The sequence below is a fragment of the Triturus cristatus genome, chromosome 4_1 (genome assembly GCF_964204655.1).
Source record: "Triturus cristatus chromosome 4_1, aTriCri1.1, whole genome shotgun sequence".
NCBI lineage: Eukaryota > Metazoa > Chordata > Amphibia > Caudata > Salamandridae > Triturus > Triturus cristatus.
In genome coordinates this window covers 58,775,792-58,919,970 of record NC_140585.1, presented here as the reverse complement: position 1 = coordinate 58,919,970, position 144,179 = coordinate 58,775,792, and the positions used below count along the sequence as shown (strand labels likewise).

Here is a 144,179-nt window from a genome sequence, read left to right as displayed (position 1 = left end):
ATTGATTGTGTAACTGACTGATTAAGTGTATCATAGTGAATACATGGCTTAGTGAGTAATGTTTAAATATGTAAATATCTGTATCAATCTCTCACTTTGTGTATAAGTGGCTGCATGGGTTGGTGAGTAGCTACATGGGTGTCTATATAGGTTATTAGTTGGTTTTTTGAGTATCAGTCTGAGTGTCTGCATGGTTCGGTGGGGGGTATTACGTAGTGCATAGGTGCATGAATGAGTGACTCACTCTTTGTATGTGTTGAAGACAGCATGTGTGCAGGACTGTATGGGTGGATGAGTGTGTGTATGGGTGTGTTAGTAAGTGAATGAATGTCTCAATAGTGTCTTTATGAGTAACAACATATGTTTTAAACTAGTATATGTGACTATTGGTGTATATAAGTGAGTATATGTGAGAGTGAGAGATTGAAAGAGTTCCTGTATGAATAAGTATGTGTTTCTATAAGTGATTGTTTAAAAGACTAAGTATGTGTAAGTTTCCGTAGAAGTAAGTGTGGTGGTGTGTGTATAACTGTATATGCAAGTAAATGTATGTTTGATTCTTTATTAGCATCAGTGACTATGTGTGTGAGTAACTCTATGGATGAGTGGCATTGTGTAACAGGATGTATAGGTGTATGAGTACATATGATGAGTGAGTACATGTATGAGTGACTGTATAGGACTGTTGGTGAATGAGTGGATGTGTATGTGGATCTTAGAATTACTGAAGAGGTTGTTGTAACTGGTATTGGTATGTCCATTGTTTTGAAAAGTTTAGTCTCTATTTTTGAATGTGTGTATCAAAGGTTATATTAGGGTGAGAGGAGGTCTGCCACTCTATCACAAGGATGATTTCATCAGTGATGTCATCAGTGATGTCATTTGAGATGTCATCAGGGATGTCATGAGTGATGTCACTGACCATGTCATGAGTGATGTAATATGTGACGTCATCAGCAGTGCATTGCGGGCGCGCGAGTTATAGTTAGCTGAACTAACTATAACGGGGGAATTTCAATGGTTTTGTACAAGTGAAAAGTCCAGCTAACTATAACACCCCTGAAACCTATGTTTTTTCAGTGAATTTCTGAGGTTTTTTAAATGCTAATTCCTAACTATAACGTGCCTGAAACCTATGGTTTTTTCTGTGAATTTCAAAGGTTTTTTAAATGCTAATTTCTAACTATGCCTACAGAGATAGGACATGTGAAGAAAGGAGAAAAAATGCACAGAAAGAAAAAAAAGAAGTGCAGAAAGAAGCAACAGAAGTCCTCAAAGACGAAGAAAAGTGCAGGAAGAAGGATAACGTGCAGAAAGAACAAAAAGAAGAGCAGAAAGAAGCCTTGTTGCAAAATCATCCTTTACCCTCAACTTTTTCAGACGGATACTAGTGGTAACTGAGTCTGACTAACCAGTCCTAGAGCCAGTGCTATGTTAAAAGACACTTAGAATACAGTGAAAACCCCTACATACACTAGGGAACATTATGCGTTGGGGTCCCCCTGTGATTAGCATGACCTCCTCTGTAAGCCCCAAGTATATAATAGGGCAGGGGGATTAAAACTACCTCTTAAAACAGGCCACAGGGCGTTTTTGCACACATTAACTCAGGCCCGTCCCCTCCCTTCACCACTGTGTAAACACGCCCTGTGTCCGTTTTTAGTTGGGAGATTAAGTTCATTTGAATCCTGAGGGTCCCTAGGGTCCAACTAGCCCACTAGGTACCTCCAGTAAGTGCCACAGAGCTGCGTTGCAGAGAGGTGTAAAAAGTGGCACGGCCTGGACCACCTCTCTGCAATGCAGCTCAGTGGCGCTTACTGGAAGCACTTGGTGGGCTAGTTAGCCCCCAGGGGCCCTCAGTATTGAAGGAAAATTATATCCCCAATTTAAAACGTGCCATAGTGCATGTTTGCACACGTCACCTCAGGCCCCGTCCCCTCCCTTCACCACTGTGTAAACGCGCCCTGTGGCTGTTCTAAGTTGAGAGATTAAGTCCCCTTGAATCCTACGGGTCCCTAGGGTCAAACTAGACCACTAGGTACCTCCAGTAAGCGCCACAGAGCTGCGTTGCAGAGAGGTGTAAAAAGGGGCTTGGCCTCAGAACACCTGTCTGCAGCGCCGCTCCCTGGCGCATACTGGAGATGCCTGTTGGGCTAGTTGGCCCTCAGGGACCCTCAGTATTGAAGAGGAATTAATTCCCCAACTTACAACTCACCAGGGGGCGTGTTTGCAGAGTGCTGCAAGGAGGGGGCGTGGCCTCCGGCACGATGCCAGTCTTTTATTTATTTTAAATTTTTAAGAAGGGGGGCTGTGTGGTTCCCCTTCTTATTCTAATTTATTGGCCCTGATGACCCCATCCCCCAGGGCCTGTCTCCTAATTATATTTTTTTGACCCCAATCCCCAGGGCCGGCCACTGTTTTTTATTATTTTTAAAAAATATATATTTATAGACACACCTAGGACATGCTGGACAAACCTTACGTACCTATCACCATGACGATTTGCGTGATATTCATTAAAAGGCGACTATGCATACAATGAATCCACGTGGAATGTATTTACACCACTAGTGAAGCTCTGACATGTCTGATGCCCTACCGTGCCTAATCCCGGTAGACACCCTTGTCGTTTATTTATACAAACATGGGTAGCTATTGACGGGCACATTTAATACACATGCACACCAAGCCATTCAAAGGGGATTCGACAAAAATTCGACCAAAACTATGCAAGAAACCACCCTCACGGTTAATAAAACACACATCCACTGCCGGATGTGTAATACTTTTTATTTTACTCTCTGGAAAGGGGACGAACATCACTTGAGAGTCACAGCGCGCTCCTGGCAGAGCCCAATGCTGTGTTACATCCACCATTGCCTGCTGAGTGCCACACACCTCTGTGTTGTATTCCACTAGCTAGTGCATATGCTATGACACTCTCTAGCCCACGGGTACTCATAGTACGGCCCGCGGGCCGCTGGCGGCCCGCCCGCCCTTCATCGGCGGCCCGCGGACCCTTGCATACAGTATGCAAATTCCTTCCTGTAAACAGAGAAGATGGCCGCAGGCGCATACGTAGTGAATACGTATTCAGTACGTATTCACAACGTTTGCTCCTGCGACCATCTTCTCTGCTTATCTCGCCTCTGATTGGCCTGGGCCGCTGAGACGTGACGTGACGTCACACACGGCACCCGGCGCGAAGCACAAGCCCTTTAAAAGTCAGCTGTAACTAGCGCTTTTACAGCTGACTTTTAACCCCTTCAGCGCGGCGCGGATTCCCGTGCCACGCTGAAGGTTCGTTGCGCGGGCGGGCTCATGACGGAACGGTTCCGTCATGAGCACAGCCCAACCGACGCTCATGACGGAACCGTTCCGTCATGAGCGTCGAAGGGGTTAAAGGACCTTTGAAGAAGCTTCCAGTGTCCGTGGCCACGTCGACCTCCTCGCAGCCCGCAGCCCCGGGGAGGATCTTCATTGCAGCCGGATTCGACCTCCTCGCAGCCCGGGGGAGGATCTTCATTACAGCCGGATTCGACCTCCTCGCAGCCCGCAGCCCCGGGGAGGATCTTCATTGCAGCCGGAAAAACTCCGATATCCGTCAAGCTGCAGGTAAGTGTATGTAACGGTTGTTACCGCTTCTGTTTTGCCTGGTGCTGGCTTCCTGGGAGAACCGTGTTAGAAAGTTTATCATGCTTTTGAAGCACCTGCTGCAGCGTTTCTTTCCGCAGGCAATTACCAGGCCTCTCATAAATGGTCATGATAACTCGTGCGATTAATTATCTTCCTGGAGAGAGATCAGCATTTTGTATCTTAAGGTTTTTACTTTTCGGTGAAGTTAGTGCACAGGGTTAACATGCCTGCTGCATAGAACGTGTTTCAAGTAGGGGGGCGCTAGAGGGCGCCGAACCAAGATGGCCGCACAAGAGTGAGGCTCCCGCCAGACCGGGCGCTTACGCGATCCTATCTACCATCCTGACCAGGCTTTCCCTTGCCTCACCTCCACGGCTGTGTCCGCAGTGACGTACGCTGCTCCCCGATACCCTCAATGTCTCTGGAGCTGGCCGGTGTGCGGAGATATTCGCCGGAGTTCCTGCGGCCGAGGGAGAGGGCACATCGGCGGCCGGCGAGCTGCGGGAGGCACGATCCACTTTAGCCCGGGGCTCCGGGGCCTTCGCGACTCTGGACGGCCCCGACCGGCGAGGCTGCAAAAGACGCCGGAGGATCGACTGCAATCCCTACAAGGTACAGTTGCTTCGCAGCAGGCGTGTGGCGACATCTCTGGGGCTGTGACGAACCGAGGGGCCCTCCGCCCGCTTGGCCTCCGCTGGCTGAGGCCTACACCTGAGACGCACGCTCGCAGGCTGCCGCCGCCCCCATTTTGGATCTCCGAGCGCTGGCCTGGGGGCTATCCTGCCCCTCTCCCTCCCCCACAAGCCTCTACGTGGGGAGAGACACCTACCTGGGACCTGGCTGCCGGATCGCGCCGGAGGGGACTTCGGAGCGTGGCTCTGTCGGCGCCTGCTGTCCTGCATTGACCGGCTGCATGGGCTGGGGAGCCGCATCGTCTGCTCCCCCCCCTCATCGGCGACTGTGACTGCGTGGAGCCCCTGACCCGCCATATGCTGCCGCAGAGGTCACGTCCGTGCTAGCCCGGCCACTCCTTGCTGCTGGCCTCCACAGGCCCACTATCTGCTATCCCGTGAGCGTGGGGCCCGGAGACTGTTGCTACCCCCCCCCCCGTTGCCGGCCTCCCTGGTCGCTCACTCGCTTGGGGGCTGCCCCCCTGGACTGGCCGCCTCCCTCATTTCAGCGATCCTCGAGGCAGCCGCACCACCCCTGTCCACTCGCGGGGCTGCGGCCTGGCTTGGACGGAGCCCCCTCGCCTCGCCTGGACTGTTGTCGGGGTGACCGGGGCGGGTTCGTCCGCCGAGCGCCATGGGGCGCAACGACGCGCGACAGTCCAAGCTATCATTTGATGCCAAGAAGGCCCCCGCGCCGGCGTCCGAGCCTGGCCCGCCCGCCGCTGCCCCCCCAGACGAGGACTGGAAATCTCTCCTGCTGGGATTAAAACAAAGCCTAACAACCATAGACTCGAAAATTGACACCATCACTACCAGGCTGGATGGTGTGGTGGCCAGACTGGAGCGACACGATACCCGCATCAAGGAGACGGAGGATAGGATCTCCACACTGGAAGACGATGCCGCCTCTGCAGGCCGACATGTTTCCCAAATGGATCGTCTCCTCAAGATCATTGCGGATAAGAATGAGGACCTAGAAGCGAGGTCCCGTCGCAACAATGTCCGCATCCTGGGCCTTGCGGAGACCACCAACACCAGGAAGATGGAGGTCTTCATCGAGAACCTTATGGCCGACCTGTTCGGGCGAGAATCCTTCTCCCCTCACTTCATTGTGGAGAGAGCCCACAGATCCCTTGCTGCCCGCCCCCCCCGTGGCGGCCAGCCCCGGCCCATAATTGCACGTTTCCTAAATTACCGAGACCGGGATGTGGTGCTCCGACGTGCGCGAGAAATGGGAACGGTGCCCTACTGCAACACTACGCTGTCCTTCTTCCCCGATTTCACTGCGTCGGTGCAGGAGGCCCGCCGGAAATTTGCTGGCGTAAAAAAGAAGCTGCAGGCCCGGGAGATTCCGTATGCAATGCTATACCCTGCTAAACTGAAGATCTCACACCAGGGCAAACAATTGTTTTTTCAGCAGCCGCAGCAGGTGGAAGACTTCCTCAGACGGCAACGCGGGGATTCGGCTGGTGGGACTGCTGGGCCGCGGTCCTCTCGGACGCCGTCGCCCTCGCCGATGGAGCAGCAGGACTGAACATATCGGGGATGCTGTTCCCCCCTCTAACTCACGCTGCTGTTGAGACAGCACTTGCCCGACTGAATCAACGTCACTCCTGGTGAGGTACCTCTCTTTGTTTCATGACAATATCATTTGGCTTGGTCGTTGTTGTAATTTGTGCCCGGTCGCCCACCTCCGTCCCACTTTGAGGACCCGGGGTGACTCTGGGTCCCCGTGGGTGCAAGTAGGGAGGTGGTTGGCAGGTCTGGCGCCCCTAGAGTACGATCCCCCCAATGGGCGCACCCCAAAGTACCCCTTTCCTCATCAAGGCAGGGGTAGTTGCTGTATTTTTTCTGTTTGTTGGGTTGGGATGGATGGGAAGGGGAGGGGACGGGTGGGTATTGTTTACCCGGCCAGTTGGGGTAGCCGGCGTGGGTGGTCGAATGATTTGTTCTGCATCTGGCTTAGTTGCCTCCTCAGTGCAAGATGCGGGTGGACGGGTGGGGGAGGTAGTTCAATGGGGTTTTGTTATGGAGTTCGTTACTAAGTGCTACGAGCAATTGCAAGCTGTGAGAGCATGCCACTTATGCCTTTACACGTGGGAATGGGGGACTTAACTGATAAGCGCCCTGCGCAGACCTTTCAGTTGCTTTCCTGGAATGTGCGCGGGTTAAACAACCCGAGGAAGAAGAGGCAAGTCCTTAGCTACCTGACTCGGCATGGAGTGTCAGTCGCTATGCTCCAAGAAACGCACCTACACCCGGGGGTGAACCCCCCATTTGCGTCTAGGTGGGCTTCGACCAGGGTGTTCTCGTCATACTCGAGTTACGCGAGAGGGGTGACCATACTAGTGAGACGGGGGATGGGGTTTACACTGGCAGGCTCTGAGGTGGACTCTGGTGGTCGGTACTGCATCGCTTGGGGGACACTACACTCGCATACGATATTGTTCGCCTGTTTCTACGGCCCCAACACGGATGACCCTTCTGCACTCCTCACTATGTGGGGTAAGATTCAGTCCCTAGGTATTTCCCACATTATATTGGGGGGCGACTTCAACACTGCACTCAGGCCTGGGATGGACAGGTCGCACCCGCTAGCATCGCACTACACGCACACACAACGCGCGCTACTGAACATAGTGGACGAGCACCGTTTAATTGATGCTTGGAGGCACTTTCACTCCGCGCTCCGGCAGGGCACCCACCACTCCGCAGTACATTCCACCTGGGCGCGCATTGACTACGTCTTCCTTTCATCTGGCCTCTCCCCTTGGTTGAGTGGAGCACTCCATCTTGCCCGCACATTCTCTGACCACTCTCCGGTCCTTCTGTCCCTGCGTATTCCCCTCGCGGTCTCCCCATACCTGAGTTGGTGACTGAATCCAGCACACCTCACAGACTCGTTGTTTCACGCGGAACTTGAACAGGACATAAAGGATTTTTTTGAGCGAAATGTGGATTCCGTCTCCAGCCTTACTACAGTCTGGGAGGCGTTCAAAGTTACCGTGCGGGGCTGGTGCATAGCTAAGGGAGGCGGGGTACTTAAGTTTCTACGCGGAGAGTTAAGCAGGCTCGAGGCCGAACTCCGTCAGTTGGAGACCGAAATGGAGCGAAATGGGCGAGAGCCCGGCACAGCGGCACAGATGCGAGAGAAGCTAAATGAGTACACGGAAGCCGCAGCCAAGGAGAGTAAGTTTCTGGGGAGACCCTATGTCTCCCGAGTGTACGGCGAGGGCGACAGACCTGGCAGGGCACTGGCCTCCGCGACTCGTTCCCCCAGGTATAGCAATTATGTTACCGCCTTGCTGGATGAGCATGGTACCCCACAACGGGATCTTGCTGACCAACTCAAGGTCCTCACGGACCACTACACTCGGCTCTACTCCTCCCACAGGACCGCTCCGATGGTGTTGCATGATTACCTGGACGACACCGCGCTTGCATGGCTGCGCCCCACACAGCAGCAGTTCCTCCATCATCCACTGGAACTAGATGAGATAACGGACGCAATCATGTCCATGAAGTCGGGAAAGGCGCCAGGGTCGGACGGGTTACCGATCGACTTCTACAAAGCCTACAAGCATGTGCTGGCCCCCATTCTACAGCAGGTGTACTACTCTTCATTAGAGGAGGGATCCCTGCCTGCCACGATGCGTGAGGCCCTCATAACGTCTTTGCTAAAACCTGGTAAGTCGCCGGAATATTGCGACTCCTACAGGCCCCTCTCGCTGTTAAATACAGATGTTAAAATATTAGCGAAGGTCCTGGCTACTCGCCTTAATCTCCTGATGGAGCGTCTCGTGCTCCCTGACCAGGCCGGGTTTGTTCCCAACCGTGCAACTTCTCACAATTTGCGCACTCTCCAGGCGGTGATACAGGATATTGACCCGAAGAGCGAGGCGGCCGCGGTCTTTCTCGACGCCACTAAGGCGTTCGATTCCCTTGAGTGGGATTACCTCCTGGCCCTGCTGGAACGGATGGGCATGCCCTTCAATTTCCTGGACTGGATCCGACTGTTGTACTGCCGGCCGCAAGCAATGGTGCTGCTCAATGGTGCCCGCTCCCCCCCCTTCCTGATTCACAGAGGGACCCGACAGGGATGTCCCCTCTCCCCGGTGCTGTTCGCACTTGCCATAGAGCCCTTGGCAGCCAAGCTTCGGCAACATCATAATCACCGGTCTCTTATCTACCCTGAGCGCCAATTGCTCATTGCACTATATGCCGACGACATGACTCTTTATGTGCATAAGCCGCGCGAAAACTTGAACCCTCTGCTGCGGGAGGTCACTAAATTCGGGGCCATCTCGGGGATTCAGATAAACTGGACGAAGTCCGCCCTGTTCCCCTTGACAGACAACACTACACGGTTCCCTCTTGATTATCCCCTGGTGTGGGAGCAAGAGGAGATCAAATACCTGGGCATCCAGGTGACTAGAAATCGGGAAGCCCTGATTCGAGCCAACTACGGGACTGTTGTGGACAAACTCACGGACAAAGTCTCCCAATGGATCCGTCTCCCATTGTCGATGGCGGGACGGATCTCACTGATTAAAATGGTGGTCCTCCCTAAACTGCTGTATCTCTTTACAAACATACCGTATAGTCCAGGCGCTTACTTCTTCCGTGCCCTCAACTCTCAGCTATCTCGACTTATCTGGGGAGGTAAGCAGGCCCGACTCGGTCTGCGAACCCTTATGTTACCTTATCACCAAGGGGGGTTTGATGTCCCCAATTTCCAGCGATATTATGATTGCGCACAAGGTCACTTTGCCGCTTATTGGCTTCACCCCCCCCCCTTTATGGCTCACTTGGCAGTCGAAGATGGGTATATGAGGCCGGAACAACCTTCCGGATACTTGTACACGTCAGCCCGAATAGAACACAGAGACCCCACCACGGTCGACTGCACTGTCCGTGCCTGGAAACGACTGGCGGACCACATGGGAGTGAAATTCCTATACTCTCCACGTATGACCTTGGCCCACGATCCAAGGGTGAGTGTGGCCCGTGAGGAAATTGGCCGTAGAATGCTCGCAAAGCTTGCGGTGCACACCTGGGGAGATCTGTACCACCAGGGGAGTTTCCGCACGGCTACACACTTCTTTAGAGACACCGCTCCTTCCGTTATGGATACCTTTCTCTACATTCGGCTCCGGCAAAATATCAAGGCAGTCACCCCCGACTTTCCCAGCGAGCCTGACACTATGGCGCCCCTCCATGCCCTACTGCAGAAGGGGATCCCGACACATGTGGTTTCCATGTTATATACTCACGCTCAGGCTAACTCGTCCCCCCCCACACTCCGAGCGCGTAATGACTGGGATTGCGATTTGGGGGAGCCACTTTCGGACGCCCAGTGGGAGGAGAGCTGCTCCCATACCAGCGCGGTGACGGGAAATGCCCGCCTCCGCCTGGTTCATTTTAAATTTCTGCATCGCCTCTACTTTACACCCGCTAAACTGCACCGCTTCGGACTCCGGGACAATGATTGCTGCTTGCGTTGCAGACGGCCGGGGGCGGACTTCATGCACCTGGCGTGGTCCTGCCAGGCAGTTGCCACCTATTGGGGGGAGGTGTTCACAGCCCTCACTGCAATGATTGGGGTAAGCATTGCTCCTTGTCCTAAGATTGCCCTGCTGGGCCACTCCAGCCACGCGGTTAAGACGCACCGGAAATTCTTCGCGATGGGCCTTCTGCTGGCAAAGCGACATGTCGCTTGCAGGTGGGGGCGGGGGCGAGCGCCTAAGTTCAAAACCTGGCTGGATACGATGACAACTTGGCAGGAACAACTGCACAACTATTCAGATCTTCTGCCTCACAAATCGCGCCCCAAGGACCTTTGGGGTCCCCTCACTGCGTATCTGCTAAAAATACAGTTCCCAGACGAGCCCACGACAGGCGCGAGTCGGGATGAGCCTGTGGAGGGTCATCCTACCTCACCGGCTCCGGCACCCACTCCGCTACCAGCTTACACTGGCTTGGACCCCTCCCCTCCCGCATTTATATGCTACGCGGCCGGCCCGTCTGGGTTGTAGGCGACATGCTGTGTAAACCAGAGATTGCTTTTCAAATGTGTTCAATGATGCCCCCCCCACTGCATGTTGTCGCTGCCGGCCTGATCACTCAGGATGTAGGCGTACAGCTGTGTACTATTTATTCATGCTCAATAAAGGTTTTAAAAAAAAAAAAAAAAAGAACGTGTTTCAAGTAGAGTACAGAGTGCGTATGATGTCAACAGATCAGCAGATTACTGCTTTTAAGGGAAACATCCTTTTGTTACTTGCAATTTATAATTTAAAGTCCTAATATAGAACAGCGAGCTATTAACTTTCATCCCAGAACGGCATACACTCAGCAAAGTATACATTATTAGAACATTGATTAATGTTGCAAAAAGGGTTAATTTGGCTGGAAATCGATTCTTATTATTACAGAAAACTCCCAACTATGCTGTTTCTTTCTCGACTCTGCGTGTGTGCTTCTCCACACCAAGCACTCTGAAGGTGACTGAGCGGGAGGGGCTGACGCTTCAGGAGCAAGGGCATCTATTCAGCCCTGAATCACGCTGTCTGCAATTTAGAGGGGCCTCACACATTCCTTTTCTGCCCAGGGCCCCAAACATCCTAGAGCAGGCCCCGATTACCCCGAGGCAGCACATGTTTTTCTTCACAGAGCTTAATTACTGTCACTAAATTGTAAGCAACCCTTGGTTCTTCAAACATGCAGTCTATAATGTAATTTAAAAAAAAGAAATGGCACAATCACGCCCACACTGATTAACAAACTATTGTGTATCTGTTGTGACAACTCACTGCACACAGGAAGCAGGATGTTGTGAAAGGGGAAGTTGCTGCAGCATATCAGAATGGAACGTTGCCTGCTTTAATGCTTCTTCTCGTCCACCGCAGCGTCTTCTCGCCCAAAGCCTCTTCTCTGTCTGAGGCCCCTTCTTCGCCACTTGGATTAGGCCAGCAGCAGCTCCATCACCACATCTGCCTCCATCTTCACGACCAGCTTGATTTCCATCATCCTGCAACACCAGCTCCACCCGCAGGTTGATCTTTGCACCCCGAGAGGTAAGCACAGCATCCTATTTTAGTAGGCAATGTGATGGTCTCTCATCTGTTTCTCCAATTGTCTCTTCCTTACTTTCCCGGACTCTTTCACCCTGTGCCTTTTCTCAAGTCTCACCATCTCTCTTTCTCCCCACCTGTCTCAGATGCTATTGTAATAATGTTAGATCAAAACAGGAACTCGCATATGAGAAATGGGAGTGGTCTCACAGACATTACTTGCAGTAATATTAGTGCGCTGCTGCTGTGTTACAATATTGAAAACACTATTACTAGCCATGATTACAAAATGTAAACACAGTTTTTTTTTTTTTAACTAATAGGACATCTCTTTTCTTTGTGAAGTGAATGGTCCTTGATTGATTGGTGCATTTTGGTTGATCCTGTTTTAAGGTAGCTTTGTGGGAGACGTTGAATGTTTTATGGATTAAAGTCGTGGCACCTTTGCCTTGCATCCTTGTTTTTACTTTCAGCTAGCTGGAGATATTTAAGAATGCAGCAAATCAGCTGGCATAGACGGCAAAGTTGAGCTACAATGTTTTGTTAAAATTGTCACATCAAGCAGCAGATGATGTATTATGTGTCAGATATGGCAGGGCCCACTGCAGGGGCCTGTGTTCTATCTCATGGTCACAGGTACAAATCCTGGCGGGTCGTGCCTTTCATCCATCTGAGGTTGATAAAATGAGTTGGGTAGAAATAAACATCTGTTATTCAGCGCCAAGATACCTATGGGTGAACTTGTGCTTATATATACGTGTGTGTGCATGCTATTTATTTCAAATCCCTATTGAGTGACACATTTCCTGCATAAACCACTGGCTTTAGGAAAGCCTCCTGTTTTTCTTTTACAGGTTTACCCATTACTTTGTATGTTTAAACAAAACATTACTTTGGTGTTGCTCACAGATCTGTTGCGAGAAGTGGTGTTGGTCCATCGGTCGTGACGTGGTGTCTGTCCATCGGTCGTGGGGCGTGTCGGTCCATCGGTCGTGTCGTTCCATCGGTCGTGTCGGCCCATCAGTCATGGGGCGGTGTCGGTCCATTGGTCGTCCGGTGGAAAATCAGATTCGTGGTCCTTGTTACTTTTTGCATAGTAACAAACTAGCTGGAGAGCTCTGCAGTGGCCTACAGCCCAGTTTCCAAGCCCTGCAAACGACCCAGATTGATACAGAGCGAACGAAGGACCTTCCAGGAAGCATGGGAAGAAGAGTACTTGTTTGTAGAATGCCCAAAGGAAAAAGCCACCTGTTTGCTTTGCAAAGAGAAAGTAAATGTTCTGAAGAGGTATAACCTGGAACGGCACTACAAAACGCGGCACTCTGGATACACTGCGAACTTCCCACTGAACTCAAAACTGCGATCTGCAAAAGTGGCATCGTTGAAGCAAGCTCTTTTTTCCCAGCAGAAGATCTTCCTTTGCCAGATGAAGGAATCTGAGGCTGTAACAGAAGCATCTTTCAAAATATGCTACTTGCTTGCCAAACATAAAAAACCATTCTCAGATGCAGAGCTTGTGAAGCAATGTTTCCTTTCAGCAGCCGAAATTTTATTTGACAATTACACTAATAAGGCCAGCATTTTAAAGGAAATCGGTGCATTGCAGCTATCGGATTCCACGTGTGCACGCAGAATAGAGGCAATGGGACAAAACATCCAGGAGCAGGTGATCAATGCAGTGAGAGAGTCTCCGTTCTTCAGCATTGCCATGGATGAGTCCACAGACATAGGCGATGTGGCCCAGTTATTAGTTTGGGTGAGGTATCTGGACCAATCGCTTCATCCTAAAGAAGAGCTCCTGTGCCTTTTACCACTGAAAGGGCACACAAGAGGAGAAGATATACTGGACAGCATGTGCAACTACTTTAAAACAAATGACATACCACTGAATACTCTTGTCAGCATAACAACGGATGGGGCTCCTGCCATGGTAGGCCATGACAGAGGCTTCGTATCTATGCTTAAAAAGAAGCTCATAGGACAGACTGTGATAGACTACCACTGCATTATTCACCAGGAAGTATTGTGTGGAAAATTAAAGCATGGAGAACTGAATAATGTCCTAAAAGGTGCAGTGAAAATTGTTAATTTTATCCGTGCCAAAGCTCTCAACCATAGACTTTTTAAAGCAATGCTGCATGAATCTGAAGCAGAATATACCGACGTCTTGATGCACACTGACGTGCGTTGGCTAAGCAAAGGGAAGGTTCTGGAGCGGTTCATCGCATTGCTTCCTGAAATTGAACTCTTTGTTAACAGTAGAGGCCAATAGTTCCCAGAACTAACGGATGTGAAATGGCTTATTATGCTCCATTTTCTTTCAGATATTTTCACACATTTTAATGCTCTTAATTTGACCCTGCAAGGTAAACAACAGCTTGTGTACTCCCTCATGAATGGTATTTATGCTTTTGAAAGTAAGCTTGTGCTATTCAAAGAACAACTGGATGATAGTGACTTCACCCACTTCCCAAAACTCTTAGCTGTGATGCAGAGGTTTCCAGATGCACAAGAAATTCTGTCAAACCTAGACATTGGTGCATGTCTTGAGGAAATATCTGGGGAGATCAAACGACGATTTGCTCAATTCCGAGCCCTCACCCCTCTGTTCAGGCTGGTTGAAAACCCCTGGATGGTGAGTGCATGAAATCTTGACGTTGTTGCCCTTATTGGCATGGAAAGGGCTCAAGCAGAAATAGAGCTCATTGACATGCAGCACAATTCAGCCCTCGAAGCATCTTTTTTGGGGCAAGCACCCAAAGAATTCTGGAAAATTGTGCCCCCTGACAAGTTTCCTCTTCTTTTTACAGTGGCCCAGAAGGTAATTTGTATGTTTGGGTCAACATATGCTTGCGAATGTTCATTTTCCACAATGGGACTGTTGAAGAGCAAACTCAGAAATAAACTTACAGACATACATCTGGAGCAGCTTTTAAGGCTTGCCGGTTCCAACTTGGTACCCGATTACAGAAAACTAATCGGTGACATGAAATGTAAAATAAGTTCGTAGTGTTTGTCTTTAACATATCTATTTTTGGGACTCTGAAGCCTGTGCTGCACTGGGCATATGCTGAATATCCGGTTACTGAAAATTGCCATGCAATCCCACTCAAGATTGCTATTGTCTGCTAATAAAAAAACATTATAAACATGTGCTCCATGTAGTTACATCTGCTTTGGAAATACAGCATTGTCTAGTAATGTTTTGAAACGGCAGTGATTTCCCCCCCCCCCATAGCCCCGCCCCATTGGCCCCGCCCCCACTGACCCCGCCCCCAATGACCCCGCCCACACCAGTGCAGCCCTCGGCCAGAAACCACACTGTAAATTTGGCCCCCGAGAGAAAGTTTGTGAGTACCCATGCTCTAGCCCATGTGCACTGTAACACCCCCCCCCGTGAATATGTCATGCCACACTTGTATTCGCACGGGTTATATTGCCCCATCTAACGTGCCTTCCTCGATGCCTATGTTATAACGCACAGTGCTATGCCATACATATTACAATCTGGGATCCATATCTTTGTCACAGTGCATATGCAACGTTACACTCCCCAGCACATATTTTATATTACAACTTTAGAGACTAGTTAGGTTACACAACACTGCCCTGTGCATATTACACTCCAAGGCGCATATCGCATAGCATGCGCTAGTGCCTGTGCTATCTTGCGCTCTCCAATGAATCTGTCATTGCGCACAATGTATTGCATATTAGATTTCACGCCCGGTTCATCTTATATCACACTTTTTGGTGCATAGTTTATACCATACACTATATCTAGTTTTCATTTTCAATCGTGCTTTCAGGACTATGTTCTACATAACACTGTGTTCACCTACCCTTTTCACGGGCATTACATTTTGCGATAGGGGGTGGAGGGTCAGGGGGTGTTTCTGCCAAGTGAGCCCGGAGTCACAGTCACAAACGTTCTCTTCTTCCTGAATAAAAGTGAGATTATGCTGCATACTTGTTCATATTTTAAGTAGTTCGCACAGACACACGTTTTAAAAACAATAAAGTTCCTAATACCCACCTTCTCTGAACAGTTCGCTTGCTGCCCCATCCCCCTCCTCCCTATCCTCTGTTGTGTGAATCCATGGACTAGCCTCCTCCCTCCTGCCATGCATGGTCTGATGTGCTGCCACTGCCCTCAATTTAGTATGCTGTACCAGTCCACTCCTCCTGCCCTCCATTGCCCAATTCTATGCCCCATCATTGACCTCCTGCTTAAACTCTGTGCTTAGCTTGCTGCCCCTATTCTCCTTCCCCCTGCCCTCCGATGTCTTTGTGCATGCCCCTGCTCCATCCTTGTTCCATGGACCTGCCACTCCTATCTACTCTGAGTGTTCTGTTGAGCTGCCACTCCCCTCCCACCTGCCTAGCATTGTCAGATGACTGTAACCTGTCCCTGCCACCTCCACCCTGCCTGTCCACATGCCATGCCCCTATCCTCTTCCTCCTGTCCTACATGGTCCATTGTACTGCCACACCCTTCTGCCCTCCCTGGTCTGTTGTGCTGCAACTGCTCCTCCTGCCTGCCCCGTGCGGTCTGTTGTGAGGCCCCTTCCCCTGAACTTTCTTGTCTGTGCACAGGTCCTGACCCTCCCTTCTATCCTCCATCGTCCTTTGTGCATGCCCCTGCACCCTCCTTCTTGCCCATCATAGCCATTGTGCTGCCACTAACCCTCCCACTTGCCATGCATGGTCTTCTGTGCTGCCATGGCCTCTCCCACCTTCCCTGTGTGGTCAGTTAGCTGCCCCTGAACCCCTCCCACCTTCCCTCCATGGTCTGTGTGTATGCCATCACAGTCTCACTGTTGCTCTTCATGGTGTGTCTTGCTTCTAGTGCCCATCCTGCCTGACCTCCATGGCTATCTTGCTGCTCCTGCCCTGCCCCCTTGCCCCCAGCCCTCTGTTTACATGTGCAGACCCCTACTCCCTCCCTCCTGGCTTGTCTGTTCCATTGTAATGCCCCTGATCCGTCCCTCCTGCCCTTTATGGTCTGTTATGCTGCAGCTTTCTCTCCTGTCTGTCCATTATGGTCAGCTAGCTACCATTGCCTCTTGCCCCTCTGTTCTCTGTTGTCCATGTGCATGGTCCTGTCCCCTCCCTCTTGCTTTCTATGGATTTTTGTGCTGCACTCCCGTCCCGCATGCCCTGTGTGGTGTATTGTGCTGCTGCATACCCTGATGCCTGCCCTGCAGGGTCATTTTGGTGCACCTCTCCATGTCCCTCCTGTCCTCTGTTATCCAAGTCCATGTCCCTACCCCATTTCCTTCCATGATCCAATGTACCATACTTGCGAACATTTTGAACTTGGTAAGAGGGAGATTTTGAAAAAAAACTGGGGTATTGATTTTCCCCTTTGAGTTACATTGAAAAAGAGGAGATTGTAGACAGCAGACAGATCAAATAAAGCCCATTTGAGCTTAAAAACATTGGACGTTTCCTGGCTGAATCGGGTCTGATGGCATGTATGGTTGTACTACCATTGCCTCTTCCTTCTGCCCACAATGGTCTATTACATTGCCACAGCCTCTCTTGCAAGTCCTGTAGTGTTGGTTTGGTGCCCCTGCCCCCCTTTCCACTGCCCTCCATAGTCTGTTGTGCTGCCACGGCCCTTCCTGCCTGCTCAGTGTGGTTAAATTGTTGCCTTTGCACCCTCCTACCTGCCTTCAATTTTCAGAGTCCGTGCCCCTGGCCTGGAGCATGGGTGGGCAAGCAGAAGAAGATCCTTGCCCTGCCTTAGTTGAAATTCAATTAGTGTTGCTTTCACCACATCTGCCCCAGCAAGCGTGTGATCAATTGGTGTACATTTAATGTAGTCATCACATCACACCTCAATATAAATCACACAGCCCGGGGGAAGAGGGTTAGCGATTGATGAATGGATGGGAAGTGGGGTTTTGGGAAAGGTTTGAGAAAGAAAAACAGACAGTATGCATGGACACAACAAAAGTAAAACACAATCTTGTAAGACGACCATGATCCATTATCAAAGAAATCAAAGTATAAAGTGAGAAAAAGCAAATGCATGCATGCTGAGGAAGAGAACTTGATGGTTAATGATAATGAGTTGTACTTACTATAACTACTATTACCCAATGAGACAGTACAGTCAGGGAAGAAATTGAAATTTGCCTTGCCTGTCTGCCGCCCTCAGAGCGCAGACCGAACCCAATTACATGCTGTACCGGGCTTACTTTTATTTTTCAAGCTAGCAAAGCAAATTAAAAAATAGTTGTAGGGATCAATTACCAAACAAACCACAACACACAGTCGTAATGATTGAAGAGAAAAAAGCAATCAAATTTTTAAAGACGAATGATGAATGATACTAAAGTTACTGTATTATCCTGGTCCAAATGTGGAGTTGCAGCATTCTCGTCATTCCTCTTGGTCCTCCCTTCCATGGACACTCCGCACATCAATCTTGGGTACCACTGCCTGCCTGATGCGGATTGGTAAGATAAGTGTGAGTCGTTTCTCCCACTATAGCACAGCTTAAAGGCCGGCCTGTAAGTGTAGATGGAAAAACAAACAGGGTATTGAAAAATTACTGCATTTAAAACAATAAACTCAATTACAGTGGAGTGCAAGACGAGAAGACAACACTCTGGATAGAACACTTTCAGACTGAGGCAGCTTGGATAGGATACATAGTGTCTACTCTACAGCATTAAGGTACAACAACAACGGGACAGGACTCAGGAGCCAGCACAGCCACTGAACAGGAGAACCGCGGCACAGGCCAGGCACCCTACCCCCCCCCTTACTTACATTTTGACCGAGCCAGAGAAATGTCATATGCACTGCAGCAACCTAGCATTTTCCAAATGAAGTGACTAAATCAATGCGCTACTGTCCCTCATACCACTACACTCTACTCCAGTCCACACGACTACACGGACATCTAGCCTCGGTCTGCTGTGGTTCTTGTTCAAAGTTGTTTACCTTTTAAGTCAGGGCATGAAACGCAGTTATTCCATCAATTTTCTCCGATCCAACTGACTGTGTGCAAAGATAGTATGCTCAGCAGCATCATGATGATGACCGTGTGGTACGTATTATTTTCCAACACCAACTCAGTCTGTAGTGTCTGATTACGTTTATAATATATTCCATATTACAAAATTGCAACGGATATTGGCCGGCACCTGCAGTGGTAGGAGTACAATGTGGTTATTATTAAACAACAAGGAAACATTATTAACTGTCACCACACCTGAGTCACTTTTACTTTGTCGATAAACTAGTATAGTTCTACTTCATGCACAATTATTTGTAGTCAGCCAGCATCCAATGCAATGCATGCCACCATCATTCACAATAATCACTCATTACCTGTCTTGGTGTTCTCTTTGGCTGTCTGATCTGATGCCTGCCTAGCCTTCTGGCAGTCAGTGATGAGTTTCTTTCGGCTTGGAAACAAAATGGAATATAGCTGGAGTCACGTTTCACTTCTTATGGAGGGACTGTTAGAGGCAACATGTATTGTACTATTCTCCATCTCCATCCAATGTCTGGCTTGCTTGAAATGTACTTAGGGAGAGTAAGGAAGATGGAGCAGGACCCTGAGGAGTGGAGTGGACAGTTATGCACAGACGTGCAACTCCAATAGGGAAATAAAAAGAGGAGACTATTGATGGATTTGTTGTGATTAGATTTTGAACCCGAAAAACAGATACACTGTCACACACAAATAAAGGAAGGGAGAACAATTTGAAAGCCTAGTTGTCAGGGAAGAGGAGCTTGTTCTCAAACTCTGGTGGTTCGGACAGAGGTACGTCTAACAACCCTCTACTTATGTCATCGAAGTCGCTCTCCTCTTCCTGCTGTGATTCATGTATTTTGTACTCCGGTGGTATAAAGTGTTGATTCATTTTGATCATGGTTAACCTCTCAACGCTTTTGGGTGAGAGACTGGCCCTTTTGACAGTAACAATGGCACCAGCAGCACTGAAAACACGCTCTGAAGAGACACTTGCAACAGGGCAAGCCACATACTTTATCGCCAGCCTGCTGAGCACTGGCCATTGGCTTCTTTTCCCATACCAATACACCAATGGGCTTTGCTCCAGGAAGACCTCTGTTGTGTCATCTAGATAGGCCTGAACCATCCGCTCAATGTTCAGGGGTGCTCCGATTTCCTGGGCCTCTTTTGCCTTTGCATCATTCATGGACGTACAATACCCTTTCCGTAGAAACCAATCACCTGCCGTTTTTTTGAATGTGCCAGATGATCCTGTTGGTGCTGTTGATGTTATTGCTGGCAGTGTTGTTGACTGCTGGGAGGCAAACGCACTGCTCTTGGACTCTGAAGTAGAACTTGACTCTGGGAGCCCTGCAGTACTTTTTCTGCCCTGGGGGGGGGCGGGCCTCTAATTAATATCCTTTCGTTTTCAAAGTCAGTGGCTTGCTCAGCTATCAAAGTTTTGTACTGGGCAACATCCACTTCTGAAAAAGGAATTACTTCATTACTGCGCAGCAATAATTTGTAACGTGGATCCAAAATTGAGGCAGTAATGTAATGTGGATGTGACACAATGTTATTTTGAATCCTTGTATTGTCAGATAAGCGAGCGACTAAGCTGTCTGCCAAATAATATGCGTCTACTTTGTCATCCACACCTGCGTACATTTCTAACACCTCCTTCAGCTCTTGCTCTAGCATGTACAACAATGGGATAGCTTGGCCCATGGTACAGTCCTCCCTGCTCACTTCACGTGTGAAGACCTCAAAAGGAAGTAACATCTCTGTCAGGCATTTGACGAGGTCCCATTGGGCAATCTCAACTGTCATGCCTTTCACAGTAGGATCCCCTGACCTTTTCATGACATTAGCATTAAGTGGTATGTACTGCTCAAACAGACGCTCAAGCATGTGATACGTTGAGTTCCAACGTGTTGGCACCTCCTGGATGAGTGCTTTGACTGGCGTTTTATGCGCACGTTGAATGACCCTCAGCTGCATCCGGGCTTTAAAAGAATGGTTGAAATGTGTGCATATTCTTCTGCAGGTGATCAGTAAGCTGCTGACTTTGCTTTCATTTTTCAGAAAGTCCTGAACAACAATGTTAATGCAGTGTGCCAAACATGGCACCCTGAAATAGCCACCATCTTTCATGGCCCTAACTACATTACTGCCATTGTCGGTGGCAACAAAACAATGGTAAGCCCTCTTGGTCGCAGCCACTCAAACTCCTTGCTGTTAAACTCATCCAATATGTTTGCAGCAGTATGAGATTTCTCCATAGCAAATATGGCTACAGTTGCATGTTTGCGGGTGTCTTTAAAAATCTCAGCGGTGTCAACAACACCGTCAGATATCTTATCTTTAACATCCGAAAAAGAGACCCAGTGTGCAGTGATGCACATGTAATCATTATCTTGGCAACTGGTCCACATGTCTGTTGTCAGGTGTATACTCTGAACAGCACTCTGTTTTAAGGCTTTTCCAAGCAATTCCAGCACGTCGTGATGTAGTGCTGGAACAGCAACTCTTGCGAAATAGTAGTGGCTGGGAACTTTCCATTTTGGGCAGATGGTGGTCACAAATTCAAGAAAACCCACCCCTTCAACAAAAGAAAAAGGGAGAAGGTCCAGTGCTAACAGTTTAGCCAGCTTTGCATTGTACAAACGTGCTATTGGGTGGTTGCGTTCGTACTGCTCCTCTGGCCTACTAAACATGCTAAGAATGGTAGGCTGCATGGTATTCCTTCCTGTGGTCAACGTCGCACTTTTTGGGCCAGCAGTACTCCTTGGTGTCTCAGGCTGACTCTTACTCTTGTGCCAATGAGATGTGGCTGAGGATGTGGGCGTTACCACTGCAGTGCTGGGGACAGGGCTACTTTGTGTACCACTACCACAGAGAATGTCTCCCTCTTCTTCCTGTGCCACCGTCAGCGGACTTTCTACTCGTTTATGCCCAACAGCAATGGTTCCAGTTTTGATGAGCCTAAGGTGCTCCTCCCACTGGATTGCGTCGTGTTTTTTCAGATAGGTCATTTGGCCTCCGGTACCATAGTTTGTACCAAGCTTACCACGACTAACAGAGGTATGACAAACGGAGCATATAGCAATGTTCTCCTCCTTTCCGCTAACCGTAAAGAAGTCCCACACTGGGGAGCTTAACTTTTGTCTCCTGCTGGAGGTGCCACTCCCACTTCCAATGCCGGATGAACTGGAGGGTGTGTCTTGAATTTGACTCTGTGCAGTACCACTAACCACTTCTGCTGAGGTGGTGCTTGTGCTGGATGTAGGACGCTGCCGGCCCTTTGCTAATGTAAATATGGAAGCTGGAGGTTGTGTTGGTGTTACCTGTGTTGGAGGTATGCGTGCTACATCCCTCGCAGCCATTTTGGATAGTGTAAAAATGTTGGTCCCATCTCATCCGGCCCGGGAGTGATGTTTGTGATGACTGGCTCATCATCATCATCATCATCATTATCCTGCTCTTCTACATCAACATCCATAAGTGTAAGGCTTTCTGGAACCTTCCTTTTCCCATGCCTGCTCTTGTGATGTGTTTTCCTCTCAGACTCAGTTTGTGGCTTCCAAGTGACATGTAGATCATCAGAAGGGGGGCTTGGTGAAGAACTTGATGTTCTAACCCTCCTTTTCCTTGCTGGGGATTTGGAAGCCAATGGAACTTCTAAAGGAGTGGCTTCCTCTTCTTCCTCTGCATGAGGCTCAATTTCCTGAACTGCCCCTACTTCTGGAGGAACTACAGGCGGTGGTTGCGGCTGTTGACCACTTATCTGCTGTGTTCCCTCCTGCGTTGATTGTGTACTACTTTGAGATAGCGATAAGTTTCGTTCAGGCTCAACATCACTGCTTTCCACCATAAGGCTGGCTACCTCTTCTACATTCATCTGCTTGGGCCTGGGTTGGTGGGTTGGGCCCACTGATGTGGAGGTGCTGCCCCCAGCTTGGCCCTCCGACACCGCTGCTGCAGGCGTCATTTTTGGTGTTCCAAAAAAGGTTTTGGGAGGCACACCAGACTTAAGTAACACTTCCTTCTTCTTCTGCTCCTTCTTCTCCATGGCAACTTTCTTGGTACCGGAGAACCTGCTACCTGCTTTCTTTGGGGGCATCTTCTTCAGATGTCAAAACAGAACTCAGTTGCACAAGTTGCAGAGATGCCTGGTCAGGTCACACACGTCACGTCAGCAGGACGTCGGTCTGGCACCACAACGGTGGATGATGATGACACCTCCTCTGTCTTTTGTGCACCTAAAATCAAAAAAGCCAGAAGAACATCAGTCAAAAGATCCATAATATAATATATAACTTATTAGTGTCTGGTGGATGGTCACAATTATTAAATTGTATGAAGTCAGTGAACAACAACAGTATAGCCAGCCATTAAGAGACTGACAAGGCCAGGGAGCCTGTTGTATTTGTACTGTGTACACTCAGGAATAAGAATAGCAAATAACAAAAACATAAATGTAGTCTAGCGTGTTTGCCCTAAATAAAAATGTGTGCATCTTATGGGATGGATGCAGCATCAGGGAGCAACACAACGAACATATACACAAAAACTAAAAGCATTTATTTACAACACCCAAAAAGTGAAATCTACCCCCGTAAAAAAGTAAAGGCCACATTTTACAATTGAATCCAAAGCCATACATGATGTTGAAAGTTAACGCACAACACAAAAACAGTTGTTTAAATTCCATGCACCTGTGATGATTGATGAGTAGTACACCTGGGCCTACTGTACGACTAGGCCACAAGCTTGGAGGCCTATGCGAAAAGCACAATGCCTGCCTCCACAAAATGGCTGCCACACATGTTCAGGCCACCCACCACAAATAACCAAAAAGTGATTACAAAGGACAGGAACAGGAAGTTGTAGTGTCTGTGGAACTTACTTCCTCTCATAAAAATATTTTCAAAAAAATAAAAGCTTCTCCGTGCTCCAAACCTACAGCTGAATGACAAGCTGAGGAGTTTTTTTAGCAAAATGCACACAAAAGCGTTTTCGAGAAGAATTTATGTTGCTCGTGAGATATTGTTTGCCAGATTGCAAATGCTGCGTGTTCGGGATTGCGAACTGTACAAAAAAGCTTTATCGCGTGCGCGAACACGCATATTGAGAGCGCGAAAATGCGTTGTCGCGCTGTGCAGAGTTACCAAAAGTACGCGAGCTGAATCCTTAGGGTTACCTACTGGCTAAAAAGCCCTATTTCTTTAACACACACCCAAAAAATGCTATTCCACCCCAAAAAAACACCTTTTGCAATAAAATCCAAAGCCATCCACGGTGTAAAAAAAAAAAACCCAACAGACAACACAAACTAGAAATTTAAATAACGCACCAAAGCTTTGAGGCTGACTACCTCTAGGCCTACTGGCAGACTAGGCCACAAGCTTGGAACAGAATGGCAAAAGCAAGCACACTGCTTGGATGGCTCCACAAAATGGCCGCCACACACCCACAACAACAAGAAATGGAAGACATCAATGTACGCCTATGGCAAAAGCACAATGCCTGCCTTCCTAAAATGGCCACCACACACATGCTCAGGCCACCCACCACAAATAACCAAAAAGTGATTACAAAGGACAGGAACAGGAAGTTGTAGTGTCTGTGGAACTTACTTCCTCTCATAAAAATATTTTCAAAAAAATAAAAGCTTCTCCGTGCTCCAAACCTACAGCTGAATGACAAGCTGAGGAGTTTTTTTAGCAAAATGCCCAAAAAAGCGTTTTCGAGAAGGATTTATGTTGCTCGCGAGATATTGTTTGCCAGATTGCAAATGCTGCGTGTTCGGGATCGCGAACTGTACAAAAAGGCTTTATCGCGTGCGCGAACACGCATATTGAGAGCGCGAAAATGACGAAAACTGCAAGTCCGCGTTGTCGCGCTGTGCAGAGTTACCAAAAGTACGCGAGCCGAATCCCTAGGGTTACCTACTGGCTAAAAAGCCCTATTTCTTTAACACACACCCAAAAAATGCTATTCCACCCCAAAAAAACACCTTTTGCAATAAAATCCAAAGCCATCCACGGTGTAAAAAAAAAAAAAACAGACAACACAAACTGGAAATTTAATAACGCACCAAAGATTTGAGGCTGACTACCTCTGGGCCTACTGGCAGACTAGGCCACAAGCTTGGAACAGTCAATATAAGCCTATGGCAAAAGCACAATGCCTGCCTTCACAAAATGGCCGCCACACACATGGCCAGGAGGACACAACAACAACAAGCATAAGCCAAGGGGAACAAAGAAAAGAAATGCAGGCCTTTATGGAAAAAGAAGCACACACTACTAACTAAACTACCACCACAAAATTGCCACAAGCCACATGGGCACTCACAGTCACAACAGGCCATGGAAAACAATGAACTGAAGCAGGCCTATAATATATGACCGGACAAAGGAGGCCTGCTAAACAACACAGCTTTAATACAAAGATGAAAATCAACTGGGCTACGAAAGGATTGGAAAGAAGTTACACATCAAGCACACACATCCAACAAAGGTATTTCACACACACTCACACACCAACAGTGAAATACACTACAGCCACATTTAGCATTTCAAATAATCCTACGCCATCCATGCCCTACATGATGTTGACAATTCTACAGACACCACGAACCATGGACCCATGGGTACCCTACTGGCTGAAATTGCAGAGAAAAACAACTAGGCCCCTATTGAAAGCACAGGCCACCCGCCACAACAATAATTTTAAAAAACAATGAAAAACCCAGAAAAATGTAGGTAATACAAGCCCCAATGAAACAAACACACCAATTCTCCAACTTACTTGTAGTAATTAGTAAATTACATCTCAAATCAAAAAGTCCTCAAATAAATCCAATCCAATGGTATGATGCAGCGGACAGACACAAAAAGTGATCCTTCCAGCTCCAAATCCAAATGAAAGTGAACAGCACATGCACAAAGCACTGGGAGGAGCCTGCTGGACAGGAACAGGAAGTTGTAGACTCAGGGGCACTTCCTTCCTCTTGAAAAAAAGAGTTAAAAAAATTAAAGGACTTCTCCTTACACAAAAGACTACAGCAAAATCACAATCTGAGGAGTTTTTCTGAGCAAAATGATCATTTTAGAGAAGGTTTTATGAAGATCGCGAGATATTCTTCGCCAGATTGTAGTTTTTGCATGTTCGGGATCGGGATCTTACCAAGACAGCCGCCGGAAGTCAGCTTGCGCGCCCGAATGACGTGTTCGCGTTTGCACACTCTCGCGGGCTTGGTCAGCCATTTTACAAATCTCGTGGCGCTCGCGAACGGACAGAAAAGCAAGTTGGCGATCGCAGAATCACGGTAAGACGTTACCGCACGCGCGAGAATGAATATTGAGCGTTCGAGGAAGCGAAACTACTACGCTACGCGCTAGTTTGCGTAGCAATCTGCAACTTCGCGCTCTGTGTGAAGCGCGAAGTTGCCTAAACTTCGCAAGCTCCGCGAACGGAGCATAGTTCAACGCCCAGGCTTAGTTTGGTCACCATCACCACAATGCTCCACATCTGCTGCATTTTGTGAGCCCCCACTTAACTTCTGTTCTACACAGTGAGGGGGTGTTCTTTTTACATTGCCACAGTGCTATGGTGATGCTTGCCTTGTGTATGTCACACTCATGTGTTGGTCACACATGTGCTGTTACTTACATTGTATGATCGTAGCCGTAATCACTGTTGTGGGCATTTGTCACAGACTACACACTGTTGTCATGATGTTATGGGGGATGTATTTTGCGGACATATCTGATGTTGGAGTATGCTGGATGTGTTGCGCATCACCCATCCTATGGCTGGGGGTGGCAGGGGTGATGGGCAACACCAGCCATATGGGTGTGGATGGCAGTAGTGGTGGGCAACAGGTCCCCTATGGGTGGGGGTGGCAGGGGTGATGGGCAACAGGTCCCCTGTGAGTGGGGGTGGCAGTGGTGATGGACAACAGGTCCCCTGTGAGTAGGGGTGGCAGGGGTGATGGGCAACAGGTCCCCTGTGAGTGGGTTGGCAGGGGTGATGGGCAACATAAGCCCTATGGGTGGGGGTGGCAGGGGTGATGGGCAACAGGTCCCCTGTGAGTGGGGGTGGCAGTAGTGAAGGGCAACATAAGCCCTATGGGTGTGAGTGGCAGGGGTGATGGGCAACATCAGCCATATGGCTGGGGGTGGCAGGGGTGATGGGCAACATCAGCCCTATGGCTGGGGGTGGCAGGGGTGATGGGCAACAGGACCCCTGTGAGTGGGTTGGCAGGGGTGATGGGCAACATAAGCCCTATGGGTGGGGGTGGCAGGGGTGATGGGCAACAAGTCCCCTGTGAGTGGGGGCGGCAGTAGTGATGGGCAACATAAGCCCTATGGGTGTGGGTGGCAGGGGTGATGGGCAACATCAGCCCTATGGCTGGGGGTGGCAGGGGTGATGGGCAACAGGTCCCCTGTGAGTGGGGGTGGCAGGGGTGATGGGCATCATAAGCCCTATGGCTGGGGGTGACAGGGGTGAATGGCAACATAAGCCCTATGGCTGGGGGTGGCAGTGGTGATGAGCAACAGGTCCCCTGTGAGTGGGGGTGGCAGGGGTGATGGGCAACATTAGCCATATGGGTGTGGATGGCAGTAGTGATGGGCAACAGGTCCCCTGTGAGTGGGGGTGGCAGGGGTGATGGGCAACATAAGCCCTATGGCTGGGGGTGGCAGGGGTGATGGGCAACATCAGCCCTATGGCTGGGGGTGGCAGGGGTGATGGGCAACAGGTCCCCTATGAGTGGGGGTGGCAGGGGTGATGGACAACAGGTCCCCTGTGAGTGGGGGTGGCAGGGGTGATGGGCAAGAGGTCCCCTGTGGGTGGGGGTGGCAGGGGGATGGGCAACAGGTCCCCTGTGAGTGGGGGTGGCAGGGGTGATGGGCAACAGGTCCCCTATGGGTGGGGGTGGCAGGGGTGATGGGCAACAGGTCCCCTGTGAGTGGGGGTGGCAGGGGTGATGGGCAACAGATCCACTATGGGTGGGGTTGTTTGTGGTGCTGGCCATGCAACCCCCATGGTGGGCTGTTCTTAGTGTCCAGGACGTGGATCCCCTGTGTGTGTGTGCCATTTTGCAGGTACGTGTCGTTTGTTTGTGTTGTAGGTGTCTGACTTACCGCCTGCGCCGTCGGCGTCGGTCCCTGATCCGGTCATAGATGTAGAGTACTGGTATGACCTGCGCGATGGGATTCATGATGTGTTCGTGACGACACGCTGCTTGTTGCTCCGTCTCGTACCCGCTGCAAGCTGGTCCGTCTCATAGCCGTGTATTGATTTGTGGCGCGAATCGTAGCTGAAATGCTTGTTTTCTGGATGCTGTGACGTCCCGTGCGTGACGACCCGTCCGGCGCGTAGGAAGTACGCATCGTACTTGTCATGCCGGAAACTGCTATGGATACTGCTTCCGGGCGACTCAGTTCATCTTTAGGAGTTACGGCTCGGACGGAGAATGGGGCTTGATTCACAGCCTACGTGTCAGTCGTGTTTTTGGCAGTTATGCGCATCGTACTAACTCTACAGGACGGACCGGCTCCGGGTACGTGTCGGTTGCACGGTAAGGCTACGGACAGCTGTCTGACCGGCCATCGGAATCGGCCCCTATATCTGAAGGGGGAGAGGTGACATCCCTACTCTGACCTCTCCAATTTATGAATGCAACACACACAAAGGAGTGAGAAAGTGGATAATAAAAGGTGGCACGTGCTCAGTGAGAGAAAACTGCCCTCACAAAATTGTTACTTGCTTCTTCATTGGGCTTGTTTACTAACACCCCTGCACAGACCAATGCATGGGGTAGAGCAAAGGGGAGGGGAAAACAATAACAGTTTGGGATCACCGAATAAATGTGCAGCTAATGAAAGTTAAAACTAGCTTGGATGTGTACCCACTCGAAACTTTATTCCTGGGTCATCTGGCTAGTTTTTAAAACGTGAAGGATGGTGGTGACAGAAGAAGATTAAGATTCCTTCACCCCTCCTTACTGCCAAGGAGTCAACATATTTCTGCCGTTTAAATCATGACCACAGTGTCGGGTCACACCAGCATTCATCAGGACTCTCCGGATCCCAAATTGTAGTACCCTGTGATCCTGGCTTGGGTATCTATGGGATGCATTCCTTCCAACATGGGATTCCCTATTTCACGCAAACTTCGTGATCTGTGGGAAAAGCACACGGAGGGGAGATCATTTTTACTAGATTGCCATTTGATCCTCCACAAAGTATCAGGGAGTGGAAAATCCAAACTCCTGGGTGCTTCTTCCCTCTTTGCACCTCATCCACGCACCACCTCAAAGCTCACAGTACCCTATTGGTATAATACTTCAAGCATCGCATCCAAATCGGACTAATCATTTATCATGGAACAGTATCCACGCCACATAACACTCAGGAAAACGCTTTTACCATCACCGAAATCCGTTTCAATCAAATGCACCCACTAATGCTGTGCAAGAAAATCACTCTCACCAAGTTTCACCAAGCGAATCGCTAGAACTAGCGAGGGGTTGAGAGGGATCTTCTGTAGTCAGACTCTATAAGGAGATAAAACATATACATAATGCTGTTATTGTAGTGAAGGCTGCGCGTTACACACATATATACATTGCTAAGTTAGCATAACCGCGTTAGATGCTAGAAAGCCATCTTGCTGCTTTTGCACACGACACTACAGTTACATGTTATTATTTGAAAACTGCTTGCTCGCCTTTTCTTCACATGAGAACTGTCTGTTGTTCACATACCTAGCTATGAGCTGCGACCTTGGTCTGTACACTGTGTAGAGAAACAGTCTGGGTCGCTAGACAATGCATGTTTTCGAGTTCAGGTTGATCGACCAACTATTTAGCCATAACAGGCATGCAGCTGCAAATACCTGAAAGTCGAGTGCTTTTAATATTACCGGCTGCATGCATTTACATTCTTAAGAAGAGCTTTCACTGGAGAAGACCCTTCTGCTCCTGTGATGTGATTACACTAAGCTGATCTTTACGGTATGGGGTTCCCCATTTAAGCCTAGAGACCTTCTATTAGTATATAATACTAGTTTGCTAGTGAAGGGAAGGTGGTTGTAACCCACTGTCATTTATATTATGATTTCTCCCTTTATTTTCTATTGTATTGTAACAATGCTGATGGTTTTGATATTAATCGTTTGCCTGCTTATGTTAGCCAAAGTACTGCATATTAGGACACGAGGTTTATAAAATAAACTCTTTAAATGTTACCGTGTCTTTGTTTACTCTTGTTGTGGACTGATATGAGAATAATAACGAACGGTTATTTCTGATTCCCACCATTCCTGAGAGTGATCTAAGTCGCTTGTTCTGGGTTGTCTATACATTGGGACCGCCGTACTAATACGGATAACGAATTGGACACTGATGCTGGTCGGATACGGGGTTCTGGGTTCTGAGGTGAGTTTCTGGTACACCACAATTCACCGAGGTCCTGGTTTTCTGTGCATAGTTCTGTGCAAGAGCAGAATCCCTGCAACATGGCGCACCTAACGTTTGGTCTATTGAGTTGAAGCGCCTTAGTAGTGCTTATATTAGTCCACGACTCCCTCATTCTTGTTTCCGGATAGCGGGAGTGACGGATTTTAAACCTACCTATTATTAGACTAATAGGTTCTTTAAAGCTTGATCATTATAAAGGTTTTCTGAACCCATGTGCTACTGATAGAACTCGTTGTTGTTTTCTATTTTGTGTCCACATGGCGATATTGCGGCACATAGCCGTACGCCTCTGCGATGTCATTTGACGACGTATGGAGTGCCGGACGATGGTATGGCAGTGATTTTCGTGGTAGGTGCCGATGCATCCTTTCCCTATGAGTTGTTTTACTCTTGGGTCAATTTGCCGGCAGCGGGTGACGATGGTACGTTTAACTCCTATACTGCCACAGCGATGCCTGCCAACTACACGCCATACAGGACACAAGAGATACCTATTTCTGCCTGGCAGCATCGAATTTGGTTCATTGGCGCCCTTCCCCAAGCGGTTATACCGGTGAGAATGGGCCCTTTGTCAATTGAAGGGGCCACATGGCCGGTATTAGCCGGATTTACGCCTCATCCTCGTTATCTTCAGGTAACGATGGCTGAGTTGCGTGTACTTCACACTGCCCTTATTGGAGTACATAGGGCCTTGGTGCAGTACGTGTCACGCAACATGCAGATGGGGGCACCTGCTGTTGAGGGACAGCCAACCGACCACCACGCAGTGGTTATAAGCCCGGTTATGGTTAATTCAACTATGGGCAAGCGCCCCCAGAATATGGATGATTACCCTTATTGGCTTGCTGAGAAATTTGACCAACTGGAAGCGGTTTATCCGAACACAACTCCTGTGGAGAAACACAGGATACTTACCATTAGTTTGCCGAAAGACTTGGTCCTAGATATGACCGATTGTGAAAACTGGGGCAAGGTCTTTGCCGCGACATACTCGAAGTGCTTCGGCACTCCGTCTCTGTCTGTACTGCCCTACGTTATTATACGTGTTCAGGAGAATAACGGTGCGGAGGCGGCTGTAGAATTGGGAATGCGGCTTGTTGGAGTGTTCGATGTGGTTGCTACCATGATACTGGGCAACCTCAAAGGAGATGCTATGCAATTCCAAGTCCTTAATAAATTGGACGCGGTGGACGACGAAGACAAGCCGAGGGAGTTCGCGAAAATTATCGCGAATGCCTATAAACAAGTTGGTCATAGCGCTTTAGGTGTTAAACCTGCTGTGAAAATTCCTGATTTAATACAACAAACAAAGGCGGACTCTTCTGGTAAGGACGACCGCCCTAATTTTCCAAAACAAAATTGGCGGGGAAAGAAACAGGGTAAGCAGCAACAGAAACAGGGGTCTCGTCCTGCCTCTCCCGTACAGTCAAGTAGCAAACTCACATATGATCTGCGCGATCGATCTACTATTAAGTCACCTGATCGATTTCAGGTTTCTGAACAACGTTCTCCTCGTTCTTCACAGGAAACATCAGCTTCACAGTCCGGTGGCGGAGGCGGTGGCAAAGGTCGGGGTGCCCCACAAGGACGTGAGCAATCCTGCCAGACTGACGGCAAAGGCAAGCAGGACGAGTTTGCACGTCAACGACCCCTGTTTCAGAAGAAGAAAGTTGCTGCGCTAACAGCAAGGTATGCCACAGATAGTGCGGACACAGCTTCGGAACCTGACATGGGCACTAACGCTGCTAGACAGCGCAGCGGAAGTTACAATAGTGCGACGAGCGCTGCATCCATATCTGGAGGTGTCAGCAACTGACACGTTTGTTACTGTAGAAACTGCGGACACTAGAGTGGCTCCCCCTGATAGACTATATAACATAGTCCTCTTAATTGAAGGTGACATACAACGCACAATAAAAGGGATTTTTTGGGATCATCTGACCACTTCTTATGATATACTCCTAGCGGAGGCAGACTGGCCCCCAACTTTCATTTTAAATGCTTCTAGAGGGGAGGAAGTAATCCTCCCGTCCTTTGCGCACACAATGCCAAAGGATCACGCTGAAAAGTTTGCTGAGGAGTGGGCTCTGGTGCAAGCACCAGCTTTGTATCGTTCTCAGGTAGGTTGGGATAAATTGTCACCCAGCCATGAGATCCCATTGCGATCTATGCCCCAGCCACAACCCCAATATCCCATGCGTCGCGAAGCTAGATCTCACGTCGCTGACATCCTTGAACAATTGGAATATCAGGGTGTTATTGAAACATGTGTGTCACCTATGAATAATCCTTTATTCACTGTGACGAAGCCGGATGGGTCGTACCGGCTAGTTTTGGATTACCGGCATTTAAATTCGCATTGCCGGACATGCGCGGTACAGAATACCCACAGTTCTGCTCTCGTCGATAGTCTCGTGAGAAAACGGTTTAAAACCACACTTGACATTTCCAATGGCTTTTATAGCCACAACTTGTCCTCTATTAGCAGTCAGTGGACTGCGTTTACCTCGGGCGGCAAACAGAAACAGTTTATAAGACTAGCCATGGGCTACATGCGCCCGCGTAGTCTCTCTTTTGGAGAACATAGACCCGGATGCGTACTCATACGTAGACAATATTTATCTCACGGATGATGAGTTGTTGCTGCATCTGTGTCGCGATGATCGCATTATTGTTATGTTTGCAGATTTCGGATATAAATGCAACTTTGCGAAGTCTCACATTGCAGAGTATATAGTGTTGTTTTTGGGCTACGAGCTCAATAATGAAGGTCGAGGTTTGGCTCCTCACTTTCTGGAGAAGTGCGCATGCCTGCGTGCTCCTACAACATTGAAAAAACTACAGTCCTTGCTGGGCTTTCTGAATTTCGGTCATACGTATATTCCTGACTATGCCCAGCGTATCAAGCCGCTTTATGCCTTGGTACAACCTACTTTTTCCAAATCATGCTGGCAGCTAGAGCATTCAGCTATCTTGCAATCTTTGCAGGCTGATCTTCTTGCTTCTAAATACTTACTGACACGTGACAACCGCACTAACCTGGTGATAAGAATTGTGCCTGGCGCAGTGGATTTCACGTACTTAACGTTCAATGAGGGCGATACCGTCCCCATTGCATACAAATCACACTTGTACACTTCTGCTGAACTGCGCTTTTCCACTGTCGAAAAAGTTCTGACGGCGGTGCAGATGGCGATTCTCAAAGAGCGAGCGCTGTCGCAGGGAAAACGCATGTTGGTTGTGACACCATATCCTGCCCTTGAGGCGGTGACTAAAGCAAGTGTACCTAATTCTAAAGCTTTGCATCCACGGTGGATACAATGGGCCACTTCCTTGACATCGCCAGATGTCACCTATATCTTTGATGTCTCATTGCAGACTCAGGAGTACTTACAGTATGAATTCGTTCATCCAGCTCCTCTGTCTTTGCGCCCGCTCGAGGATTACCATTGTGTCATTTACACTGACGGTTCGGCGCAACCGGCGATTGGATCAAAGCATGCCTATTCAGCGGCCTGCGCAATCGTGGTGGGTACTTTCGTAAATGGCGATTTCAAATCTGATGTCGTGCATACGCAGTCATTAGGTGATTGTACCGCACAATTGGCAGAGCTACGGGCTATGGTGCTTGCACTGGAGTTTGCTGATCCTCGGGTCACTACTCTTATAGTGAGTGACTCGTTTTATTGTGTTCAGTCATACAACGAAAATCTACATTTTTGGTCTCAGAATGACTATAGTGATTCCAAAGGTAGCACAGCTAAGCATAAACTGCTTTGGGTTCGAGTGGCGGATCTTAAGGACCGTCTGCCACTCGTGAATGTTATTCACACTCTTGGTCACCAACGGATTGGTGTCCATGCTATCGGCAACAGCTTGGCTGACGAGGCAGCAAAAACAGCAGTGGCGACATACTTAGTAGCAGCAGTTACAAGATCCAAAAGTGAGATTGATGATGACATCTTGGCAGCCATTGCTGCATCAGAGAAGGGAACAGATTACCCGAGAGGTTTCCCTTCTCGTTACCATTATCACTTAAGCCTGATAACGTCCTGTTAGTGAGGATTAACGACGTTGGTGACAGATTGATTCCCAACGCGGACTGCAGACCATCTCTGATATTAGCAGCTTACGAGGGCGTGGCCTCTGCCCATGCCGGCGTTGCAGCTACTATATCTCTGCTACAACAGCGTTACTGGTGGTACGGTTTATATAAACAAGCGCAAGCTTATGTTCCTGATTGTGACATTTGCCAGCAGATTAAACCTTCGACTGCTGTGCGCCCACCACAAACTCAGTTGTACATATTTAATAAACCACTTGGGTGCGTTTATTTAGATCACTGTGGTCCTTTTTCCTCAGACTCTGCATACAAGTACATCTTGGTTGCAGTGGATTTGTGCACACATTTTCTATGGGTGTAGCCACAAAGAAGTGCTGATTCACGTACTGTCATCGGGGATTTGCGTGTTTTTGTGGGAAGTTTTGCATGTGGTACCTTTCATTCTGATCAGGGCCCTGCGTTCGCCTCTAAGGCGTACAAAGAAGCCATGAGAGATTTGGGGGTCCAAGTCAAATTTTCATCTCCATACCGACCTAAGGGTAATAGTGTGGTGGAGCGAATGAACCGTGACTTAAAGCAGTCATTGACAGCTAGGGTTTTAGGCACAGGCCGGAACTGGCTAGCCCATTTGTATAACGTCCAACGTGCACTTAATAATCTCCCTAGAAGGTCTCTGGGTGGGCGGACCCCATATATGATGCTCTTTGGCATAAGAATGTTTGTCCCAGACCTTGATGGTCTAGACATGGCGGCGTCAGCCGCACCCTTTGACGTAGATGAACACTGTGCTGTATTGCAGACTCTACAAGAAGCCAGAGACAGTCTATCGAAGGAACACTTGCCCTCCACATCTGATGCTGCGCTACAGATTCCGGTAGTCGGTTGGCTACCTCGAGTTGGTGATCTGGTCCGTGAGAAGGTGGAGAACAAGAAGGAGTTCGGCCCCTCTTATCGTGCACCGGTTCCAGTGCTTGGCGTGCAGGGTACAAGAACATTCATTTTACCTCCACTTCCTGGTCGCAAGGATAACAGGTACATCTCTATTGACAATGTCAAGCTACAGCGAGTGGCCGATTCTTCTTAGTATGACTCCAGCGGTTTCTTGCCTTGCGATGCTACGAAATTCTGTTTTGGCTCCAGCTTCTAACACCTTGCCTGATGTTGCCATCGAGATGCATACAGTTGCTGATCCTTTGTTGATACCACCCGCTGGTGGTCTACCCGAAGAGACTGAGTATGCTTATCCTACGGATGTCATGTTACCTGTTTTGCAATCCACCGCAGTTGACCAGTCACGTTTCTCTTTTGACACTAACTCAATGACTTCCAGTCCCCCATCAAAAGTTTCGAGATTTGTGGTCTGGTTTAAGCTTAATCTTTTGATTCCCCCTTGGACATACATTTGGCTGGTGCTCATATGTATTTTTATGTTCATGTCCATTGGATTCGTGGTGGTGTTTTTTTAACTTGTGAATGGACACTACCTGAAAGAACGATCGACAATTAGACTAATTGATGGAACTTTGGCCCCCCACTCCTCCTCACACATCATGAAGAGGGACCAGACTTTTGTGAATATTTTGGCCTGGCCCGTGTTAGACGGGATTGCGTGGGATGCTGTTAAATTCCAAATCCATGGTCCTACTGAAGTTATAAATGTGCCAAATGTATTTCGTGTTTCTATGGGTGATGTGGTTAAACAAAACATCCGCTCTGATGATTGGGACGTTCAGGCCATAGAAGCACTGTTTTCTGATTTGAAATATTATGCTGCATTTGATGCTGAAGATTTGTATTTAGATACTACTAATTATGATGAACAATTCTGTTATCAACATTATGGCAATAATTTCCTTCACAAAGCTAATACATTTAGAAATGTTGTAAATTTTACCCAATGGGAACATTGTCCAACAACAGTTGTAGGTAGCTCGACCACCTTGATAGACAAATTTACGTATTTTTCTGATTTCAGTGTTTCCAAGCCTGCCTCGTTTTATTTCAAAGTGACGGCTGAGTCTACCTCTAAAGTTAGGCTAACACACACGAAATTGCTGTATTCCAAGTCCTTTATGGATAGTTTGGCAATCGAAGGTTATGACCTGTGGAAAGCTACTATTGATCTTAAATCGGTTTGGGGTTCTAAACCGTGGCAGGTACAAGGAACAGAGGCTTTGCATCATGCCTGCCTAATCCTGAACCACATGTTGTTTTTGAATTCGACAATTTTTCAGACCACCTGTTTTGGATTGGCTACTACTAAAAATCTGAATTCTCCCTCTACTCCGGATCTGGGTGCTTATCTTGGTTGGGATAATCATACAGATCTGTCCCTTGATGCTTTGCAGTCATACACCTCTAATACATCTTTCAATATTTCCAAATTAGATTCGGAAGGGTGGTTATCATGGCAGACGAGTTCAGATTCCTGTCAACACCGTTTTCTGGGTTTGAAACGTGGTTATACTGAAGTTCGGGTGGACCCCCGTTTTGAGTCTTCTCATTCTGTTACGACCTAATCTGTAGGGAAGTTATGTCAATCTTGGCTGCAACATTCCACCTTGGCATCTGTTAAAATTCATTTATCTAAATTACATGCCAAAATTGATTTGAATGATTTTGTTTTTAAAGACCTGTGGGTGGCAGATCCAAAAGATGGGTATATGCTATTTATAACGAAGTTTGGAAGTTGTCACAAATTGAAACTGCATCCAGATTACGTGCTATTGATCAAGCCAATATGGAAAAAGTTCTGGCTGTCATAGATAATAGCATTAACACCCTTTCTTCCAGAATTTATACGTTAGATAACATTGTTTCATCTGTTGTCGATATTGTGCAGGATGATATGTCTGTTTTATTCCATGGTCAAAACCAATTGCATTCTATAATGCAGTTTGCTTGGACATTACAAACGTTAAAGGCAGGGAAAGTCCCTTGGGATTATATGAATACTTTGTCTTTATTCCTTCCATTCAATTTAACTGCTAAACAGCAATTCATGTCCATGAAGGATGCAACATATTCACTGTTACACATTGAAAAATTGGAACCTTTACCGTTCTCGGTGGCTGAATTGAATTTGGCTGTGTGGCTTATCCGCGGGTTGATCACGTTACCTTTCCCCTTGTTTAAGTTTAGTTCATGCATGAAACATTCTGCATTAGGCAGATATGAACAACTTGGTACTGCCTTCCTGCATGAGGTTTGGTCACTTCCATTTACATACAGGTGCATGAGAGAGGGTAAAGAGGTCTATTTGAAAGGTGAGGAATGCACTTCCACACCTGATCATTCTGTAGTTTGTAGGCACATTCAATTGCATGGCGCGTGCAATGTGCATGCTCCTAATTTAGCCTGCATCCTAAAGGGGATTCCAGTGCCAGTTATTACTCCATCGTTCACGCTGCTTGCTAACGGAAGTTATTTGCTTTTAAATAATGAAGCTTGCTGTGGAATGCTGGTGGGAATTCCCTACATTGTAACTGTCTCACAGAGAGTAGCTTGTTGTAAGAATGTCCTTTTCCCACCCCCGCATGGGCGGCTGGATATATCAATCTGGCCTTCCATTCCAACCTTGAAAGCAGAGTTCAATAAGATGAGCAGAATAAGGGCACTATTGTCTCAAAAAGAAGTCGCGTTGACTCCTTCACGTGAAACATTTGTCCTTCATGTAGCGAATACACGCACTGAGGTGCATGCGCTTTTAAATACTGATCTCCCTCTACATTTTGGCACTCTGATTCACACTATCTTCAATGCCTCGTCAACAACAGGCTTGGCTCATTTTTTCAAAATTGTGGGCTCCGGCCTCGTGACCTCCTTCCAGACTATTCTTGGTATGATCCCGGCATTTTTTCATTCTATTTTTTCCAGCGTTTTCGGCGGTCTCCCATTGATTCTCGCCCTTGTGGCTGGGGTGCTGCTATTGGTCTGCCTGCTACGCAATGGCTGCACGATTTGTGTCACACGACAGCCTGCCTCGGCTGCTCCATCTTCGTAACCGGATTCTTGAATACTATGGTACATTACCACTGGCAACCTTGAGTTTGGCCTATGGATTGTCCTTCCGGTTTTCATACTTTACATGCGTGCAACCTGTTTTTCATTGCCTAGACTGTCCCTTCCAATGGGCTCTGGATTTGTGCTTGTCAAACTCTGTGTCTCCCACCCCGGATTATGATCGACTAATGAGCTCCTTAGTGGCTCATGAGTTGGACTGTTCTGGTGTCAGGATTATGGCCTGTGGAGCGGCACATGGAGTCCTAGGGAATTGGGACTACGGTACGGCTGCATATGACTTCCTGGCGAGGAGTTATCTTGCAGAAAACGCCAGTAGTCCACTGATGGTAATAGAGGCACCTCTAGTGGAGGAACATGTCTGTTCATTTCCCTTGTTGAACTGGATGGCGGAAACATTTACTGATCATGCCAACGATTTCCTCTTGGAAGCTGTGGCTACTTACTGTGCGTACACGTTCATGGATTAATTGGGAGGTCGTCTGACTTTCCGTTTTTTTTTATTGTTATTATTTAAAAAAATTCCTTTGTCATTTGGGCTCTTCGAGCCTTGACATTGCTTTATCGATTCATATATTTTTCCCTTTTCTAGGTTTTTTTCTTCGAACTTTCACACATATATACATTGCTAAATTAGCTTAACCGCGTTAGATGCTAGAAAGCCATCTTGCTGCTTTTGCACACGACACTACAGTTACATGTTATTATTGCTTGCTCGCCTTTTCTTCACATGAGAACTGTCTGTTGTTCACATACTTAGCTATGAGCTGCGACCTTGGTCTGTACACTGTGTAGAGAAACAGTCTGGGTCGCTAGACAATGCATGTTTTCGAGCTCAGGTTGATCGACCCACTATTTAGCCATAACAGGCATGCAGCTGCAAATACCTGAAAGTCGAGTGCTTTTAATATTACCGGCTGCATGCATTTACACACATTCTGAAGAAGAGCTTTCACTGGAGAAGACCCTTCTGCTCCTGTGATGTGATTACACTAAGCTGATCTTTACGGTATGGGGTTCCCCATTTAAGCCTAGAGACCTTCTATTAGTATATAATACTAGTTTGCTAGTGAAGGGAAGGTGGTTGTAACCCACTGTCATTTATATTATGATTTCTCCCTTTATTTTCTATGGTATTGTAACAATGCTGATGGTTTTGATATTAATCGTTTGCCTGCTTATGTTAGCCAAAGTACTGCATATTAGGACACGAGGTTTATAAAATAAACTCTTTAAATTTTACCGTGTCTTTGTTTACTCTTGTTGTGGACTGATATGAGAATAATAACGAACAGGTATTTCTGATTCCCACCATTCCTGAGAGTAATCTAAGTCGCTTGTTCTGGGTTGTCTATACATTGGGACCGCCGTACTAATACGGATAACGAATGGGACACTGATGCTGGTCGGATACGGGGTTCTGAGTTCTGAAGTGAGTTTCTGGTACACCACAATTCACCGAGATCCTGGTTTTCTGTGCATAGTTCTGTGCAAGAGCAGAATCCCTGCAACATTATAAATAGGCAGGATTATTTGATATGTATAAATGGGGAAAATCAATAAATCTGGAAGAAACTCATAGTGCCATTTCACACAGTCGTAGGGGTCATGACCACTGAAATAATGCCTGGATTAGTGTGGAAATGTTCCAGTTCACGATATAAATGCGTATACCACCACACGTAGTTAAAATTGAAGTAAGCGATCACTTATATACTTTGTCGGTATAACTGCCCACCCAGTATAAATGTGGAATATCAATCAATTCAGAAGCAACTCATAGTGTCATTTCACACAGTCGTAAGGGTCATGACCGCTGAAAGAATGGCTGGATTACAGTGGAAATGCTCCAGTTCACGATATACATGCGTATACCACCACACATAGTCATAATTAAAGTAAGCGATCACGTATTTACTTTGTCGGTGTAACTGCACACCCAGTTCCGTAATCTATGTCCACATCTTGTAGATGTTCCGTCCCACGGAACCCCACCCCTAGCTCCTTACTTCGTCAAGGTGGGTACACTTCCTGGACATTCTCCAACTCTCACTGTGTAGGTGGCGAGTTGCTGTCCTCCTCCTACCCTAAGACGGGAGAAGTTCGGGTCACGTCGGGGACATAGGAGTCACATGATCTCGACGTCTATGGCATCATGCGTCCGGTCTTCAGATCTATCCTGTGATTTTTTTTACAGGTTATTGGAAAGATAACTTTATTGAATGCTTGTCTATTTCTCAAGGTTGCATGGCGATATAAACATATATGCCCCTAGCGCGTTGTAGATAAATTATGATCGGCTTGAAGCGTGAATGTAATATTCAGATTTCCTTTGGGAGGAAAGTTGTTTCTGGCTGGGGGTCACCCCTCTAAGGGTACGATTCCGATTCCGGATGCAAAACGTACTGACTGACATGGACCGTGAATGGACACCGACCGACACAGACCGGCGACGTACGACCCGCGCAGTTGGATGCAACGTGTGTGAATTACAACCCACCCGTACGGAACACAAGCTGCACGACCGAACAGTTCAGAAATCATTAATTCGCCTGTATACTGACCGGGAATCGTACCGACCGACAGGCATCAGGAATGGACACGACCGAAACGTACCTGTGCAGCACGACCCGCGTAGTACGATGCAATACGTGTGAAATGAGACCGACTCGCATGGATTACGATCCGGAAGACTGAGACATACAGAAAACAGTGACTAGCAAACAATAGACCCCTTTGTGTCCGACGTGTACGCCAACATAGAAACACAGCAGAATGTCAGTGTGACAGACCTCGTGCGAGCCACTGGCAGCGTACGACCCTGTCAAAGAACGTCTCCATCATGCCCAACAAAACCAAAGGAAATAAGATAAAAAAGGACCAAAAAAGCAATGACAAAGCCAATAAATGAAAACAAAAAAATAAAGACACACCCTCACCTCTACCTACATAAAGGCCGAAAATCCCTACCATGATCCTTTACAGACATAGGACAGCAGACAACACCACCACACTGCAGAGACACACCACAACTCGCACACCACACAACAACTACACCATTTGCACCACTCAAAAACTAAATCACATATTCACTGACAAACTCACAGCCACCACACTCACTCACACCCTCACACACACATCAATGCCCACAACCACCCAGCACCATGCCCCCCAAGAAGAATCCAAGGTTCACAGATAGTGAGTTGGAAGTCATGTTCGACGAAATACTCAGAGTAGAGCCACAGTTGTTTGGCACGATGGTCCAACAGACACTCATGTCAAAGAAAACAAAGATGTGGGAGAGGGTTGTCAACAAGGTTAATGCACAAGCACCCTGTCTGCGCACAAAGGACGATATACAGAACAGGTACTATGATGTGCGCAGGATGGTCAAGAAGCTCACCGACAGGGAACACACCTTGAGCAAGCAGATTGGCGGCGACCCTCCTGCAAAACCAACACACTTCAGGTCCTGGGAGGAGAAGTTGCGGGCCATCCTACCACCGGAGAGCATCCATGGATTAACAGGAATACCAGAGCCTGGTGAGTACACAACCAATATACTCAATATCGTGCGACAATACACATATATCACTGTCAAGGGGACTGTGAAACCAAGTACTGTCAGCAAAGCCATAGCAACAGAAAGGCAAGTATCCTGTGACGTGCATGCCAGTTACACAAACACAATACCTGCCATCCCACAGTAATATGGGACTACGTCATAACATGTACAGACCTAATAACAAATACTGTAAGGCATTACCATAAATCACCAACAAACACTGTCATCCATTTTGCCACCACTGTCACACTACCTCACAGGGAAACTAAGTCAAAAGGAAGGAAGGTTGGGCTGCTGGGAATGTGCATGTAGCAGAAAGCATGATGGGAGTTGCAGTCACAGCCAACAGTCCCCCTCACACATGGTCCCACAAGCTCCACCCCAAACCATGCACATCTCACAGGGAGTTGAAAAAACTGACAAGATGGCTGAGAATGGGCTCTGCTTTGGGGAGCACAAGACCCTGTAGGGACTTGGGCCCAAACAAGCAAGAGGACACCACTGTCAGTCATCTTGCCATTGCTGCCTCACCCACTCATCACAGGGAAGCAGAGTCAAAAAGAAGCTAGGTCAGGTATTGTGGGAAGGTGGGTTTAGCCAAAAGCATTATGGGAGTCGCAATCACAGCCAACAGTCCCCCAACTACATGTCCCAGCAAGCTTACACTGAACCATGCCCACCTCACAGGGAGTGCAAAAGTACTGCCAAGATGGCTGACACTGTGCCCTGCTGTGGGGAGCACAAGACCCTGCTGGGACTTGGGCTCAAACAACAGGACACCAATGCCTGACAGCCTGAAAGGTAACTTACACTCCCTACAATGGAAGCATGCTGCATAGTGGGATATCTGGACTGGGGGAGGAGGACCGCCAGCCCTGAGTACATCTACCAGCAGCCCCTGTCACACACACCCCTCCCACCAACACTAAAACACACACCTTGGATTATGCTCCACAAGAGAGTGAGTGAAAAGTCACTTCCAAGATCTCTGACAGTGGGCTCTGCTGTGGAGAACACAAGGACCTGCTGGGAATTGTGCCCAAACAAACAACAGGACACCACTGTCAGTCATCTTGCCATTGCTGTTTCAATCACTCACAGGGAAGCAGAGTCCCAGGAAGGAAGGTTGGGTATGCTGGGAAGGTGGGTGTAGCCAAAGGCATGATGGGAGTTGCAGTCACAGCCAACAGTCCCCCACCCACATGTCCCAGCAAGCTCACACTGAACCATGCTCAGCTCACAGAGAGTGCAAAAGTATTGCTAAGATGGCTGACACTAGGCCCTGCTGTGGGGAGCACAAGGCCCTGCTGGGACTTGGGCTCAAACAAACAACAGGACACCAATGCCTGACAGCCTGAAAGGTAACTTCCACTCCCTGCAATGGAAGCATGCTGAATGGTGGGATATCTGGACTGGGGGGCTGAAGACCACCAGCTCTGGCTACATCTACCAGCAGCCCCTGTCCCACCACCACCAAAATACACACCTGAGATTATGCTCCACAAGGCAGTGAGTGAAAAGTCACTTCCAAGATCTCTGACAATGGGCTTTGCTGTGGGGAGCACAAGGCCCTGTTGGGAATTGTGCTCAAACAAACAACAGGGCACCACTATCAGTCAAATTCCCATTGCTGTCTCAATCACTCACAGGGAAGCAGAGTCCCAGTAAGGAAGGTTGGGTATGCTGGGAAGGTGGGTGTAGCCAAAAGCATGATGGGAGTCGTAGTCACAGCCATCAGCCCTCGTGGCCCAGGAATAAGCCCATGCACCATGCTCAGCTCACAGGGAGTGGAAAATTACTGCCAAGATGGCTGACACTAGGCCCTGCTGTGATGAGCACAAGGCCCTGCTGGGACTTGGGCTCAAACTAACAACAGGACACTACTGCCTGACAGCCTGAATGTAAATTGTGACTGCCTGCAATGGAATCATGCCACATGGGGGATTACCTGGCCTCTGTGGGTGAAGGAGGTCCTGCAATGACTCCAAATGCCATCAAGGCCACCTCAAAACACACCTTCTCAGCCAGAACAAATAGCACCCTTTGAACCAGTCACTCCGAAAGTAAATGCCTTGACAAGAAGGCTGACAAATGGTCATGATGTATGAATTGGCTACAAGTCACACCTACTCAATGGCCAACTCAAACACCTTTACACTCACAGGCATTGGAACTGTAGGTATCCTCCCACTGTCTGGAGATGCAGTGTCCCTGGGGTGTCCCCTGACCTGGCTGTGAAGGTGTGTCTCGTAGATGACAATTGGGGAGATGCAGACATAGTACATAGCACCAAGCACACACAATGTCACCTGTACATTAGTGACAGTGGACACCTGACAGTGACTAGAATGGACACACCGATATAGCTGACACTGTAGCATGGTGTAATTCCCAAAAGGTTCACTTGTGAGCTGCATTTCAATCCCAAATCGTTCTGCGTTGTACGCATCATTCACACAACACATCACTCACTGTCATAGACACTCTAAACACAATGATTAACCTGGACTGCATTGGAGGAGGCATGCAATTCACAGCAGCAGAACTGCAACACACACACCTCTGGCTATCACTGCCATGAGCATGGAAAAGCAAGAGAGCTGCTCTGCCCAATCCCTTTTACCATGGATGAAATAGACAAGATAAAAGACGTTAGCACTGACAAAACTCAGCACCAACATCATTTGTTACGGTAACACCATGACTTGTATGAAATGAGATGTGAACTAGGAACACAGACAACCCAATAGTAGCTCACATTAGATCTCAGGCATACCGGACTGTGACCATGTTCCACAGACACACCAATGTGACGCACAGTGCGAAGGAAACATTGCCACCACACCTGCTCCAAGCTTGCTACATACCCTAAGTATAAGTGTACGTATGTCATTGTTAAAGCACAAATGTGGACAGGGATGATACAGCTGTGTTAGGCATGTGATGGAACTTGAGTAGCAATGACCATGTACAGACAATTGATCAATACAAGAGCTGGTCATGCACACAGCTTGACGTGCACATCGAAATGCCTCAGGTTGCCATGACAAAGTGCTTCAACAATCTCAACCTCTGTCTGTCACAACTTAGAACAATGCAATGTACAGACTCTCATAATGATGTCCAGTGGCAACTGTCATGTGTGAAACGTTGATGTTGGTAGAACCTTAACGTACATTGTGTGCCTCCTCCAACCAGAGGGGATGCTGGGGACATAGCAGGACCTGAAGAAGAGTCCCAGTCCCAGACACTGTCGGACCCTGAGCTCCCCGGTGTGGATCAGTCTCTGTCCTCTTGGAACGACGACCACGAATGACCTGGTGTGAGTCATCGTGCAGCCCCGGCAGTAGGAACATCAGCACCCCCTGCAACCACTCCTGCCACATCTAACAACAGACAGAGTACCCCTGCCGACACGGACAGGCCGAGGCCATAGACCAACAACGTAACAGGTACATAGGGCACCCTGGAAGCAACGGACAACACCACCAGCGCCAACACTCAAGGGGGCCCAGTGTCGCCTGTACCTACCACGGCAGGTCCTGCATGTGTGGGTAGGGGCAGTGGGAGGTGGCAGGCAGAGGACACGGCCTGTAGAGGGGGCTGGACTGCATGATGATACACACCTGGGACGCGTACCATGAAAGCACTAGCGGTTTTGGCCAGGTAGTGGGGATCCTCAAGGACCTCAAAGAATAGCAGGCTGCCCATCATGCCCGCTTGGACTCCCACATGTCCCAGGTGGAGACACACATGTCCCGCATGGAGTCCAAGTGGGACAAATTGAATGATCTAACAGCAGTGCATAGGGACATACTGACATGCCTCCGCCAGATCAGCTCCAACTTGACCGCACCTCCCTGTGCGTCCACATCTGTTGCCACAATATCCGCAACTGCCACAGGGAGGGAGGAGGACTCTGGCGGAGAGTCCTCGGCACCGCAGCAGCCTGCACATGAGGGTCCCCCGAGAAAGAGGAGGGGTCGTCCGAAGAAGGGCAAGTGAGACGTTGATTGCCATGCATATCCCCCAGGAACTCCACACCTGTTCTTGATATCATCCTTTGTGTGCAAACCATTTAACCTTGTCGACTGACACCCAAATCACCCACTTGACATGGAGGGTCAAAGTTGTGACAATGCCTCAAATTACAGTGGTTTCTGCTCTGGACATTTCATCTAGCAACACTACCAACTCACCTGTGAACTTTGTATTACCATCACACTGTACAGCACTTCCAATTCCGTACACTATCCTTGTACATGTCTGTAGATAAAATCACAATCACACAATACTTGCCTCTGTCGTGATTTATACTTGGTTTCTGTCATGGCGATGATGATCTGCTAAAGAACAGTGTGCAGGCAAACTACTACAGCAATGTGAACACCATTATGTAAGTCATGGTAATGTGACACATATGAGGGAGACACACCACTAGAGCAACACACCACTAGAGCAACACAACACATACTTACCATGTCCATCTAACTCATCGCCTACATTGATGTTGACAGGAAATACAGTGGAATGCACATACACCACACCCATCCTGGGTCAGTGGCAAGCAGCCCACAGGTACAGGATGCTAATGACTGTCTGATGTGTGGAAACAGATGGAGCACATCCCAAAGTGAAGCACAGGTTTTTTAAAGATTCACAACATGAGAATTCCACAACTGATGCAAGGTAACCTCGCGTGACAGTGATAAAAAATTAACCAAGTAGTAAACAATGAAAATCCAGGGGTGTGGTCGGCACATCATTGGTTGGGACAACGACTACTTGCACTCTGGAACAAGAATCTGTGTGTTGGGGTTCAGACCTCACCATAAAGCAGCCAACGTACCCTGTGAAAGGCAGACAGAAAACACAACCAAAAACCCAGATTTACAGCATACAACTACAATATACATGCCCAAAACAAAACCCAAACTACGTACACTCAACCTATCGATCAGGTAAACACTGTTTGGGAGTGCAGACTACCTTAAAGGACACATCACAGCAAGCATCCTGACAAGTAGCACACAGCCTCACTCAAGCACTACCAGTGCACCACCAACATATATCAGGCAAACACAATACTTTGACAACACATCACTGTATACTGACATTCATGTGAAGAAGTTGTGGATCAGCTGGCTCCGAATATTACCCTCACCCTCATCATCACTGGCATCATGCCCCAGGGCAGGATCCTCCACGGCTGGCGTAGGTTGGTCATCGTCATCTTGAATGAGAGGCAACTTCTTCCTCACAGCCAGGTTGTGTAGCATGCAGCACACTATGATGATTCTGTACACCTTAGCAGGTGCATATGGGAGGGCCCCTCCTGTCTTTTTCAGGCAGCGGAATCTGCTTTTCAGGAGTCCAAATGTCTGCTTGATCACTCTCCTGCTCCGACCATGTGCCTCATTGTAGCGCATCTCCGCCGGTGTCACAGGGTTCCTGAGGGGTGTCGGCAACCACGGCATGTTGGGATATCTGGAGTCACCTACATAAAGACAATTGCACATTAGATGAGTATGAAAAGAGGGTGTAAATCAACTTTAGCAAACACACACAATGGTAAACAATCTGTACACACCGACAAGCCAGGCACGCTGGTACTGCATCTGTGACATCATCGTTGGGATGCGACTACTCCTCATGGTGTAAGCGTAGTGCGCTGAACCTGGGAAACGTGCACACATGTGAAATGGTCATGTCCGCCTGACATACCACCAGAGCATTGATTGAGTGGAAATATTTCCTATTTCGGTATGTCTGCTCATGTGCCTGGGGTGGTACCAAAACCACATGTGTCCCATCAATGGAGCCAATGACATGTGGCATCCTTCCCAGTGCATAGAAGTCACCCTTGATGTCAGCGAGTTGTTGTGGTGTTGGGAATTGGATGTAGTGGTTGAGGAAATGCAACATCGCCTCCGACACATCTCGAAGCAGACGGCTGAACATGGTCTGTGACATCCCACTAGCAATAGCGACAGTGTGTTGGAAAGTACCGGTGGCAAAGAAGTGTAGGGTTGCCATCACCTTCACCTTGGGGGTCAGCTCTGTAGGGTATGTCCGGCCACGTTGCAAGTGTGGGGCCAACTGCTCCGCCAATCCTTCAATCAGTGGCCCATCATCTGACATCTCAGCTCTACAGGTCCACACAACAAGGTCCATGTTGTGCTGTGATAAATCTATGGGCTCTGTCACAGTACATCAGTATGAGTGTCACATACCAGACACACACCACAGTGACTAGTGAGGACAGATGTCTACACCACATCACAGGTTTTTGACAGACACACACCGAAGAGTCAGGGTGTATGTCACATGTCATGTAATCACACCCAGAAGAATTCAGCAACTTCCCTGCAACATACTGGCGACTGAGCTGTTAGAGTACGCGAAGGTGACTCCCCCCGTATCCGAGCTGGAACTCATCATATCTGGAGCCGCCATTATAGCAGCCCTCGTCTCCCCGCCCAAGTTCCCCCATTCTGGAATTGCGGCTAATGAGGCTCTATTTAACAGGCATGTTATTTAAGTCCTGATGATGATCCGCTCATCCTTCAAACGGATCGAAACGCAGTCGACACCCTAATACACCTTATACGCAAAAAACCTTTCGTTGATTCCGCTGTATAGGTGTTTTGTAGTGATTTGTTCTTGTAACACTGTATATCCTCCTTGTGTAACAAACCGGAAAAGCTTTGCCTGAGCCCCCTGTTCGTTTTCTCCCTTGTTTATGTACTCTACTGGCTAAGTAGGACACAGGATTGTGTCCCATTTTATGTATGATATTTTTATGACTATATCCTAAACCTACGAGTAAATATCAGACCTCTGTCCGGCTGGACAAGTCCACTAAATATAGCTACGATTGAGTCTATATTCATTCCTTTTGTTTCCATTTCACTTTCTGGAGACCACTGTTGTTGAAAACTTTGATATACTGTGTCACAGGCTGTATTGTTGTTGGTGTGCCCATGGGTCCCTGGCAAGCTATGGTGAGTGCCAGACTTTGCACATTGCCTGCAATGGGGACTGACGCAGGTGACAAATTCAAAAGACGCGTCGCACACCTAGGGAATGAGGCGTGCACACGCTTTGCACATTGACTGCAATGGGGACTGACACAGGTGACAAATTCAAAAGACGCGTCACACACCTAGGGAACAAGGCGTGCACACGCCTTGCACATTGACTACAATGGGGACTGACGCGGGTGACAAATTCAAAAGACGTGTCGTACACCTAGGGAACGAGGCGTGCGCACGCCTTGCACATTGACTGCAATGGGGACTGACGTGGTTTTGACCCTTGTACCATTCGTGTGCTGAAAAATCAGTTGACTCCCTACAACAATGTTTCAAACTCTTTGGTGTCATGGATTTGAATTTTTCTAACGATGCAGAAGGCGTGTACAAGGCGTGCAATGCGATGGATTGGCCAGATTCATAGGATGCAAATGTGTTGGACCTATCGCTTTGGACGCATGGGACAGAATCTGATTCTGCAGCACAGATATAAGGCTGTCTGTTCCTCTGAGATCTCACTCGCCTGCACTACATGCCCCAGATTGCATTCACTGCTACCACTGCTGATGTCTCTGCATCCTCTGGCTCCAAGAATGGCACATACTGTGGAGAGGGCCCCAGCCTTCACAGAGGAGGAGAACAAGGCCCTGCTGGACAGCCTCCTTCCGCAGTACAGCAAGCTGTATGGGAAACCACGGGAGCAGGTGAGTGTGCAGTCCACATCCTTTTTCATTGTGCATGTTGTCTGACTGGCACTAATGGCATTGTGTACACCAGTGGCTAGCATGCTCACTGAGCAGTTGTTACCCCTAAAGTATGTAGGTACCTGTAGTAGACAGGTACTGTTCAGGAAAAGTGAATTTTTACACGGTTATAATACTCAGGCAATGTTTCCATGTTGTCAATGCAGAACAGCTGAAATTCACCATAGTTGCACTACCTGTGTACATCATATGCCCTTGTGATAACGACATGTATATCCAACTGTGATGCACAAAATTGTTGCATGTGTGGTAATTGACTTTTATCCTTGTCATCCTAACAGGCTGATGCCCATCAGAAACAGGAGATCTGGCTGACCATTGCCCGGGCTGTTCTATTTTTGGGGGTCTACAGACGCCGCATTCGCAACTGCCAGAAGAGGTGGCAGGACCTTCGTGGCTGGACTTGGAGTTTCGCAAGAGTCCAGCTGAAGCTGTCGCCTCCTCGCAGAAGGGGCGGACGACGGACACTGACACCCCACATGCTCTGGATTCTGGCAGTGGTCTTCCCTGACCTGGATGGGCATTTAAAGGCCAGGCAGCAGCAATGAGGGGGTAAGTGCATGCCTTTTCTGTGAACTGTGTCTCACATGCTCTTTGCGCTCCTTCATCCTGGTTACACTCCCACATATCTCCTGTCTGCTTGAACAAGAGTCATGTGCCTAAATTAGGTCATGGCCCATCCTCTTCTGATACACAAGTGTGGCCCTTTCAGTCTGTGACTTTTGTCACTTGGGTTGTGTGTCCCTGCTGTTGTCCAATCTTAAGGTTGTAAACAGCATCTGCTACCGGTGCATTGTTTTGTCTGCATGAGTGAGGCAATTGATTGCCATGTGTCTGCACATTGTCAGAAATCAGACATGTACTCTGTGTGGGCAATTGATATGCTTTGGCTCACCATATGTGTCTGGGGTATATACCACACAGCCATGCAGCAGGTGAGACAATGTTGGGGCCACAGAAGAATGTACATCATGTGTGTCACACATGCATGTACACATGCCTAGTGTTCAGGGTAATCCCATGTTGCACATGGACCTGGACAGGTATGCCTACTCCGGACATGAAGTACACTCAGTTCTTCTACTCCCGTGTGCCAGCCTACATTTAGTGCATTGTGAAATATGCAATCTGGTGTCTGCCTCTGTGTCATTGTGGAGTGGCCTAGCTGTTTAGACTCCTGGGGTGTTGAGCATTTTGTGTTGGGCAGCTAGCTGAGATGTGGCTGTTGGATCATCACAATGAGGTAAAACATGGGTGTGTAATCACTTGACGGTGTCTAATGGTGTATTCTACATTAAAGTGCAGGCAGCCTCAATTAGTTTGCATAACACTGTAATGTGATCATGTTTACAGACTGGTGCTTGCAGTCACTCAACTGTCGCAATTGTATTCCGTGGGATCATCAGATGCCTTAAGATGTGGGTAGCAGTGGGGGAACATGTGTACTTGACAGCTGCAGGGCTTCATTCCCCAAAATAAAAATGTTTGTGACACAGTGCAGACTGTTTGTTTTTGGATGCACTGCGCCTGTGACTGAAGCCAGTGATGACTGATTAGCCAGACTGGTCAGTGGCATGGTAAACCACTTGCTAATGTGTATCCTGAAGTAATGTCAGTTGTCCAGCATACACTCAATTGTGAGATTGACCATCAATACATGGGCACATAATGGTGTCTGGTGAAGGAAGCATATCCATTTTACTGACAATGACTTTGGCCATCTCTTATCCTGACACATGTACTGAGTCAGTGGCAGGAAATGGGATATGTGTGTACTGACACATTTCAATCCCAATTCCTGCAGTTCTGAGATATGTCTATGTGGTGCATGTGTGCACATATAAGTAGTGGCATACTACATGCACCAGACAGATGGGTCCATGGAGGGGAAGGATATGAGGGGCATGGTTGACTGGCAGACTGACAGGTGTCTTTTTCAAAATGTGTCCTTTTTGCAATATTTTGCAAATGATGCAAAGGCGTGCTCTGTAATGTGCTGTACTCACTGTGATGTGTCAGGTGAAACAGGTGACTGATGTGGATCTGTTTATCCTGATTGTTTGCAGGTACATCTACGGCTACTGGAGGAGACCAAGATGAGCCGCAGAGCCAGACTGGGTCCGCTGCAGAGGAGTTGGAGGAACCTAGTGGCACAGGGTGAGGGGAGCCACACTGAGGAGACCTCAGCTACGACTACCTCGGCTAAGTAACACAGCATCTCGAGTGAGGACTCCCTTGTGGAGGCGGGTTTCAGCAGACCCCAGACAACACCTAGCGAGTCTGTGCCTGCCACCACCACCATCTCCACCCTCCCATCTGCTCCCATCCCAGATGTCCGTTGAGGCCCCCGTGTAAGGGAGCATGTCTCCTTCGTGCCAGGCACCGCACCCCGTGCCCCTGTCTCCCCTGCTGCCCTGAATGTGGAGTCAGTGGACTTACTGAAGCCGCTCCATGTAGGGCAGACAGCGATGCTGAGTGTCATCCATTCCCACACTACTCTGTTGACACAACTGGTGTCCTTCATGGAGGGCATCTCATCAAACATGTCTGCCCTACATTGGACCATTCAGGCCATGGACTCCACACAGACATCAGCAGTATCCCTTCTCCAACAGTCCCTCACCCCTCCTACCTCTGTCACATCCACAATCCCCACTACCTTACCTGTCCAACGAACACACACACCAGCACCGGCACGCACCATAATAGACACAAGCAGCACACAGCCACGCAAAACAAAATCCAGAGCCACAGGCACGCACACTCCGGGGACTGATGGCACACACACAGGGGATGGGTCACAGACGCCCAAACAGACATCCACGAGCACTCCGCAGTCCTCAGATGCCTCACCCTCCAAAACCCCTTCCCTTGCCTCACCTGCAACCCCCGCTTCCCAGCAGCTCTTTCTCTGTGACCTTGGCCTCTTCCCCATCCATCTTCTGCAACAAGGGGAAGAGGAAGTCACCACGCACAGAGGGAAGTTCCCCTGCCACACGGACACCCTCCCCCATGCACACGGACACTGAGACCCCATCCGCATGTCCCCCCGGACCAGAAAGAGCAAGACCCCACCACAATCCTGCAGCTCCACCACACAGTCTCTGTCCTGCAGCCCCCAGGCCACCACTCCACAGGTCCCCCACCACACCCTGCTCCTGGTTCCCCCACACACCGATACCACATCCCCAAAATGCTTAGGCCCTCCCCCCTACCACATGCACTTCCACCCCCACCTCACACGCTCAGCCTGTTCCTGCCACTGGTGTGGAGACCGTGTGTCCCCCTCTGTCCTGCCCACCTCACCTGAACCCCATTACACTCCTTTGGAGATTGGCACTGCAGTAGAGAGCACATCCACCCCGTCTGACTTGGGCACTGCAGTGGAGACCCCGTCCACACCATCTGACCTGCCCACTGCAGAGGTGCCGGAAACAACACCGTCTGACTTGAGCTCTGCAGTGGTGACGGCACCCACCACATCTGACTTGGGCCTTGCAGTGGTAACGGCGCCCACTGTGTCAGACACCTCCACTGCAGTTGCCAGTGACACTCCTGTACCCACCACCCCTCCCCTGCCCCATTCTGCTGTCCCCTGATCCTGTCCCTGCGTTGCCTGGCCTGCCCCTATGTATGCCCCTCAAAGGGGAGAAGTCCCCTGGCCGTAGCAGTGCAGGCAAACAATAGGTGACAACTTGTCACATGTCACCCTGGTTGAATGTTGAAATGGACTGGCCATTGGCCCTTTGACATTGTGGACTTAACTTACCAGTTACATGGATTTATGTGTTTAATAAAGCCACTTGTTGTCATCCAGTGTTGTTGCATCTAATGTACATGATGTTGATGATGGGTGTCATGGACTTGCTGTTGTACTGGTGTTTTAAAGGTACAACAGAACGATTTGTTGATGTGATGGACTCCAAGTGGTCCACGGAAAATGTGTACTTTTCTGCTATGTAGCCATGACATCCTTTGCTGCAATTTCAGGGTGTAATGATAGCAAAATGTTGGGACTAGGATTTTCTTGTTGGGTTTGCTACTTCACATCTTTGGCATACACCATTGCACATATGCTGTGCTTACATTTGTAAGAAGGAGCAACAATTCTCAACAGGTATTATTACGCTAGACAATTAAAATTGTATGTCCAAGACATTAGACCGAGGGGAAAAAGGAAGACTCTTTGAAGAATTTTTTGAAGAATGTATTTAAATCAAAACATCAGTTGAGCGTCATTCGTGGAAACAAGAGAAAGTAATTTTTTACAGTTGTATCAGCACTGTAGAAATACATTTTTGAGAAAATAATAAATAATAACAACCCAAATTGTACTTGGTGCCGGATGTGAAAGTGAAAGTGGCGACACAAGTGACAATTGTGAAAAACAGCGACGGCGGCGCAAGAGAAGTGACAAATAATGTACAGTGAGAACAATTTCATATAAAATATACTGTGGTCGAGGAAATAAATTGATTATTTATGGTAATTCAAGACAATCGTTTTGAAACGAGAAAACCACAAGAGAAATGTTGCGCGATTAATGGCGCTGAACGGTCGACGGCGTTTCGATCCTTTAGGTTAGGATCATCTTCAGGACCGGGTTGTTTGATTTATAAACGGTGCTGTACAGGGGGCAAGAACAGAAGGGCGTAAGGACAGAGAGGGGGAAGGTATGAGGAGAGGGAAAGGACCACAGTGGGCCCGAGTGCAAGGCGAGTTGTATTTGAAAAAAGCAAGGTAAAGGGGAGAAAAAGGGAGAAAGGACGTGGTGGAGTAAGGAAGAAATGAATTAACCTGAGGGGTCGTCGGACAGTCACGAAGGAGGGTCCGCGTCGGAAGGAGAGCGTTGTGTGCTGCAATAAAGGGGGGAGAGGACAAGGTTAGGGTGAGAGAAGGACGAAGGGGGGACGAGGTTCAGGCGAACCGGAGTGCGGGTTACCTGGTGATGTTCGTCAAGTTAATCTAGAGACGCGGGGCGCGTCTGAGGTTGAACGTCGCCGGGCGGTGAAAGGATCTTCGGGGCATAGCCAGGTCCCGTCAGAGGTACTCCTAAATACAAAGGCCAATAAGAAGCGATCCAGGGACATGAAGTGGTGAACTAAATAGGAGGCCATCTACAAGTAGTGAGGTACTTACTGGGAGTGCGGAATGAATCCGGAGCAGATCAGGGGTGCAGCTTGACTTCGTGTGGCAATTCGAGTGGGGAGGCCTTGGCGGGGAAGTGTTGAAGTCAAAGCCGATGGGATCACGTGAGCGCGACTAGGGGGCGGGGCTAGCTGGCTAATTGGGCCCGGGGAAAGACTAGAAAGCGGAAAAGGGAAGAGGTGCGCGCGGGAAGAAGGGTACAACTCAGAGAAGACAGACTAAGGTAGAAAGATAGGTCATGTGTGAAAAGCATTTGAAGATGATAATACATTTGGAGACAATGATTTATAACACAATGCACTACAATAATAAGAGTGATTATACATTGTGATTGGTAAAGGGAGGGGACAAAGGAAAAAGGGAGGGAAGAGGGGAAGAAAAAGGGGAAAAAAAGGGGGGGAGGGGGGAATAAAGGCGAAAACATAACAATGAACACATTATCTCAGTTATGGAAGTAAGTCACAGGGGTGCGAAGGGTCAGGACAAGGTTCAGAGTAGAATGGTGCTATTCCATTCATCAAGTGTGTTCAAGCCAGCATGGACTGAGTTACAAGTGGAAATCCATTTACATTCGCATTTATTGAGGAGTGCTTTGATGTCGCCCCCTCTCAGCGGTAGTGTAGGTTGCTCTATTACTTGCCAAATCATATCAGTCTCGCAGTGGTTTTTGAGAATGTAATGAGAAACCAGGGGCGCAGTAAGGACCTTGCAGTGGATTCTACTTTTGTGTTGGATAATCCTTTGCTTGACCATTTGGGTGGTTTGTCCGATATAAATGAGGTTGCAAGGGCAGCGGACAGCATAAATCACATTTTGAGATTTGCAGTTGGTGAATGTTTTGAGTTTGTAGGTAAGATTGTCGGTTTTAAATTCTTTAGTATTGACTGTAAGGTCGCAGACACTGCAAGACGAACATTTATAGTGTCCGATGGCAGGAGGTAGGCCCCACATGGACGTGATAGTGTTTATTTTGGGGTCTGTGGTGGGCCATGTAATGGCATGTACCAGATGGGTAGCCAAATTATTCCCTCGTTGGTATGAAAACAGTGGAGGTTGGTCGAAGGTTTCAAAGGGTTGAAGTAACTTCCAGTTACGCTTGATGATTTTGTTGACTTCGTTGCTGCAGGGACTGAACTTGGAGACAAAAGGAATCCTCGTCATAGATTTTTTGGGTTGTGGCATGAGTAAATGTTCACGGTGGCAGTACCAGGCTCTCTTGCGGGCTCTGGTAACTAGGCATTTAGGGTAGCCCCTATCAAGAAGTTTCTGGATGAGAATGTCTGATTCTCTGAAGTAATCTTTGCGCCACTTACAGTTCCGGCGGATCCGTAGAAATTGCCCATATGGGAGGCCATCTCGGAGACTGCGTGGATGATAGCTGGAATATTGAAGTAAAGTATTTCTTTCAGTCGGTTTCCTGTATAAACTTGTGCCAATTTTGTCATCTTCCGCGTGTATTAGAACATCCAGGAAGGGCAGGTCATTGGATTTGGACTCATGGGTAAATGTGAGATGGGCCTGAGAATGATTCAGCCATTGAACAAAGTTCTCTAGAGTCTGTGTTGAACCTTTCCAGAGGAGGAGGACATCATCAATGTAGCGACGCCATAGGGTAATTTGGGTGATAAATGGGTTTTTTGTGTTGAGAATGAGGGTCATTTCCAGATTGTGGACGAACAGGATGGCAAAATTAGGAGCAAAGCAAGCGCCCATAGAAACTCCCTTAATTTGGAGGTAGAATGTATCGCGATACAGAAAATAGTTGTTTTCTAACGCCACTTGAAGTAGATCCATGATGAATTCCGTGGGAATTAAGGTGGGTCTCGGTCTGGATTCGAGTAAAGTTTTGATGACCTGTAGTCCCTCTTTGTGGGGAATGTTAGTATAGAGAGATTCAATGTCTAACCCCACCATCAGGTCAGTTTTGGTGTCAAAAGGCCGGTCCTCTATAGTACAAATGAGGTCCATGGTGTCTTTAATGTATGTTTCAGTGGATGGAACAAATTCTTTTATAATGGCGTCAATGTATTTACCCAAGGGTTCGAGAATGGAGCCACACCCCGAGACGATGGGACGGCCTGGTGGGTTGATATTGTCTTTATGGATCTTAGGAAGGATGTACAGGACTGGCGTCCTGGGGTTGGGATTGTTGAGAAACAGGTACTCTTTCTGGGAGATAATATTCTGTGATTTGGCTTGTTCCGTGAGGACATTGATTTTGTTGCGCAGGTCCGGTAAGGGGTCCTTGGTGAGGGGTCGGTAATGAAGGGTATTTGAAAGTTGTCTTTTGATTTCAGTGTCATATTTTTCAGTGTTCATGACAACGATGCCTCCACCTTTGTCTGCTGGTTTGATTATAAGGTCGGTTTGTTTCTTTAAGTTGAGAAGAGCTTGTTTTTCTGCCAATGGTAGGTTGTAGGGAACAAATTCGAAGCTACGTTGGAGGGTCATGATTTCACGTAGAACAGCTCGTTCAAATGTCAGGATTTCCGGAGGCATGCAGGAGGAAGGGGGATTGAAGGAGGAAGGAGGGTGAAAGCGGGGTGCGGTGGGAATAGGGGTTTGTGGTTTATCAGAGAAAAATTGTTTGAGTCTGATTCTTCTGAAGAATAGTAATAGACTGGATTGTAGATCCAAGAAATTGGTACGTTCGGTAGGCACGAAACTCAGGCCGCGACTTAGAAGGGTGGTCTCTTCGTGCGACAGGATGTGATTAGAGAGATTGAAGATGGGTATGGATGTGGGGTCCAAGGAGGCCTGGGCAGGTGTTTGTACAGTAACTTGGTTGTTCACCATTGGTAGTACCTGTTGCGTGTTTGTCTTTCTCCTGAGAATGGAGGTTGGTATCGACGGTTGCCCCGTGGTCGGGAAGGGGGGCGACCCTGACTGCGGCCGCGTCCTAAAAAACCTTGTGGTAAAAGTGGTGGGGGTCTGTTGGTAGTTGTTGAAGAACTGGTGCCCTCACCCGGGTCTGATTCTTCTAGTGAACTATTCGAGGAGTTAGAAAAGGTAATCTGTTGGTTATTACGGTATCGACCCCAATTGCGAGTCCTGGGTGGGATGTAAGGAGTGTTGAAGAATTCGTCGCGTAGATATGGGTATGTTTTTTCAACGTTGTAGAATTTTATATCTTTCTCAATCTTGGTAACTTTTTTGTTGAGTTCAAAGGTGTTGAAAGTCGCGATAGTAAGGTTGATTTTTTCTAGGAGACTTTTTGCATCTGTGAGAGATGAGTCAGCTAGTATTAATTGTTCCAATTCTGCAATTTCTTCTAATTCTTTGCGGCTATGTTCAATGGCGGTATCGATGCCTAGCACCATCCAGTGGCGTGAGCAGGTGGTAGCTAGATGGCTGAAGCCAGTACGGAATTTTGGGTCATTTACAAATATGGCTGGGATATTTCTGATTTGCAGACCAACTGGGATCACACCTGTTTTAAGGTATTCCGTGAGCATACGGGCGTGAAGATCAGTTCTGATTTGTTTTTTCTTAAGTTTTTCAAGTTTGTCTAGCAGGATACGGGAGGAATTGGGAGGGGTGGTTGTGGCTGAGGTAGTGTTCACTGGACGCGACGAATTCTTCAACACTCCTTACATCCCACCCAGGACTCGCAATTGGGGTCGATACCGTAATAACCAACAGATTACCTTTTCTAACTCCTCGAATAGTTCACTAGAAGAATCAGACCCGGGTGAGGGCACCAGTTCTTCAACAACTACCAACAGACCCCCACCACTTTTACCACAAGGTTTTTTAGGACGCGGCCGCAGTCAGGGTCGCCCCCCTTCCCGACCACGGGGCAACCGTCGATACCAACCTCCATTCTCAGGAGAAAGACAAACACGCAACAGGTACTACCAATGGTGAACAACCAAGTTACTGTACAAACACCTGCCCAGGCCTCCTTGGACCCCACATCCATACCCATCTTCAATCTCTCTAATCACATCCTGTCGCACGAAGAGACCACCCTTCTAAGTCGCGGCCTGAGTTTCGTGCCTACCGAACGTACCAATTTCTTGGATCTACAATCCAGTCTATTACTATTCTTCAGAAGAATCAGACTCAAACAATTTTTCTCTGATAAACCACAAACCCCTATTCCCACCGCACCCCGCTTTCACCCTCCTTCCTCCTTCAATCCCCCTTCCTCCTGCATGCCTCCGGAAATCCTGACATTTGAACGAGCTGTTCTACGTGAAATCATGACCCTCCAACGTAGCTTCGAATTTGTTCCCTACAACCTACCATTGGCAGAAAAACAAGCTCTTCTCAACTTAAAGAAACAAACCGACCTTATAATCAAACCAGCAGACAAAGGTGGAGGCATCGTTGTCATGAACACTGAAAAATATGACACTGAAATCAAAAGACAACTTTCAAATACCCTTCATTACCGACCCCTCACCAAGGACCCCTTACCGGACCTGCGCAACAAAATCAATGTCCTCACGGAACAAGCCAAATCACAGAATATTATCTCCCAGAAAGAGTACCTGTTTCTCAACAATCCCAACCCCAGGACGCCAGTCCTGTACATCCTTCCTAAGATCCATAAAGACAATATCAACCCACCAGGCCGTCCCATCGTCTCGGGGTGTGGCTCCATTCTCGAACCCTTGGGTAAATACATTGACGCCATTATAAAAGAATTTGTTCCATCCACTGAAACATACATTAAAGACACCATGGACCTCATTTGTACTATAGAGGACCGGCCTTTTGACACCAAAACTGACCTGATGGTGGGGTTAGACATTGAATCTCTCTATACTAACATTCCCCACAAAGAGGGACTACAGGTCATCAAAACTTTACTCGAATCCAGACCGAGACCCACCTTAATTCCCACGGAATTCATCATGGATCTACTTCAAGTGGCGTTAGAAAACAACTATTTTCTGTATCGCGATACATTCTACCTCCAAATTAAGGGAGTTTCTATGGGCGCTTGCTTTGCTCCTAATTTTGCCATCCTGTTCGTCCACAATCTGGAAATGACCCTCATTCTCAACACAAAAAACCCATTTATCACCCAAATTACCCTATGGCGTCGCTACATTGATGATGTCCTCCTCCTCTGGAAAGGTTCAACACAGACTCTAGAGAACTTTGTTCAATGGCTGAATCATTCTCAGGCCCATCTCACATTTACCCATGAGTCCAAATCCAATGACCTGCCCTTCCTGGATGTTCTAATACACGCGGAAGATGACAAAATTGGCACAAGTTTATACAGGAAACCGACTGAAAGAAATACTTTACTTCAATATTCCAGCTATCATCCACGCAGTCTCCGAGATGGCCTCCCATATGGGCAATTTCTACGGATCCGCCGGAACTGTAAGTGGCGCAAAGATTACTTCAGAGAATCAGACATTCTCATCCAGAAACTTCTTGATAGGGGCTACCCTAAACGCCTAGTTACCAGAGCCCGCAAGAGAGCCTGGTACTGCCACCGTGAACATTTACTCATGCCACAACCCAAAAAATCTATGACGAGGATTCCTTTTGTCTCCAAGTTCAGTCCCTGCAGCAACGAAGTCAACAAAATCATCAAGCGTAACTGGAAGTTACTTCAACCCTTTGAAACCTTCGACCAACCTCCACTGTTTTCATACCAACGAGGGAATAATTTGGCTACCCATCTGGTACATGCCATTACATGGCCCACCACAGACCCCAAAATAAACACTATCACGTCCATGTGGGGCCTACCTCCTGCCATCGGACACTATAAATGTTCGTCTTGCAGTGTCTGCGACCTTACAGTCAATACTAAAGAATTTAAAACCGACAATCTTACCTACAAACTCAAAACATTCACCAACTGCAAATCTCAAAATGTGATTTATGCTGTCCGCTGCCCTTGCAACCTCATTTATATCGGACAAACCACCCAAATGGTCAAGCAAAGGATTATCCAACACAAAAGTAGAATCCACTGCAAGGTCCTTACTGCGCCCCTGGTTTCTCATTACATTCTCAAAAACCACTGCGAGACTGATATGATTTGGCAAGTAATAGAGCAACCTACACTACCGCTGAGAGGGGGCGACATCAAAGCACTCCTCAATAAATGCGAATGTAAATGGATTTCCACTTGTAACTCAGTCCATGCTGGCTTGAACACACTTGATGAATGGAATAGCACCATTCTACTCTGAACCTTGTCCTGACCCTTCGCACCCCTGTGACTTACTTCCATAACTGAGATAATGTGTTCATTGTTATGTTTTCGCCTTTATTCCCCCCTCCCCCCCTTTTTTTCCCCTTTTTCTTCCCCTCTTCCCTCCCTTTTTCCTTTGTCCCCTCCCTTTACCAATCACAATGTATAATCACTCTTATTATTGTAGTGCATTGTGTTATAAATCATTGTCTCCAAATGTATTATCATCTTCAAATGCTTTTCACACATGACCTATCTTTCTACCTTAGTCTGTCTTCTCTGAGTTGTACCCTTCTTCCCGCGCGCACCTCTTCCCTTTTCCGCTTTCTAGTCTTTCCCCGGGCCCAATTAGCCAGCTAGCCCCGCCCCCTAGTCGCGCTCACGTGATCCCATCGGCTTTGACTTCAACACTTCCCCGCCAAGGCCTCCCCACTCGAATTGCCACACGAAGTCAAGCTGCACCCCTGATCTGCTCCGGATTCATTCCGCACTCCCAGTAAGTACCTCACTACTTGTAGATGGCCTCCTATTTAGTTTACCACTTCATGTCCCTGGATCGCTTCTTATTGGCCTTTGTATTTAGGAGTACCTCTGACGGGACCTGGCTATGCCCCGAAGATCCTTTCACCGCCCGGCGACGTTCAACCTCAGACGCGCCCCGCGTCTCTAGATTAACTTGACGAACATCACCAGGTAACCCGCACTCCGGTTCGCCTGAACCTCGTCCCCCCTTCGTCCTTCTCTCACCCTAACCTTGTCCTCTCCCCCCTTTATTGCAGCACACAACGCTCTCCTTCCGACGCGGACCCTCCTTCGTGACTGTCCGACGACCCCTCAGGTTAATTCATTTCTTCCTTACTCCACCACGTCCTTTCTCCCTTTTTCTCCCCTTTACCTTGCTTTTTTCAAATACAACTCGCCTTGCACTCGGGCCCACTGTGGTCCTTTCCCTCTCCTCATACCTTCCCCCTCTCTGTCCTTACGCCCTTCTGTTCTTGCCCCCTGTACAGCACCGTTTATAAATCAAACAACCCGGTCCTGAAGATGATCCTAACCTAAAGGATCGAAACGCCGTCGACCGTTCAGCGCCATTAATCGCGCAACATTTCTCTTGTGGTTTTCTCGTTTCAAAACGATTGTCTTGAATTACCATAAATAATCAATTTATTTCCTCGACCACAGTATATTTTATATGAAATTGTTCTCACTGTACATTATTTGTCACTTCTCTTGCGCCGCCGTCGCTGTTTTTCACAATTGTCACTTGTGTCGCCACTTTCACTTTCACATCCGGCACCAAGTACAATTTGGGTTGTTATTATTTATTATTTTCTCAAAAATGTATTTCTACAGTGCTGATACAACTGTAAAAAATTACTTTCTCTTGTTTCCACGAATGACGCTCAACTGATGTTTTGATTTAAATACATTCTTCAAAAAATTCTTCAAAGAGTCTTCCTTTTTCCCCTCGGTCTAATGTCTTGGACATACAATTTTAATTGTCTAGCGTAATAATACCTGTTGAGAATTGTTGCTCCTTCTTACATACCTACCCACCTCTCAACGTGGTATATGGGTTATACTCCTGTTGTTATATACAAAAACGTGCTTACATTTGGGCACATAGTAAGATTCCCTGACTGGGCCCATCTCCACTGGACAGGCAGGTTTGTGCATCAATGGGACACAAGTCATCTGTGTCATCAGTGCAACTAACTTTACATGTGTATTGTGTATGTGCAGATGACTGATGGGGCACTCCCGTACACAGGCTGCTGTGACCAGACAGACACAATAACGATTTTTTGGATATCAGCATCAAGACTTCAGAGGAACACCTGTATACCACCCTATATAGGAAACCGACAGAACGGAACACCTTGCTGAGGTACACAAGCCATCACACCCGAGGACTCCGCAACAACTTGCCATTCGGCCAGTTCCTCCAGATCCGGAGGAACTGCTCACTGAAAGATTTTTTTCATGAATAAGACACCTTGATTCTCCACCTTCTTGAGAGAGGCTATTCCAAAAGACTTGTGAAAAGATTGCGCAAAAGGGCATGGTACAACAACAGAGAGACACTGCTTACTCCAAAACACCACCAAACTGAAAACAACCGAATGATCTGTGTAACTACATTCTGCACTAAAAGCGATGACATTAAAAGGATCATTAATGGACACTGGGGTTTAATCTCGGACGACTTGAAGGTTAGTGATCCCCCTATGCATGCTTTCAAAAAGGCCAAACACATCAGAGACCATGTGGTCCACTCACTGTTGGATATGCCGCCCAAAGAATGTGGAACCTACCTGAAATAGTGGGTCACTATAAATGTAACAAATGCAAGGCGTGTAATATGACCATGGAAACTAAAACCTTCTGCTACAAACACCACACTATCGAACTCAAAGCACATACAAACTGCAATTCTAGTGACGTCATCTATGCTATCCTCTGCCCATGCAACCAGTTGTACGTTGGACAAACATGACAAAAGATTAAAACACGAAATCTACAACACTGTAGCAGAATTCGATGTAAAACAATAGGAGCTCCTCTGTTACAGCATTTTACTAACCTCACACACACACACCTGAATCAATAAAATGGGTAGTACTTGAGAAAGTATCCCTGGGACAACGTGGTGGGGATCTTGACCCCATCCTCAATTTGAGGGAGTGTGAAATGGATGTACCGTCTGGACACTGTGACTAATGGCCTGAACGAGCTGAATACCACCAACACGCAGTTGGCAGGTCTTTCCAATGAATAGTGCACTTTGTTTTATGCTCATTTCTGTCATGATCTATAATGTTGTGGTTTCAAATCTAAATCTACCGCACACATGAAATTAGGTTCTTGCCCTTTATTGTCATGCCTCATACATAATGTGCATATGCTAATCAACCCTGCATACTCCCTAGTTCCTATGTATAACCATCAGAAACACACCAGCAACTGTTCATAAAAATCTTGCCCATGTTTTTGTATTGAATGTCACCATAACAAGCATTTTATCTGTTACTCGTTATTCATCAAGTTGTACAGCTTGCATATAACACACAACCACTAGGTAACCCGATCCATCTGTAACACACACATCAGTGTTTTCACATTTCATTCACGCTGAGTGCCTATGTCGTCAATCACCGCTTGCTACTGGCCCTTCGACTGACGAGCCTCTGTGGCAGCACCCAGCGGCTGCACCTCGCGGTGAACGTATGCGGTTACTTCCTGCTATATCTAGCTCAGACACCGGCATTCGCGATTACCGCTGATTCGAACACACGTCGATCAGGTAAGCATTCCCCATTCACTTGTTATCACCCTGAAATTCCAATAGATTTTGCACCAGTTCGCGGGTCATGAAGCATCCCGGGATTTTTTCCAAGTGTTATATAGTTCCCATGCTGTTTTTCTTCGTCCGAGCTCCGATTCCCATCGGAATCGTGTGTTCACTGCCACATTGTATGTTTTAGGTTACTACTATTACAAGACTCATACTGCCATCTAATGGCCTACGAGTTTTTCCACAAGGATTCTGGCAAGGTTTTCTCGAAACCTATCCCCCGAGCACCGATTCCAATCGATATTGTGTACTCGCTGTCATATCTAATACGGACACTCATTGCCACATAACTGCTTACGTATGTCTTTGTATAGAGCATTCAAGGGTTCTCCTCCTTTACAACGTGGTGCGCCAAACGCCTGGATTTGGCCTCACTCATTTTTTTCCAAAGGCCAAGCAATTAGCCAACTGCCACCCAAGGGACCACATTTCATGTTCGTATGGGCTTCTCTCTCTCCCTCCCACCCACAGTGTGTGACTCTAGCGCCTAGAATAGACTTCAGATGAATAGCGCTGCTACACAATTCACCGTGACCAGGTACTGACTAGTTCTTTCTGAGCCCCAATACCCCACCGGTATAATGGGCATCCAACAAACCCTTTCTCCTAAGTCCCCTGTACTTAGCCTGACTATATGTTTTCCCTTTAAGTAGTACCCTGACAATCCTCTCTCTCTCCTTTAGAGCGGGTACCGATTGATTCCATCACACGAAAGATTCTTCAACCTCGTGTGCTGCCGTTAATGACAAAGCTACATCTGAGCTCCTCTTCACCTGGATCACACAGTGTCAACACAAGTAGGTTAAGTGATTCATTGCCCTGACCATTCACCCATGTCTCAGCATCGTTACTCATCTTACACACATTTATGATTGTTGACAGGTGCTCTTCTCAGTCCTGATGAAGACCCCACGTGAGGACACAAATTAAACCTATACCTCAAGGGGGTCGAAACGTCGACAACATACAACCACTATACAAACTCAAAGGACTGACTCTGATAAACAATATGTACACTTGAGCTATGTAAATATTTAACTATTGACCTACATTAGGCTGTAAAGGTTGTACCCTATACCACAATGATGTTTTTATGTCACCATACCTTTACACTGTCCCTCACTCACTGAGTCACCACCACCTACCTGACTTCTCCCTTTCTCTCTCACTCAAAGAGCACTATATATTTCTATCGTACTGAAATTGATTGGAGCAACTGCGTTGCCATTGACAAATGCTTTGACTTAATATCGCATTTGATGCATTTCGAGCTTTTTTCTGAATCAGTTTGTTAAATATGGTTCAGTAATCACAAGAAGCAATGAGTGGTGAATGTTCATGTGTAAATTTCGTTATTGATAACTGCTATCATGACCATTTCTTGATTGTACTGTACTAATGACCCAAGTCATAGCAGTTTTATGTGGGTTTCCCCGTTAAAACTCAACGCTATTATTATGTCCACACTCACTTTCTGGTCACTGTAGTGATGTGGGGTTTATACCTCATTACCACAATGTTCCTGATGTGCTGGTGTTTTGAACCCTTAAATCACCATTTGGTCACTGTAGTGATGGGGGTTTTAGACCCCATTACCACAATGTTCCTGATATGCCGATGTTTTGAACCCCACAATCACCTTTTGGTCACTGTAGTGATGGGGGGTTTAGATCCCATTACCACAATGATCCTAAAATGCTGGATTTTTGGACACCACAATCACCTTTTGGGCACACATTGCATGTTCACTGTCAGAATCTGTGTTGTGGGCCTTTTGCACATGCACACACATACAATCTTGCCAAGATGGTGGGGGGTTTGCTTAGTCACCCTATGTGTGTGAATGCTGGTGGTGCTGGGCATCCAGCCCCCTATGGGTGGGTATGGTTATAGTGCTGGGCATCCAGCCCCCTATGAGTGGGGATGATAGTAGTGCTGGGCATCCAGCCCCCTATGAGTGGGCATACTGGTAGTGATGGGCATTCCCTATGAGTGGGGGGTACTGGTGGTGCTGGGCATCCAGCCCACTATGAGTAGGGGGTACTGGTAGTGCTGGGCATCCAGCCCCCTATGAGTGGTAATGCTAGTAGTGCTGGGCAACCAGCCCCCTATGAGTGGGTATGGTAGTAGTGCTGGGCATCCAACCCCCTATGTGTAGGGGGTACTGGTGATGATGGGCATCCAGCTCCCTATGTGTGGGGAACTGCTGGTGGTGAGGACCATGCAACCTCTGTAGTTTTGCTGTTGCTGGTGGAAGGGATGTCCCCCCCATGTTTGTGTAGCATTTCGCGTATTCGTGACATTTGTTTGCGCGGGTGTCTGACTTACCGTCTGCGATGTCTGTGTCTGTGAGAAAGTGCCATCTTTCTTGCATGGTATGCTCCCACTTTTTGCTGAATTGCTGATGTACTTTGACTGAGTGTGCCCTGGGCTCCTGCCAATCAGGTGCCCAGGGCCTGTGTTCCTTCACTAAAACTGTATTGAAACCAAAACCCAATTGGCATCTCTGGCCACATGTCAGCCCCTGGTAAATGGTACCCTAGGTACCCAGGGCACTGTGACCAGAGAAGGCCCCTAAGGGCTGCAGCACTTATTGTGCCACCCTTAGAGGCCCTGAACCCTGACACACACACACACTGCCTCTGCAGGCTGAGTTTCTTGGTGCAGAACAAAACAAAGAGTCAACATGGCACACATCCCTGTGTGCCATACCCACAACACACTGCCCTGGCATACCTCTGTCACCCCTCTAGCTGGGTGCCCTATGCCAGTGGTGTGGGTACAGGCGCATGAGCCCTGTACCCGTACAGTACCCAGGTCCATTCCTGGGCACTGTAAGTGTAGTGCTACCATTAAGAGTATATGGTGCTGGGAAGTCGTCATCACGAAATCCACAGCACCATGATGGCTACACTGAAGACTGAGAAGTTTGGTATCAAACTTCTCAGCACATTAAATCCCCACTAATGCCAGTATGGGATTTAATGTAAAGTGCACGACAGAGGGCAACTTAGAGTTGCCCCCTGAACCTAACCCACAACCCACGTCCTGACTGAGAGGCTGCCACCCAGCAGACATGTTGCTGGACCCCTGGGTAGAGAGCCATCCGCTCTCATGGGCCTGCAACAATGCACATCATGGGGCGAGGTGCTAGGCCTCCTCCCCCAGGATGGACAGGGGAAGCTTCAAAGGCATGCCGCCTTTGTGAGGCTCTCCAGACCACTTGGTGTACTCAGCAACTGGTCCCCACCGGTTCTGACCCCCAAACCCAGGTGAAGAAATGGGGTGTGCCAGCCTCTGCCAACCCAACCCCTCAGGTGGGGGAGGCGAGGTAAAGCACAACTCCGGGTGTTGCGGGGATTCTGCTCCTGCACAGAACTATGTGCAGGAAATCAGGACCTCAGTGAATTGTGGTGTACCAAAAAACTCACCTCAGTACCTAGAACCCCTATCCGACTAGCATCAGTGTCTCATTCGTTCTCCGTATCATATCGAAGCTACCAATGATTAGACAACCCAGAACAAGCGACTTAGAATACTCTCAGGAATGGTGGGAATCAACAACACCTTTTCGTTATTGTTCTCATATCAGTCCACAACGTGAGTAATCATAGACACGGAAAAGTTTAAAATGTTTATTTTTAACTACGTGCTCTAAGGTGCAGTACTTTGGCTAACATAGGCAGACAAATTATTAGAAATAAAACCATCAGCGTTGTTACAATACCATAAAAAACAAAGGGAGAAATCATATTATAATGATAGTGGAAACAGGTCCTATAATACCTGGTGTACCACCCTCCTCTAGCTAATAAGCTAGTTTATAATAATAATAGAAGGTCTCTAGGTTTGAATGGGGAACCCCATAACTCCAAGATCAGCTAAGGTGAATCACATCATAGGATCGGCACTGCTCTCTGTGTTTGGAAAGGTTTTCTCCAAGTGTGTGTGAATCATGCATGCAATGCAATATTAGGCACCCGAGTTTCAAATATTTGCAGCTGTGTCTAGAGCGTGGGCCAATCAACCGGAATTCAACAGCATACATTGTTATTTGACCTTGACGGTTTCTGCACACAGTGTTCAGACTAAGGTCGCGGTGCACGTCTAGAGATGTGAATAACAGACCATTCTAATGTGAAGAAAAAGCAAGCGAGCAGTTTTACTTATAATAACAGCTACCTGTAGTGTTGTGTGCAAAAGCAGCAAAGTGGCAAGATGGCGTTAACATCTAAAATGCTTATGCTAAAATGCTTATGCTAACATAGCAATGTGTGCAGGCAAAACCCTGTCTTCACTACACCCTCCCTTGATCGGACCACAAACAAAATAGGGAAGTAATGTTGGAACGCAGAGTTCAAGTTCGAGTGAGACAGAACCAAGTTCATATATTGCTAATCCGTATAATTGGTAGTGAAAGTTCGAAAAGTTTGTTGGGAAAAAAGTAAAACACAAAAACATCACTCAGGGGCGATACACAGTCCATTTTGGAGTTAAAAACAAAAATTAAAAACAATTTGAGTTAGTACGTGTGGAAGATGGACAACTGCCAATCTAATCCATGAATGTGTAGGCACAGTATGTTGCAACAGCCTCCAAGAGGAAGTCATTGTAATGCTCAGTAAATGATTCAGCCATCCAATTTAATAAAGTAAATAAACATACATGTTCTTCGATTACCGGAGCTTCTAGCACCATCAGATGACAACTTGCGTGTTCTTCAAGATAACTTTGTGCCAGGAAGTCATGGGCTGCTGCATATATATCCCAATTCCCTAGGATTCCATGCGCAGCCGCACAGGCCAAAATCCCGATACCAGAACAGTCTAACTCATGAGCCACTAAGGGACTCATCAGTCGATCATAATCAGGGGCAGGAGACACCGTGTTCGACAGGCACAAATCCAGAGCCCATTCAAATGAACAATCTAGGCAATGGAAAACTGGTTGCACGCAAGTAAAATATGAGAACCGGAAGGATAATCCATAGGCTACGCTCAAAGTGGCCAGAGGTAGTGTTCCATAGTATTTAAGCATCCGCTCGTAAAGTTTGAGCAGCCGGAGCAGGCTGTCGTATGACACATACCGTGCAGCCATTGCGGAGCAAACAAATTAACAGCAGCATACCAGCAGTCAAGGTGAGGATTAACGGAAGCCGGCCGAAGACGCTGGAAAAAATAGAATGAAAAAATGCCAGTACCACACCAAATATTGTTTGGAACGAGGTCACAAAGCCAAAGCCCACATCTTTGAAAAAATGTGCCAAGCCAGTTATTGACGAGGCATTGAATATAGTGTGAATCAGAGCACCGAAATAAAGGGGGAGATCAGTATTTAAAAGAGCATGCACCTCGGTGCGGGTGTTAGCTATGTGAAGGACAAATGTTTCACGAGAGGAAGTTAGGACGACTTCTTTTTGAGACAATAGAGCCCTTATTCTGCTCATCTTGTTGAACTCTGCTTTCAAGGTTAGTATGGAAGGCCAGATGGATACATCCAGTCTCCCATGCGGGGGTGGGAAAAGCACATTCTTACAACAGACTACTCGTTGTGAGACAGTTACAATGTATGGAATCCCTGCTAGCATCCCGCAACACGCCTCATTATTTACAAGCAAATAGCTACCGTTAGCTAATAACGTGAAAGTTGGCGTAATTGCTGGCCAAGGATTTCCCTTTAAAATACAAGCTAAATTCGGTGCTGGAACGTTGAAAGCACCATGCAATTGGATGTTCCTACAAACTACTGAATGATCAGGTGTGGAAGAGCAATCCTCTCCATTTAAATAAACGTCTTTACCCTCTCTCATGCACCTGCATGTAAATGGGAGTGACCAAACTTTGTGTAGGAAAGCTGTACCTAGCGGTTCATATCTGCCTAAGGCATAGTGTTTCATACATGAAGTGAACTTAAACAATGGAAAAGGTAGTGTGAATAACCCATGGATAAGCCACACAGCTGAGTTCGATTCGGCCACAGAGAAAGGTAAAGATTCCAACTTTTCAAAATGCAATAGTGAATATGTCTCATCCTTCATGGACATGAACTGTTGTTTATCAGTCAGATTAAACGGTAGAAATAAAGATGAAGTATTCATGTAGTCCCACCGAACTTTCCCAGCTTTCAACGTTTGTAAAGTCCAAGCAAACTGCATTATAGAACGCAATTGATTTTGACCATGGTATAAGACAGACATGTCATCTTGTACAATATCCACAACAGATGAAACAATATTTTCTAATGTGTAAATTCTGGTAGAAAGAGTGTTAATGCTATTATCAATGACAGCAAGCACTTTTTCCAAATGTGCTTGATCAATAGCTCCTAATATAGAAGCAGCTTCTATTTGAGATAATTTCCAAACTTCGTTGTAAATAGCATACACCCATCTTTTGGACCTGCCACCGACAGGACCCTTAACAAAATCATTCAAATCTACATTATCAGTCAATTTGGACAAATGAAGTTTAACTGACGCCAAGGTGGAATATTGAAGCCAGTTTTGACATAAGTTTCCTACGGAATAGGTAGTAACAGAATAGGAGGTTTCAAACCGGAGCTCTACTCTAACCTGTGTATATCCAGGGATTAGACCCAGAAATGGATGTTGACATGAATCTGAACTTTTCTGCCATAATAACCATCCTTGAGGATACAGGGTGGAAATATTAAATGATGTATTAGTAATCAGGGACTGCAATTCATCAAGGGACATATCAGTGTCATTATCCCAGGTTGGATAAGCGCCCAGATCAGGAACAGGAGGAGCGTTCATCTTTTTAGAAGTAGCCAATCTAAAGCAGGTGGTCTGAAAAATAGTAGAATTCAAAAATAACATATGGTTCCGGATAAGGCACGCATGATGCAAAGCCTCAGAGCATTGCACCTGCCAGGTTTTAGAACCCCAAACAGATTTAAGATCAATTGTATCTTTCCACAGTTCATAGCCCCCTATAGCTAAGTCATCCATAAAGTATTTCGAATACAATAATTTAGTATGGGTCAATCTAACTTTGGAAGCTGACTCAGCAGCCATTGTAAAATAAAAGGCTTCAAGTTTAGATACACTGAAATCAGTAAAATATGTAAAAAAAATGTACTAGGGTTTTGGAGCTGCCTTCAATGGGAGCTGGACAATGTTCCCATTGTGTATAATTAACGATATTCCTAAATGTATTCGCTCTATGTAGGAAATGATTGCCATAATGTTTGATAACAAAATAACTCTCCATAATTTGCTGAGTCTTAATACTAATCTTCAGCATCAGAAGCGGCATAATATTTCAAATCAGAAAAAACAGCCTCTACGGCTTAGACATCCCAATCATCAGAGCTTATGTTCTGTTTCACAACATGCCCCATAGAAACACGAAGTACATTGGGGACATTAATGACCTCTGTGGGGCCATGAATTTGAAATTTGACAGCATTCCATACAATCCCATCTAACACAGGCCAGGCAGTAATATTAACAAAAGTCTGGTCCCTCTTCATGATGTGTGATGAGGAGTGGGGTGCCAAAGTTCCATCAATTAATCCAATTGCAGAGCTTTCAGGTTAAATAGTGTCCATTCACCAGACGGAAAAAGACAACCACAAATCCAAGGACATGAACAAAGATATAGATATGAGCACCAGCCAAATGTAAGTCCAAGGGGGAATTAAAAAATGTCTTTTAAACCAAACAGCAAAAATAGAAATTTTCGATGGGGCACTCGATTTTGTAGAGTTAGTGTCAAATGAAAAACGTGACTGGTCAACTGCACTTGTTTGCACACCAGGCAACGACACATCTGTGGGATAAGTATACTCAGTATCTTCATGGGGACCACCAGCCGGTGGAATCAATAAAGGATTAGTAACTGTATGCATCTCGATGGCAATGTCAGGCCTGTTGGTATTTGCTGGAGCCAAAACAGAATTTTTCAGCATCGCTGGACAAGAGACCGCTGGAGTCATACTAAGAAGAATCGGCCACTCATTGTAGTGTGACATTCTCAATGGAGATGTACCTGTTATCCTTGCAACCAGGAAGTGGAGGTAAAATGACTGTTCTTGCACCCTTCACGCCAAGCACTGGAACGGGTGCACGATAAGAGCGGCCGAACTCCTTCTTGTTCTCCACCTTCTCATGGACCAGGTCACCAACTTGAGGTAGCCAGCCGACTACCGGAATCTGAAGTGTAGCATCAGTTGTGGAGGGCAAGTGTTCCTTTGCAAGACTGTCTAGAGTCTCTTGTAGATTCTGTAACATAGCAGAATGATTATCCATGTCTAGACCATCAAGGTCCGGGACAAACATTTTTATGCCAAAGAGCATTTCGTATGGGATCCGACCACCCAGAGACCTTCTAGGGAGATTATTAAGTGCACGTTGAATGCTATACAAATGGGCCAACCAGTTCCTGCCAGTACCTAAACCATAGCTGTCAAGGATTGCTTTAAGTCATGGTTCATTCGTTCCACAACACTATTGCCCTCAGGCCGATATGGAGACGAAAATTTGACTTGGACCCCCAAAGACCTCATGGCATCCTTGTACGCCTTAGAGGCAAACGCTGGACCCTGGTCCGATTGGAGGGTACCACATGCAAAAATTCCCACAAAGACACGCAAATCCCTGATGGCAGTTCGAGCATCAACACTCCTTTGTGGCCAGAGCCATAGAAAACGTGTGCACGAATCCACTGCAACTAAGATGTACTTATACGCAGTATCAGAGGAGAAAGGACCGCAGTGATCTAAATAAACATACCCAAGTGGTGTACAACTGTGTTTGAGGTGGACGCGCAGCAGTCGAAGGTTTAATCTGCTGGCAAATGTCACAAGTAAGGACATAAAAACAATTCTGTTTATACAATCCGCGCCACCAGCAACGCTGTTGTAAGATAGTAACAGTCGCTGAGACGCCAGCATGGGCTGAAGTCATACCTTTGTGAGCGGCTGTTATCAAGGCTAGTCTGCGGTCTGCGTTGGGAATCAACCTGTCACCAACGTCGTTAATTCTCACATAGAGAACTTTATCAGGACTTAAATGATAAGAGTATTTAGAAGGGAAACCTTGAGGGTAATTACACCCTTCTCTGTTGCAGCAATGGCTGCCAAGATGTCATCATCAATTTTACTTTTGGATCTTGTAACTGCTGCTACCAGATATGATGCCACTGCTGTTTTCGCTGCTTTGTCAGCTAAACTGTTGCCAACAGCGTGTACCCCTAAGCGCTGGTGACCATGAGTATGAATTACATTAACGAGAGGCAGACGTTGTTTAAGTTCTGCGACTCGAACCCAAAGCATTTTATTTTTGATTGTGCTACCTTTGGAATCACGATATTCATTTTGAGACCAAAAGAATAAATTGTGATTGAAAGACGGTACATAGTAGTATGAGTCACTCACAATAAGAGTAGTCACTCGAGGATCAGCAAACTCCAGTGCAAGCACCAGAACCCGTAGCTCTGCCAACTGGGCTGTACAATCACCCAATGTCTGCGTATGCACGATATCAGACTTGAATTCTCCATTTACAAAAGTACCAGCCACTATTGCGCAGGCCGCTGAATAAGCATGCTTAAAATCCGTCGCCGGTTGCGCCGAACCGTCAGTGTAAATGATACAATGGTAATCCTCAAGCGGGCACAAGGACAGAGGAGCTGGATGAACAAATTCATACTGCAAATACTCCTGAGTCTGCAATGTTATGTTATGTTATGTTAGTTGGGTATTTGTAGAGCGCACGGCTACTCCCAGGAGTGTCCCGGCGGCAATGAGGCATCAAAGATGAAAGTGACATCCGGAGACGTCAAAGAAGTGGCCCATTGTATCCAACGTGGATGCAAAGCTTTAGAATTCGGTACAGTGGCCTTCATCAGTGGCTCAAGAGCAGGATACGATGTGACAACCAACATGCGTTTCCCTTGCGATAGCGCTCTCTCTTTTAGAATCGCCATCTGTACTGCAGTTAACACCTTCTTGACGGTGGAAAAGCGCATTTCAGCAGAAGTGTACAAGTGTGACTTGTAAGCAATAGGGGTGTGTCCCCTTCATTAAATGTCAAGTACGTGAAACCCACTGCGCCAGGTACAATTCTGATGACCAGGTTTATGTGGTTATCATGTGTCAATAAGTATTTAGAAGCAAGAAGATCAGCCTGCAAAGAGTGCAGTATCGCTGGATGTTCTGGCAGCCAACTTGATTTGGTAAAAGTAGGTTGCCCGAAGGCATATTGCGGCTTGATACCCTGGGCATAATCAAGAATGTAAGTACGCCCGAAATTTAAAAAACCCAGCAAAGATTGTAGTTTTTTCAGAGTTGTTGGAGCGCGCAATTATGCGTACTTCTCCAGGAAGTGAGGTGCTAAACCTCGACCTTCATTGTTGAGTTCATAGCCCAAAAACAACACTGTATACTCTGCAATGTGTGATTTTGCAAAGTTAGATTTGTAACCGAAGTCCGCAAACATGACAATGATGCGGTCAACGCGACACAGATGCGGTCATAATTCGTCATCTGTGAGATAAATATCTGTTGGAAGGTGGAATCTGACTATATGGTTGCCCCCACTTTTTTCCTGGTGTTTTGCTTGTTTATGACTTAGTTGGACTGGGATCCTGCTATTCAGGGCCCCAGTCTATCTGCTTTCTCTGTAAAATGGTTTCCATGTACATTAGGTACATATCTAATTGGATTCTGGAGTGCCTTATAAGCCCCTAATATATGGTATACTATGTACCTAGGGCATAGGTACCTCAGAGGCCTACCAGGGGCTGCAGCATGTATTATGCCACCCCTGGGAAGCACTCCAAAATGGCACCACAGGTCTGCTACTGCAACCTGGGTAAGGGTGTGCGAGCACCCCTTACTGTGGTATAGGCTACCTATATCACTACCTTATACAGACACATATAAACCTATAAGCCACTCCTATGGCAGGCCTTGACAATCCTGAAGGCAGAGTGCTTGGTTTTATGTGAGAGGGTGCCCAAGCATGAGCTGAGCCCCTCTGCAGCATTCGGAAATACTTCCGTATGGCTGTTCTGTTCTGTTCAAAAACTGTGGAACCTGTTGCAGCTCCAATACCGGCAGCACTGCCACTAATTCCATGAGTCCAATCTATTAAATCCTGATATTCTTATTCTTCTTATACTTTTCCATTAATCCATAACTTTTTACTGCCATTTTTGAAATATCTTCAATTCATTTTACTCATTTCAGTCCAATGAAAGATCGTTCATTCAAACACAGGAGGCCAGATGGTATCCAAATGTCACGTATTTTATTCTTTCGGGATGAAATCCCTTCTTCAGGGATATCTATAATGTAGAAAATTCATGAATATTAACATTATAGAACTTCAACTCATCTTTCAATAATACACTTCTTGTATTTTTTGTGAAAACATGTGTCGATAATACATATTCAGTAAATCACCCCACTTATTAAAGCCACACCATTGTGAGCGCAAAATAACACCCATTATTTGCTGAAAAACGTAAAATAATCTGTGACCTTGCATTTTTAACCCTCCCAATCCTAGCAGCCTTCGCCTTACTTTCACTGATCCTCCTTCCGTATAACCAACCCATTTCCTCTACTTAAACAAAAAATGTTTAAAATGCCCAAAACACCGTGACTAGGCAGCAGTATTTTGGGCATTTTAAACATGGGCTGCTAGGATTGGGAGGGTGTTGAGGACAAATATAAGCACTACTAAGGCGTCTCAATCATAAGACCAAAATGTTAGGTGCGCCATGTTGCGGGGATTCTGCTCATGCACAGAACTATGTGCAGGAAACCAGGACCTCAGTGAATTGTGGTGTACCAAAAAACTCACCTCAGTACCTAGAACCCCTATCCGACTAGCATCAGTGTCTCATTCATTCTCCGTTTCATATCGAAGCTACCAATGATTAGACAACACAGAACAAGCGACTTAGAAAACTCTCAAGAATAACTTTTCGTTATTGTTCTCATATCAGTCCACAACGTGAGTAACCAGAGACACGGAAAAGTTTGAAATGTTTATTTTTAACTACGTGCTCTAAGGTGCAGTACTTTGGCTAACATAGGCAGACAAATGATTAGAAATAAAACCATCAGCGTTGTTACAATACCATAAAAAACAAAGGGAGAAATCATATTATAATGATAGTGGAAACAGGTCCTATAATACCTGGTGTACCACCCTCCTCTAGCTAATAAGCTAATTTTATAATAATCATAGAAGGTCTCTAGGTTTGAATGGGGAACCCCATAACTCCAAGATCAGCTTAGGTGAATCACATCACAGAATCAGCACTGCTCTCTGTGTCTGGCAAGGTTTTCTCCAAGTGTGTGTGAATCATGCATGCAATGCAATATTAAAGGAACCCGAGTTTCAGATATTTGCAGCTGTGTGCTTGTTGTGTCTAGAGCGTGGGCCGATCAACCTGAATTCAACAGCATACATTGTTATTTGACCATGACGGTTTCTGCACACAGTGTTCAGACTAAGGTCGCGGTGCACGTCTAGGGATGTGAACAACAGACCGTTCTCATGTGAAGAAAAAGCAAGCAAGCAGTTTTACTTATAATAACAGCTACCAGTAGTGTCGTGTGCAAAAGCAGCAAAGTGGAAAGATGGCGTTAACATCTAAAACGTTTATACTAACATAGCAATGTGTGCAGGCAAAACCCTGTCTTCACTACACAGGCTCTCGCCATCTTGAGGATGGGGAGCCCTACCCAATCAAGACTAGGCTCCTGCCCCCCTCCCACTGGAGAGTGGCAGGATAGGGGGTGTACTCACCCCAGGAAAGGGCCCCATTGCTCCCTGACCTTTCCCTACCTGTAACACCCCTAAATTTAGTTTTTAGGGGCACCCTGAACCTTCCTTCCTCAGATCCAGATTCCGAAACTACCAAGAAGAACAAGAAGAAAGAAGACCTGCCGTGCAGCTGCTAACAAGAGGATGACACCAACTGACTTGGCCCCAGCCCTACCGGCCTGTCGAACCTCGAGCCTGCTCCTGCTCCTGCTAAACCCCGGCATCTCCAGTGGTCAGCAACCTCAAAATCCCCGTAGGACCTGACTGCCTTGCTCATCTAAAGACTGGGACTCCCACGAGCAGTGGTTCTGCTCAAACAGCAACAACCCCTAGTGCCAGCCAGGAGCCGCGAATCCAGCACACTCTGCACCTGCCGAGCCCGACCTGTGCCTGAGTGAACAAAGACCATGAGGACATCCCCGTGGCGACTGTGACCAAGAATCCAGCACCCAAGCACCCTCCGTGACGCTCCTGACGATGCCTGCAGCCTCAACTCCAGGGACCCCCCAAACGCAACCAGCAGAGGGTAAGATTTCCCGATGCCAAAAGACAGCCCTGCACCCTGCACCCTGTGGCCCCCTGTGCCCAACTCCTGGGTGCCTATCTAACCTACAGCTTCCCAACTTACCTCTCGAAGTGGTGGTCGCACCTGAAGAATCTCCATCCCCGAGCTTGCAGCTTTTGTTCATCACACAGCTTTTCCGGCCTGTGCCTGAGTAAACAAAGACCACAAAGACGTCCCCCTGCAACTGTGACCAAGAATCCAGCACCCAAGGACCCTCCTCGACGCTCCTGACGACGCCTGCAGTCTCAACTCCAGGGACCCCCCAACCGCGACCAGCAGAGTGTAAGATTTCCCGATGCCAAAAGACACCCCTGCACCTGGCACCCTGCGGCCTCCTGTGCCCAACTCCTAGCTGCCTACCTAACCTACAGCTTCCCAACTTACCTCTCTAAGTGGTGGTGGCACCTGAAGAATCTCCGTCATGGAGCTTGCAGCCTTTGTTCATCACACAGCTTTCCCATTGAAATCCATTGAGCGCCCGACGGCTCAAAAGCACCCTGCACCCAGCCGCCCGAGTGCCTCTGGAAGTGCAGCATCTGTTCTATTCTACTTCCCCACTTGCCCTGTGTAAGTGACCAGGAGCTCAGCTCCCACAGCCGCGTGGCCTGCCTGGTAGCAGCCACCAACCAAAGGCCCCCTACCCACCATAGGCTAACATTGGTCCTACTCTCTCTGCACCTGGCTGCCCCTGTGCCGCTGAGGGTGTAACCACTGTACCTACCTGAAACCGGGAGACCCCTGAGTCTAACCCCAGAACATTAACACTACCCGTCGAGTATTTACCTGAAAGCCGATAACCTACATTTTCTCCATAGGGTAAAATTGACTGGTTTCTTCTGTGTCGAGTTTTGAAACATTGAAATATTCACTAGAAATCATCCGATCAACGAAAATGAAATTACTCACCTGTTACTAGGAGAGATCCCAGTGCTGGATTTTGGTGCCCAGCACTGACCCTAAAAAGTAATTACAACTGTGATTTTCAGATAACCTGATTTTCCCCCATAGGATAACATTGCCTGGTTTTCACCAGAAATTCTTTGAAGTGTCGATTTTTGCAACTTTGCAATATTCCTTAAAAATCGCCTGTTTTACAAAAACGATTTCTTTCAACTGTTTACAGGAGATGCACCAGGGCTGAATCCAGGATCCAGCCCTGAGTAAGAAAAACCGACATAAAGTAATTGTTATTACAGTTTGCTTAAAATTCCCATTGAGCTCAATGTTATTATTGTGTTAGGATTGTGTAGCATATTGCAACAACTGTATCTATTGCGTTGAAAAGTCTATTGCTTATTGAAAGTATACAACTATAGCATCTCAGTCTGAGAAAGTATTTTTATTCCTGCTTGTAGTTCTAAAATTAAACAACAATATATTTTTACCTACAAACCAATTAGCTTAGATTTCAATTCTTGAGTGTGTGAGACCATTTGCTGCCTGAATGTGTACAACAAATGCTTTACACTGTCCTCTGATACTGCCTTACTGCTCGACCAAGCTACCACTTTAGAGAGTAAGGTTATATCTAACTTTAACCTCTGCCAAACCTCTGGGGAATGTGGACTCTGAAATGAAATGAAATGAAATGAAAAGTAAATTTATATAGCACGGTTGCTGCCCAGAGGCGTCCAAGCGCTAGAGGCCAGAGTGAGTTGCTTGCCAGAGGAAAAAAATAACAGGAAGTTAATGAGGGGCATTAAACAAAAAAGTCTTCAGCTGTTTTCGAAAAGAGTAGAGGTTGGAGTTGGACCTAAGATGAAGATGAAGAGGAAGTGAATTCCATGTCTTAGCGCCGTTGTAGGCGAACGTCCTGCCGCCAGCTCTTACCTTTTTTATTCTGGGGACTATGGCCATACATGCCTGGCTAGAGCGGAGGTTTCTGCTGGGTTGGTACTGTTTTACTAGGTCCCGGACAATCATCGGTCCTGTGTCCCAAAAGGCCTGGTGAGAAATACACATGGCCTTAAAGGTGATTCTTTCTCGCACTGGTAGCCAATGCAGCCTGCTCAGTCCAGGTTTGGCTGACTGTCTGCGCGGCAGCTGGAGCAGTGTGCGAGCCGCACAATTCTGAACTATCTGTAGTTTGCGCAAGGTGTGTTCCGGGGCACCGAGATAAAGGACATTGTTGAAGTCTAAACAGGACTGAATCAAGCCTTGAATGGCCACCTGCTTTGCCTCCACAGGTAGAAGAGGGAGGACTTTCTTCAACATCCTAAGAAGTCCGAAGCAGGTAGCCGAGAGTTTAGTAGCCTGGGTGTTAAATGAGAGGGTTTTATCAAGCCAAACCCCAAGGCTCTTAATATTGTCCTTGGGTATAGGGGGGGCACCTAAACAAGGGGGCCACAAGGAGTTGAAAAAGGTGGGATTTGTGGGGCCCAGGAACATCAGCTCAGTTTTGTCCCCATTGAGCTTAAGGGAAGAGGAAGTCATCCATCCCTTTACCTCCTCTAAGCATTTTAATAGCCCACCTGAAGATGACAGGCCAGGCTCCTGCGCCAAGGAGACCACTAGCTGGGTGTCGTCCGCGTAAGAAATTATTTTAACCCCAAACGGACGGACAACCTCAGCCAGTGGTCTCATGTAGATGTTAAAAAGCGCGGGGCTTAAGGAGGAGCCCTGTGGGACTCCACACCTCAAAGGTCTGTTCGTGGATACTGTATCTCCATCAAAAACTTGGAAGGATCTGTCACTCAAAAAGTATTTGAGCCATAGCCATGCTCCATCAAGTATTCCGACACTCGAGAGACGGCTCAGCAGGGTGTCGTGGCTGACCGTATCGAATGCCGCACTTAGATCAAGGAGGATCACTGCCACTGATCCCCCTTGATCTAAGATTTTTCTGGTTTCCTCAGTGACTGCCAGTAGGGCAGTCTCTGTTCCATGTCTGGGTCTGAAACCCGTCTGGGTGGCGTCTAACAGCTGGTTATTCTCGAGAAAATTCACCAGATGGAGGTTGATGTATCTCTCGAGAATTTTGCTCACCCATGGAAGTAGAGAAATCGGCCGGTAATTACTGAAATCAGTGGGGTCCAGATTAGGTTTTTTTAACAGAGCCCGAACCATGGCCCGCTTCCAGGCAGGAGGAACAGTACCAGAGATGATGGAGGCATTCAGGAGGTCCATGATGGTCGGTAGGATAACCTGAGATGCCAACATCATGACTTCTGGAGGTGCTGGATCACACGGAGACCCAGATTTTACCTTGCGGGCTATAGAATCCAAAGATTCAGGGTCTAGTGGAGGAAAGTGATTCAATGTTATCAAGGATTGAGATGGAGTATCCCCCAAATTTGTCTGGCCCTGAGCTATGGAAACCATTGCTATAGAGGGGAAAGATGAATAGATTTTATTAACTTTCTGGTGGAAAAATTCTGCCAAGTCATTGCAGTGGGCTGTTGTTTTGTCCTGATGCATGCTAGAAGAGGGAAGTTTAGTAAGATTTTTCAATATTTGAAAAATTTCCTTAGGCTTGCACTTGGCTTGTATAATTTTATCAGAAAAGTATACAGATTGGGCAGATTTGACCTCGGTTTTATTGATTTTAATTGCCTTTCTATATTGGGCTTTTCCTCCAAAGAGTAGTCTAAACGCCACCGTCTTTCTATTTTCCTGCAGTGGCGTTTCTTTTCCCTAAGCGCCTCTGAATACCAGGGCGCCGTTTTTTGAGAACGTTTCAACGTGATTCTACCCAAGGGGAGAGTGGCTTCAAGGGATTGTGCGATCCAGTCTTCAAATTCCTGATTGGCCAAACATGGGTCCTCATTGTAGGAGGGCTGGTCAGTCGCTAGTCTACTTGCCCAGGCATCGACAGGTAGCCGCACCCAAGATCTGGCATTCCTTACAGTGGGTCTAGAGGTAGTGGCTTGAGTGTGGTCCAGGTGAAAGGCACAAGTAGATAGTCAGTCCAAGGGAGGGAAATAGGCGGCCCGGCCACAAGGTCTGTACAGTTACTGAACACAGGGTCCAGTAAGTGGCCTTTAATGTGAGTAGGTGCTTTCACTCGTTGGACTAATTGTAGTGCAGCTAGATCATCTACAAGTGTCATAGCAGTGCGGTCCAGAGTAGTATCAAAATGAAAATTAAGGTCCCCTAGCAGAGTATAATTAGAGGCAGTGCTAACCCGTTCAGCCACAATCGACGGAAGAAGATTGTGAAACTGTTTAGGGGGTCCCGGGGGGCGATATATGACCGTGCCTGAGAAGCAGTTGTTAGGGGAGAATTCCAGACTGAATGCTAAGCTCTCGCATTCTGGAATTACTTCAGAAATGACTCGACAGTGGTATTGCTCTTTATATATAATGGCTAGGCCTCCTCCTCTCCCTTCAGGACGATCCAGCCGAGTAATTTGGAAGCCTGGAGGGAGGACTGTCACTAAGACAGGATCAGAGTCCGACGCAAGCCACGTTTCAGTGAGAAAAACTGCATCTGGCATGCGTTCCTCTAACTAAAGGGCAATTTCCACCCTATGTTTTGGCAGGGACCTGCAATTTAGCAAAAACATACAGTAATCCTGTTTCACATCCCGAACCTGAGTAGGTTTGAGGATTTGTTTACACCTCGGACAGATCACTGGAAGCTCCGTAGCGTGATAGAGGTGCGAGCAACAATCGGTTCCCAAAGACCTCATACTAAGCAGAGCTTCCGCGCTATAATGCCTGACATATTGTGGCTGAGATGTAGGGGGCATGGCCCTCGGCCCTGTCCAGGCGCAGACGGGCGCAGACGGGCTTGCCTTAGGCGCGCCCGTTGCGCTCGTCCGCTGCGCGTCCGGGAAATGCACATATTTTATAATATGCGGGAGGGGGCGTGGCCTGTGTGCTCCGGGGAAATGGCGGCAAGCAAAATAATAACCCGCGGCAGCGCTAGAGTCCGCTGCGCGGGGATGCCCAGGGAGAATGACTGGTAAGTTAAAACACACAATATTACACCCAAATGTTTAAAAGCTAGCAAGCGTTTCTCCCGGCTTCCGCCTCAGGAGATTAAAAGTCCGCTGATCGCGCTTGTACTCAGCGCGCCTTAAGTACCTTAGTGCGGGGGGGGGGCGTGGCCTGACGGTAGTGGGCGTGGCCTGTGTGCTCTGGGGAAATGGCGGCAAGCAAAATAGTAACCCGCGGCAGCCCTAGAGTCTGCTGCGCGGGGATGCCCAGGGAGAATGAATGGTAAGTTAAAACACACAATATTACACCCAAATGTTTAAAAGCTAGCAAGCGTTTCTCTCGGCTTCCGCCTCAGGAGATTAAAAGTCCTCTGATCGTGCTCGTACTCAGCGCGCCTTAAGTACCTTAGTGCGGGGGGCGTGGCCTGACGGTAGTGGGCGTGGCCTGTGTGCTCCGGGGAAATGGCGGCAAGCAAAATAGTAACCCGCGGCAGCGCTAGAGTCCGCTGTGCGGGGATGCCCAGGGAGAATGAATGGTAAGTTAAAACACACAATATTACACCCAAATCTTTAAAAGCTAGCAAGCGTTTCTCCCGGCTTCCGCCTCAGGAGATTAAAAGTACACACTGAACCTTATTTTGGTGCAGTATAAACAGAGCCACTTTCTTACATTGGTGGATCAGCGGTGGGATACACACTTGCATTTGTTGGACTACTTGGTTACCATCTGATCACACAACAGAACTCTTAAATTGCCTTTAGAATTCAGATTCTTACAAATTGGCATTTTTTCCAAATTACTAAAAGTCTTGTCAGGGCCTTCCTTCAGTCCCTTTAGAATTTTAGAAAAATAAAAGTCACTGTAGTCAAGGGTAGGGGGGTTAGAACTGTTTGGTTAGAATATCTCGAAAGAACCCAGCTATTAGTGAAAACAATAACATGCAGGACCTGGTTGAGGAGCTCGACCTCACACCTTACTTACACTTGTCTTTCAAGGAGTTAAGGTCCTTATGAATAAATGAATGAAAGGACATTTATAGAGCGCATGGCTACTCGGGAGCATCCCAGCGCTAATAGCATTGCAGTTCCGACTATACACAGCTTTTAGGGGAATAAATAGGATTTGAGTTGTTTTCTAAAAGTCAGGTAGTTAGGTTCCAGGCGGACATTGGTGGGTAGATGGTTCCATAGTTTGGCAGCATTGACTGAGAAGCGACGTCCTCCGCTTCGAGTTCTTTTTATTTTTGGAATTGCCGCCAGTAGTTTATTATCTGACCTGAGAGATCTATTGGAACGATAGGGGTGAATAATGCTGCTGATAATCTGAGGGCCTTTGCCTGAGAGAGCCTTGTGCATGATACAAAGGGCTTTAAATTGGACTCGTTCTTGAATGGGTAACCAGGGTAGTGCTGACAGTGACGGTTTAGCAGAATGGCGTTTGGGGGTGTTCATAAGCAGGTGTGCAGCACAGTTTTGAACTATCGGTAGTTTCTTTATAGTTTTGGCTGGGGTTCCTAAATATAAGGCGTTCACATAGTCCAAGCGTGACAAGACCAAGGCTTGGACCAGTATCTTTTTAGCTGAAAAAGGAAGTACGGGGAGGATCTTTCTTATCATTCTTAGGATTCCAAAGCAGCAAGCTGCCACCTTGTGTGCTTGTTCTATGAGATCTAGCTTAGAGTCAAGCCATTTGCCTAGACTCTCGATGTGTTCCTTCGGGGCGGAAGGGGTCCCCAAGCAACTAGGCCAGAAAGACCTTATAGCCATTGAGGTAAAATTACCCAGGAGCATGAGCTCAGTCTTAGCTCCGTTTAGCTTCAAGTAAGATTCATCCATCCAACTTGACACCTTTTCCAGGCACAGTGCCAAATCAGAGCCTGTATTTTCTTTTTGATTTAGTGCGACCACCAACAAACTTAAAAGTATACCAATGGGCCTGCATCCAACCAAAGAAGGGCTCCAGGAGCGCCTGGCTGAGTATGCTAAGGACCACCCCTCTGAACATGGCGATGACCAGTCAGAGGAGGAAAGGGAGGAGGATGAGGGGGATAGTGACCCCCTTCCAGTCATCCCTAGGGAGGAAAGGGCCCCCATACCCTTGACTCCAAGATTCAACCCTTGGAGACCCAGAGGCCACACAGGTGACTTAGGCTTCAGTGAGGACATTGGGAATAGCCCCAATGAGAAGGGCAGCTTTTTAGCAAAGCTGGCCAAAAGATTGGATCTAGAGTCCAGACTCCTGGTTCTAGAAAAATAAAGAAAGGAGATGGGTTTAACACCCATCAATGGTGGAAGCATTACTAAAACTAAGGACAGGGAGGAAACCTCTGATCCTAAAACCCCAAAGGGACTGTTGCTAAATTTGAGGAGGGTGCTGACATCACAAAATGGTTCACAGCCTTTGAGAGGGCTTGTGAAATGAGGAAGGTGAAGAAAACTCTCTGGGGGGCACTCCTGTGGGAACTGTTCTGTGGTAACTGCAGAGACAGGCTTCTGATCCTCTCTGGGCCAGATGCAGGGTCCTATGACCTCATGAGGAAGACTCTGATTGAGGGATTTGGACTCACCACTGAGAGTATAGAATTAGATTCAGGGGGGCTCACAAAACCTTGACCCAGTCCTGGATTGATTTTGTAGACTACTCAGTTAAGACTCTGGATGGTTGTTTAACTGGACACAATGTGCATGATTTTACTGGACTTTACAATTTGTTTATGAAGGAACATATACTAAGTAATTGCACAAATGAAAAGTTGCATCAGAATTTGGCAGACCTAGGTCTAATTTCTCCCCAAGAATTGGAAAAGGCCCCAAAAACCTGTACAGGGGGGTGGGTCCCAAACTACTCTCTATGTACCTCAGCCCTAAAGGGGGAAGAACTTTGATCCCTCAAATGCCTGGTGTAACAACTGTAAGAAGTTGCGACACTTAACTGTAGATAAATCTTGCCCCCACAACAAGTCCCCTAAGGCAACCAGTACAGCTACACCTGGGGTGGCAAGTCTACAGACGGGATCAACAGTGTGCCCAGAGCAAATCAGGATGCACACGGAAGCAGTTCTAGTTTCTGAAGGGGAGGTTGAATTTGCCACTGTAGCTGTGTGGCCACCCAACTTAAAGAAATACTTACAATACCCTTGGGTTAATGGAACTAGGCTAGAAGCTCTGAGGGATACAGGTGCCAGTGTCACTATGGTGAGAGACACACTGGTTTCCCCTGAGCAATACTTGATTGGGCGTACTTACCCAGTCACCAACGCTGACAGTGTTACCACTAATCCTCCAATGGCTATGGTGACATTAGGCTGGGAGTGGGGAGTTACTGGCCTGAAACAGGTAGTGTTCTCTCAAAAGTTACCAGCTGCATGTCTGCTTGGCAATGACCTGGAAACCTCAGCCTGGGCTGAGGTTGAATTAAAAGCCCATGCAGCCATGTTGGGTATCCCTGAATTGGTGTGTGTGCAAGCAAGAGCACAGAGCAAAAGAAAGGGTGAAAAAGTAGGATTGGAGCCTGAAAGTATGGCCCAACCCACCAAGAGGAAAGGTGGGCTCAGCCTGTGTGTGCGTGACATGGTAACTCACGGAATCCATACCGCTGGGCTGGTGAGCATATGACAATTCTGACCAGCTTCTCCAAAATGGCAAGTCAGGCGTGGCCAACTCTGGGTCCGGGAATCGATCCTCATCCACATTGCTGTGATGCGAGCGGCGAAGAGGACCTGAGCTACCATTAATTTGCCCAACACCCTGACAAATGTTAGTGAACACTTCCTCAAATGCCACACACTCGCAACGCTGAGGGTAGGACTTGCCGGCAGCACTGCAGGTTTACCCCGTGACTCAGCCCCTTACTTATTAAAATGTCTCATGGCTTCACAATTATATTTTAATCATGTAAGTAGCCAAGTCATTGTGGCAGTCAGAATCTCAGCTATAATGAATGATTTTTATTTTGCTACTGTGAGTTGTCAGTGAGTGTGTTTTCAAATACAGCAGCCTGCCAGGCTGAGACCTAGACTGCTGTTAGCTGACTATAATTATGAAGGGTGAGGCAGCGGAATTCTGTCTCGGGCCTCTCTCAACCTACAAGACAGGACCCGGGAGAGGGTCGCCGGGCCAGTGATGTTCCTCCTTTGCCTCGTTTGATTGCCATCAAAAAGCCTAGGGCCCAGTGGGTGTACTAAGGCTGGTGAAAGCTGGAATGACTAATTGCTTTTCTGCGGGTGTAACGTTGTTTTGAGCTCCCCGAACACCGGCCCGTCCTCCCAACAGGTAGCCGAGGCTGTGGCAACATGTCCCTAGTTCAATTTCCTACCTGCCCTGGCCCCTGGGATTGTTGCTGTCGCCTGGCAACACTAGTACTTTGAAGCTGGTGACATCCACCAGGTCAGAGAGCTCCTCTCTCGTCCAGCGGGCCTCCTGATTCGAGACACAAATCACAGCAGTCCGCACAAATCCTTATGAATTACACCATTTGTGCTGCATGTGTAATACAGAAATAGACAAACAGGTTTAGCTCCATCAGTCGATATCACAGAAACTGCTTTACACCATGGCATGCATGGCGAAAATTAATGGTGAATATTCGTGTATATTCACTCCTGGAGACTGGATGTGACGGTTCTTTAAGTAGCCAGCAGAGGGCGCGCCTGCCTGCTGATGAAATCCACTGTGCACATTCTATGAAATGGAGAAAGGTTTCCTGTTCCTAGTCAGCGGTAGCAGAGACAGTACAAGCAGCAGATGTTGACATCATTTCCGGCCTCTCCCTCTGTGTCCAGCCAGCTGCAGAGGAGGAAGGACGCCCTGTCTCTCTGTGCTGTCATCTTCATCTTCAGACCCTCATAGACCAAATCTGCACCTGCCCCACCCCAGCCATAGGAGGAGGAGAGAGCCTGGAAATGTCTGCACAGGTTTCCGCTCAGGTAGGAGATTGTAAGCACCTTGTGCTGTGTTTGTAGAAATAGACTGAATAATCCTTGAGGAAATGTCCTTCAGGAGCCAGGGTCTTCTATCCAGGGACCTCTGGGGGGGCTTTGCGTCTGGCGCTGGGGGTGTTTGTGGTCATCATTTGCTTTAAAGAGAGGATCTGTACACTGCACTGCATCTTAATGCACTGTGAAAAATCTGTGCACACTGCACTTCACTGCGAGAAATCTGTGCATGCTGCACTGCATCTAACTGCACTGTGAGGAATCTGTGCACTGCATCTTACTGCACTGTGAGGAATCTGCACGCTGCACTGCATCTTAATGCACTGTGACAGATCTGTGCACACTGCACTTTACAGCACTATAAGGAATCTGTGTCACTACAATGCATCTTACTGTACTGAGGAATTTGTGCCACTGCGCTGCATCTTACTGCACTGTGAAAAATCTGTTCACATTGCACTGCATCTTAGCGCTCTATGAGAAATCTGTGCACACTTTTTGCTCGGCTCTCGCTGTCAGTTTGTTGACTTGCCCACCTGTACCCCTGTGTCAGAAGCATGTCCACCAGGCAGCTGAACGTCAAGGCTCCCCTGCTGCCCCTTTGCCCCTGTTTTCATATCTCCGTCTAGGTAAAACCTCAGTCATTGCAATAGTTTTCAGTGGCATAGGTTGGCTTATAGCATTATCTGCTGCAGAGGTTGTGTGTCTGCTGCAGGGATTGTGTGTGTGTGCACTGACCTTGGGTCTGCCAGGTAGGAGGCCTTTCAAGCAGTGGAACATACATGTCTGTGTTTTTGATCTACCTCTGCAGGTTGGATGTGTGTGCATGTGAACAGGGTAAAGTTGTCTTTGCAGGCTGTGTGTGTGTATGAGGCGTATCTACAGTGTGTCTTTTTGAAGTGTGTCTGTCTTAGCAGATGTTGGCGGGACTGTCAGTCACTCTGCTTGGCCTTTCCTCTCTGTACAGGAATCTTTAGGATCACTTGCTGTAAGAGGGTCTGCTCTCTGCAGAATGGTCAGGTACTACTCGGCACACAGCAGACGTCACATGTTTAGTTCTGGTTCTTCCACATAATTTGGAAGAATTAGGCAGCTTTGAGTGAGACTTCAGCACGACTTCCAAATATGTGAGTGCCCACAAGCACCCAGGGCTGCTTGTATGACAATGCTGCAAGGGGTTGCTGCACTCTCTCATCAACGGTGTGTTGGTGAGGATTGTGCTAGGATATGAAGCCTACATTAAGGACTCCAAGAGACTCTTATAGTCATTCTGCTCTAGTTGTCACTTCAGCAGGAAGGGGAGAACAAGATGAGCGAGCAGAAAAAGCAAGAAGAGGCCAGAGAAGAGAAATAAGAGGGATACAGAGAGAAAACACACGAAGGGTGGAGAAAAGTAATTAATAGATATCTGCCAAAATACGAAAGAAAGATAATTGTACGGGAGGGAATGAGAGTTCTAAAAGATGGCCTGGAAAAGAAATGTAATGAACATTATTTATAAATTGCCAATAGTTGAATTATATTTTCAGAGCTGAAAATGTGATTTAAGTTTGACGTGAATTTGAGTCTTCAAGGGATATAGGTGTAATGTGCTGTTTAGTGGTACCAATACTTGAACCAACTTTATAGCTTTGGAACTGGGATTTAATCCCAATCACCAAACGGTATAAATGAACCAAAGTGAGGGATCAATGTATTTTCGGGTTACCAATCTCATCTCTAGTGAGATAGTTAAGAGGTCCCAGGTTCCAACCGTCCTCCTTAATAAATGTGTTTATGCACATACTGCACAGATCTGTGTTACCTTTGTATCAAACTTACCAATCCTAATAAATTCTGCTGGAGGTGGCCCTTTCTAGGGTGCTTTCACTCAACTTTTTTTTTGCTTTTGTCCCTCCTGGTTTTCCGCTGATCTATGTAATAGCCTAAGGACTTTGATCGCTTTTTACACTGCCATTCAGTGCCAAGGTGATGTGCTTGTCATATACATACTGGTGATTAGTGTACAGATGATTGGCTAAATTGAGTTAGCAGCAAGTACCTTGTCTAGAGGTAAGACATATACCTAGGGCACCTCCTGCGTGGGCAACAGAACTGGTTGTGCCACCCACGGAGGTAGCTCTTTAAATGTGCCACAGCTTTGCCATGACGGGGCCTGTGTGTGCAGGTTACTGTTCCTTGGCTTGGCATTTAAGAAGACACTTGCCAAGGTTCTGCATGTCTCTTGCTATATCCGAGTACTCCCTGGGGACAGGGTGCGGTGTCGGGAAGAGGTAGGGCATCTGTGTGTGCGCTACATACACTGGTAGTGAATGGCACCGAGTAGTGTGTTTAGTACAGTAGGGCCTGCTTCTCGAATTAGATTGGCCTGAGGGATCCGTGGAAAGTCTATTGAGCTGGACTTCCTGCATTCAGAAGAGTGTCAGTATAGTGTTTGATATCAATGAGTTCGTAATGGCGAACCAGCTCTGGTGGTGCGAGTAAATTTGACATTATGATGGTGGAAATACCACTTTGGGAAAGTGGGAATGCCTGTACTCATGGCTCTGTATGCCTACCTGCCTGTCTCCATTTCACAGCTGGCTGCTGGGGGAATGGCTACATCTGTGTATTTCTGATAAGACAGCCATAAACTAGGGGCCCAAAGGATACTCTAGACCTCTCACTCTGAGGGGCCTTCCTGTGTTGGTTAAGAGGGGGTGGAATTGGCACCTGCATTCCAAGTGGCAGGGTTGTGGCCCCACTAAAGATACTGATCAAGCCTCCCAGGGTAGGATGTCAGACATGACAACATTTAGAGAGGGTCCGTGCATTTCAAAGGTGGCCTTTTGAGCTGATCTCATCTTCATAGGTCATTGTGGGTATAACCACCGGGGCCGTGCCTTCAGGAGTTAAAGATGCTTTGGGGATTGGAAACTGTAGGAGAGTAGGATCTGCACTTATGTTGCCCCCACTTTTTTCTGATGTTAACACTGGTTTCTGGCTATAGACTGGCTGGGTCCCTGCTAATCAGGGCCCCAGTCTCTCTGTTCTCTCTAAACAACTTGGAGTGCATATAAGATGCACTAGTGATTGGATACTGTGGCACCTTATGAGCCCCTACTATATGGTACCTTAGGTACCAAGGGTATAGGTACTTCACAGGCCTACCAGGGGTTGAAGAATGTATTATGCCACTCCTGGGAAGCAGACTAAATCTGACACCACAGGCCTGCTACTGCAGCCTGGGGGAGGTAGTGTTAGCACTCCTTACTGAGATATAGGTACCCTATATCTCTACCTGCACACACATAAAATCCTATCAGTCACCCCTAAGGCAGGCCCTGTCAATCCTGAGGGCAGGGTGCTTGGTTTCCATGTGAGGTGGTGCATTTGCCTGAGCAGGACCCCTCTGCAGCTCTCAGTGTCTATTCTCTGTGGCTGTTTGTGGATGCGGTTAAACCATATACTCTTAAGTGCATTATAACCTCGCGGTAAAAGGCTAACTCTGGGATGGCTGCATCAAAACATGTTGTGCTTGGTGTCAAACGCTTTGGAATCATACCCCCACACCAGTAACTGGTGTGGGAGTATGATCCCACCCTTCTAGAGGGGTAGACATGTACCTACTGTGGAAACACGGTAGAATCCTGAAAGAGCCCTGGCATCACAAAATGGATGCCACCAGCGCAGACACTGGGCTGCCCTCCTTCTGCTGACCGAAACTCACAGTGGAGGAGGCCCAACAATAGGCATCCTGTCACAGGGAGGTGTAACCACCTTCCAGACAGGATTTAGTGTATTGGGGCTGGGTGGGTGCACTCCTAGAGTGCTTTGAAGTCCTGCACTGGGGGAGCAGTAGGCTCCTCTGTGCATATGCCAGCTCAAACCGGTTCAGGGGCTACCTGTCCCTGCTCTGGCGCGAAACTGGACAAAGGGAAGTGGGTGTAGCCACCCACTCCCTGACCCTCCCAGAGGTGGGGTCATAGAGTTAGTCCTTCCCTTTCCTTTAGTATAAGTTAGGGAACCCTTGCCATTGCAAACTAGATATCCCTGGACGACGCCCTGAAGAAGAATCCTGGACCTTCGACGTTCCACTACCTCTAGAAGACTGAAGAATCTCCCTTGGAGTCAAGGAGTGACTCCCCTGCTTGGCAGGCACCAAAACTTTGAATCAATGGTCGCAAACTTTCCCCCCTCCCGCCGGAGTCCGAAGTCCCTGCAGCCCCGGTAGTGGATTTCCTGACTTCTCCAAGGCCATCGTGAGTCCCCAGCGAAGCTGAGGCAAGTAGACCCCACGAGTGACAAGGAACAGCAATACCCGGGTACCATGCACTATTGTCGAGTGCAATCCCTTCACGACGTTCTATGAACTTGTGCATTGGACCACCTGTGGTCCAAGCCTCCTGCAGGATTTCCACCGAAGATCAGAGGCCTACCTCGTCCCGAGTGACCGTGGGCTCCCTGTGAAGTGAATCCTCCCGAGGCGTCTTCGCGATCCCTTGCCGGTTGGCTTGTGGGTCCCCTGGAGACTTTTCTAAAAAACAAAAGAGCTCCCCTGTTTGCTCCAGGCCTGCCCTGACTTACCTTCGCTGGGTGAGTCCATCAGACCTTGCTGGTCTGCACCACTGACTTTTTACACTTTCCACGAGACTTGCTGTTACCAAGGCTTGTTGGCTCCAATCTGGTCGCCGACACCGCAGTAAGCTGCAGACTTCGTGGGACACGCCGAATACAACTCTTGGTCATCGTCGACGCCTCCTGGACCTCGCCTGTGATCACCTGAAATCACCCGACTACTGTGGGCATCCAGCTTCCTCGCCCCAGGTCACTGGCAAGTGACTTTGAACACTGTCTCCTCTGCTTTCAGGTCTTCTTTCTTCTGAATCCAGCCTTGGATGCCACCGGACACTTCTTCTGTCTTCACAAGCAGCAAGTCTACTTTGGCTCCCATTGAAAACGACGCCGCGACCCGACACCAAAAGACACCTATGCACCCGGCTTCCCTGGGTGAGGTAACTCCAGCACTACGGTGCTCCTGTGTGTGGTGGCTCTTGAACTACTTACCCTGTACGTGGCTTGCTTGTAGACTCTCCCGAAGTATCCTAAAACTTTGAAATTCCAACCGCGACTTGCTCCATTGAAGTCTATTGGGATCCGCAACTATGTTCTCACACTACATGCGTCTCCCGTGGGCCCTTTACTTACCTGCCTTGGGTGGATTAGTGAGGCCCCAGCGCTTCTGAAGGTCCTAGGCTTTGTCCCTTCTCAAGTCGATATTCCTAAACCTCTTTTTTAGTATATGGTCTGGTACGCCCCTAGGGCCCCAGCCATATTTGTGCTTAACTTGTTGTGACACGTTGATTTGTGCATAGGTTCCTGACTTCTCATCTCATAAAGAGATTAGTAGAGTGTGTCTAGTAATAAATATATATATATATTTTATATATATACCTGTGTCCTTTCATTTAGTGATTCAAGAGATTATATGGTAAAACAAGCTGCTTTACATTACTCTGAGACTTAGCCTGAAGGCTGCTCTCCACAGCTACCACTAGGATAGCTTTCTTTAAAAGGTTGTCTTAAACCTATCTACCATAAAAGTCGAATTGTACTGATGCAAGGTGGCCCCTTTAACTAGTGACCAGCATATACCAGGCCAACTTCTCACAGAAACATACTACGCTGGTTCAACGCTGGAACATCAACAAGAAGAACTATTGGGGTGGGGGGCTGCAACTGGATTATCTGCAGACTTGTGGTGGCCTGGGGTTTATTGTGCTATAGGAAGGGGACTATCACTTGGTGGATTTTACCTGGATGTTTCTGGCCTGCAGCTAATTACCAACTGTCGTGGCCCGGGTCCCCAAGCACTCTCTAAGGGCTTGTTGACTGGCCTCCTGTCCACGAGTTCCTAGGGACAGAAAATATCTCCCAGTTTCCACAAGATCTTAAGGACCGCGCAGAGTTCGGCGTAAACAGGTGGAAGTGATTGTCGGTTGGGACGTGTGCAGTGATCAGACTGTGCCGAAGACTGAGCTGGTGACGTTCAGTGGCACACCTGGGGTGGCAGTAGCGTGAGTTTGAGGAGTGTGGGGGAAGTTTGCTGAGTCCGATGGGCCTGAGATTACAGCCGGAAATCTCTGCTAGTTCACATTCGTTAGCGTGTGGTGTCCGAGCAGTGTTGAGAGAAGTTTGCTGAGTCCGCAATATCCAAGCTGGCAGCATAGACTGTGTCCGACCTCCAGATTGGGAGGACGACAGTGCCTGACATCGCGGCCTCAGTCTGAGGTCACCAGCTCCCTCTCCCCGGACCCACGCCACAAAGTACTATGTTGTTAAGGATAGCGTGACTGGAGGTCTCGTCGTGCCTTGTGTGCACCCACGACTGGCTCCCTGGAGCAGCTGTAGCTCCCACCTCTGCCAGAGGCGAAATCATTCTCCAAATTGGGAGCCCGCCAGCTTCTGGTGTTGCAGTCGTTTTCCTGCGGGGAGGATAGTGATCCTGCATTTGTGAAGGGCCACTGGGGGCCTGAGGACCTAATCTGGATAGACAAAAACACGTAACTGTTTCTTTCCACTTTAGGTGGTTCCTTAATCTAATCAAAGTGTCGACAGCAGGGGCAACGTGTATCGTTGGCTGGTGTAGTTTGAGTGGCTGATGGGCTAAGTCACAAGGTGTAGAGAGAACCTGTTATTTCTTGACCATTACAAGTATAAGGAGTACGCGATAATGGGAATGTTGTGGTTTATGCTAATGTGTAAGCGGAAAAGTGGAATACCTCTTCACAGCCTAGATATATGTTTCTGTCGCTTTTAATGTGGAAGGGATTGATTGTATTGGGAACACCTCTGGGACGTATACACATAGGTGTATGTTGCTTACAAGGGTGAGGGGATAATGGTGCAAGCGAACACCCAGGACAATTAAATATATGTTAATGCCGTTCTGCTGCTAATGGAAAAGTTAGAAAATTTCATATACCTGTAAAGTATACATCCAATGTGTATGTCGTTTTGATTTCAATGTGTGTGTAATACAAAGACCAGTGTTGTATACATACCGTGTGGAGTCTTTTTGTAGCGTCCACAGGGTGTTGCGGGGTTGAGGGTTGTGCCAATACCTTACACTTTGACCCTGAGGATAAGCCTGACTGCTCTGTGCCAAGCTATCCAAGGGTGAGCATAGGTTATCAGACAAGTGTATCGTACTCATCCTATCTAGGACAGTGGATTCTGCCTGGCTTCGATGCATCCCAGCCAGAAACCGCTGGCTCTAACAAATTCCTAATAATAAATAAATTAAGCTGCACCAATTTTGCACCCAAGACCAACTTTTTTTTTTGATAATCAAGTTTATTGGTTTTAAAGAACAAATCACAAAAATACATTGGTAGCGAAATCAAGCACATTATTTGAATAAAATGCATTGCAGTAGATTGAACCATTTGCCCCATATCGTGCCAAAAAGCTCGGGACAGCCCCGGGCCTCAAAATGGGGCTCCTCTTGAGTTCCACACCAATCCACCCCATCTCCATTTCTGTATAGTAGGGGACTTGCCTGAGACCAGATTGCCGCTATATCGCGCTTCGCTACTGCCACCGCTGTTCCCAGGAAGCGCTTATCGGCCTGAGAACCATCAAGGCCATCAAACACACCCAGGTCCAAACGTAGTGGGTCATGGGGTACCGTCCACCCCAGGGTCTGTGTGAGTTCCAGTTCCAGCCCCCTTCAAAATGGTGCAAGGACAGGGCATTGCCAGATCATGTGGTAGAAGTCCGCAGGGGCATGATTGCATCGCGTGCAGGTTGGGGAGGGCCGCATACGGGTGCTGTATAGGCGCGCAGGAGTGAGGTAAGCGGTATGGAGGTAATAGAGTTGAACTAGACGCAACTTGGAGGAGGTCGTCAGGGTTTTTGGGGCCATGAGAGCATCTCTCCAGTCCGCGTCTTCTAGGGGCCCAACCAACCCTCCCAGCGGGCACGTAACAAGTCTAGGGACGTGGGGCCATTGTTCACTAGGGAGCGGTAAATCCGCGACACCCCTCCTCTACCCAGGTTCCCCATCATCACTTGGATCTCAAGGGGGCTGAATTCAGGGAAGGAGGTGGGAGACTGAATATGTACTCGAAGGACGTGCCTTAGCTGTAGGTATTTATAAAATTGGGAGGAATGGAGGGAATATCTCTGCTGTAAATCTGCAAAGGATGTGATGTGGTCCCCAACCCAGACGTCCCCTAGTAGCGAGATCCCAATGTGGTCCCACCGACGGAAGTCCCAGAGAGACGAGGCCTCTTTCAGCCAAACACCACACCACAAGGACATCTGCCTGGTGAGTTTCCCGTCCCATTTCGTGTGGCGCAAGGCTGTGCGCCAGGCTATGAGCACCGTTCGGGTGACGGGGGAAGACCTGCGGTATGGGGGACCCATACAGGTAGGCCTGGAGTTGTGGGAAGTCCAATGATCGTAGCTCCATCCAGTACGCCGGGTCGGACCATCTGCTTGCGAACCAGTCGTGAATCACGAAGAGTCTCGTGGCAAGATAATAGAGGTGGAGGTTGGTTACCCCCATGCCCCTGTCGTAGGGAGGTATGCGGCTGGGTGCCAGGGACATTAGCGGTCTTACGCCCCCCATAAAAACCGGGTGAGGGTACTGTCAATTTCAAGAAACCAGCTCCCCGGGAGGTGAAGAGTAATGGTTTATAAGATATATAAAAAACGGGGGAGATCCATCATTTTAAAAAGGGCACTTCTGCCAAGGGGGTTGAGAGGGAGGGAATGCCATTTCCTGAGGTCCGCCTTGGCCTTGGTAATATTCAGGGCCCATTCGAGTTCTGGAAGGAGGGTGTCCCACAACCCCAGGTACTTTAATGACTGCCTGCGCTGGGGAATGGTCGTTTGCCAATCGAAGCAAGCCCGGGGCGGGTGGAGTGGAACCAGAGTGGATTTCGGCGGTTTGAGCCGGAGGCCGGAGACCCGTTCAAAGGCAGAAAGGGCGTCCAAGCACCGTGGGCCAGAGCTCTCGGGGTCCGCCAGGAAGAGGAGAACGCCGTCAGCGTAGAGAGTGATCTTATTGACCTGATGGTGGTCCCAAGCCCATCCTCGGATATGGGGGTCCTGACGTACGAGAGAGGCCAGGGGCTCCATCGCTAACGCGAAGAAGAGTGGCGAGAGCCCCTCTGGATGGGGAACGTCTCCGAGAGCACACCGTTAATTAGGACCCTCGCCTCAGGACTGGAGTATAAGACACGGATGAGGCGCCGAGACGGGGGGCCGAAACCCATCACCTCCAACACGTCTCCCAAGTAGCTCCAGTCCACCGTATCAAATGCTTTTTCAAAGTCAATGAAGAGGAGGGCCAGATACGGGGTGAGATGATGGCGGTGTGCAAGGGCGAGGTGGAGGCAGCGTATGCAATGTCACGTGCCCCGGGCAGGCATAAAACCGCATTGGGCTGGATGGACCAAATCGTGTAAATGGGGGCGGAGTCGTTGAGCCACGACAGTGGCAAAAATGATAACCTCGGTGTTTTTGAGGGAAATGGGGCGGTAATCCGCACATGCAAGGGAAGGTGGCTGTGTCTTTGGGAGGACCACAATAGTGGCTATGTCTGTCTCTGGGGGAAAGGACCCCAGGTCCGCCACATGCTTAAACAATTCCACCAATTGTGGGACCAACATGTCGCGATAGGTCGCATAGTATTCTTGGGGATAGCCGTCCGGCCCTAGCGTCTCTTACCGGTGTGCGGAAGCGAAATGTCCCCATGTATCTCCTCCGGGGTGAAGGGAAGGTCCAGAGTCTCTGAGACCATCTGGGAGAGGCAGGGCAGCTGGGTCCTGGTTTAGGAAAACAAGGCTTGGGCAATAGCCCGAGAGGTAACGTGGTGAACGCCGGTCCCATCGCGGATCTCTGGAATAATGCGGTTGGCTTTGGGGTATTAAACTAAATTATGTAGTAATTTGCCATTTTTATCACCCCAACCGTACACGCGTGCCACGGAGGAGCGCCATAGCAATTTAGCGGACTCCAGTGCGATCTGACAGATCTCTTCACGGAGCAGTGCAAGCTGCCGAGCGGAGTCATCGCTTTCAGTATACCCCTGGGCCGTCTCCAGCTGTGCAGTTTGGGCCCCCAGCTGCACAAGGCGGGCAGCCTGTACCATGCACTTCGCGTGGACCAAACCTCTAGCCGTCCCCCGTATAGTGGCCTGGCCAGCCTCCCATAATGTTCCCGGCGAGGAGACCGAACCCGTATTAATAGAAAAATAGTGCTGCAGTTCCTGCCCGAGGGATTTAACGAATTCCGCATCCTGCAGAAACCAGGTGTTCATCCGCCAAGCCGTTCGAATGCTAACAGTGGAGTTCCCGAGACGAAGGGAAGCAGGCGAGTGGTCTGAGATGCCTCGGGGCAGGATGGTAGCCCCGGGCATCAACTGACAGTCAGGGGCAGGCAACAGGAGCAGGTCGATACGAGAGTGAGTATGGTGGGCCGCCAAAGTGTAGGTATATTGATCCCGACGGGGATTCCACACCCTCCATGCATTGCAGAGACCCAGGGCAGAGGACCAGTCAGATAGGCAGAGGCAAGACAGGACGCCAAGGGAGTACCTGTCGTGTCATGGGAGGGTTGCATAACGGCATTGAAGTCGCCTCTGATGACCGTCAGACCCTGTGGAAAGGTGGAGACTACGAGTGTGAGACGGCGAAGGGCAGAGGTGGGATGTATACACACAGGAGATTAAAAGGATGCCCTTCGATCTTGCCTGTCAGGGCCATGTAGTGGCCTTGTGTGTCCGTCTCAGCCTGCGCCAAGGTAAAGGGAAGCCCCTTACGAAGCAGTATGGCAACCCCCCGGGAACCCCGTGTGAAACCAGAGTGCCAGAGCCTGTCGAACCCATACCGGGCGAGGAAGGTGCAGTGAGTGCCCAGAAGGTGTGTTTCCTGTAGAAAAATGATATCAGGCGTGTGTCTCCGGGCGCTGCGAAGAATAGAAGTACGTTTTATGCGGTCTAGTAGGCCGTTGACGTTCCACAATAGAATGTGGAGGGGTCTATTTAAGGTGGACGTCATCTGGGTGGAGAGTGTGTGGAAAGAACAGCGCAAGCGGACCCGGGTCCTAGGGGAGGCACCACCCCGTGGCCGGGACCTTTGGGTGAAATTTGTGCGGTCTGTTAAGTCTCATGTCGTCAGTGGTGTGCGTGCATTGATAGCTACCAAGAAAAACAAAGAACGGTGGCCCGTAGGCAGCCAAAAACAATAAACTAGGAGACAATGGTCTTCCCACCCTCCCATGCCCCCAACACCCCCCACCCTACACTTCCGAAGATGAAGCATCTGTCGCCCTGAAAAGTAAACACCTTAAAACAACAACACACAAATGAGTCTGAGTGCTAAGCTAAAACGGTTAGCGGAACATGGACGTGGCAGAGATGGACCCCTCCATGGAATCGGATAAAAAAATGTGTTAACAGCTGCAATTACATTTGGAACAGATAAGCAACAGAGAAGTCTAGGAGCTGAGATGAGGAACAGTTCGAAGAACGTGGTCGCAATGAAGATGGAACGCTCCTGCTGTATGGATGTGGTAGCGATCTCAGCTACAGGAGCAATTTGGGAAACAGATTAAGGATCGCCTGCCTTGGGCCCTGAGTTCAAACTCACTCGTCGTCTCCAGCGGTTCACTCCCCACTCACCAGGGGACCATTGGCGGAGGCCGAGCCAGGAATCGCCACCTCCCTCGGGACAGCCCTGGGCGGCCAAGACAGGGCTCCGGCGTCACCGCAGTGCAGGGCGGCCAGCAGGGCGCAGGCCCGGCGACCACAGAAGTCAGTGCAGCAGCAAACGGTGTCAGGGGGCCTTCAGGGGTGTAGGGCCTCAGGTGAACCACCGCGACCCCCGGGAGGTCGATTTAAGAGGTGCGTGGGCGCAATCCCCCGCAGGCCCAGTTCACACAGATGGGCCGTGGAGAAAGCAGCCCAGGCGCACAGAAGAGGTCGGGTTGCCGGTGGGGCGGGGGAAAGGAGTCTAGGCCCGTCTCGTCTCTCCTCTCCGCTGCCCGACAATGAGAGACATTCTCGGCAGATCAGGCCGAGCAGGGACCTGACATGCTATCACCCAAGCCGCTGGGGCAGGACCGCCAGCCGGCCCAGGGACTCCCCCACCTCCAGCGCTCACATGGCCAGAACGGGCCGAAACTGCAGGGGGGGAAGCAGGCCCCAGACAGTCCCTCAACGCCAAATGCACCCCCAGATACCGCGGACTCACCGCCAGGGCGATCCAGGCCCTCTCTGGAGGTCCGCAGGTAGGAGCAGCAGCCGGTCGAGAACTCCGTCTGCGATCTTCCGCAGGAAGGGCAGGCCTCGTCTCGTGGCCCCAAGCCCCAGCACCCCCTCTCCCCACGCAGACCTCAGCCAGCTCCGGAGAGAGGAGAGCAAGGCCGCCACCTCAGAGCCACCAGGGAGGCCCCGAGGGACGGATCAGTGGAACGCAGGCCGCCCGGCTCAGAATTGGGTCGCCGAGGGGGCCGCCATCTTACAGCTCACTGCCGCGGGTAAGGGGCCAAAACAAGGCAGTGGGGGCTCCAATCTGCCCCAAAGCTAGACCAGAGCACAGCAGTGAGGACAGGGGATCTCTTCTTATGGCCAGCAGGATCCGATGGCAGCTGTTAACGGGCAAATGCAGGGTGGATGACGGAGGGGGTCCGGAGCACTCTTAGAGTGCGACCGCCATCTTGACGCCTCAAGCCACCCCCCCCCCCCCAAGACAACCTTAATATGTCCCAACTCCAGACATGTTTTTGAGGAATCTTGCTTAACTCTAGGAGTGAGGAGGAGGCTCTGATGTGTTGAGGGAAGTCGTTCCACACTGTAGGAGTGATATATGAGAAGAGTTGTCACCGGATCTGTTTCTGTGTAGGCGTGGGTGCGCACTCAAAATATCGAGTTTTTTTATCGACCTACACTTGTATCAAGTTTTAAATATCGGAGGGACAGAATATCGACTGTAATAGTAAGTAATATCGAATTTGTTAATATCGAAGTAAGTAATATCGTTTGCAATAATATCAATGTCAATAATATCGAGATTTATATTAGTGTTATGTTTTTTAGTATGTATTTTATATGTATGTGTTTAATATTTTTTGTTATGTTTTTTATTTATTTTTAAATATATGTATTAAATGTTTAGAAGTTATTAATTTTTTTTAAAGTACATTTTGCGTTTTAGTATTGTAGCGGGTTGTGGGTTTATAGGGGAATAGGGTGGGAAGTAATTTAATTATAGTAAATTAAATACTAATTTTTTGAAATTATTAATTATTTTAAATTAAATTTTGCGTTTTAGTTCCGTAGCGGGCTGTGTGTTTATAGGGGAATAGGGTGGGAAGTAATTTAATTATAATGAATTAATTATTATTTTTTATTTATTGGTATTGATAGTAAATTTATGCTTAATTAATTATATAATTGGAAATTAATTATCAATTGATTAATTGATAATTATATTAATTGTGTAAATATTTTTATGGAGCAGGTTGTGGGTTTATAGGGGAACAGGGTGGGAAGTAATTTATTATAATTAAGTAATTTTTTATTTTTTATTAGTATTGATAATTAATTTAGTTTTTAATTATTTATTAATTGATAATAAGTATAATAAAATTTCTATTAGGAACAGATTGGAAATCATTATTATAAAAATTCACCAAATAAAAAGAAACTCTTCTTTTATAAAATACAACTTGATAATTAGAACTACTAGTTGGTAAGACCTTAAAGCTCCTTCCAGCTGCTACGTTAAGCCCAATGAAAAGTCTCCCCGATGGACGGGCCGGTTTGTGATGGGATGCCGCTACGCTAATGCAATGGAACCCCTCAATATGCAAGTCATGAGTGGCCCAAGTCTCCTGGAACATAACTACATCCTGTTCCTTAACTAGGCGCAACCAATCCTGGTCACCAATCTTAGACTGCTACCCTGCTACGTTCCAACTTAGGATATTCAAGTCTGCTCCAATACTGCTCTTGATTAAAGATGACTTGTCATTGGCATTATAAGTTAATACCATAGTAGCTGGAGAAACCGTCTTAATTCGGAGTGACTTATCATTATGGGTTGGTACTATAGTAGCAGGAAGGTCCACCAAATAGAGCAGCTGATGCTGTTGGTCTGTCATTAATGGTGGTTGTCAATCCTATGCATCTAAGCTGGAGAGTGCTTTAAACCTGTTGGTTCGCAAAAGGAGGACGTAAGTGTCCCTAACAGGTTTAAAAGGTGGCTTGTAAAAATAGCCCAAGGGGAGCGCACTAATACAGGTATTTTGTGTGGAGTGATGCTCAAAAATATTCAGTAAGGGGTGAACCATATGAGGTCTGCGAAAATTCAAAACAATACAGTCACCGTTTATATACTTGGCTGAGTGACCAACCCACGCTACTCTTCTGGCCATAAGAATGTCATTCATATTAGAAGGGTGAAAACCCTTATATTTACAAAGCCAGTCTACAGACTTATTACGCAGGTCTACCCAAGACTCCCTTTGATCCTCCACTAAAATAGGGACGCCAGCCAACACCAGCACATAGGGAGAAGAGGCAGGAGGTAAGCTTAACACATCAGTATTTGGCCTCATACGGGCCTTCCCAAGACTGCTAGAAGTATCCTTTCTTGCACTCAGGTCACTTGCGGGGGCACTAGTCCGTGGCTGGGTGGAATTACTGCTTCCTGGGACATTAACTGTATTAGGTTGGGGAGCGTCCTGTCTTCCCCTCTGCTCGCAAATAAGTTGTGGCGCTGGAAATACATTTAAATTGCTGCAATTTCCTGACATCTTTGTTCAGGACAAGACTAGATTGTGGCTCATACCCAAGTGTACCGCCCAGGGGAATTGAGGAGATTCCTCCCCCACCATTGTTATGAACAGAGTCCACCTTCCTCCCCCTCAGGTTGGCCAATTCAGAGTCCAAATGCTCCAATTTCACAGGTGTTGTTTCCAAAGATCAACACTTTGATCTTGTCAGTGTTGAGTATGAGACAGTTCAACTTCATCCTAGTGGCTACTTCCATCATACAGGCAGTGAACGTGTTCCTTGAGTTGTGGATTTTGTCCGAGAGGGACAGTATTAGTTGTGTGTTGTCAGCGTAGGAGAGGATGTTGATGTAGTAGGTCTGTATGGCGTTGGCCGGTGGGGTTATGTAAGTGATGAATAGTGTTCTTCTGAGGAGTGAACCTTGAGGTGCTCCGCAGATGAGATTTCCAGTTTCCAAGGAGTATGACGTCCGGTTGACTGTCGGAGTTGTTTTTATCTGAAAGGAGCAGATCAGTCGCATGCAGGTTCTTGAATCTCGATCTTGTGAAGGAGCCAGATGAGGATGAGATGTGGTACCATGTGACACGCTGCCAAGAGGTACGATAGGAAGACTGCCTTACTCTCCCCTCTCTCTAGGATCATGCGAATGGCATAGGTAGGTTCAATGAGCTTTGTTTCTGTGCTCTGGTTGGGCCTGCATCCAGATTGGGTGGCATTGAGGAGCTGGTGGTTGACGAGGTAGCTGGTCAGACACTTCTTGATGGTTTTCTCTAGGACTTTGGCCATGTATGATAGGAGGGTGATCTGTCAGTAGTTGTAGAGTTTGGTGAGGTCCTCAGAGGGTTTCATCACCAGGGCTGTGACAGCTGCCTGCTTCTGGGTTTCTGGGAAGACAGCCGCATTGATGGAGTCATTCAGGATGGGAGTGAGGACTTCACTGATGGTGGTTAGACCTTTGTTGAGAGTGTGGTGCGGGCATGGGTCTTATGGGGCCCCTTAGTGGATGGTCTTCATGGTTGCAACAGTCTCTTTTGTGGAGATGGTGTTCTACATGGTCAAGGTCCATTCTACTGCTGAGATTGGAAGACTGGCTGCAAGATTGCTGGGGTCAAGTTGAAAGTTGAAGTTGAAGTTGGCGTATGCGGATGTGATCTCCTTTCAAACGAAGTTACAGAGAATTTTGCAATGGGTCCTGTAAGGGATGATGTTGTTGGTGGTGGCTGCAGCACCGTGAATTTTCTGACTATGAAGAAGATTTATTTGTTGCTGTTGTTGCTGGCTTCGATGCATTGGGTGTGGGCTGTTCACTTGGCATTTCAGACATGCTGGTGGAAGCATATCAGGACAGATTAGAAGACTTCATTGTCTGCGGTGTCTTGGATCATTCTCCACTTGCTTTCCAGTTGCTTGCAGTGCTGCATCACAATACAGAGTTCTTCTGTATACCAGCTGGCTTGCTTTTGTGATCTTGATTTTTTTTCGTGTGCTTGAGGGGGCCAGGTTGTTGGCGCAGGTGGTGATCCATTCATTGAAGTTTTTGATGTCTTCCACTCGGTTGCTGCTGTGCTTTAGGATGCGTATGGAGAGGGCAGAAGCCCAGTCCTCCTCTGAGATGTTCTTCCAGCAGCGGCGGCCTGTCCAGAGGTGGTGAGTCTCTTGTGATCCATGGTGGTGAGCTTGAAACTCAAAAGGGTGTTCAGGGAATAGACGTTGATTTGTAGACTCTGATGCTGTTTAGTGTGGAGAAGATAGGGTCCAGGAACTGTTCGGGGGTGTGTGTGGGTGGGTCCGGTGACGTGCTGAGTAAGGTTGAGGTTCCTAAGGCTTTTAAGAAGGGTTTTTGAATTTCAGTCATTACTGTCATCTAGGTGAAAGTTCGGGTCTCAAAGAAGGATGAAAGTGCTGGAGTTGATGGTAATCTCTGTAAAGTTATGATAAACGAGGAACACGTTGGTATCATTAAGTATGGAGGTTTATTCATAACACCTCAGCCATCAGTCACCAGTCTGCAACTGAAGCCATGAGAATCCTTTACTCACAAACTGTGTTCTACGTTCTATAGAATCTATACTATGTAACAGGGAAGGAGGAAGATACCACACACCTCCCTTCTAATAAACATGAAGAAGAAATATACAATTACATATTACAGATCTAAGTAACAATCCTTAGCATGAAACAAACATTAGAAGATTTAACTGACATAGTCTTTCAAATGTGAAGGTAAGGTAGTCTTCCGTCCACTTCTCCTTGGTTCAGCGCACACCTTAGAATGACTTAAATCAGATTGATTATTACTACCACAAAATTTATCTGGAATTGTTTTGAGAATTACAACACGACTAAGATTCCAAATCCTCCCATCTTGTAATTTCACAGCATTTTTAAAACATTTAACAACACGGAAGGTTTAGTAAATTTGGACCAAGACATCGTCCCCACCGGTGCCTTAACTCTAACAATGTCCCCAACTTTAGCATGAAACATTTTAACATTCTTCCTTTTATCATAATTTATCTTGTTTTTTACTTGTAACCTTTTCTCCTTTTCTTGCCAACTACCTACACTGTTGTCTTTGATGCCTTTACCCCAAATAATCCAACTTGGGCTTAATTTCGTATTAGGAGTCCTCCCTTTAAATAGTTCAAAAGGTGATTTACCAGTAGAAATGTGAGGCGAGAACCGATGGGCTAGAATACATTTCTGTAATTCATCTTTCCAACATAAAGAATTAACTCTTGATAGTTGAATGTTTTCCTTTACCACCCTTTTAAACCTTTCTACTGTGCCATTCGTTTCTGGATGGTAGATTGAGCACTTCTTATGTATTATCCCACATGACTCTAAAAATGTTTCCATCTGTTTTGAACAAAATTGAGGACCATTGTCCGTTAAGAAAGTTTTCGGAAAACCTTCTCTTCTGAAAACTTCTTTTAAGAAAGAAATGACACTGTTGGAAGTCACCTCAGACACACTTGACACTTCTACTCATCTTGAATATAAATCAATAAGGACTAATAAATAAGGTGTGGTGTCTTCTCCAGAAAGTGGACCCACAATGTCCATGGCCACATCTTCCCAAGGAGCATTAGGTAGAGATCGACAAACCATGGGTAAAGTTCTCGGAGAAAGAACTTTATCACTAACTTTACATAGTAAGCATTCTCTCACTTCACGTTCAACTTCCAAATCCATACCACCAAAAACTAGATCTTAACCTTTCCTTAGTTTTTACTATACCAAGATGACCTTGATGAGCTTCCTCCATTAACTTCTTTCTTAAAGATGTAGGAGGAATCAATTTTTCCCCTCTCAATAGGACATCATTGTCTATTGACAACTCATTTCCAATCATTCGCCAGACTTTTGTTAAAGACGTATCACAAATATTACCAGATTGAATCATGTCAATAACTTTTACTAACTCTGAGTCATTTCTTAATTCCTCTTTCCATTCTTTCTCATTAATTATACCACAAGTTATTTCACATACTCTTATTTCATTTTCAACATCTTCTTCACCTATTTGATCTTCATCAACAATACTGACTACACGAGACAAACAATCCGCTGTTATATTCTCCACTCCTGGAAGGTGTTCAACCACAAAATCAAAGTCCTGCACACCAATCACCCAACGTCTTATCCCTGAGGATATAAAATCAAGACCTTTTTTAAAAAAAAACTTCTCTAAGAGGTTTATGATCCATGCACACTTTAAAATGAGTCCCCCAAATAAAATTCCTAAATTTATTCAGAGCCCAGTAGATAGCTAATGCTTCTTTTTCTATAACTTCATAGTTTAGATCTGCACCTCTCAAACTCCTAGAAGCACACGCAATTAACTGTTCCTTTCCATCTCTATACTGTTTAAGAATTGCTCCTAAGCCTTTCGAACTGGCATCTGTTACTACAGTTGTGTCTTCACCAGCAATGAATGCCTGTAACTTTGGTGCATCCCTCCAATTCAATTTTAATTCTTCAAACTCTTTTTGACATTCTTCTGACCAAATAAATTCTCTATTTTTTACAAGTGATTCTCTCATTGCAAATGACTTACTTGACAAATTATTGATGTATTTTCCATAAAACTCAACCATGCCTAAAAATAAAACTACTTCTTCCTTATTTATAGGAGCACCCAAATTTACAATGGTATCAACCAATTCTTTTTTAGGAATCACACCCATGGAAGTGATGCAATGTCCTAGATAGTTAACTTCCTGTACAGAAAACTTACATTTCTCATATTTTATCTGAAAACTTCTTTTTCATTCCAATTTCTAGTCTTTCTGTTACACAGACCTACATCTCTCTATTATCAAAGTCAAGAGAAGCCTTTTCCCATTTTTCTTCTGTATTTTACTTTGGGACTGCTGGCTTTCGATAATTCACTTTGTCGTTAATCTAGAAAGACATAAATCGGCAAGTTCACTGTAATTCTTCCAAACAGTTTGAGGACACTCTGTGCTGAATGCTTCAATCTCTGTCCCAATGAGAACCGCATTTGTTTGTGAACTTCTGAGGGGAAAAAGAAATTGGGGTTTTCCCCACACGGGGTTCGGTCCATTTGATGGTCACCTTTTTCAGATAGCAACCGTTGTATCCTTTCTGGTAATTACTCGATGTCTGGAATACTACGTGGAATACACATCCAGTCTCCTGTTATACCATACTCTTTACCAAGAGACTATAAACGGCCAAAGTGTTCCCCAGTCACACTGAGGACGGATAGTTCCCCTTCTAACAATGCTATGATGTGACTGGCTGTGGTGGCAGCAGATTATTCGTCAGGGTACCACTGTGTTCACTTGCACCCCTAAGGGGAATACTGCTGGCTGAGAATGGGGAGGGCAGGTATGTGTCTGTCTGGCTGTTTGCTGTTACATGCTGGTTGTCCTGTGTCCCTGATGTGCCTGACAATCTGACCACTTCTATTGTTTTGGCTCCCCTACCTGATACTGGAAGTAGGTGGGAGAGGTGGTGGGGGTGATCTTGAAATCCCTTTCATTGTAAGAGCAGTTTTCCTCTGAGCTCAGTGACATCCAGCTTCCTCCTTTTTCTGACAATTTGAGCTCTGTGACTTTATCAGTCAAACGCCAATTAAGAAGAAAGTGACCTGGAGCAGTTCTGACTCACCTTTGAATTGCTCAGCCCAGAAAGGAGCAAGCAACACCTGAATGAAAGAAAACTCTGGAAGATCTGCATGAGGAACCTCCTGACTGCAGGTGGCTGCAAACCGGTGAGCCACCACAAACCACAGGCTCGTTCCAGCCCAGCTGGCCTCTGAGCAACAACAAGCCGTTTCCTTTTGCCTTTTTCAGCCCGTTTTTCCCCGCCGCTGCTGCCCACGCGCCCCTCTCCCCCAGCATGACCAGTGCGACCTGCCCAATCCAGCTCCCCTCCCCACTCCTGCCACAGCTGTCCAACCCTCCCCGACCCCTACTTAATGGTGGCCACTGTGGGGACAGGCGAGCAAGACCACTGACTCATTATCAGTGAAATTGCTGTCCCTCCCTCGCAGCTCCATTAAGTGAGGTCTTCCCCCGAGCCCCTGCACTCTCGAGTGTTGGTGTTCGAGGCCCTCCTCCACCCGCAGGTTTCACCTGCGCCTCATCCCTGGTGGTCCAGTGGACCTCTGTCTCCATTCTCTCGCTCTGTTTTTTCTCTCCTTTTTCACTCATTTTTTTCCCCTCACTTCTATCTCCCACCTTCACTCTCCTTCTGGGTCTTTCCTCCGATTTCTGTTGTTTTCCCCTCATTTCAAGCTCCACCCCAGACGTAGCATTCTTTACCGAAACCTGGACCAACACCACCTCGGGACCGGACATCGCCATTCCCCAAGGATACAAGATCGCCAGGAAGGACCTCCCCACCCACCCGGGAGGAGGAATCGCCATCGTCCACAAATCCACCCTCCGCCTGAGCACTCTCCCCGACGAGCCCACAGACCTGATGGAACACCTTCACTTCAAGATACTGGCCAGCCCTACCTCCACCCTCCGAGGAACCCTCATCTACCGACCCCGTGGAATCCGCTGACTTTTTGCCAACTCCATCACGGACATCATCTCCCCGCATGCCATCGCATGAATTGCCATCGCGTCCACCAACTACACCCTACTGGGAGACCTCAACTTCCACCTCGACAACCAACTGGACCCCAGCACCACATCCCTCCTGGACAACCTCCACAACATTGGACTCCGCCAGATCGTGACCGAACCCACGCACTCAGCAGGACACACCCTCAATCCCCTCTTTACAACAAGAAACTCCATCACCTTCAGCCACACCATCGAACTTCCATGGACTGACCATCGATGCGTCCACTTCAGCTTCGGGACACCCACCATCCAGAGACACCAACACCTGCTCCCACAAAGAAACTGGACCAGAATCACCGACAACCAGCTAACCTCATCACTCAGCAACTCCACCCCAACCATCACAGAAAGCGACGACCCCAAAACCTGCCTCCCGAACCCTGCACAGATGAATCTCCAACAGCGCCAACACCACAGCCCCCCTCAAGAAAAACAACAACACCCACACCAAGAAAGCTAGATGGTTCACCACCGAACTTCGAGAGTCCAGACGCACTTGCCGCCACCTCGAAAAGGCCTGGAGGAACACCAAATCCACAGAAGCCCACAACAACTTCAGAGCTGCCACCAACGCCCACCACCAACTCGAGGAAAAAAGCGATTGAAGACAGAATCTTTACTCATGCACACAACAGCAAAGAACTCTTCAACATCATCAAGGAGTTCGCCCAACCCACCAGCGAGTCCACCGACATCCCTCCCTCACAAGACCTCTGCGACAATCTCAGCACCTTTTTCCACTACAAAATCAAGAGCATCTACGACAACTTCGACGAAGACAACCAACACCCTGAACCCTTACCAACCACCCCCCTGAAGCCAGCTTTCGACAACTGGACAGCCCTCAGCACCGAAGACACACTGAAGACTATGAAGTCAATCCACTCCGGGGCCCCCACGGACCCCTGCCCCCACCACATTTTCAACAGAGCCACCGACACCATCGCACCCATGCTCTGCCACACCATCAACCGCTCCCTGGCAACCGCCTCGTTCTCCGACGACTGGAAACACGCTGAGATCAACCCCCTCCTGAAGAGACCCTCGGCGGACCCCACCGACCTCAAAAACTACAGACCCATTTCCCTGCTCCCGTTCCCAGCTAAAGTCATTGAGAAAGCCATCAACAGCCAGCTCGCCACATTCATCGAAGAGCACAACATCCTCAACTCCTCCCATTCCGGCTTCAGAAAAAACCACAGTACGGAAACTGCCCTTCTCGCCATAACAGACGACATCCGCACCTTACTGGACAAAGGAGAAACAGCAGCCCTCATCCTCCTCATCCTCTCAGCGGCGTTCGATACAGTCTCTCACCGCACCCTAATACGCAGACTCCACGACGCAGGGATCCAAGACAAGGCCCTTGACTGGATCCACTCCTTCCTCTCTGGCAGAACGCATCGGGTCAGACTCCCCCCTTTCCTCTCGGACCCTACACTTACCACCTGCGGAGTCCCCCAAGGGTCCTCGCTCAGCCCTACGCTCTTCAACGTCTACATGGCTCCGTTCGCCCCCATCGTCACAACCTACGGACTCAACATTGTGTCATACGCAGACGACACCCAACTCATCCTCTCCCTATTCAACGAACCCAACACTGCCAGACACAACTTTTGAGAAGGCATGGAAGCCGTCGCCAAATGGTTGAAAAATAGCTGCCTACAACTAAACACCAACAAAACGGAAGTACTCATCATGGGCCCCAACCCCAACGCCTGGAATGACACCTGGTGGCCCCCCGCCCTCAGAAGCCCGCCCACCCCCACGGACCATGCATGCAACCTGGGAATCATCCTGTACTCAGAGCTCAAAATTGACTGCCAGACCAACTCCGTCTCGTCCTCCTGCTTCACCACCCTCCGCCTCCTACATAAGACCTTCAAATGGATCCCCCTCGAACACAGAAAGACTGTCACTCACGCCCTGGTCACCAGCAGGCTCGACTACGGCAACGCACTCTATGCTGGAATAAACAAAAACCTCACCCGCAAGCTACAGAACATCCATAACGCCGCCGCAAGACTGGTCCTCAACCTGCGAAGACACTGCCACATCTCCCAGCCCCTGCGCACACTCCACTGGCTCCCCATCGAAGCTAGAGTCACCTTCAAGATGCTCACCCACGCTCACAAGGCCCTCCACGACACCGGAACAGCATACCTGAACAGCCGACTCAAATTCCACGCACCCCAAAGGACCCTACGATCAGCCCAGCTCTCCTACGCTGTAGTCGCCTGCACCAGAAAGACCAGATCAGGCGGCCGCTCCTTCTCCTTCCTCGCGGCCAGAGCCTGGAACGCCCTCCCTCTCCACCTCAGACAGACATCATCTCTCCCCATCTTCACAAGAAACCTCAAAACCTGGCTCTTCGACAGACCCCCTCTTTGATGGACAGGAACCTGCAAAACCCCCCTCCCCCAGCGCCTTGAGACCCTCACGGGTGAGTAGTCGCGCTCAATAAACACCTGATTGATTGATTGAAGCATCATCCAGGGCAGTGGTGCTGTAGAAACACATTTTCTATCGGCCGTTCTGTGACCACAGGTGTTATGGCATTCGGGAACCAAGAACAGACTGATAGATGTGAAACAGACAGACAAAGCACAAGCCATCAGGACTGCATTAGTAGCAGGATAAAACATATTGTCACAGCTCTCCTGAAACAATTATGACTTTACAAGGGACGGAATAGGTTGAGGGGCCAAAGATAGCTCAATTTGGATATGCTGCCTAAGTTCACCAAAGGGCCTCCAGTCACATCTAGCCCTCTGGAAGGAAGGAATATGACGCTGGACCCGGGCGCTGGATTGCAGAAGCGACATAGGAGTGTGGGCCATCAACACATCAGCCAACGAGGTTGGACTGCCTTTGCACTCTGTAAAAGACCTGATGAGTACGACAGAGAATTTTAAAGTGGATCAGCTTTTTGCCTGCAAGCCACTGAAGAAACATGATGAAATGTCTGCATCCCTAACTCTAGCATTATTGGTATATTGTGACTACATTGTAGTCTTCCCAATGCAGTTTCCAGCAAGCCGAGGTAGAAAATAAAGGCTCTTACCCCCTCCACTTGTTTAGGTCTGTGGTGGAATGGCAATATCATATCATGATCCACGGTTGTAAAATGCAAGAAGAGCAAACCTTTGATTTTAAGGATGGAAAGTTAAATGTGGTGACCAGGTTCTTAATCTTTTCAGCTACAACCGGCATGGGCCAGTGGTCCAACATCCCAGCTGATGTAGTTCCACCAATGACAAGAACTTCTGTTTTAGCTCTGTTCATCTGAATACATTTAGTAGTCATCAGGACATGAATGACTTGTCAAGCAGCCCCCAGATGACTGATGGAATTGTCAGAATCCTGGTCCAGTGTAAGGAAGAGCTGGCATAGGCTCACACTTACCCCTCAGTGCTGCCACAAACAGATGAAAGAGAAAGGGTGTAGCATAGCCCCTGAGTTGTCAGTTATATTGCTGAGCGGAAAAGCAACGTTCTGAGAACCCCCAAACTGATAGGAGCAGAATGATTGGAAAGTCTGCCTGCAGTGCCTTCCATCGAGGGATATTCGACCAAAAGCAAGTGTTTGACAGTCTCTGAAGCAGTTTAGAGAATGAACTCAGTCCTTAAACTTCCTACACCACTAAAAACAGCGACTACAACTGGAAGCGTTTGAGGCACGGCAGCAGAATCCTATTCGAGTGGACTCCATAGAGGGCACTGACTCAGCTTTGCCATTATTTACAATTGAGTACCTTGCAACTACCAAACCAGGTGAGGTCTTAATTAGTCTAACCCTGCACTACGTCTTGACTTGATACCAAGCACTGGGCCTTGATAAACTGAACACAGAGCGCCCAATCTGTAAAAAGATAAGAGTAAACACTTATAGTGGAAATGTATTCCATTTTGGTGACATGCCATTTTCCCAGTGCATATTGTCATTTCCTCAGTTTCCCTTTGAGACACCCTTGTACACACCGCAATGTTTGGTGGTTGATCCATTTGCCTTCCCACCATGGTAGGAGAGTTACCCCAGCATTCTGCTGAAGTAAAATCAAACATTTTCCAAGTTGTGAAAAGTTCAAACTGTCAAAGCAAACCATGCATGTGTAATCCTGTGCATATGTGGCCGGAAATTATACAGTGTCAAAACATTTACACCTCACAGGTATTCTTTTGTGGGTCGCTGTCAGGGATCAGCAGATCCATCAATGCCTTTCTGACTGGACACTGGGATGCTTGGTGCCATAAAACTAACTTTGGTTGGTCCTTTTGTGTCTTACATGTTTCTGTGAGCAAGGAGGGAGTTTTAGAATGTTTGTAATTTGAAACGCAGTCGCAAGGACTCAGGCTCAATGAGTTGTCCAGTTTCTATTTGGCACCAATTTCCTATTGACTAATTTTGTTTACAAACGTAGGAGGAGCCACTGAGTCCTAAAGACTTCTGAGAACATCGAAGCGCTATCCCCGAGGTTATCATTCGAAATGGGACTCAATGTTATTTGAGACCCCAATTCGTGCTCCTACACACAGTAAATGTTTTTGACTTTGTATCTCCCCAAGAGGATCCCGACATCTTCTGTATATTTTTTATTGCTCCTTTTTGCACCTCTTGGTGACAGTCAAATTCTTCTTTCACGTTGTAGCTGTTGTTGGACATTGGCCTTATTGCGTGTGGTTTGCTATGTTGTGCTGTGTCTGATTTCTAACCTGTGCCAGAGAATTCCTTGACTGCTTGACCTTAATACTTCGAGAGTCATTTACTCACAGAAAGTACCCTGGGTATTTAGTTAAAGTGCTGTAGCATTGGTGTCCCTGAAAGCACTGTGCCTGCCTGTAATAGTGCCACGTCACCACTGACTGATCACGAGACCCCAAGAAAATGCTTCTCTTGCTCCTGCACCTGACAGCTCCTGCCTGAGAGTACCCAGGTGGAGTGTTCTGCTGGGTGTGTTCAGCTGTTCTGGTCAGGACGTCTTCCTGCTCAGGACTTCTTCCTGCTTCTGTTCTTTGCGCTGCACTTGGTTCCTTTGCAGGTTTATTTTCACAAAGATGACCTCTCTGATTCCAGCAGGTCACAGGACCGGCCTTTCTTACCATGCTGTAGCCTCTTCTCGCACTTCTTCTACTGCCCTTACCAGAGCTTTTATTGTAGTTTGTAACTTTTCAAGCCGCTAGGCTCACGGGCTCCGTTATACTTTTCATGTGGCCATTGGTGTCCAGCGTTCAACTGTTCTCCACACACACAGGTTTCTTGATCATTTCCAGAAGTCTCAGTATTCCAACTCTCACCAAATGTCTCAACTCCTCAAAGGTCACAATAATGGAAATATTTCGTAGCTGCCATTATTTACACCGGCTCTTGATCCGAAGTCACTGCAGGGACATTATTCCAATTCTAGAACAGGATACAGTGTCAGCAGGATTTACTACTAAAACTGAAATCTGCCAAACTACATATTGTAAAGTCATATCTAAGCGTACACACTTGACTTTTATAGCTATTGCTGTGAAATGGGTACCATAAAGTCTTAAGCGAGGTTCATCTTCTTGAGAGAACTCTAATCCGTGAGAACATTATCCCTATTGATGTGGTCTATCTCAGAAGTCCACATGTTGCTGCATGTGCTCTCTATCAGTAATCCAGCTGTTCCTCCCTGTGTCTTGAGCTGTTTCTTTGCTTTTGTGGTTGTTGATCTCCTCTTTGGAGCCAGACTAGTGAGCGGAAGGGTTATCTTCCAGTGCACTTGTGAAAGAACTTAACAAGGTGTGGCTGCAGGACTCGAACTTCAAGAGTTTGGACATTTGCAGAGATTCTGTCACAAAGACAATCTTAGCCTAATTTAATGACAAAAACATGAAGCTTGATCCGTCTGTAGCAGCAGCCGTAGATGTATCTGTTGGAAGGCGGACCCCGAGGAGTCGGCGAGACCACCAAGGGGGGGCCCTCACACTGTACGAAGTAGCCGAGCGCTGCCGAGAAGTCTCCTGAGAGATCCTTCTCCTATCACGTACTAGCACAGTAACACCACCACACAGGACTCAAGGAGGTTGTCTCAAGACAAGCAATTCTTTATCAGCAATAAAAAGGTTACGAGGTCAATATTTACACAAAGGGATCGAGGGATCCACCAAAAGTCTCAGTGTCTCTTTGGAATGGTAGGGGTAGCGGGACAGTCTTTGGCAGGAGTGCGGTACGAGGGTACCTGGGGCCCAGTTCTTATACTCAGCTGGAGGACCTCCGGATCTCGGAGGGGTCGAGCCGCGACGGCGTCAGCAGGGCTCTGGCGTACAGTTCGGGGAGAGCCGCGATCAGATCAGCAGGGCTCTCAAGATGGTTTCTGCTCAGCTCGAGCCGCGACGTCGTCAGCAGGGCTCCGAGGGAGGTTTCAGCGAGGTTGGGCCGCGTCAGCGTCAGCAGGGCTCCGATGTTCCAGGTGGCTTCAAAGTGTTCACAAGAAGGAGCCGCGACGCAGTCAGCAGGGCTCGTGATGGTTCCGACAAGAGTTCTTCTCCGTAGGGTCAGCCGCGATTCAATCAGCAGGGCTCTCGACTCCGGGATACAACTGCCGATCTGTGGCGGGGTCGCCCCAGATATAGGTCTCGAGCCCTTTGATGTCTGGACCCAGGCGCCCGGGGGGGGCGGAGAGGCAGGGTGGAGGTGGCCAGACGCCCAGCAGGAGAGGCGCCAGGCCCAAGGGAGTTGCAGGGCGATCACACCTCGAGAGGTGAGGACAGTTGGGGGTCCCATCGATACTGTCCTCCGCCGGGGGCGATGAATGGTTCCTGCGGCACCCCCTGGCCAGTTCGTGTTGCCTCGATGTCGGGGCTTCGCTGGGGTCGAGGCCGGGTTGAGCGGGGTCGCGCTGGCCGGTGCACAGAGTCACGTGGATGCCAACAAGATGGCGGAGCCACGAGGGGTATGCGACCTCGTGCAGCTCAGGATGAAGGGCCTCGGTGCAGTTCAGAAGGGTGGCCCGTGAAGGCCGGGGCGGGGAACGGGCACAATCCACGGGGTTAGGGACCACGCCACGAGGCCGGGTCCAACAGGCGTCCCCCCCCAGCCGAAGGCATGGAGAGTCACCCATCTCCTTGGGGATTCTCCTCGTCAAGGCGGAAGAAGCGGGATAGGCCGCCGGCGTTGGCGTGGTCATTGCCGGGCCGGTGTTCAACGTCAAAGTCCAACCCTTGTAGCGAGATGGACCATCGCAGCAGCTTGGGGTTCTCGCCCCGCATTTGCATTAACCACCGCAGGGGCCGGTGGTCGGTCTGGACCCGGAAGTGGGTACCGAAGAGGTAGGGCCGGAGCTTCTTGAGGGCCCACACTACAGCGAAGGCCTCACGCTCGATGGTGCTCCATCGTTGCTCCCGGGGCAGTAGTCGTCGGCTGATGAAGGCCACTCGTCGGTCGAACCCCTTTTCATCGGTTTGGGACAGGACGGCCCCGATCCCATACTCGGAGGCGTCCGTCTGCACCACAAACTCCTTATTGTAGTCAGGGGCCTGCAGCACCGGGGCCGTACACATTGCTGTCTTTAGGGTGTCGAAGGCTGCTTGGCAGCGGGGTGTCCAGTGCACCTTCTTGGGCTGCTTTTTGGACGTTAGCTCTGTGAGGGGGCCAACAATGCTCCCATAGTCCCGGATAAACCGCCGGTAGTATCCGGTGAGACCCAGGAAGGCCCGGACAGCGGTCTGGGTAGTGGGGGGTTCCCAGGCCTGGATGGAATCTATTTTCGGTTGGAGAGGGGCCACCTGCCCGCTCCCCACTTGATGGCCCGTGGCCGATCTGGCATTTGCTGGCCTTGATTGTGAGCCCGGCCCGCTGGAGGGCGGCCAGGACGGCTTTAATGTGAAGGAGGTGCTCTGCCCAGTGGTTGCTGTACACGGCAATGTCATCTAGGTAGGCCGCACTGAAGGCCTCAAGCCCGGCCAAAACCTTGTTCACCAGTCTTTGGAAAGTGGCCGGGGCGTTCTTCATTCCAAAGGGCATCACCCGAAAGTGGTAATGCCCATCCGGGGTCGAAAAGGCGGATCTTTCTTGGGCGCCGGGGGTGAGCTGGATTTGCCAGTACCCGGCAGTGAGGTCTAGCGTGCTCAAGTAGCGAGCGGCCCCTAGGCGGTCGATGAGTTCGTCGGCCCGGGGTATAGGGTGGGCGTCCGTCTTGGTCACTGCATTCAGGGCTCGGTAGTCCACGCAGAATCGCAACTCTGGGGGGTGGCCGGGAGCTGCGGCCTTGGGCACCAGGACGACAGGGCTGGCCCACGGGCTGTCGGAGGGTTCGATGACCCCCAGGGCCAGCATCTTCGTTACTTCGGCCTGGATGCATGCCCGCACTCGGTCGGGTACCCGGTAGGCTCTGTGTCGCACGGGGGGGGGGCTCTCCCCGGTGTCGACGTCGTGGACGCACCAGTGGGTCACCCCCGGGGTGAGGGAGAAGAGAGCTGCGTAGTCCCGCAGCAGTTGCTGGCAGTCGTTGCGCTGTTCCGGAGTCAGGGAAGAGGCGAGTTGGACACCTTCGATCGATCCATCATGGACGTTGGACTGCAAGAGGTCGGGCAGGGGCTCGGAGTCGTCCTCGCCCCCCTCGTCGGTCGCCAGTAGGAGGCTCAGTTTGGTCCGGGCAAAGTGGGGTTTTAGCCTGTTAGCATGTAGGACCCGGAGGGGGTTCCGGGGGGACTCCAGGTCGACCAGGTAGGTGACGGGACTTTTCTTCTCCACTACCTTGAAGGGCCCGGTCCACTTGTCCTGGAGGGCGCCGGGTTCAACCGGGGCCATGACCCATACTTTCTGACCTGGCTCGAATTCTATGGTAGAGGAGTTCCGATCGTACCACCGCTTCATGTCCTCCTGGCTGGCCTCGAGGTTGGCTTCGGCCATGGCTCGGAACTTGCGGGTCTGGTTTCGGAGGGTCAGGAGGTATCGGTAGACGTCAGGAGGGGCGCCTTGGGGCTTCACTTCCCAGCCCTCCTTGACCAGGCTGAGCGGTCCGCGGACCGGGTGTCCATACAATAGTTCAAACGGGCTGAACCCCAGGGACTTCTGCGGGACCTCCCGATAGGCAAACAGGAGGCACGGCAGCAGGACATCCCATCTCCGCCCGAGGGGCTCTTCCAGGCCCTGGATCATTCCCTTTAATGTTCTGTTGAACCGCTCAACCAGTCCGTTCCCCTGCGGGTGATAGGGGGTTGTGAACTTGTATGTGACCCCGCACTGTTGCCACAGGGACCGCATGTATCTGGAAATAAAGTTCGTGCCTCTGTCGCTCACCACTTCGCGGGGAAATCCCACTCGGGAGAAGATCCCCATTAAGGCCCGGCCTACCACGGGGGCCGTTATAGTTCTTAGCGGGACCGCCTCCGGGTACCTGGTGGCGTGGTCCACGAGGGCCAGGATGAAGCGGTGGCCCAGGGCGGTCTGGGGGTCCAGGGGCCCCACGATATCGATTCCGACCCGTTCGAACGGGGTGCTGACGGCTGGAAAGGGTTGGAGGGGGGCCTTGACCCGACCCCCCGTCTTCCCGCTGGCTTGGCAGGTCTGGCAGGACCGGCAGTGGTTGTCCACGTCTCTCCGCATCCGGGGCCAGTAGAAGTGGGTCACCAGACGGCTGTACGTTTTGTCTTGCCCCAAGTGTCCGGCGAGGGGCACATCATGTGCCAGGTTGAGCAGGAACTCCCGGAAGCGGAGGGGGTCCACCAACACTCGGCTGGCCCTGAGTTCTGCCACTTTTTGCTCACTGTATAGCAGGCCCTCGGCCCAGTAGACCCAGTGGTTGCCGGTCTGGTCCCCGTTGGTTTGGGCGGACGCTTGTTGGCGGACCCCTTCGAGAGTGGGGCAGGACTGCTGCTCTTGTTGGAACTGTTCCCGGGTGAGGCCCCCTTCGTGTCGCCATTGTGTCAGCTCTGGTAGGGCGCACGGGGAAGCCATCTCTTCGGGGGAGGATTCACTAGGTCCAGGGTCGCTGTCTGCCTCCTCCTCGCTGCTGGCGGGAGGGGGTGCGAGCCCCTCGGGCTGGGCGGCCCCGGAGGCCGAGGATGAGCGGGGGGCCCGGGCGGTCATGGACCAGGTGATGGCGCAGGCCCAGTCAGATAGTCCCAGCATTCGGAGGTGCTCTCGTCGCTCTACTTGAGCCCAGGGGGAACTCTCCAAGTCGTTCCCCAGGAGGCAGTCGACAGGGGCGTCGTCGCGTACCGTCACCTTCATCAGGCCCGTCACCCCTCCCCACTCGAAGGGGACCAGGGCCATCTGGCACAGGCTTTCACTGTTGTCGGCCGTCCGGACGGGGCACAGCACATTCGGTAGAATCTGTTCAGGGGTCACCAGGTGGCAGCGGACAGCGGTGACACTGGCGCCGGTGTCACGAAGGGCTTCGGCCCGTTGTCCATTGACCGTGACCTGCTGCCGGTACTTCTGGGTGTTGCTTGGGATGGGGGTGCAGGGTACCATTTCTCGGCTACCCAGGCAGACCAGGGACATGGCTGCCGGCTCCCATTCAGTGGTCCCTCGGTCGAGGGTCTCCTCTTCCTCTTCTCCTTCTCCCAGGGCGGCGGCCGCCAGCTGTCGGGGCGGGGGCCCGCCGGCCCCGTTTCTTCGGTTCAGGGGGCAGACCGGATCGCTGGCATAGTGTCCGGTTTGTTGGCAGCCGTAGCACGTTACTGGTGGCCGTGGTCCGGGTCTGGCTGGGGGCGCCCCCCTTCGGGCTAGGCTCGGGGAGAGTTGTTGCTGCGGTGGCCCTCGAGGGGGGCTCCTGGGGGCCCCGGCGGGAGGGTCTCGGTTCCTGTTCGGCCCTCCCCCTCCACCGCGTTGGCGGGGAGGTCCGGCGGGGTTCCTCTGGTACTCCCCCATTGAGTTCCGGGGGACCCGGGAGTTGACCTATCGATCGGCCTCAACGGCGAGTTTTCGCGGGTCAGTCATTTTGCTGTCGAGGAGGTGCTGTCTCAGTTCCACGAAGCAATTGTTGGAGAGATGTTCCCACACGATGAGGTCGACCAGCTGCCCGTAGGTGGTTACTTTGCTACCTTTGATCCACCCTTCTAGGGCCCGACTGAAAAAGTCCACATATTCCACCCAGGTGGTACCCGGGATTTTCTTGCAGTCTCTGAACCGCTGGCGGTACATTTCCGCGGTTAGCCCGTAGCGGGTGAGCAGGGCCTCCTTCATGTGATCGTAGGAGGTCATCACCTCCTCCGGCAGCTGGAGCAGTGTGTCTCGACCCTCACTCAGGAACCGACCCCACAGGCCCGCGCCCCAGTCTTTTCGGGGCACCCGATGAGAGGCCATGGCCACCTCGTAGGCCTTGAACCATTGTTGGATGTCGTCATTCTTGTAGTACTCCTTGACGACCTCTTTCGGGATATGTACCTTGGTCTCGGAAGGCGGTAGAGTGTCTCTAGTACTGGGGGCGTCGGTCCCTCCGTTCTTGGCCTTGATTTCGAGTTCCTTGAGACTGCGCTCGTGCTCAAGGGTCAGTTTCTTTTCCTCCAACTCCCGATGTCGTCTCTTCTCCTCTATCTCCTCTTGAAGCCGTAGCTGCTCTAGGGCCAGTTTCTTTTCCGCCAGCTGGAGTTCGCCGTCCAGCCGCAGTCGTGCGAGCTCTAGCTCGTGGTTCCGGACCTTCTCCCGCTCTCGTATTTCTTCTTCAGAGAGGCCGGTTTCTAGGCTCTTTCTTCCTCCGGTTGCCGGAGTCAGTGCGGTTGATGTGGTCTCAGTCAGGGGCAAGGGACCTTCTTCCTGGGAGGGGCCTGCCCCGGCCTCCAGCCATGACCTCAGAGCTTTCTGCATCTCCTCTTTGGTCCCTAGGCCGGTGGTTGCAATGCCTTTGTCTTTGCAGAACTGTTTTAACTCTTTGTGCGTATATTCTTCCAGCTGTTCGGGCTGGAACTCCATTGTCGCGTTGTTTTCCTGGCTGCTCATGATTACTGTTCGTTTGGATGGGTAGCTAGTGGGTACTGGCTGGTACGTACTGCGTTCGGCTCGGATCCCGTCGCTGGCCACCAAATGTTGGAAGGCGGACCCCGAGGAGTCGGCGAGACCACCAAGGGGGGGCCCTCACACTGTACGAAGTAGCCGAGCGCTGCCGAGAATTCTCCTGAGAGATCCTTCTCCTATCACGTACTAGCACAGTAACACCACCACACAGGACTCAAGGAGGTTGTCTCAAGACAAGCAATTCTTTATCGGCAATAAAAAGGTTACGAGGTCAATATTTACACGAAGGGATCGAGGGATCCACCAAAAGTCTGTGTCTCTTTGGAAGGGTAGGGGTAGTGGGACAGTCTTTGGCAGGAGTGCGGTACGAGGGTACCTGGGGCCCAGTTCTTATACTCAGCTGGAGGACCTCCGGATCTCGGAGGGGTCGAGCCGCGACGGCGTCAGCAGGGCTCTGGCGTACAGTTCGGGGAGAGCCGCGATCAGATCAGCAGGGCTCTCAAGATGGTTTCTGCTCAGCTCGAGCCGCGACGTCGTCAGCAGGGCTCCGAGGGAGGTTTCAGCGAGGTTGGGCCGCGACAGCGTCAGCAGGGCTCCGATGTTCCAGGTGGCTTCAAAGTGTTCACAAGAAGGAGCCGCGACGCAGTCAGCAGGGCTCGTGATGGTTCCGACAAGAGTTCTTCTCCGTAGGGTCAGCCGCGATTCAATCAGCAGGGCTCTCGACTCCGGGATACAACTGCCGATCTGTGGCGGGGTCGCCCCAGATATAGGTCTGGAGCCCTTTGATGTCCGGACCCAGGCGCCCGGGGGGGGCGGAGAGGCCGGGTGGAGGTGGCCAGATGCCCAGCAGGAGAGGCGCCAGGCCCAAGGGAGTTGCAGGGCGATCACAGCTCGAGATGGGAGGACAGTTGGGGGTCCCATCGATACTGTCCTCCGCCGGGGGCGATGAATGGTTCCTGCGGCACCCCCTGGCCAGTTCGTGGTGCCTCGATGTCGGGGCTTCGCTGGGGTCGAGGCCGGGTTGAGCGGGGTCGCGCTGGCTGGTGCACAGAGTCACGTGGATGCCAACAAGATGGCGGAGCCACGAGGGGTATGCGACCTCGTGCAGCTCAGGATGAAGGGCCTTGGTGCAGTTCAGAAGGGTGGCCCGTGAAGGCCGGGGCGGGGAACGGGCACAATCCACGGGGTTAGGGACCACGCCACGAGGCCGGGTCCAACAGTATCCATGAGAGGATTCTGGTCCTGGTACTTAACCAGGGTTAATCACATCATACACCTTGCTTCTCGCTCAACCCTTCATTGGCCATGGTAGACGTGACATTAATTTCCACCTCATCTCGGGCACTCCATGTCATCCCCACTGGATAGCCAGCCTGTGCCAACCAGCACCAGGAGAATCTCCTCATGCTCGGGATACTTCCTCCCAACTATAGTCCTTTCAGCACCTGCTTCCTTCAGGGTAATGATCCCCCTCCCTTTGAGGCTAGCTCACAACACAGACCCCAAGATATTTGGATGGATGCACCTAGGGACAGCCGTGTCCCCTTCCAAAATGGTGATTGCTGCTAGATTGAGTCCAACAGGGGCCCATAACCCAAGTCAACACACTCACTATAATGGGTGCTGCTGGGACATGTCTGTCACCTGACAGTTCTTTACTGAATGCCCCCTCAGTGTGACCCCTGTGGCAAGTTATCCCTTTGAGCTTGAAAGAATATTCTTTTCCTTTTGTACTGACTTGAAATCCAATTCCTTTTTCGACTGTGTCATACCCCTGGGAATGTTATACGGTTCCTATGAATTAAGTAGGACTTTGTATTCTGGACAACATAAACGCCAGAATATGGGAATTCGGTTCACATGTATCATCAGGAATTGTTGGCCTGGTTCCTAACTAGTTCACAGTGCCCCATCTGAACCCCTTAAACTTATTTAGGATACCAGATGGTTAAGAGTTTCTTTACCATATCTGCCTGCACTCACTCCAAAGAGGCCTCGGGTAAATGGTGTGAAGAACTGGCAGGTTTTTTCGCATCCAAAGTATTCAGGCAAGCCTAGGAGTAGGCAGAATACCGGCTACTGATGTAGAAACTCCAAATATGAAGTTATCTGTAAGCAACCCAAAACTTAGCTCCTTCAAAGCCATCTCTTTGAAGGCTCTTGAAACTTTAAAATCAGTCAGGCTCCTTGATTGACCCATGGCCCCTAAACTGCTAGCTGCAGGGGCTGATATCATTAATCCACTGGTCAATAAGGTTCTTAATTCATCTCTAGTAACAGCCACGGTTCCTAGAGTTTGGAGACAGGCAATGATTCTACCCCTTTTAAAAACACAACAGCAGATCCTGCCACCCCCATCCCACTACAGGCCCATTTCCCTGCTGGCGGCTTTTCCCAAGATACTACAGAAGCAGGTAAATGGACAACTGTAGAAATATGCGGAGATTAAGGGGCTTCTCCACCCGAGTCAATCAGGCTTCAGGGCCCAGTACAGCACAGAAACGGCTCTTGTAGAGGTATCTGAATTTATTAGGGGTACCCTGGACACCGGGGGTATAGTTGCACTAATATTATTGGATCTGTCGGCAGCATTCGACACAGTCCCACATGCTCTTCTCTTACAGCGTCTTCAGGAGATAGGAGTGACCGGGTTAGCCTGGAGCTGGTTAAAATCCTTCTTAGAAAACAGAAGCCAACACATGTGGATTCCCCCCTGCTCTGCAAGTCGTCAAAAGGTGGATACAGCTGTCCCTCAGTGATTGGCGTTGAGCTCTCCACTTTTTAATATTTATCTCACCCCACTGATCCAGCTAGCTGAAAAATTAGGAGCAAAAGTGATCTCCTACACAGTTGCCACACAGTTGTTCTTCTCCTGGAGTAAGGAAACAGATTTGGAGAGCTCTCGTGTTGAAACCTGTCTTACCACAGTCTTTCATTCGCTTGCAAAAGTGCAATTGAAATGTAATGAGCATAAAACTGATATTCTCTTCTTTGGGGGGGAGGGGCAGAAAATGCACCCCTGCTGGATTCCCAACAGATCCGATAAAAGATTTGGGAATTTGGTTTGATAATACGCTGTCATTTGTTCCCCAAATTTAACAGGATGGTTGGAACCTGCTTTGGAATCATGAGATCTCTGAATAAATTTCGGACTCTCTTACCATTCCATTCCAAGAGATCAGTCATTAAGGCATTGATCACATCCCGTATTGACTATAGCAATGCCCTTTATGTAGAACTTCCGGAATATCTCCAGGACAAACGTCAGGTGATCCAGAATGCCGCAGTTCGACTCCTGCTCAATCTCCAAGACGGTCGCACATCAGGCTGCATCTTTGGGATCTCCACTGGCTGCCCACTAGGGAGAGAGTGAAATGCAAGTCTATGGCACTGGTTCATGCAGCCCTGTATGGCAAAGGACCTACTTACTTAAGTACCAGATTTAGCATCTACAACCCGCCAAGACAGCTTCTAACTACCAAAACATTTCTGACAAGGACCCCTAGGGTTCGCAGACAGAGAACAAGAAGTAGATCACTCACTTTTTTGGGTGTGGCGGCTTGGAATCAGCTCCCTCTGGAATTACGTGCTATAAGCGATCCAGGACTGTTTAAAAAGAAGCTGAAAATCTGGTTCTTCTTGGTAAACTGAGCTTGTTTTCTCTCTGGTCTTCAGCCTGTACCGCACCGGGACACTCCCAGGAGTAGCTCTACACAACATAAGTATCCTATCATATCATATCATATCATGATATCAGCAACCACGAACATGACCACTCGTTTACAAGAATGGTGAAAAAGATTAACACTGTGGCTCTCCCTTAGTTTTGCGTTTTAGACATTTTTATGCTTTCCCTGCTCACTGTGCATAGCCACATATAACACATTTGTGTTTGCGATATTATTTTAAGTATATTCTGTGCATGTTGTTAGTTATTCAGGGACTCTTTGTGGGATTTCATCTACACATTTTTTACAAGGTCGTCTAGAATACATAACAACTTGGTGTACTGGACAAACTACTGTTCTTGTGCTATTGGACCTCACAGCCGCATTCGACACTCTGTCTCCTGCCATTCTAACATCTCGGCTTAGGGAGGCAGGTGTCACTGGCTCGGCCCTGAGTCTCCTCAACTCCTTTCTCCTTGATAGGGAACAGAGAGTGATGCTCGGCAACCACCTGTCCCCAGCAAAGTCTTTGCAATGTGGGGTGCCACAGGGGTCGGCATTAAGTCCGACCCTGTTCAACATCTACGTGGCCCCCCTTGCTAGGCTAGTAAGATCGCAGGGGATGGAGGTGGTATCATACGCCGATGACACCCAGATCATGGTCTCACTCACTCAGTCCTCTGTCATAACATCTGCCTTTAGCTTCAGGTCCTGTATGCAACACGTTGCAGATTGTATGGTTACCAACTCCCTGAAGCTAAATGGCGACAAGACTGAGGTCTTGATCTTTGGGAAGGACCAAGATATCTGGTCGAGTGAGTGGTGGCCCTCCTCTCTTGGCACCTGCCCCACTCCCTCTCAATCTGCCAGAAATCTGGGTGTAGTGTTCGATACTTCACTCTCGATGTCCTTACAGGTGAACCGGACTGTTTCGACCTGCTGGGGCGTGATCAGGACGCTCAACAGAATTCGCAGCTATCTGTCTCTTCAAGCACGCAAGCAGATTGCAGTCGCCCTTGTTGGTTCCAGGTTGGACTATTGCAACTCTCTCTACATGGAATCCAACAAGGGCCTCAAACATCGACTGCAAATCGTGCAGAACGCTGCTGCACGTTTTGTCCTGGATCTTTCCAGGGCCTCTTCTGCTACTGCTGCGAGGAGAGACCTCCATTGGCTGCCTATTCAGCACAGAATTTATTTCAAAATTCTGTGTCTGACCTATAGAGCACTCGAGGATGGATCTAAAGGCGCTATCAGCTCCCTGCTTACCCGTTACCACCCCACAAGGTGTTTGCGCTCTTCGGGACTATTCCAACTTGTTGTCCCTCGTTTTAAGCTCACCAGATGGGGAGCCAGGGCTTTTTCAGTTGTTGCTCCACAACTCAGGAACATATTGCCGATGGAGATGAAGACTTTACCCTCTCTAGCGCTGTTTAAAAAGGCCCTAAAAACGTGGTGCTTTTCTAGAGCTTACACAGGTTGAGCTGCAGGGGCTTTGTTATGAGCTGGATTTGGAATTAGGCGCCTTGACGCCCATTGGGCTATGTTTGCGCATGATAAGATCCCTTTTATTATTATTACTGTTTTTTCTGCTTGTTTAGCAACAGCACCTAATATTTAGACATAACACGGCCGCACAACTGCATCTCCAGCACAATAGTGTTATCCTATAAATGGCGTTCTGTCCCCTTGGATGCAGAGACGCGAATTCAAGCAGAGAAGACTGTTCTGGAATGACAGCAGTGCCTGACATGCAACCCTGCGTAAACTACGTTTACACTCATGATGTGGACCACCTAATAATCAATTCAAATAATCTTTATTTCGGTCAAAGACCCTCAAAGGTACAAAATTACAGACAGGAAATATCAAGTACAGGAGACAATAATAAAAAACAGATTATAAATATTATGTTGTACAAATTATTTAAAATGGAGAATTTAGGTAAAAAGTTAAAAAAGATACACAAGAGTAATTCTTCCTGGATAAGCAGCGAAAAAAATAAATCTCACGGAATTATAAAAAGGATTTTCTCCTACGCCACATGGCATTGATAAAACGTGAGACCGAGAAGACTATAGGCGTAGAGGTATTGGTTTGTAATATTCTGAGTGCCTGTTTGTAATTGCTGACCCCAAGATTTCTGCAAGGTGGAACAAGCCAGCGATGTCTTTAGATTAAAAAAATCAGACGTGAGTGAGCCCAACCCAGGATTGCTTAGGATGGTCGTGATACTGCACATACGATGTAAATTAACCAAATCGGCGCGAGACAACTCCGCACAAGATAAGGCAGGATTAGTCCAAAAACCTGGGATGCCCAGTCTCAAACTTGCATTCTTTATAAAGGCAAACCAGGGTAATTTATGAGTACCCACGAGGGCCAAAAGCTCTTGGGTTTCAAGTCTAAAGTGCAACAACTCAGGGGTAACCCAAAGTCTACGCCAATATAGTAAGGGTCATAAGGTGACTACTTGCTCGATGGATCGAATACCCAAGTCCATTCTAATAGGTTTAAGGGGGGTGCTAGAGGGTAGGGCCAACAATGATCTGAAAAATGCATTTTCAGACCTATAGATGTCAGTTATCGTAGAGTGGCCTCACAGTTCTGCACCATACAAAATAGCACCACGTGCTTGGGCCCTATATATTTCCATGATGGAAGCGACAGGCTTAGTGGAGGACTCTCTGTGGAGTCTTAGTATGCCACCTGTGGTTTGGACCAATCTTAATTTTGCTTTGGCCAGTTGAGGGCCCCACTCCATTCTGTCAGTCAGAGTAATGCCCAGATATTCAAACACAGTGACCCTATCCAATGCTGTACCATTCAATGAGGGATTGGAACATCTGGTTTTTGGTAGTATTACAGACCATAAATGTAGTCTTTTGGGTGTTATTCTCCAACCCCCTTATATGACAGAAGTTGACAAAACTGTCCAGGGCACGTTGAATACCCATAGGCGATTTGGACAGTAAGAGGGTGTCATCTGCAAACATTAATGCGACCACCTGATCATTAAGTAATTTTGGGGCATCAATGTCTTTAACCCCTTTCAGGTGGGTAATTAGTGCATTTGCAAAGAGACAGAACAGAGCGGGGGCCAAAACACAGCCCTGTCTTACTCCTCTTGAAACTGGGAATCTTGTTGTTAGGGCACCTCGTTTACCACTCCTGACTTGTGCAAAGTTGTCCAGGTGCAGCCGCCTAATGATGTTAAGAAGGTTGGCGGGGACCCCCATGTCCTCCATCACTGCCCATAAAATTTGACGGGGTACCAAGTCGAAGGCAGATTTAAGATCTACAAAAATTAAAGTGAGGCTGCCACCCTCTATTCTAACGGTTTTCCAGTATAAAAGTTGGAGCCTAAGTAGCTGGTCAACCGTAGAAGTCTTATCCCTAAAACCTGCCTGATAGCAACTGAGAATCGACTGGTCCTCCATCCAAATCTGAAGCCGATCGAGTATGATTCGTGCAAAAGTTTTTGGCTTACATCAATCAGGCTGATCGGGCGATATTTGGCCTGAAGTAAAGGGGATCCTTTTTTAAAAACTGGAATAATCTCTGCTCCCACCCAGGTATCCGGTAATTTAGCACCCATAATTATAGCGTTAAACAAAAGACAAAGCTATGGAACCCAAATCGCCATTTGAACCTTATAAAGGTCACCAGGGATGTTGTTGAGCCCAGGCGCCTTACCTGCAGGGAGCCTTTTTATAGCAGATTCAACCTCCACTAAAGTGACTCTAAAATGAGAAGCTTCGATGGATGTGTGTGTGGAACTAGGAGAAGAACATTCTAGTGCGTTCTCAGCATTCTGGGGCAGGAGATGGGAGGAGGGAATGAGAGAAGAGTTGGATACAATTAGGGGAGAATACAAGCGTTGGTAGTGCTCGACCCATTTCTCTGGTGCGATGTTGGGGTCGTCTGCCATACGGCCAACCCCACTACCATTTCTGATTATAGACCAAAATTCCCTCATATCCCTGTTTCCGAGTGCAGATTTTATAGCGTCCCATTTGCTGTTGTCCCAGTTCTGTTTAGCCTCATTTAACACTGACTTGTAGTGCAATCTCTTTTGCCTTATCAATGGTCTATTCAGAGATTTGATAGCAACCAAAAGTGCCCCCTTTGCAATCTTGCAATTATGGTCGAACCAGGTAAGGGGTTGCTTGTTCTTCCTTGGTTTGGCCAGTAGTGGGTTAAATATATCAGCAAGAGCAGACACTAAGCCCAAATGAATGTGGTATGCCTGTTGGGTATACGAATCCTGGCCCTGATCTAAATAAGCAGCTAATACTGAGAGTGCCTGGTGAACAGCTTGGTATAGAGTGGTCATTTTGTCAAGAGACCTTTTCACCGTAGGCCATTTAAGCCTTCTTCTATCATTTGAAAGGAGAGGGGTACCACGGGTGACGGGTCTTTCCTCTGTAGTTAAGCCCATCTCAGGGAGACTTAGATCAAGGACGAGGGCATCATGGTCACTATCATGACGCGGCAAAATCATGAAATCTATAACTCTAGGCCAAGTCCTAGTCTCTACCAAGACGTAATCAATACGAGAGGACAGGCCAGGTCGATTAAAAGTTGGTCTACCCTCCAAATCAGATTGTGAGCGACCATTGCAAGCTCTCAAAGAATATGCCAAAGTAATAGAGTTCAACTGGAGGGCAAGAGGTGTCCATGACTTAATCGGTGGGACTTGAAGGTCAGGAATGGACCAAAGTGAGTCCTCTTCAGAGGTAATAGACTCTGCAATGCCCGGCAGGGGTTCATACTGACAATTAAAATCACCCGCAATAATCAAAATAGTCTCTCCCTGTACTGTTGGAATAAATTTGTCTAAAATATCTAATAATGGCGATTCTTTACCCGGCTGAGTGGGCCGAGAATAGACATTAATAAGGGTCAGAGTGAATTTGGAAGGAAAGGAAAGTCTAACACATTGTAAATCAGGAGAAAGAGTATCTACTTGGGACACAGAGCAGCCTAGATGGGAACCAATTAGGATAGACAAGCCCCCGAAAGGTCTACCCCTCTCAGCAGTTTGAGCCAGGTTGTTAACAGATAGAAAACCCAACCTGGAAAAATGCTCTCTAAGCCAAGTCTCCTAGAGCAGGCAGACATCAAACTGGTCGATAAAAGAACCCCAATCTGGTAGGTCCATCTTGTTACGGAGCCCCGCTACATTCCATGATAAGATGGAAAATTTGTTAGCATTTGCTGATGATTCAGGGATTTTAGTGATAGGGGATCTTATCTCCACAAATATAGGAGAGGGAGGTGTAATTGCCTTGTCACTCTCAGATTTAGTGCTACCATTCACCGTCAGGGAGCCTACAGGGGAGGTAGGTAAAAAATAAGGGGAACCCCCGGGAGCATCAGACCTGCTTGTGTCTAAGTTTGAAGAAATAACAATAGGGTCTAAGATGGTTCTGGTCCCCAGGTTACTAGTCGGATGGAAAGAATAGGTGGATGTAACAGGAAGACCAGAATGGAAACCACCAACCTTAGCCAATGGGCCTAAATGGTTATTGCCTAGTGACGAATCGACTGGCCTGATGAGTCAATCTACTTCCTCCAATGGCGTGTATCGATTTGAAACAGGCAAGTTGAAATGAGTAGAATGGTGTTGCAGGTTGGCAGGTAAAGGCTGCATAGCCGAGGCTCTTCCTTCAAAGTTAATTAAGGGCTGGGGGGCACCCATCCTCCGGGGGCAAGGATAAAAGAAATCGAGAGAGAGAGCATGAATTTTCACAGAGAAATCCCTGGCCGTCAAATATTGCATTATTATTCTTCGAATGGTTTCAGGAGATCTAAAATTTATAATCACACAATCCCCAGGAAGCGACTTATGTGTGGGGCCCACCCAGGCAACCCGCCTTACCATCAAAATGTCACCAGCCATGCTATATGGGAATTGTTTGTTTTTGGCCAGCCAGTACAAACTCTTGTTGCGTAGTTCCAAATGGGATTCTCTAATACCATGCTTCAATTCAGGCAATCCTGCCAGTATTAATACATAAGGAGCAGCTTCCGGGGGTAAGTTGATTGTGGGAAGGCTGGTTTGTGGGGGCAGGTGGCTAACCCCCCCTACATTCCCTGAGGAAGATAACGAAAGACTATTAGGGATTTCAACTGCATGCCTGGTTATAGGAGGATCTTGATTAACTAATTGAGGTACGGGCAGTGGATGTTGTTATGTAAAATAAGAGAAGATGGACCAACCAGTCCCTGGCCATCAGTTGAAGTAAGATCAAGGTTATTACTAGGAACTGCAGGATTTAAAGGAAATCGAACATGAGACAAATTGGAAGCTACGTGAGGCTGCAAGGTCGGGGGTGGTGGTAAGTTCTGTAAAGTCAAAGGCCCATGATTTAAGGTGGGGGCTGTATGGATGGACCTAGATTCCGAGCTAGGATGGACCTGAGATGAGTTATTAATAAGCATGGTATTTTGCAGATAGAGTAGGACGGGGGCAATCTCTTCCCTCACCATCAGTCGACACTTAGCAAGTAGATCCGCAATTAGAGCGTGAGCCCAGGGAGGGTAAGACTGAGATGGGGGAGATTTGGGAGAGATGGACCTCCCTCTTGGTTTCTTCCCTTTGGACCCCCCTTGGGTAACTAGTTTTTTCTTCCTGGATTTAGCGATGATACCCTCAGTTACAGGCACAGTATTTAAAAATGTAGGCGGATCAAGGTTAATAAGAACCTCATTTTGGTCACAGTTCAAATCTATGGAGTTCGCACGATCATACGCGTGAGATTGGGTGAGATGAAAACAGTCCGGAGTGATTGAGAGGCGTCTTTCAGTCTGTTCAATTTCAGAAGTGACGACTCCAATCGCCTTCTGAAGCATTAAATCAATAGCAGTGGGCAAAGGTAGTGAAGGTAGATTAGACTTTGGGCCAGGGCGCTTTGCTGCGCAAGCACGTTTCCCCTGTATACGAGAGGGAGGGGCTTTGGAGGCCATCACAACCCAGGAACAATAGCAGCTAATCTGATTACAGTTCAGAACCTTATAAGTGATGAACGAATAAAATATTCAAAAATCCGGGGGTTAGAGGGTTGGCCCAGCCCAGGCACCTCCAGGCAGTGACGGGCAAGGACGGGCCCGCCCTTGGCCCGGGCTTTGCCCGGGCGAGCCCGCGCGCGTCCCGCGCTGCGGGAGGCACTCGTCGCTTAAGTGGGCCTCTGGCGCCCACTGGTGACACCCAGCGCGTTCCGCGCACAGCCCCCTGGGAAGTGGAGTTCAGCTCCAAGCCGTTCCCCTCACGGCGGTGACACAAGTTGTATGAAAGCAAAACAGCTCTGCAGGGGGTGAAAGGACTGAGGCAGCGGGGGTGGAATCCAGCCGTTCCCCTCACGGCGTATGCAGGTAGGCGTATAGCGCGTCGAGAATATTAACTTGCAACTGAGATTACAGAATACTCACAGACTGGGATGTGTGTGGCACAAACCACGGGGGTGGCCCAGCGCTGCCTCCTCCTGTCTCCGACGGGTACAGACGGGCCACCCTTGGCCCATGCTTCGCCTGGCGCGCCCTCCTCCTGGTTGGCGATTGACAGCGGCTCCCGCAAAGTGGGTGCCGCGCTGAACTTTTAAGTGCCTCCGGGCGCGGGATAATGGCGGCAGCGCCTCCTGGCGCGGAAGTATGCAGCAGGGCAGTGTGGGATCTGTGGTCCTCCTCCTGGTTGGCGATTGACAGCGGCTCCCGCGAAGCGGGTGCCACGCTGACCTTTAAGCGCCTCCGGGCGCGGGATGATGGCGGCAGCGCCTCCTGGCGCGGAAGTATGCAGCAGGGCAGTGTGGGATCTGTGGTCCCCCTCCTGGTTGGCGATTGACAGCGGCTGATATAGTAGTATTTATTGCCCCCACTTGATTTCGCTCAACTCCCCTTCCTTCCTTACCTCCAAACTCCCCTGTCTGTAATCGGAGGAGGAAGGGAGGAGAAGGACCCTGATGTTTTTCTACCCCTCGGTGCACACAAGACGGTAGCACACAGGACGGAAGCAGTAGTTACAAAGCTGCGGGTCAGAGCCAAACCCAGTACTGGATCTCTCTGAGAAGCCCTGCGGGGGGCGATAGGGAGAGGGCTCTCACCGTGAGCTAGGCGCATCAGCAGGGGGCGATCGCTGTAGCGTAGTGGTGCGGTCGTATAGCCGTGTAGCGCAGAGACAAGCAAGGCCAGTGATAGCAGCGAGGGCAGTGGAGCAAGAAGAAAAACCAAACCCGTTTATGTTCAGCTGTCCTCGATGTTTGGGTAATACGTGACAGCAGGGCTTATCGGAGCTCAGCAGGACTCAATGGGACTCAGCGGGACACAGCAGTGGGACTCTGCAGGCAGCAGATAGCAGACAGACATTTCTCCCCCATCCACGCTGTAAGAATCCTCAAGCGTCCAACGCCATCAGAGGTTCGGGGAAGACCGGAAGACCGGAAGCTGGAGCTCGGAGCAGGACGCTCGGAGCGGACCACCTAACTAAATACACCAGGTCTGGGGTCTTAGACCAATCACAGAGATCGCAAATATATCCCTATGCTCATATAGTAAGGGAAGAACTAGACCGATATATAATTTTCCATGGTTGGGATGTTTGTCCTATACAGTCTGGTAGTAATTCTAATTACTTTTAGTTGCATCTGCCTAATGATTGCAGCACATTTGCTTCAAAATAAAGTACGATTGTTTCAATAAATGTATTGTAAACTTTCTTTGTGTCTTTCTTATGTTTACTATGAGCATGCATGAGTGAGTAAGAGAGTAATGAAAGAAGAGGACCCATTTCCACTCTTCCCTTGGGATGGACGGTCATCTTTGAGGTTGCTGAAATCACCTGTTACTCTGGGAAGATTAGGAGTTCAGGTGAGGCACTGTGAGCTAGCAGGATTGGGCCGACAGGTCATGACATTGTAGAGAGACTCAGTCCCCATACACTGTCGTCCTAACACACAGTTCTACATTACCAGCGGAATCCGTGCAACAGGTTCAATCATTATAACATTACTATGTGGTTATATGACTATATTATTCTACTCCTACCTAAGACTACCTATACTATTGTTATGTTATGTTATGTTATTGTGATTTATATAGCGCGCGATTACCAAATAGGTGTCCTGGTGCTGTCCATTACTCCCTGATCCAAGAACCGGAATTATTTATCAAATAGCCAAGTCTTCAGCTCCTTCCTAAATTGCAGTAAATTTTCCATGCATCTCAAGCGAAGAGGCAATCCGTTCCACAACTTGGCTGCCCCCGTATGAAAAGCTACGGCCTCCCCAACTAGCTTTTTTTATGATGGGGACCGTGATCAGACTGGCGTCTGAAGAACGGAGACGCCGGGCCGGGACATACCTTTTGAATTGCTTTATGAGGAAGTCTGGGCCTTCTCCGTGTAGGGCCTTAAAGACCAGACAAAGGGACTTAAACTGGACCCTACACTTTATTGGAAGCCAGTGTAGGTCTCGAATGGCCTTTGATATGGGAGAGAATTTGGGGATGCCAGTTAGGAGTCTGGCCGCCGCGTTCTGCAGAAGCTGCAATCTGTGCAACAGGATTTCCTGAATGTTGAGGTATAGACTGTTGCAGTAGTCCAATCTGGATGTTATCAGGGCCACTACAACAGTCTGCCGATGCTCCTGAGGAAGTAGGAACAAAATCTTTTTCAACATTCTCAGGATGTAGCCGGTTTTAGAGGCTACCGTCTTTACCTGTAAAGCCATGGATAGTTTGGTGTCTACCACCATTCCAAGGTTCTTTACTTTATTTACCGGAGTGGGAAAGGCCCCCAGTTCCTGCGGCCACCATGCAGGGGTCCAGAAACTAGGGTTGTTACCAAACAGCATAACCTCTGTTTTGTTAGAATTCAACCTGAGGCAGTTGCTTGCCATCCATTGGGCCACTTCAGACATGCAAGATTGAAAATTCTGGTCCATCCCTAGTTCGCGGCCAGGATGTAAAGACACAACGATTTGCGTACCATCCGCATAGGAGGTGACATTAAAACCGTGGTTTCTGATAATAGGCGCAAGGGAGGAGACGTAGATATTGAACAAGGTGGGACTCAGCGAGGATCCCTGTGGGACCCCGCAAGGCAGCGAAAAAGGTTGGGAAGAAAAATTTTCCAAAGATACTATTTGGCTCCGATCAGAAAGAAAGGAGTTTAGAAGATCCCATGCCTTTTGCTGAATTCCTGCTTTCCTAACTTGGTCCATCAACAAACCGTGATGGACCGTGTCGAAAGCAGCGGATAGATCCAAAAGGATCAAGGCTGCTCTACCTCCCTGATCCACCGCGGACCTGATCTGTTCCGTAGCCATTATCAGAGCGGATTGGGTGCTGTGACCTTCCCGGAATCCGTGCTGAGAGGCGTCCAATAATAATGTGTTCTTCACAAAGGCTGTGAGTTGTTGGTTTATTGCCCTCTCTACTAGTTTAGCTGGAAATGGGAGCCGAGAGATGGGCCGGAAATTATTTGGGTCTGAGGGATCTAAACTAGGTTTTTTCAAAAGAGGGAGGATAGAAGCCTTTTTCCAAATTACTGGAAAAATCCCTCCATCAAACATGCCGTTAAAGATTGAAGTGAGGTGGGTGGCTATAGGCAATGGAGCCAGTTTGATGACTTTCAGCGGACATGGGTCCAGTGGGGACCCGGAGTTGACCTTGGCTAGTAGCTCCAAGGTGTCCTGAAGGGTGAGATGTCTAAACTCCTTAAGGATAGCGGGAGATGGTGTCCCACTGGTCTCTGTCTCGTCCTCCTGATCCTTCATAGTAAGGTCACTAAGACCAGTAAAGATAGTGTTAACTTTGGTCAGAAAAAATGATGCTATTTTTTCGCAAAGCTCTGTACTAGCCGGAACAGAGGCAGGTTTTACTGAGGACAGCTTATTAATGGTAGAGAAAAGCTCTTTTGTTGAATTTTTTGCTGCTAAAATCTGAGTGGCATAGTGCTTTTGCTTGGCTTCCCGTAACATTCATTTATATTTGGCCAGACTTGCCAAGTATAACATTTTTTTCCCCCTCCGTATATGCCTTCCTCCATTTGCGTTCCAAGCTCTTACATATACATTTTTGCAATTTTAGTTCGCTTGTATACCAAGGGGCTGAAGGCACCGTTCTAGTAAAAACCGCTAATTTGGGTGGAGCCAGATTTGCACAAGCCTGGGTAAGCCAATGTGTATATGACAAGGCCGCCTCCTCCATATTGCTGGAAATGGGTGTAAGAGAGGTGGCAAGTGCCCTAGATAAGGTCTCAGCTTCCACCCTGTTCCAAGCTCTGACTTCTTTGCACACTGTTTGGTGTCGCCCATTAGCTAAGTGGGGTGTGGGTGTGATGTTAAACCGGACTCCCGCAAGGTCTGACCAGGCCAGAGGTATTAGAGCTGAAAAAGCTAATTCTGAAATGTTGGAAAAAACCCCATCGAGGGTATGACCAGCCTGGTGGGATGGGCCCGTTACATGTTGAATCAACTCTGCAATTTCCATAATATTGAGGAGTCGTACTGTGTCTGGATCATCTGCCCGCTCAAGGTAGAAGTTAAAATCCCCATAAATGGTATGCGAGTTCCCCAGCAAGGCATCCTCTAAAAGGGTACCCAGTGAGGGAAAGAAAGGTGATTTAGTACCCGGGGGTCTGTAAATAAGGGTGCCTTTAAAGGAAAAATGACTTGTTAGTCTCAAGTTGAATGCGAGTGCTTCGCACGCTGGCAGCGACAGTGCTTTAAATGTTCCCTGCACTGAACTATGATATAGAATGGCTAAGCCACCTCCCCTCTTATTAGATCTATGAAGAACCTCACAGAAAAAACCCGGGGGGGGTGGCTTGCACTAAATCTGGACCGGATGCCTCGTCCGTCCAGGTTTCTGTGATAAAAGCAATTTTAATATCTAAGTCCACCAGCAGTTGAGAGCATTCCGTACTGTCTTTAACCAGAGATCTGGCGTTTATTAGGATACAGGAAAAAGTCTCTAACACCTCATTAGTCAAGAGACTCTCCTTAGTCCTGGTTTTGATACCGTCGGACCATATCGATGGTAGAGGCATAGAGCAATTGGGGCAGGTGCCAGGGGACCGAGCGTATCCAATCTCTGCCGCTACGCAAGAGCACTTGAGCTTACTCCCCCTCGAATTTAACTCCATCAAGGAGGCTCTAGAATAAACGAGTCGTTTGTGATCACCTGAGAGCATTTGAACAGGGTGTAGGGCGCTGAGCGCGACCTGGGCGCGGACGGGCTTGCCTTAGGCAAGTGGGAGTACTGTATCACAAAGCCAGCCTGTGTAGAACAGGTTATCGTCCATCTATTTTTTGCCATCAGTCTTTGTGTGTGTGTTAAATTATAAGGCAAAACCATTCTGTAGCATTTAGATATTTCCAAGGCACATGGTTGGATTTTAAAGCCTGCAATTTCCACTCAATTACATAATCAATCTCAGTTGACTGTAAGAGAGACATGTCATTAAGTATAACATTGAATGCATATGATACAATATTATTTTAAGAATATATGTGAGTTGACAATGTAGTCATGTCGTCGTCCTCAACAGCCAATGCATTTTCCAAATGAATCCTGTCAATTTGTCTTACGTTTTCAGCAGCTACCACAGTTCATTGTAAGTGACGTATATATGAATCTTTTAGAATGTGGTGACCTAGGACCCAACAAGAAATCTTGTAAATCCATTTCATCAGAAAGGAAAAATAGATGTTCCTTAACTACAGATAATGTGGAATAAAGAATTTTCTAGGTAGCGCGTCAAGAATTTTCAATACTATTAAGGACACGGAGGCGAGGATTATGCTTCTCTTTACTTTACTGACATAAACAGCACCCAATACACTTTAAACTAGCATAACCCCGGAAGGACAACCCCCTCCATAGTATGCACCAATCACATAACGCTCATTGGTATAAATGTCTGTGACGCAATGCTTCTTCCTCTCTCTTTGCAAAAACCTTCAAACACAGTTCTTAAACGTGACCCTAGAACCTTGAACTCCGCCGATTCCTTCATCGATTTGAACCTGAACTTAACCACCGGAACTTCTCCTGATCCAGATAGGATTTCTCCATGACTCCTTAAGAATGTATTTCCAACAAGAATACGGGTGGGTAGAAACTCAACATCATAGTACATAACATAATATAAACTCATATTTGTCAATATGAACAAATCAAACCTCATATTTTATAACACTGTTTCTAGAGTGGGATAATCCTTGCTTCTGTGTCCTTAATAGAATTGAAAATTCTTGACGCGCTAGCTAGAAATGTTTGTATTCTATGTCAGTCCACGGAGGCTTCAGATTATGCTAGTTTAAAGTTGCTCCACCACCGCTGTTGGTTTATGATAAAACGTCTTGAAAGTAGATTCAGCTCATCACAAAGAGGACTGGCTCCTGGCGTCCCTCGGGGTTTGGAGCTCAGTCCTACCCTTTTTAATATTCACATCAGACCTCTGGCGGAGGTACTGAAATATTTTGGACTATCTCACTAGTGTCGTATGCTGATGACTCTCAGCTAATTATTTCCCTGTCGGCAGAGTCAATTGGCTTTTGTGTCAAATTTTAAAACTGTGAATCAGCATTGGCCAAATGGATGCACGACAACTGTTACAAACTTAACTAAAAAAAAACAGAGATCCAAGGAGTACCCAGCCTAGCTGCCTGGATGCAATGTCACATGCCCTCCAGAACACTACGCTCCACCAATCTAAACCTGGCCCACATCCCTCGTCACAGCAGAGCCAGAACGGGAGGTTTCTCCTGGAGCGTTACCTTTATTATATACTTCCTGGAGCGTTACCTTTATTATATATTTCCTGAAGCGTTACATTTATAATATACTTCCTGAACAGTTTTCTTTGTCATATAGTTCTTGAAAGGTTTACTGTTGTTTTACACTTCCTGAAACTGAAGTGACAGCAGCACATCCTGATCCATCTCTTTTTCCACAATCCCTTCTTGTTTAAATTAAATCTTGGCCATGTGCATCTTCCTAAAGCTGTACCTCTAGCAAGAGGGCGCTCTGTGAGTGCTCTTTCTGTACTAAGTTACTCTGTGAACACTGGAAAATCATCTCCTTTTCTGAATTAGGTAAGAGTGACATGTTCAATGGAAGATTTAGTTAAATATCTGAGTATAGTGAAATATCTCTTGGTAACTTTCAAAAATGGTAAAGAAGAGATGTATTTTACAATTAGTTAAATATTGTGTATTCACATTCTCTCACATTTCCATTTAGTGATTTTAAATCTCTTTACATCCAATAGGAAACCAGCCTTGAATGCATAAATGATCATGAATAATGACAGTAATCGTGCAAATCTAAAAAAGAAACGGTTAGAAAAAATGAGCTCCAATATTCAGGAAAAGATCTGCACAGTCAGAGACTGAGGAACCTGAACATAAACTGATAGAGCCTGGAAGAATCAGTCTAGAGCAATTCAGTGGATCTAAGAGCCTGAGATGTGCACCTCCACGCAACAGGATAAAGAATGACCTCTAGAAAATTAAGGCAACAACACTGACAAACCACCTCCTGTATAAACAGGCCTTCAACACCAGCTTTGATCATGTGTTCGGTATGAGGTGGATACAGAATTGCTCTGCTTCCTGTAATGATGGCAGACCGCCATTCAGCACTCTAGGTGTATTATAAACATTTTCTGGCCAAACCACAGGAGCAAGAGAAAAGCACAAGAGAGTGGAGCCAAACAACGGAAGGGTAAAGGAAAGAGAGGGTCTCTGATCTACAACAGACTGTCCCAATGTGCATCGACCAGAAGGAAGACTAATCTTTACCGGTAAACATGCAAAACCATTCCGCAATCTAAGGACATAACCACCTACAAAGAAGCTTTACTTGCCACAATTATAATAAATGTAGTTGGTGACTTTTGTGTTTCATTGTGAAATCTGAAATCAACCATTCAAAAATACCACACACATACAGAGAATGTGAGAATAACACAAGTGCTTTATCAACCATGTTAGCTCTTCAGGAAACGCAGTCATGGGATGCAGACAATTATAAACCCGACCCAGAGACACTAATCAAGAAAGAAGAATCATACACAAGCAGCAAGAACTTTAGTTTGTCATCACTACTAAAGAGCCATCAGCAAACACACACAGGAGAAGCAATGTGCAATTGCAATGTATGTGTGAAGAACTTTAGTCAGTTAGCACTCCTAAAAGATAATCAGCGGACACATACAGGGGAAAAACCGTACCATTGCAATGAATGTGGGAAGAGCTTCAGTTGGTTATCACAACTCCAAAGACATCAGCGAACACACACTGGGGAAAAAGCATACCATTGCAGTGAATGTGGAAGTAGTTTTAGTGATTCCTCACATCTCAGGATTCATCAGCGAACACACACAGGGGAAAAGCCATTCCAGTGCAGTGAATGTGTGAAGAGCTTCCGTCAGTTATCACATCTCCAAACACATCAGCGGACACATACAGGGGAAAAACCGTACCATTGCACTGAATGTGGGAAGAGCTTCAGTCGGTTATCAACCCTCTGGAGCCACCAGAAAACACACACTGGGGAAAAACCATACAAGTGCAGTGAATGTGGAAGTAGTTTTACTGAATCCTCACATCTCAGGAGACATCAGCGAACACACACAGGGGAAAAGCCATTCCAGTGCAGTGAATGTGTGAAGAGCTTCCGTCAGTTATCCCATCTCCAAATACATCACCGAACACACACTGGGGAAAAGCCATTGAAGTGCAGTGAATGTGCAAAGTGCTTTAGTTGGTTATCACAGCTAAAACGTCATCAGCGAACGCACACAATTTAAAAGCCATTAAAGTGCAGTGAATGTGTGAAGACCTTTAGTCGATTATAAAACCTACAAAGACATCAGCAAACGCATATTGGGGAAAACCCATATAATTGCATTGTATGTGGAAGTAGTTTTAGTGACCGTTCAACATTAAAAAATCATCAGCGAACACAATTCGGGGAAAAGCTATTCAAGTGCACTAAATGTGTGAATAGCTTTAGACGATTATCAGCTCTTCAAAGACATCAGCATACACCCACAGGTGAAAAACCCTACCACTACAGTGAATGTGGAAGTAGTTTTAGTGACCCTTCAACATTAAGAAATCATCAGCGAACACACTTAGGGAAAAGCCATTCAAGTGCACCGGAAGCGCAAAGAGCTTTAGTCGATTATCAATTCTACGAAGACATCAGCAAACACATACAGGGGAGAAACCATACCATTGCAGTGGATTTGAAAGTAGTTGTGGGAAGAATTTTTAGCAAACTACAGGGATTAGTGTTAAAACCTATAAACACAACTCACTTGAATAAGTTTAACAAGCATAGACTGGAGAATATTTCTAGCTGATTTTGATGTTTGGTCCTTTTGTGCAACAACTGGTTCAATGACTACGTCCAAAGGCACAAGAAGGCAAAGTAGGAAATTGTGACCTGTAACTGTGAGAGATAATGCTTGCAGTGCACAACATTTACATCCGAAGCCCTGACGAGGGAGAAATGATGCTCATTTCAATCCTCACATGCATCTGTAAATGCACCCACCATAATGGCACTTCCCAAGAGGTGTCTGTAATGGGCCCTCAAGGACGGACGCTAGACGAGATCGATGTAAAGAAGGCTTTATTGCAATGGGTTTTCGTTTAGCCCGGCTTGTCAGTCTTTCGCTAGCAAAGGCCGAGGGGTCCGTGGTGCTCCTGTACCCCTGCTCTTAGTGTCCACTCGCCTCTGGTAGGTCAGCTGCACCTCCGGTCACGTTGTCAGCTCGCCGGTGGTTCCGAAAAGTAAAGAAAAGACAAGGGAAGCTATTAGCCTCACTAATAGGCAACAATGTCCTAATACCAGGGCCTGGAAGTGAGGAATCACCGTAACTGTGCAGGACAGTATCTTCGTGTGTATCAAACAATAGTGAGGGGTCGGGGATGCCACAAACAAAATAAAGGTGACTAAACAAAACGAGGGACGGTTCTCTTAACGAGGGTGCTCCCGTCGTCCGACCCAACCCGCTACCCGGTCCCGTACCTGTCCTAGCCACGCTCCTCCCCTGGGAACGTGGCATGGCGCTTCGCCGGATCTGGAGCCTCCTGGCCTCTCCGCTCTCGAACCTCCTCTCTCTCCGGGTGCTCTCTCCCTTGCGTCTGTCTCTTCCTCGTCCAGTTCACTACTCCGCTCGTCTCCTTCTCCTCTCCTGGGATCGCCGTCCGTCCGCTTCCTGTTTCCGTCCTCTTTTTCCGCTTCCAACGCCGTGACGTCCCGTAGGGGCGGGGTCTGATTCCCCAGGTCTTCCCAGTTAAAGGGCACCACTCCTGCTATTGTGTCCCGGAGTATTCCTTCGGTTTCTGGCGCCCATTCATCCTGTTGAGAGGGGATTACAGTAGGTAAACGCGATATCGGTGTCCACCAGTCCGTACCTACACCCTGATCCGTATGCTCTGTCCCGTCACAGTGTCCAGTATCAAGCTGGAGCCTTGGGAAATGTTCTGGCTCACCACTGACTGTAAATGATTCACAGTGAGATTAATTGTATATGATTATATTTTAGACCTTTCTTATTTACAGAGAATCACCCAACCAACTCCTAACTGGTGAAAGCACAAAATCCATGCATGGTGGCAAAATTATTGATCATAGAGAGAGCTGATGAAAAGTTTAGTTCTTAATACGTTTATTAAAGGTTGACGGTTAAGTAAAGAATCTTGAGCAGTAAAGAATTCCAGCTCTTGGAATCCAGAAATATCGACTCGCTGCTTTATCTTTCTTTTTTTTAAATGTTTATTAAAAAAAATCTGATTATAAGACAATAACACTGGTCATCGGCATAATATGTAAACATGCGCAAGTAGACATCAGCTGTGTATCTAGTCAGCAGCAAAGGAGAATCAAACAATATTAGTGTGCACCAAATCATTATCGTGGGCCCCATCTTCCCAGTCCAACCATATACCCAACCATATAAGATCATTGTGAATCGGAGAGCGAGAGTCCTTAGTGTGTAAGCCAAGGCTTCCATATTTTCCAAAACATTTTAGGGCTGCCCCGTGCTTTATAGGTTGTCTTCTCTCCCAGCATATACATGTCTATGCTCTCTCCATTCAACAAGAGATGGAACTGCCGCGGCCCCCCCACGCCCTAGGTATGTCTCGTTTCGCGACCACCAACCCTAGCTGCAGCAAGACCAACTTAGGTTTAGCGAGGTCAATATCTGTGGAGATTCCCAGCAAAACAAACGAGGGTTGGAATTGTTTCCCCCAAAACATTTTCCATCTTTCCCATCAGAGTCATCCAGTACCTTCTGCTTTACATTTCTTCAACTTTGCATTGGAAAAGAAATCTGGATTCGTAAGTAAAGGAACACAAAAGAGTTTTGGCACAAATGATATTCAGGTTTGCATTAACAAGCTATAAGCCCAACCTTTTTTAACATCTATATCCAATTTCTGGCACAAGTGTCCAGGAGCAGAGGATTAGCTGTGGTATCTTACGCGGATGACACACAGCTGGTGGTGGCATTATCTGATGACTCTGGGCAGGGTGCACTTAAGTTTCAGGAAGATTTAACAGCTATTGCAAAGTGGATGACGGACAATTGTCTTCAGCTCAATGGCAACAAATTGGAGATCTTTGTGGTGGGCAAAGACATCCATCTGTGGAGTGACCTCTGGTAGCCGTCCTCTTTGGGCCCTCCGCCGGCTCCTAAACCGGCAGTAAAAAAATCTAGGAGTCTGGATAGACTCCCATCTTTCTTTTCAAACCCAGAGTAAGGTAGTAGCCGGAGTTTGTTTCGGGCTCCTACGTGGGCTTAAACCTTTGCAGGGTTTCTTCGATCCTACCATCCGTCAGGTAATCATTCAGGCCACAGTACTCTATAAACTGAACTATGCGAGCTCCCTAAATATCTGGGCCAATAGGGCAGAGTTACTGCGTTTACAAAAGGCACAAAATGCGGCAGCCCGAGCCCTCCTTGGTCTACCGAGAATCTGTTCCATCGATAGTTCCATCCGCAAACTACATTGGCTGCCGGTGGAGAAATGCATCCGAGACTCTCTGTATTGCCCACAGAATCATGATTCTCCAATCTCCTGCTATTCTGGCTAGCCTCATGGCGACCTATAGACCTACCCAACAGCTGCGCTCCAAGGAGCAGCATCTATCGGTTGTTCCTCAGTTTAAGAGAGTACGGACCGGATTACTCTCCTTCCATATTTGTGCTCCTAAGCTTTGGAACTCCCTCCCTGCACATATTAGAAACATTCAAAATCATTCTCTCTTCCGTAAAGCCATCAAAACTCACCTCTTCCCTGCATAATTGCCTCCTGGGTGTTCTTGGCTTGCTTATGGCAGTGACATGTTAGCCCTGGAACGCCCCGTTGCTGAGAAGCTGCATACTTTATAAAACCCCTTAACATAACATAACAAGCAAAAAGAAACCCTAGTTTTATAAACTGCCTGTGAATGAATGGACATAAAAAGTGCTGCCTCGTGAGCAAACAGTGAAACTTTTCAATGCAGTTGGGATGTCCTCAGGCCACAAATAAGATAGATCGTAGCATTCTGAATCTTCTGTAATGTGCTTTTGTGTTGCTGGAGCTGCCAAATACACAGTGTTCTTATAGCCCAGCCTTGTATAGAGGAAGGAGTTCACCGATATAATATGAATATCAGGAGAAAGGATACATCTTCAGTAGCCAAAGATAGTAGAAACTAATGCTTTCCACGAGTTCATTTTAACAAAGTGCTGAGTCCGAGAAGTTCTTCATGCTGCCGACCATCATCACCACCACCACCCAACCAGTGAGGAACAGCAACAAGACTGCTCTTTAGCACACCCATCCTTATACATAACACACTACAGGGGTTTGCTCCAGGGTCAAACTCACTTTACTTTCACGTTACCAGCAAAAAGTTCTAAACTGAACAAATTATATTTAGAAACAAGTGGTTTGTACGGCCATTAGTGGCATAATACATTTGAAACCCAATGCTTTATAAATCTGTATTAATGATACACAACCAAACATCTAAACACCACCCATGTATGGACATCCAAGAGCCTTTAAAAACCACACTACAGAGGTGTGTACCAGGATCAAACTCAATTTACTTCAAAGTTAACATGAACTAAATTATGATACAGCAAGACCAATCATGATGCTATGAAATGTACACAATGATGACTAGATTTTACATATTAATAAGAAATGTATGTTTTTAGATATGTAATAAAACAACACATTTATTTGAATTCATGGTATTTGACTGCTGATTGTACAGGAGATCTTAAATGTGATTTATTCCCTAAACTATAAAGATAATTTGTGATGTCAGCAAGGAGCCTAGTTTATTTGGCAATAGAGCGGTCAAATCTCGATAGCATGACTGCTTTCAGCAGGAGTCTGCTTCAGGTGGCATTAGAGGGGCCTAGTCTCAATAGCATGACTGCTCTCAGCAGGAGTCTCACGCAGGTGGCATTAGAGGGAACTATTCTCGGCAGTGTGCCTTGTCTCAGAGTGAGAGGT

The 144,179-nt window shown here is 48.0% G+C and overlaps 1 protein-coding gene across 1 annotated transcript; it reads left to right on the top strand.

The window, feature by feature from the left end:
* The first annotated feature begins 86,993 nt into the window (after positions 1 to 86,993).
* LOC146839500 (uncharacterized) lies at positions 86,994 to 143,905 on the top strand. Its single transcript, XM_085651558.1, has 2 exons — positions 86,994 to 87,142; positions 137,915 to 143,905. Exon 2 carries the CDS (start codon positions 138,632 to 138,634, stop codon positions 139,454 to 139,456), a length of 825 nt encoding a protein of 274 aa, XP_085507684.1. The 5' UTR covers positions 86,994 to 87,142; positions 137,915 to 138,631; the 3' UTR covers positions 139,457 to 143,905.
* Positions 143,906 to 144,179: the final 274 nt, after the last annotated feature.

Bases quoted from the DNA above. Each gene is read 5' to 3' on its own strand.
- LOC146839500 (XM_085651558.1), top strand. From the start codon at position 138,632: ATGTTAGCTCTTCAGGAAACGCAGTCATGGGATGCAGACAATTATAAA.